We start from the raw sequence: 144,179 nt of genomic DNA, 5'->3' as shown, positions 1-144,179 counted from the left end.
GTACCTATTGTGAATTGGATCGGGTCCATTAGGAACTCTCCGTTTACTCATGTAAGCTATGCGATCCACCGTGGGACCGTGGACCACCTTCTCTGTCCCTGCCAGGACTCGATCCAAGCCCTTGAAATTTTTGGTGGACCCCGCCACGAAGCTCGCTCTCACGTCCGGCGACGTCCCAACCAACAAAATCCAGAAAAGTCCAACCACAGCGATGGCCCGGATAAGCAACTTCAAGAAGCAATAGCAACCACTTGATCTACTACTATCATTATCACTTCTACTACTATTACCACAACTTCTCATATTTGGTTGAAGGAGAAATTATGTGGGGCTTATAGTTCTATATCTAGGGTTTTGGATGAAAGGAGAGCAAGAATAGTTACCTACAGAATTGTGAGAGAGAGAGAGAGAGAGAGAGAGAGAGAGAGAGAGATTGGAAGGGTTTTGTGTAAGGTAAGGAATTGTTTAGTTTTTTGGGACAGAGTATTTTTTTTACCATGTTCATGGGGTTAAGGGTGGTTTAGTTTTCTTTATAGCTACGTGAGTGATTCTATGCCACTTTCTCGAACCTTGAGAGAGAGAGAGAGAGAGAGAGAGAGAGAGAGAGAGAGAGAGAGAGAGAGAGAGAGAGAGAGAGAGAGAGATCTTTACTTTATACTAAGAACTCTACTTTTACTTGCCTTTGAGTTTTTGTGTATTTTCATACGCAAACTCTCGTATACACGGCCCAATTTCTGAAAAACCATACGATAGGAAAATAAAATTCTACATGCGTTTGTGGTTTTGATTCTTTGAACTCTACAGATTTTGGCAGATTGAGATCTTTCTAATGGCACTAATAATTTTTTAATGTAAAAAACTCGATACTTGTGACTTTTTTCCTTCCAAAACTCCATCAACTTATTATTATTATTATTATTATTGAAATTCAAGTGTTCGGCCAAACATTAGGAAAACATGGCAAGTTAATGCGAAAACATCGTTAGCAAATAACCTAATTTGAAGATACTGTCGCATGCGTAGTGAATAATTGCATGCAGTTACGGATTGATTCCTTGAGTATATATATGAGTGAAACATGGGTACGTTAGGTATCTCTTTTACATCCATATTATACCTTCATATCAATTATAATTTGAAGAAAGTGTGTGCATTCATGTGCATATTATATATATATATTAAGATTACGTCCGATGTATAATAAGATATCGGGTGTGAAGTACTTATATAGAGGCCAGCCAAATTTATATACAAGAGCTTAAGTATGTCTTTCAAAACAGTTTTAGTATGATATCGTGACTTGTATTATTATTATATTAACAGTAGTTAAGTATTTATAATGAAACTATAAAACTTTATATTAGCTAATATTTGGTTGAAATTGTAAATTAACGATATTTGGGTAATTATTGACAGCGTATGTTTATAACTATAATTAAAAATAAAATAAAATAAACTCCCAGCGTAATCAATCACACTAAAAATAAAGGATTACATAACCCCTAGACATGCAACCACGTTCAATTCACGCTAACAAGATTTTGTCAAAACATCTTGAATCTCAAAAGTCTAAAACTTTTGACTTGAAATATTACGGCGTTCCATATTAAAACCAATTGATAATGAAAGAAATAACTCATAATCTTTATAAATAGTACAAATGTATGCAACCACGTTCAATTCACGCTAAAAAGATCTTGTCAAAACATCTTGAATCTCAAAAGTCTAAAACTTTTGACTTGAAATATTACGGCGTTCCATATTAAAACCAATTGGTAATGAAAGAAATAACTCATAATCTTTATAAATAGTACAAATGTATGCAACCACGTTCAATTCACGCTAAAAAGATCTTGTCAAAACATCTTGAATCTCAAAAGTCTAAAACTTTTGACTTGAAATATTACGGCGTTCCATATTAAAACCAATTGGTAATGAGAGAAATAACTCATAATCTTTATAAAGAGTACAAATGTTGTATTCCCAGTCGAACGTCCTGAAACGGATGAAAATTTGTAGAAATGAGTGAGCTAATAACATCGAGTATAAAATTGGGTCTGATAACAATGATAATGGTGTTCCATTTTATTTCCAATTGGTGATTATATGAGTAACCCAATGATATTTCTAATTAAAGAGAAAAAATTATTCGTCCCTAGTGGATGTGAGTTCCTGATAATACAATCTAGCGCAAGTGAAAGAAAAAAGTGAAAAACTACGCACTAAATAATTGTTAATACAGTATAATGACGGGAAGATTCGAAGACTTGATTACCAACGAAAATGATTGCAAAATAATAAAATTAAGAGAGCTTTGTCAAATTTAGTAACTGAGTGGTAATAGAGAACAGCTAAAGAAACAAACGCAAAAAAATATTCGTTTTGAAAGAACATTAAGCGTTGATATATAAAAATAAGCGACTACTCCCTACAAATATAGTAATAAATCAATAGTAGTCAGCGTTAATTAAAATCTGTTAGGAGATTATTCCTAAAATAGAAAATTATTTCGAATAACCAATTAATAAAATTCCAATAGTCAGCGTTATTTATAATCTATTAGAATTTTTTTAAAGTTTGCATGAAGCTCCTCATTTTACCCTAGCTTTTAATAAAATTAGGATATATTTCACGCATTTCTTACTTATTAGATCTAATAGTATACCAAACGATGACGACCGTTATATTAACGTCTACTTTGTAAGAGTGTACCATGGCAGACCAAATGAATCTTTAATAATAATTCTTAAATGTGGTAGCTAGTTTGGTCTAGCGGTAATCCCACACACACCTCGACGGAGAGGTCATGGGTTCAAGCCCCCATGGGATGCATAAATGCATGCCCCCTATGATTTATTCTAATAAGTATGTAATTTTGGCCAATAGTGTCACCTACTATGTAATCTTGGCCGATAGTGCCACCTACGCTTTGCACTGCTAATATATCATGTAATCCTGGTCGATAGTGCCTCTACTAAAAAAAAAAAAATCTTAAATATTATAAGGTATATGTCGAGGTTTAGAATAAGGGCGGGCTAAGTAACTAGCCCAAACAGCCCCTCATTTAAATTTTTAGCTAAACTATTAATATATTTAGTAAAGTAACTATTTTGTTCAAAAATAACATTTCAATATTCCAATAATACACTTAAATATTAATATTATTAACTGTCAGATTAAATAATATTACCGATAACATGAACAATAGTAAATTTCATTAATAGTAACAAAAATAGAGTAAATATTATTAACGGTTACAAGAAAATAGTAAATCTCATTAACGGTAATAAGAACAACAGTAAATCTTATTAATAGTAACACGAACAATAGTAGATCTTATTAACCGTAACAAGAACAACAATAAATCTTATTAATGGTATCAAGAAAAATAGTAAATCTCATTAACGATAATAAGAACAACAGTAAATCTTATTAACCGTAACAATAACAAAAGTAAATCTTATTAACGGTAATATGAACAACAGTAAATCTTATTTAACGGTAACAAGAAAACAGTAAATCTCATTAACGGTAGCAATAAACAACGGTAAATTTTATTAACTGTAACTAGAGCAACAGTAAATGTTATTAACTGTAACAAGAACATCAGTAAATCTTATTAACTGTGACAAGAACAACCGTAAATCTTAATAACAATTACAAGAACAACAGTAAATCCTATTAACGGAAACAAAAATAATAGTTAATATTATAAGTGTATAAGACTCAGACTTAATTAACCCATCTAAAACTTTTGACAACTTCATGAAGCTTTTTGTTATAAGAGTTAATAATTAACCCATCGGAATCGCTCTCGTCTCTCGGAAGTCGACGAAGATCTCATTGTCTACTGCGTAGTCCCATAATCCGATTCATATGGCCACGAAGTCCTAGCTAGGAACAAGCTTCAAATCAAACGACCAGTTCAGAAGCGAGCGAAGAGAACGGTGACGGAGACGATATCCCAGAATGCGACAATGACGACGATGTGTCTGGATCCGTCGGATTTTTGGACAACCAATGTCATCGCCTCCTTCTTCCCCATCGTTCTCTGGCTCCGAATTCGGTACGACATTTCTTTCAAGTTTCGATGAGCGCAATCAAATTCTCAAAACGGAAAATAGAAATTGCAAAATGTGAATACATAAGAAAAGGAAATAAAAAAGGATTTGGGATTGGATTGGATGGATCACGTACCTTTCACAGAACTTTCGGCACCGTACGTTGCGATTCGCAGCAGGAGTGTGTGGCCATCGCTCGGTCTCAAGTCGCGTACAAACATGATCGATCATTCGCTGAGATTATGTCGGCTAGATATCTAGGGTTTCCTCCATCAATCTTTTTGAAGTATGCTCATTGTGGACATGGTGACTTGAGATTTTAGGGTTTCTACCCCTATTTTTCTTCTCCGCCGCACAGACCTAGTCTTCCTCCTGTGTCTTCACGATGCTCTCGAGTTTCTAATTGTGGTAGATTGTTTCTTGCGATTAGAGTTGATAAGGGTATTTTTGGGAATCAATTTGATGTTGGCTATTGTTTTAAATAATTAATAGATTGGCTAAAATTTTAACGTACCCCTTATAAATAGGCTAGTTATTAACAAACCTCGGTATCTCTTGGTATTGAGCTAACATTCAATTTTCGGTAGTAAATTAAAATAAATAATAATATCTAGGCGATAAATAGCTCCTTTTTTCTTAAGTTATGCGACCCATAAAGATTTTTTTATTAATTATAAAATTTATTGATAAATTTGTCAAGAAATCTAGCTATATGTCAATATATATTAATTGAATATTGATAAATATCACTTTTTAGAGTATTCGTCCATAATCAATATTTCAAAAAAATTTGATCAATAATATCAACATTAACATTTTTACTATAATATCTAAATATCTGTAACATTTTTACTATATACTCTCATCGTGTATGCGTAAAAATTCCACTAGCCGGCAGCCGCAAAGTTACAAGAATCCAATACTTAATAAATAATATAGAAAACAAGAACACTTTATATATAAAGTATAAACAAACACATCTAGAATATTGCAACATCACACAAATAGTTCCTAAATTGCCAATCATGGGTCCACAAAAATATATGCCTGTCATCACGAGCCACTCTTAGTTGGAAATCGCATGAGCTACATTTAATACGCATCTGTACTTGATTTTATTAGAATTTCAGGACATGATACTGAGGGAATATATCATTTCTATGCAACAAGAACTGTGTACCATTGATGCTAGTTTACATATATATATATATAGTGATTAGGCTGAAAACAGAAGCAGGTTCTTTTTGTAATATATTTATATTTAGATGTTTGTTGATTAGGAAGAATAATTTCACTTCTGAAAACCCCATTAGCTCAGACACTTTGCACAATTTGTCTTATCCATTCCATCTGGGCGTATCACTGGCAGCATCAAAAATTGTAAAGTTTTATTTTTTATTTTTATTTTTTTCCCATTGTTGGGAGAATGAAGAATCTATGCTGGCTTTACTCATTAGCTTATTCTTGAAGGAAGATTAAAATTAAAAGCTGATAAATTAATAGCAATATTAGAATCAAATGTGTTTAAAACCTATATAATTAATCAGCATTTGTAAGAGTGACTGAAAAACAGTCGACCATTGGTCCACACAATGGTGACAAAGAGTGTCAAGTTCACACAATTAGATAGCGCTTAGTGTAGTGTAATTGATAAGTTGTTAGTTAACTAAACTGTCTTGACCGTAGCTAATTCTAACTTAGCTAGTCAGGCGTTAGTTGTACACTTGTACTCTAGTGTATCTACTTGTACTAAAAAAGCGATGAATTTTTGGATGTGAAACGTTTCGTCACTTTTCCTGCGTGACATGTGACACGTCTTTCCATACTCTTTAATCGCGCTCTCTCAAAGTATAATTCGTAATTGTTTTTCGATAAAAAAAAAAAAAAAAATCGTAATTGTTTTTTTTTGCTGTTTCCTCTGACACGTGGCAACCTCTCTCTCTCTCTCTCACGCTTTTTTCACTTGAAGGTCTGCCACCTTTTTTTTTATTTTATTTTTTTATTCCATCGCACCTTTTACTTTAAAATGGCATTGGCAACATGGTCTCTGTATACAAAGTATAATAAACGTAGTACAAGTACAACGTAAAGATACTAATGTATACAACGTGTCAACGTAAATTGTAATGATACTAATATACAAGGGCAACTCCAACCCATTTTCTATATTTGGTGTTAATTTAACATAACTTTTGTGTTGATTTAGCACCAAATTTTTTTCCAACTCCAATCACAACACCAAATTTCACACTAAAAATACTATTCACCATTATTATATTATTAAAATAAAACAATCTCTTTATTAATAAATATTTCAATAAATAATTATAATGGTGATATTTTTTAATTAAGTGATTAAAATAATTTAGTATTTACCAATATTTAACAAAAATTAAGATAAATAAAAAAAGATAAATAAAAATAACATTACTAAAAATATTACATTTAAATAATTCAACATAAAAACATACATTTGAAAGATAGATTACATCGTACTAATTATCAGAATTAGTATATTCATTCCACAAGTGCTCAATTAATGCATTTCGAAGTTCAATAAGAGCGTCTCTGTTCTTGATTTGTCGGTGTCGACCTAAGAATTGTTGAAATCGAGCATCTTCATCGTCTATCATCTCAACTTCAGCATTTGGAACTTCGGCTCGTTCTTCAATGGTTGGATTAACATCGCGTTCATCTTCTATTATCATATTATGTAAAATAATACAAGATGTCATGATATCATGTAACACTTTCTTACTCCAAAAGCGTGATGGTCCGGCCATAATTAAGAGTTCGGGTTGTTATATGATGATACTATAATAAACCTGTCGAAACATCACTACATTAATATCGGGTAAGACCTAGTACAACGTAATAATACTAATATATACAAAATAATCACACTACATATTACTTTCTATTAAACATCAATACATATATAAGAAAAAATACACAAAGTCACGTTGAAATTGCAAATCAGCTAATATTATAAAAATTGTTTGAAAAATAGCTAATAAACATGAGGTGACAATTTGTGCATTTTTATTATGCCCATTTTGTTATTTTTATTTTTTTTATTTTCGTAATTAATTTTATTTACTTAAATAATTGATTGATTTTGCATATATACAATTATATTTACTTATACTACTACAAAATACCCCTTTAGAATCGCTCAAAAAACGACGCGTTATATTTTGGGCGTCGCTTTTTGAGCGACGCGCATGCTAGTGACGCTCAAAGGTTTGGACGTCGTTTATGACCGAACGACGTTCCACGTAAGCGCCACGTCGGACTTGGCGGTTGAGTTTAATTGAGCGTCGCTTTTGCAGTGGGCGACGCTTTTTAACCTAACGTCGCTCAAATACAAAACAACGCCAGTCTGGAGTCGCTCAAATAGTGAGCGACTCCAATATATATATATATATATATATATATATATACACATATATATCTAAAAAAGGGGCGTCGCTTATTTAGTGAGCGACTCCAATATTTTTTTAAATATTTAAAAAATACGTTTTCCACTATATTTTTTCTGCAACAAGACAGATGAAACAATACTCAAAACCAACCGAAAACTGATAAAAACAACACAAATTTTTCATGCAAAATTTCATAATCAAGCTTTTGAACATAACAAAATAACAGTATTAACGCAGTTTTTACAATTAATGAACTTTTTTTTAATATCTTAACGCATATATAGTTTAATATAAAGACATCAACATACCATCCACAATAATTCTAGCATAATCTTGTCGAAGTTCGTCCATCTCGGCATCACTGTAAGTTGGCAACGATCGCAACTGAATCAAAATAAATTAATGTATTAATAAACATACATAACATACTAAGAAACTCTATTAATTAGATACTTACATGTTCGTGGGTATCATGGAATGATCTCCCTCTAAAAAAATCTCTCATCATGAGTAAGACAAAATATCCGCACTCTGTACTTGACGGTTGTTTTGGACCCTATCATGGAATTATGTAAGTTTTATAGTACCTTTTCCTCATGCCAAATGACCTTCAACGGCACGTTAAAATATCTCCCGTACGCTCTATATAAGATAAGTTTAATAAGTCTAAATGCACAATATAATTTGTAGTTGTATAATGTCAAATACGATAAAAATTTACTACTTACGTTTAAAGGACCGATTTTAGATCACTCGGAATAGCGTGATGAAGAGGATCAAAATGATACACATTACCATCTCCCTCCATGGCCAAAAGTATCCAATGCCTGCTAAATAAACAAAATTCTTAACTTATAAATTATTTAAAAAAACAATAAACAAATATAATAACTCATTAACGAACTTACGAATAGTTTCACGGCATAAGCAACATTTGTGCTCCTCTCAAAGCATCCAATCGAGATGTAATATGATTCACTCGATCATTGAAGCTCTTAGGTTTAACCTCATTTGCAACTTCCTCCGGGTTCACAAATCGATATTCGGCTCCTCGACGATTATTTGCGTACAAGTCCCTAATCAATAAACAAGTTATATACAATTTTCCGTAATTAAAATAAATAATTTTTTTAGTATACACACCTCATATATATCGCTCGATCCGTATTTAGCTTTTAAGTTGAATAACCTTATTTACGTTGAAAGTTTAGTGAACTTGACACAACCATAATATAAAGGAGTTTCGGCATCACTTAAAAGAGAATAAAGCTCATCGGGATTGTCTTGAAGCTCACCGTGCAAATTATTAACCATCTCAGCGATGTAAGGGGCATCAACATCTTCTTCATCGAAATTATCTTGAACGACAACATTATGTTCTCCCAGATGATTTTCCCCATGATGTATCCATTTCTTATAGCTTTGATCGATACCCTTACATATCAAATGTTCTTTTAGGGTAGCAATGTTACCAAAGCTTAAATTCCCACATTTGACACACGGACATGGAATTCGCTCTATGTTTTCACCTACGCTAAGACAATGATCCAAGAACTTTCTCACACCATCCACATATTGGTTTGAATCTCTACGAGCCGACATCCATAACTTATCCATAATAAAGCTACAAAAAAAATTAAATTATTATATAAAAAATTAACTCATCCTACAAAGAAAAAGCGACACCTAAATTAGTAGTAATTAAACATAGCATATTGATACCTATATAAAAAAGACAAAAAATAATCACTTTATATTCTCTAGTGACACACCCGATTCCCAAAACAAAGAAAAAACGACATCTAAACTACTAGTAAACATAATATATTAAATCATCACAAAACAACAAAACTCACATTCAATTCACGTGCAACAAATAAAAAGCGACATCTAAACTACTAGTAAACATAACATATTGATACATATATCAAAAACACATAAAATAATCATTTTATATTCTCTAGTGACACACAATTTTCAAGCGACACTCAATATAATGTGTACGTATCCTAGAATACCATAATCGAAATCCCCCCCCGCATCTCCGATCAATTCTCTGTTATTAACTATAAAATATGCTTTTTCGAATGGTAAATAATATTTACTATCGGACCATCCAATGGTAAATAATATTTACTATCGGACCATCCGATAGTAAATAATATTTACTATCGGACCATCCGATAGTAAATAATATTTACTATCGGACCATCCGATAGTAAATATTATTTACCATTCGAAAAAACAAAATACTTGTCTCCGATTTGACGAACGATTCCATGATTCAAATCGGATGATGAATAACTGGAAAAAATTTGGAATTAACAACCAAATAAGAACGAAGTTGTAAGAAACTAAAGAACCTAAACACCTACACCAGACAAACATAAACTAAGAAGGATTAAATGACTAACCTAAACGAACAGATAATATAAGAACAATAGAAGAACATCTACGAAATCGATGATCCTACTATTCCAAATGAGTTGTCGAATATCCTGGTTGCAAATCACAGGATAATTTTAATGGTAAATAATATTTACAGTCGGGCCATCCGATAGTAAATATTATTTACCATTCGAAAAAACAAAATACATGTCTCCGATTTGGCGAACGATTCCATGATTCAAATCCGATGATGAATAACTGGAAAAAATCTAGAATTAACAAACAAATAAGAACGAAGTTTTATGAAACCAATGACAATTTTGGAAGTATGAGAAATATTGGCTATTTCCCTAAATAAATAGATAGTTGGGCTATAATTTAAAAGTCCACTCTATAAATAGGCTAGTTGTTTATAAATCTCTTGTAAAAAAGGAACAGTTGCAATATTACTCGTATAATTAAAATAAAATAAAATAAAAGTAAAAAATACGAACAAAACTGATTCTTTTTTATCAATATCAAACTAATTTATCGGTATATTTGCGTTTATTTATATTAATGTCTATATAAATGGGCATTACATGCTATCGTCTTTAATAAAGTTTGCTATTATTACACGTTATCTTTATGGCTATTTACCTAAAATTTACGAAACGTTGACTATATAACAATTCCAAACGTTTTAGTTGGCTATTTACCTAATTTTTTTTTGTTATTTTTATGTTTTTTGCGTTAATGTCGATATATGTATATAAATTTGTGTTAATTTTATGTATTTTGTGTTTATTTGTGTTAATGTCTGTAAATTTATTACAAAAACGTAGCCTGAATATATCTAGGAGACTAGTGAAGTATAAAAATCGCAGTAGAGAGAGAAACTGATTGTTAAGAGAGAGAGAGAGAGAGAGAGAGAGAGAGAGAGAGAGCTATGATCAACTCATGTAATAGCTCTTTTTTATAGACATTTAATTAAGGGTATTTTGGATATTTGATTCTCGTTAATTCCTATTAATGGCTAGTCTATAAATTTAATAAAACCTTAACTATTTAGCAAAATTTAAGTTTATTATTGGCTAGTTAGCTATTGATTCAATCATATTAGTTTCAATGCATTATTTAAAAAAAAAAACCTTAATTTAAGATCAAATGATAACTAATTCAGTAAATAATGTCAATTATAATTTAATTTTTATCATTCTAATAGCATCTACATCCAATCTTCTTAAAAATGAGTCATGCGGTCAATCTAGCTACATCATAAAGGCACCCTAAAGACCCAAGACATACGCCTTGGGGGTCAAAAAGTGGTAAACACGCAAACTTGTACAAACAAAATAACACAAAAGCAGTCATGACTAACAACCCTATGCATAAGCTCAAAATCCTACAGTTTTCTAGGCAAGCCATTTCAGAATTCAACACAAGACAAAGCAACATATCACCAATTCTACCAAAAAAAAAAAAAAACTAGAAGTTGCACTAAAAAAAAGGAAAAAAAAATAGTGCTGAAAATTCTCCAATAAATAAAACTCCCCCAAACTAGAAACGAACATTGTCCACAATGTTTGGACATAAAAAAAACTACAGGGCTGAAAGACTTTCCTAGCGGGGCGCCTCCTGCGCAAATAGGGCTCTTCGAAGCTCCAAGGCATTTTTTGAAGAAAAAAAGAGTTTTACAAGAGAATTTGTAAGAGTACTTTAACCCTTATAAACAATATTTTAACATTTTTAACGAGTTAGAAAAACCGAGTTAGCTTGACACCCAACCTGTGCAGAGAGCTTTCGAAAAATTCCTGATTCGATTGGAGACATAAATTCGCTAATCGGGAGATCGATTCCTTCTCTCAAGAAGGTACTTGAGATCTCACTAGAACAATAATGGGCATCACTGATCGGGAGATCGATGCCCAAAAAGTCACACCCGATGCTTATTCGGGTGCGACATGTCGCACCCGATACCTCGCACCTAAAAGTATCGGGTGCGACAAGTTGCACCCGAAAGTGTTGCACCATTAGGTGCGACATTTTCAGATGTGACAAATGACCTGTCGAGTTTCGGGTGCGCGACATGTCGCATCCGATTCCTTTCCTGCCAATTTTTATGGTGGGAATTTGTATTTCCCGCCATTAAGTTTGGCGGGTGTTGTACTTCCGGCCAAGGAATCGGGTGCGACAAGTCGCACCCGATTCCTATTGTTTTTTTTAAAAAATTATTTTTTAATTAAAATTATAATTAAAATTCTTATTTGTTTTAAACCTTCCCGGCACTGATGTTCCTGCAGAGTTGGATGAGCAAATACTGTTGAAGCTTCTGATGAAGTCTCTGCTCTGATTCTGAAGCGTTTATGAGATTGGAACGCTATCATAACTAGCGACAAGTTCGTCAAGGACCACCTTCAACTTCAAGCAAGCAAGCCATCGTCTTCTTTGCTCTTACTGTGGGCCCGCCAAGACTCATTCGCGGTGTTTTACGAACGAGGCTTTGACGTCGATCTCGACAAGAAGCAAGAGTATTTCCGACCATAAAGGTTATATTATCCCAATTTTTCACGTGTGGGCAAAAACCCAATATCCTAATACATGACTATGTCAAATTTCTCCAATTTTTTCTTTGTAACCATGGTGTCAGGGTTAGACCCTACTAAAATCTACAAGGCTCTCTCCACCAAGAGACTACTCTAATGAGCCCAATTGTTTCATTCAGTGATAACCGAAAATTTCTCCTTTATTATTTATTACTCTCTTCTCTCTCCTTCCTTTTTTTTTCTCTACACATAAGATCACTACAACTTCTTTCTCTACACATAAGATCGCTACAAAGTACCAAAAAACTCTCTCTCTCTCTCTCTCTCTCTCTCTCACTCTCTCTCGCGTGTTGGCGGGGCTTAACAATCACAAACATCAATATTTCAATGGCCTCTTGAAATTGTTGTGGACTCAATCGCGGGAGAGGCTCTTCGAAGTCTTGCGATGAAACGAAGAAGGGTTGGGAGCCAAATCGTCGTGGTGGGCTGAAGCTGATATTGGATACAGTACAATATTGTGAAGAGAAGGCATGAAATCGGGAGCTAGCGAGTGGTATGAGATGAGAAAGGTCATGTCATGGGCAACTTTGCCAATCAGCTCGCTCTGAAGAGCTTGGTGATGGTAGCCAAATGATGGGCAATTCTAGATGAGCTACATTATCTTACAAAAATTCTGTTTTTTTCCGACTACAAAAAATGTGGTTTGAAATTGTGTTATCATAGCCTCTATGAAATACTTTTATTTATGTAATATTTAGGCTTCAATAAACCCCACGAATGAATTGCATTTACCAAATGCTTAATAATCAACATTGTGCATTTATGAAATGAATTAAAAAAAGGGAAAAATGACTTTCATTACATTGCCGATAATTATTTTCCTTCTCATTTATATCGATTTTTTCATAGTATTTTATTCTTATATCTCATATATATTATGTACAGTTAATTACGTTGTATTGATATTTTTTTTTTTTTGGTGATTTTGCGCAACTTCATCAAAACAACTGTCATTTTTTAGTCAATTAAGTTTTTAGCCTCACAAGCCGCTCTCTTGGTTCTATTTCATCGACAAGTGAGTGTGAGAATTACATATCAATCTCTGTATATATATGCACCGTACTGACAAAGACCTAATCGTAACGTCTGTTTATGTTTATTTCGCTGAGAAGATCTTCGATAGAGGACTATGTGGAAGAGAGATGAATCTTTGATCTAATAGGAGCTTAGATTGCAGTTTATTGAAAGTTAGGGGAAACAACTAGAGATAAAATGTAAGTTTAAGTCATTGTAGCTCTAATTATTATATTAAATTGTTTTCAGCCACTGGAAATACACAATCATCTAGATTAGATGTGTTAGCACTGAACTGAGTTATCAATTTATAAGTTATTTACTGTTTTTTCTACTTTGTTTAGTACTTGCTTTATTTGTCTTGCATAGGTAAACAATTGTTTTTATTTGTTATTCAATCAAACGATTGAACAACTATTAATATTTAAACACGAATTACAAACAGATCCTTTGAGTTCAATCTTAGTATTTCTACAAAGTTAAGGCTCGTAACTGTACTTATTTATTTATTTTTCCAGTTTTTATAAGTTGCATCTCGAGAACAATAAAATGCGTCGATAAAATGTCATTAGGAAAAATATAAACCAAGATTTTTACTATACATTTATCACCCTAATTTGCATCAAACAGTCTATAAATTTATAATATTAATATATCAAAATGGTGATCCAATGAACTCAACTCAACTACGTACGCGTTAAGACAGAATAGTACATTGTGTTAACATTTAGAAGGAAAAATAAAAACAACAACAAATATAGATTGATAAATAAATGTTATGTTACGGGGTTTAGTTAGCATATATACTCCCCCTCCGCCTCCCTCGGCTCCGTGGCCCATTCCTCTGCGACCCCTCCCATACATCAGTGGTATTTATTGTTGTTTTTTGTTGTGGGTTTTATAAAGAAGAAGTTAGTTTTAAGATTACAAATAATTTTTGTTTCTTGAAATTGTGTGTTTTACCATTAGTGGTTTGTCCACAATACTATTGTGGTTTTTGTAACTCATCTTTCAAGTTTCACTACTACAAACTGAAGCTTCAGACACAAAACGTTTCAGACGCGACAAGTCGCGTCTATGTAGACGCAACTTTTACTATTACAGACGCGATAAGTCGCGTCTTATACAAAATTTCACTAAAATTTTGACCGCAACATTTATTCTGCTTTTTCTTAATTTTTTTTTGTAACAGACGCGACTTATCGCGTCAAAAACAAAATTGGGGGAAATAAAAGGGAAAAATTTGCCTCCAAATTTTTTTGCGCTAAAGATATAGATGCGAGTAATTGCGTTTGCAAGGTATAGTCGTGTCTGTAGGTTGAAAAAGAAATAGACACAACTAATTAATTGATGAGTTTGTGGTTCGAGCAAAAAAGAAAAAAAAAATTAGTCAATTTATGGCTTTATAAATAAAAACTCATATATTTAAACCTCCCACGCACGTTAACCACTCTCCCACTCTTCCGCTCCATGCGATGATTTTTCTCTGAAATTCACAGCCATCTCTGCTTCGCCTTGGTTTGTGGTGAGTGTCTCTCTCGTTAGTTTTCTCTACCGCTGTCACTCTCTCACGCCCTCATTCCGAACCCAGGTTTCACTCGCAACCCAGGTACGACAATTTCCAAAAATCCAAAATAATTGTCTTCTCCGCGCGATTTCGGCCGCCGCTCCGTCGCTCGTTGAGGTGAGTCGATCTCTCTCCTTCTATCTATATCGCTCACTCCCTCACTCTGTCATTCTGTCTCAGAAGTCGACCGCGCGATTCCCAGAAGTCTCAAGTTCGCCATCGGGTCCACCGGCGTCCATTCCGCCGCTCGAGAAATCCACCAATCGATCCCTTATATGTCGCTCTCTCAAAACCCGCCCAAAAATCCGACGCTGTTCCGCCGCTCTGGTGAGTCTCTCTCACTCCCTCTGTCCAGATAAAGAGTGTTGTTTTTTTTGTATGATCGCATTATTTTTATTTGTTGAATTTGACGAGTGTTGCCTGGTTGATCGCCCAAAAATCCTTTGTTGAATTTGATGAGTGTTGCCTGGTTTATTTTTTTTGTATGATCGTCCAGAAATCCTCTTTGTTATTTGATTTGATTTAATTTTTTTGTGCATTTTTGCTTCTTGTTTTTATTCTATGTGATTCTTCTCCGTGTCTGGGTTTGGAGAAATATACAAATTCTCGTATTTACAAAATCAAAACTCTATATTTATTGACTTTGCACCTAATCTATCTGATCTTCATAGTGATTATTGACCTTGGAGTGTTATTAAGTTGGGCATTTTCTACCTCTAAAGATTGGGTTTATCAATGTAACACGGTTCAGACTCCTTGACCTCTAGGGTTGTTGATATTGTTGTTTTTAGTCACATTCTGTAGATACCAACGCTTTCACATATGCAAACATGAAGAGCTAATCATTACCCATTTGTTTTAACCTTTGCTCCGACAGGTTACGATTAACACATAGTTTTGTTTTTATTCTGTGAGGTTCTTCTCTATTGCAGATTAGTGGTCGTCATTCATCGTTGCCGTACGTAGTTATTAATTTTTGTATGTAGTTGTCACGAGATACTCGATACTACCTCGAGACACTCGATCCTCCTACTTTGGTAAGTAAAATAATTTTTGTTTAGTAAATTAAATTGTTGGTTATATTTTTAGCTTTGATTTGAGTTAACAATTAAATTATATATTAAATTGTGTTAGATTTACAAAATAGTAATTAGGAATTTAAATTGGATCATTGTTTAATAATTAAATTGTTGAAACTTGTTGAGCTGTTTTGACCGAGCTATACAGACTCGGTTTATCTAGTTAGTAGTTAAGGATTGTAAGTTGTGATCAAATAATAAAATTTGCAGGTTTTGGTTTGTCAATAATATAGCAGAAATCATGCCAAATTTTCGGTAGAATTAATTACATTCTAATTTCTAGTTGTAAAAAAAAAATAACTATCTTTGAATTTTTAAGCAGTGAAATGTCGAATCTAAATCGTGAATGGATTTTTGAGAATAATCGTGTGAGTTTGGAGTTTCGAAATGGTGTAGTAGAGTTTATTCGACTTGCACGCCTGCAAGTGATAAATGGAAAAGTCAAGTGACCATGCAAAACTTGCAACAACGTGAAGTATCAGACCATCGACAATGTTGAAACCGACTTGTACATCCGGGGGTTTTCACCGAACTACAAACGGTGGTTTCATCACGGGGAACCAATAATTCCAAAGGTCATAGAAGACGGCGATAACGTTGATGAAAGTGGTGATGGAGGGTTGAATGACGCTTTTCATGACATCATAGATCATGATGAATATGACCCGGAGTATGATCCGACCCCGAGAGAAGAACGAGAACAAGAGCAATTGGAGGACCTGTTCGCCGAGCTTGAAGCAGAGTTGTACCCTAGGTGCAAAGAGTTTTCGTCTTTGTCATTTTTGGTGTCATTGATGCACATCAAAGTCACGAACCAGTGGACAAACAAGTCGTTCACTCAGCTTCTTCAGTTATTGAGGAAGTCTCATCCGACCGAAAATTGAATTCTAGAAAAGTACTACAAGGCAAAGGCGAAGCTGAAACATTTTGGCATGGGCTACGAGATGATCGACGTTTGCGTCAATGATTGTGCATTAATCTGGAAAGGTGAGGAAAATGCCGACTATTGTCCCGTTTGCAAAGAAAATAGGTGGAAGGTCAAATGGGCCAGAAATAAGAGTATTCATGTCGACATACAGCCCAAGAAATGATTTGGCATCATAAGGAACGTGTCAAGGAGCCAAATGTACTTAGGCATCCTGCTGATGGTTTTGCGTGGAAAGAGTTTGATAACAAGTATCCTGATTTTGCAGCGGAGCCGAGAAACGTTCGTCTTGGGCTTGGTGCTGATGGATTCCATCCGTTTGGGGAAAATAGCTTATCGCACAATATGTGGCCTGTGGTGTTGACTGCATATAACTTGCCCCCTTGGTTGTGCATGAAGTCGGAGTACATGATGTTGATGATGCTCATTCCTGACCGCATGTCATCGGGAAAAGACATGAACGTTTTCCTCCAGCCGCTTGTTGAAGAGCTAAACAAGTTGTGGCAAGGTGTCAGATTGCGAGATGGGGCCACCATTATGGTATTCACAATGCGCGTCGCAGTACTCTGGACAAATAACGATTTTTAAGCACGAAGTAATTTGTCGGGATGGAGTGGACAAGGGTATTTAGCTTGCCTGTGCAATTAAGACATGCTAGCACTCCGTGTTAGAAGCAAGATTGTCTATTATGACAACCGTTGATACCTGCCGCCAAAGCACTCGATGAGAAAGAGCGAACACTACCAAATCCGCAACGAGAAAGGGAAGCCGCCAAAGAAGTTAAGCGCAAGTAACATACTCGAACAGTTGTTATACGTTCCTCGGACAACACCGGGCAAGCACCCTGAGTTTGGAGGAAAGAAGCGTAAACGCTAGCCGAACCAGTTGAATTGGAGTAAAAAAATATTTTATATGAATTGACATATTGGTCAGAATTGCAATTGAAGCGCAACCAAGACGTGATGCACATCGAGAAAAATGTTTGTGAGAATCTTTTGGGAACTCTGTTCAGTATAGATGGAAAAATATAAAGACTGTGAAATCGAGAATGGATTTGAAGGACTTGAAGATAAAGAGTGATTTGCACTTGAAGAAAGTAGGGGATCGTTGGGTCAAGCCGCTGGCGTCATTCACGTTAACAGAAGACGAGAAAAAACATTTTACAAGTTTCCTTAAGTCTGTAAAGTTCTCCGACGGATATGCTTCAAACTTGGCAAAAAAATGTTACCCTGGACGGAAAATTGACAGGTTTGAAATCTCATGATTGTCATGTCATCATGCAACGATTGTTGGCTCTTGGTATTCGTCCGTTTTTTCCGAAGCTTGTGCGAGAGACTATTGCTAAACTTTGCACTTTTTGAAACTCATGAGCGACAGAACGTTGCAAGTTTCTGCTATTGAGAAAGCGCAAGATGACATTATAGTGATCTTATGTAAGTTGGAACGCATATTCCTTCCCGCGTTTTTGAGCATCATGGTGCACTTACATCTACTTGAAGAAGTTTTGAATGGAGGCCATGTGTATATGAGGTGGATGTACCCCTTTGAGAGATATCTTGGAATGCTAAAGAACTTTGTGAGAAATAGAGCGAAGCCCGAGGGCTCTATTACTGAAGCGTATGTTGTAGAAGAAGCTTTGACATTTTGTTCAAGGTATCTAATAGATGTCAATGCTCGTCTTGGCCGAAAGGATGTGGAAGCAGAATGTGAGCTTATAATTTTTCAGTCGCATAAGTGTCGCCCTTAAGGAAAGATAACTGTGAAGCGATTGGATGAGATGACCGGCGAGCAAATAGAGTTGTACATCTTGAACAATTGTCTTGACGTGGATCAGTAATGTAAGTAATATTTTCAAATAGTGTAACTGGCTTTTGTACCACATTTAACATTTGGTGGGATTCGTATGAATTTTTTGTTAGTCTTTTGGCGTTTGGTGGTCCTCGGACACTTTGGTTCATTCAATAACTTTTGAAGATTTTTTGAAAGAGTCAATAAATTGTTCTAATTTTAGTGTGGTCTATATTTTGTGCATCGAAAGTTTCCACACAACATGCTTTATTGAATCATGTTGTCTTGACGTTTCATGCTATCTTATTTAAAAACGTAAGATGTTTGTACTCTTGAGTTTTATACCTATTATCTATATAAAAAAAATTAAAATCTTGAAACGTTACATACTTTTCGTCCATGTAATTTTTTTTATTATATATTCCATAAATGTAAGCTTCAAATTGGAAAGTAAATTTGTTGACTATATATTTCCCTTACATTAATAAATAATATTTAATTAAGGGCCGGCTAAAGAACTAGCCAAAATGACACCTCTACTTTAAAATTATAGCCAAACTATTAACATATTTAGGAAAATAGCCAATTTATCATGACAACATTCCAATATTCCAATTATACCCTTAGGTTAATATTATTAACTATTATAGTAAATAATATTATTTATAACAAAAAAAATTAGTAAATCTAATTAATAATAACAAAAACTATATTAAATCTTATTTGTCGTAACAAGAATAATAGTAAATCTTATTTACCGTAACAAGAACAATAGTAAATATTATTTACCTTAACAAGAAAACAATAAATTTTATTTACCGTAATAAGAACAACAGTAAATATTATTTACTGTAACAAGAACAAAAGTAAATTTTATTTACCGTAACATTTTGTAGTTAATCTAACAGGAAAAGTATCAGAGATGAGGACTAGTTAATCTAACAGTAAATACGATTTACTAATTATTTCCGTGAACAATCGAGGACTAACAATCCGACAGTAAATCATATTAACCATTGAGTAAATCATTCGTTTCTATGGTAAATATGACTAGTTAATCTAACAGTAAATACGATTTACTAATTATTTCCGTGAACAATCGAGGACTAAAAATCCGACAGTAAATCATATTAACCATTGAGTAAATCATTCGTTTCTATGGTAAATATAACAGTAAATCCGATTTACTGTTATATCGCTTTTCTCTTTATATCGCTCATCTCTTTCATTTTCACATCAGAGATGAAGACTAGTTAATCTAGCAGTAAATACGATTAACCATAACATTTTCTAGTTAATTTAACAGGAAAAGTATCAAATATGAGGACTAGTTAATCTAACAGTAAATACGATTTACTAATTATTTCCGTGAATAATCGAAGACAGTAAATCCGACAGTAAATCATATTGACCATTGAATAAATCACTCGTTTCTATGGTAAATATAACAGTAAATCCGATTTTATTTAGAACGAAATACCTCCGATATACACAACATTACAATTCTATTTTTCACAAAAATTTCTAAATATTTTCTCATATCAAAAGAAAGATCCGTACATTTAAAACAACTAAAAAATCCTCCAAAGATAGACTGACAAAAAAAAAAAAAAAAAAAAAAACAAACCTGTCCGAAACCACTAAAAATAAATAAACAAAACAAATTCTGACATTTACTATGCACTCCACTTTTCCAGATCTGATATTCAAAGTCAGATCCTTTTCGAAATGATTTCGTTGGACATCTCTAAAACGTATTCTAAGGATAACTAATATAAAGAGACTCGCTCAGTTCTATCAACACTCAAATGAATTGGCAATCATCTCTACGGGTGGGTACTAATAGAGGCAATTACTCGCCATTTTCCTCACCTTCTCGTTGTACTCGAACACCGGCGATTTCCCCTGGAAGCTGTCCTCGCAGTCGCCGGAGTCCGTCACCACCGCGTTGAGCATACTGTTCGCCGTCCCGTCGTCGCGCCGCGAGATCGCCTCCGACGCGTTCCGGAGATTATCGATCGCGTCGCCGTAGCTATCCTTGCACCGCGCCAGCGCCGCCGCCGTCTCCTCGTCCGTCGACTTCGCTGCCGCCATCCTCGAGATCTCCGTCATCGCCGCCGCGGCGTGGTGTGACGCCGCCTTGATTGCCGTCGCGAGGAGCGACGACGGATCGTTCCGGCCGGCGAGGATGAACAGCGAGAGAGACGAGAGGCACAGCACCGGGTAGTCTTCTTCGGGGAGAGGAAATCTGATGCCGATTCTTACTCGGAGTTTCTGAGGCGGAGAAAACCGTCGGAGAAGAATTGCATTTGGAGACCGTCAAGTAATCGAGATCTGTGCGTTCTTTGTCACTGTGAATTTGGGGTAGGGATATTATGGGGAATTCAAACCAGCGTGGGCTATTCCTCTAAATAAAATAATAGTCTGGCTAGAATTTTAAAGTCCCATTTATAAACCGGCTATATGCTAACAAATCTCTTTAATTAATTGAGTGATTATGACTAATAACTTAAAAGATACTACAATTTAATCTCTGTGCCCGCATAGACTATGCTCCGGGAACAACAGATGACAAAATACTCGATGGTCCTATGAGAATCGCTACCATGTTCCTTTGCCTCAAAGGCACGGTGTTCGAGAATTCCATTGACGCAGCATTTACAGCAACTGCGCAGAACGAGGCTTACTTATTCAAAGGCGAACACTACGCACTTATAAATTATGTGTCCAAGACTTCCATTGCCATCCGCAAGATTTCTGAAGGCTTCCATAGTTTGGTAAACACAATCTTTCAAACTGGAGTCGATGCAGCTTTCGCTTCTCATCGGAGGGACGAAGCTTACATTTTCAAAGCAGACCAATATGCACTTATCAACTTTGCCCCAGGCACAACCGATGACTACATTATCGGCGGCGTGAAGCTTATCGATCCCAATTGGCCCTCTCTTCGCAGCATATTGCCTCGCAAAAATATTGGGCTTGATCATGATCACCACAACCAAGTACAAGCTGATCGAGTCCACGATGAACTTTGAAGCTCAATTTCCTTTGCAGAAGTTCATTGTACGAGGGTGTCCATGTTGAATATAGTTCCTATATACGATATAGTGTGGTCATAATAATAAAAACGTCTGTTGGACGTGGATGTGTGCATGTTAAATAAGGTTCATATGTATGATATAACCATTGTGATCGGAATAAACACGTCCATTGTGGACGAGCTTGTGTTTTTTATTTTCTATTATTTTATGTAAGTTACGTCCATTGGAATAAACACGTCCATGAGTCATATTTGTAAAAATATTAATTAAATTTTATCATTAATTTCATTTTATCATTTAAAGCGAAAAAAAACAGTATTCAAAATGTATTATTATTTTTCCTGTATTATTTTTTCAACATATTAGGATTCATTTCTTAGAATTCTTTGGTAACATGAGTCATATGTACGAAATATGTAGAAAAAAATTGTTGTAACTAGCAAAATTAATATCCTCTATTAAAATCATAGTTTAATTATTCAAATATTAAATAAATAGTCTAACTCATATTCACGTCTTACTTTAGTTTGAGTTATTTTTTTAATTTTTAAATAATTCGACTAAAATTTTAACGTAAGCGGTTTAAACATTACATGAGTTATATATATGACTAATTTTCATATACATAGATATATAGAAAAATTAAACGGATTAATTAAGTCAGCGCGTTGATATTGCAATCTTATTTTGCATATCGTTGTGCGCGCCATGTCATGTCATTAGAGAAATTATACAACTAGTATATATCACATGCCATGTCGGCATCGCCTAACAACTAGTATATACAAAATTATTATTTTGCATTACGTGAAATGGTAACCAATGCTAAAATATAAACAAACAATTATCAGCAACTGCAACAAAAACAAACAAGAAATATGTGGGCGGTTGATGATAAGAGCAGTGAACTAGTCAATTCATTTAAATTTATTTTACCATGTGTACTAGTCAATCCTTGATCGTTAAGAGTTGGTGATAAGCCTACATCAAGGGCAGCCTTGTAAAGAACAAGTATCGGAGTGAAACGACCTCGTTTTCAGCTCTCAACTGACATGGATTGTAATAACCAAGCATGGATGCGTGACAAGTGGGACTACATGGTGGATTTCTAAGCCAGCAAATTTTGGGGTATATATGTATAAATTGAGTCTGTAGTTGGGACAACAAAAGCAACAAAAAAAAAAAAAAAAAAAAAAAAAAAGGTTGAAGATATATGGTGATGGTGATAGAGGCAATAATGGGATTATTGGTTTCACCGGCGAGTTGTGGCTGCGGAGAATGATGTATTGAGGACAACTTCACCAACTTGGGTTCCTGAGCTCCAAAGAACTTGGATTTCCAGATTGAACCATCCTCAAGCAATAGTCTCGCATTTGACGGCCTCTCTGCCAAACCTCATACAGGAAATGAGATGCCGCGGAAGGCGTCAGATGCGAGAATAGTGTTTGAGGATGGTTCAATCTGGAAATCCAAGATCTTTGGGGCTTTTAGGAAACCAAGTTTGTGAAATTGTGTTCGACACGTCATCAGTTGGCCAGAACTCGCCGTTGACACAAATAATAATCCCCGGGAGGTGAAAGCTTGCAACTTACTCAATAATGCATGTTGCTACGGCTATTATTGCTCTGCTGCGTTCAGGAGGTAAGCTTGTAACTTAATAATTAATGAAACTCGTATTCTCATGGTACTCTCTCCGGGAGGTCATATATACTGAAATTAAATATGCAACGAGAGATTATATACGTGACCACGTCAAAATCAGGGATGCTTTTATATCATAAAAATAAAATTGTTGAGAGAGAGAGAGAGAATAGGGAGAAAAGAAAGATTGATAAATTCTATTGACTACAATTTAATGTGTATATGTGCAAAAGAAAACATAATAAGGAAAAAAGCAAGATTTGCAGATAAGGGCAGGCCGTGCAGTCATCGTACAAGTCAACGCTTGATCAACATTCGGTGATAAGTACAGGACTTGTCCTAGGTTCGTCGAATCAGGGTATTTATTAGTCAACCATTGATCGACAACAGTGACCGTGGTCCAAGAGCGGGAATATGAACAATCTCATATGATATGCTTTCAGCTCTCAACCGTTAATACACAATTACTACCGAAATTATAATAGATCTGTTGAATATTTCTTCTTATTATATCTTCTTACGTTTTTCTATTCTCAGCATAACAATTTCATGAAATGACGTCCTTTCGTCGACATCAATTAACAAATAAAGAAATATTTACTTGAAAATTTTGATTAGATTTCGCCAATTAAATCTGACTCAATAGTGAAAAATATAACAATTAATGAGTAACTAAACCACCAAAGTTTAGAGATTTTTTATATAGCCAATTTTTTAAAATTTTAAGTAAATAATCATTATGATATGTGACATTATTCAAACGTTTATAACATTTAATTTATGTCATTAGAGTCTTATGATTATTTACAATTATTAATGAATATTTACAATTATTAATATGTTTTTGGTAATTTTGTTAATAAAATTTCGAGATTATTTATTTAAAATTTATCAAATATTGACTATATGACCAAATTTGAATTTTCATATGTATATATATCTAGAGAGCCGAAAATATAATGTATATATAGACGAACATAGTCGTAATAACTTATATGTGACAAAAATATAATGTTTATGTAGTGTAGGGTCGCAAAAAATGATTTCACGCTTCTCTTCAAAGTTTGATTATCTGCCAGAGGCTTTCGTCTCTTTTTGGTTGGCTGGCCGTCGACGTCGTGGTGCCTGGTAAAAGACCAGGAAAAAAAAAACAATTATTTAGCAAAATAGCCAACTCAAACCTTTAAAATTGCTAAATAGCCAAGGTTTTGTAAATACTAAGTAAATAGTCAGATATGATTTAATACACTCCTAAATTTACAAAAACGCCCAAATGATTCCCGCCCATGAGTCACAGCAGTTGACTTTTAAAAAAAAACGTGATTCCGAGAATTGAGGGGAGTAATAACTGCAAATTTAAAACCGATCAACTCACAACCTCTTATCACACGGCAATTAAGAAAAAAAAAAAATTCTCCCAAAAAAAATTTCCAAGTCGCGTCACTTTCTCCGACGAACTGCATCCATCTTCTCCGACTACCGCAACTATTTTTTAAAACAAGTTCCTCTCTCCGACTGTAACAGGTATGCATGTGTGATTTTTTTCGATTGGAACTCTTATTTACTAATGTTCAGCCTCGATTTACATATTAAAATATGGAAAAAAATGTTTTTTTGGAATCGATTATGAAAATAGATGGTATTGCTTATTCCTCTCCCTATGTGTAATGAATCCATGGATTATTGTTCATTAATCCTAAAATTTACACAAAACCCTATTCATCACAATGAAATTTGGGGGATCCGACTATTGTGATTTAAATACAAAATGCATGTGTCATTCAGTGATTTAAATGTTTATTGTAAATCCTTTTGAATGTTTAAATGTTGTTGGATTGGGTTTGATGTATAAATCTTGATGTGTTATATTTAGATCTTGATGCGTAGTGAAATGAAATCATGTTTCAATGTGTTAGTACTGTATGGGTAATACCATTGTGAATGCGTTTGAAGATTTTGGGTGTTTGGATATTAGAAGAAAATAGGAGTCGACATATTTTGCAGTAAATCTGAGTAAATATCGGACACTCTAAGTTTTTTTACCAAATCTTTATTTACACATATTTACTGCAGAATATGTCAATCTTTCAAAGTTGCCGAAATACATTAAAAAGTTGCGACGAAGATATTTCCATGTATTTACTGCTGAATATGTCAAGTTATGAATTTGTTATATCTAATGAAATTAGAATATTAACGTGTATTTACTGCAAACAGGGTTAATATGATTCAACCACGACGGTGAGAACAAAAATAACTGCCGTAAGAAATAAGACGCTCACAATAACGCCGTCTACCGAAAACAGTTTGTAAATCATGTTGATTACATTCTGTATTTACACCACCTGACAATGGATTATGGTTTTCCAGCCATTGACGTTCAAAAAACTTAACTGCAGCATAACAGTGATAGTAAATATACGTAAATACAATATTAATTTTATGAAAACCTGTGCGAAAATAGCCTAAAATTTAAAAAAAAAAAAAAGCATATAGACCTGATTCATTCATGTGCGGTGGAAAAAAAAAATTTAAATATTAAACAAGACAAGATAAATTAAGCAGTAAATATAAGAAAATAATATATAATAGGAAACAAATAAATTGCAATTGCCACGTCCAAATTAGTTCCTACATAAAGGGAATCATTAATAGACTAAATCATATTCACACTTATATTAGGAAATAAATTTCAAAAAATTTCGGGAAGTTATATAATTCGAAATTTGAAATAAAATTCAAAATTCAAACGCAACAAGGGCAATTTCGGATATGAAAAAACATATTATTGGGCCACGTCATCCGAGTGGCTATTTACTTAGTATTTACAAAACCTTGGCTATATAGCAAATCATAACGTTTGATTTGACTATTTTGCTAATTTACCCAAAAAAAAATAGTAAAAATTTCCTGCAGTGGTCCAAGATATGCAACTTATAAGTGGCCTGGCTTGTAAATAAACAATATTGTAGCCCTCATTTACTCTTGTTTGTATTTATCCCTTTTTTTTATATATTAAACATATGAAGATTTAAAGAATGATTTATTTAAATCAAATTAATTTACAATATAGACGTATATACTGTCTATTGTCCACATATATGCAGTTTACAATGACATCATAATGAAATATATACTGTTTATATATAATATATACATATATATATATATATATATATATATATATATATATATCACTACTACAAAAAGTGGAATAAACAACGGTTATTTTCCGTCGTTAAAGCCTTAGATGATGGTTGACTTCCGTCGTTGATTTCAATGTTGTCTTAAGCTACTACGACGGAATCATTTTCGACATTTAATGTTTTTTAAACGACGTTTTTCTCCGTCATTTAAAAGTAAAATTTTAGTCAAAGAACCCCGGAGGGGTTTCCTCCGACGGGCACTCTGACGCTCAACATTAGTCCAAATGTCTTGCTTCAAAGTTCTAGAGATCGAGAGTCTCAGATGAGAGAGAAGCAGAGGTTTCGTAGGTTGTGAGAGAACTTACCTCCAAATGAAAGTATTGGAGTTATTTATAAATATGTGATGAGTCGGTGTAGAATTGTCATTTCTTCTTTCACTTGATTTTCGTTGAGACCAGCCATGTACCATGCTTAGATTTCCCTTGCCCTTGGCTAGGCCAGGATTTTCCTTGCCCTTGGCTGGGCCGGGACTTTCCTTCCTCACCCTTGGCAAGGCCGGGATTTCCCTTCCTTGCCATTGGCTGGGCCGGGATTTTCCTTCCTTGCACTTGGCAGGGCCAGGACTTTCCTTCATCGCCCTTGGCAAGGTCGGGACTTTTCTTCCTTGCCCTTGGCAGGGCTGGGATTTTCCTTCCTTGCTCTTGACCAGGCCGAGACTTTCCTTCCTTGCCCTTGGCAGGGCCGAGATTTCCTTCCTTGCTCTTGACCAGGCCGGGACTTTCCTTCCTTGCCCTTGGCAAGGCCGGGACTTCCTTCCTTGCTCTTGACCAGGCCGGGTCTTTCCTTCCTTGTCCTTGGCAGGGCCGGGATTTCCTTGCTTTTGACTAGGCCGAGACTTTCCTTCATTGCCTTTGGTAAAACCGGGACTTTCCTTCCTTGCTACTGAGCAGGCCGGGACTTTCCTTGCCTCTTGGGCTAGGCTCGCCTTCTCCGTTTTTGGTTTGGGCTTCAATGTTTTTTCGGGTAAGGGAAAATCACCCACAACAGTATGATTAATTGTTTTTTCAGGCAATCTAGAGAAATTATATACAATTAAAATAATGAAATTTCGATGGTCTTAAATTAACCCCTATTTCCCCTTCCTCGACCGAAATTAATTGTCTACTTCTCTGACATCATCGGACTGTGATTCCACTATCGTCATCGATACTGATCCCTATCACCATCACCAAATTCACATATTCAATTCAAAGAGCAAAATTCACTACAACAAATGTTGGATTATACAACCCACTTTCTACAACGCTTAAAATAAGTTTGTAGAAACTAGAGATAAACATTCGAGAATTCAAGCCATAAAACATTTATTTCCATTCAATTCGTGAATCATAAATTCATTCTAACATCCCATATTTCCCGCATAACCAAACAGAGATATATCATTTTGAATAAAAAGCAACTATGGATTTCAACGATAAAAAAAAAAAAAAAACAGACAGTCGAAAAAAAATAGGCAAACACAAGAAAACTTACGAATTTGTTATTTGGAGTGACGATCCTTGATATGATGATTTCGATTTTTCCTAAGTTTTCTAGACTGATGAAATCCGGCGAGCTTATTTTCAATCTCTGGCCAACTCTTATTCTTCCCCGTCACTGTTTCACGCTGTTGAAACTGTTGGGAAATAAGGGTTGGATATCGGACACGATTGATCACTCTGATACCCAATTGATGGGTAAATTATTTCCACTAAAGGTTAATTACGATTCCCATATATTGAGCACAAACGATCGTTTCAATACTTTTTATTGGATAACCAATCTCTTAACCCTACAATATGTTTATAAATGCGGAATAGAAGAAAACGCGAACAATAGCTAATCTTTAACGTAAACAATAATTACCAGATACTCAAAATTATTCAATAACAGTAAATCTAATGTTTAGACAAGCATAATCAATACAAACCATAACAGGACTTCGGATTACATACCTTTCGGCTCAGCTACAGATCCTCCACGCTCCTAGCTTTCGGATCTCCTTGCTTCTCGGATTCCTCGGTGGCTCCTTGCTCTTTGGATTTTCGGATCTCCAAGCTCTCCGATTCCTCAGTTGCTCGCCGGTTGATCGATACCATAGTCTTCCAATATGTAATCTTCGGAGGGATAGAGACCAATGTATGGGTCAGCTCTTTTCTCACTAATTATTCCAACAATGTGTCGCGTGTCGAAATAATTCTTTCATTCTTTGGGAAATGGTATGAACGAATTTTTCAACTCCGGGAGAGAGGAAAAATGTCCAAGCCAAGAGAGGGGGTTGCCGAAATTCCAAGACTGGAATATGCTTGAATGGCCGATTTTTGCACTACCTCAACCCCCAATTTATAGCTCTCTAGATTACCCAAAATAGAATATGCAGTTTCCTGATTTCCTTTTATCTTATTCTAATTAATATTAGATATTTATTTTATGAATAGAACACATTAAATATCTTCTAAATACTTTAATAAATTATAGAATATCCAAATCATAACTGATATTTATTTACTTCTCACATTAGAATATATTAATCAGGTAATTGATTAATATGGAATATCTCCATGATTTTCTCAATTAATAACATAATCAATTCATTATTTATTTATCACAATAAGAGATATTTATCTATAAATAGAATATCTCAATGATACTCTCATAAATAATTACTATATTAAATACTCACCAAATCAGATCATATTTAATATATAATATTTATATCCTATTTGAGAAAATCATCAATTCAATTGGGCTTTGATCAAATAAATCCAATGTTTATGTACCATGATGTACACGCCTACTGCAAGACCTATTGGACCTTGTGGACTGATTTAAATTACTTCTTTTACAAGCCCATTTAAATCTAAGTGGTATTCTTAAGTTACTTAACAAATAATAACTTATTCGTAAAATACTTTATTATGAATGCGAAAGATATTGCAACAAAGTTGCAGTAGTGAGTGTATAATCAATTAACTAATTATTACGAGTATCTCTATCCATCTTTATCAGAACCACCATGGGGACTATGGACCTAGTAACTGAAGCTCTCACGAATCCGAATAAATAGATGAAATCTCTATTTTCTCTTATTCATTCGATTTGTAAATCTCAGCGTCACACCACAAGATGAACCGAGACTGCACTATTCTTGTTACTAGAATTACATTTACTCGATGTTTATGAGAGTCCATTTATATAGTCAGTTCATGAGCTCAATCCTCCAAGTTCAACTCGTATCGAGAAATATCAATTATTCCGTTATACCTTTCTTGATATATATATATATATATATATATATATATATATATATATATATAAGCACCGTTGCTTTCCCAGATAAAGATTCTTTCGTACATATTTACTACGAAAGTGCGCGCAATCAATCGGTTCTGGAATCAACCCTTAGGTGAGTGAACATTGATCTTCTTTTAGGAAGGCTTGATTCCGAATTTGTGAATCACTTTTCGCTCAAATCATATCCCGAATTTCAAAGACATAAGTATTTAGGCATCTTCAAGTAGCCATTAACGAATGAGTCAAAGAACCCGGTAATACAACTTAGAAGTCCGTGACCACTTCAGTATTTAAATCAAGTTTCAATGTGACCATCATAGCTACTCCGGTTAGTGTGTCGTAACGGTGCTTAAACGACACATCAACAACCAAAGTCTGTTCGGGTCGTACACATACCAAATGTGTAGAATGCTCCCCCCAAGTGATCAACCTTTCACTTGTGTTCCACATATGTGATTTTAGATCCAGCTATCAAGGCATGGATCAATCGCAGACCATGTTTTAGTTCACCGCTCGAACTTAGATGTCCAACATGTAATTCAGTTTAATATGGAGGCTATGGATGATAGTTGTTATTGATTCTTACTAGAAAACAACTCATTAATCAACAATGCAGTAATAAAGTAAACTTTCTATTATATTCATTAACTATCTTCAGTGAGCATTATTTTTAACGGAAACCTCGGGAATGATATCCCCAATTCAGATTGAGAAAAAAAAAACCCCCCAATTTGGATTTAAAGGCCAAACCCTAAGAATTTCAAAAATGAAATTTAGAGAATATAGGAGAGAATTACCTTGAATAACTCTGGCGAAGAGAATTTGCGCGTGGGAGAGAGAGAGAGAGAGAGAGGCAAATCAAATCAACAAACAGGAAACATCAATCCTACACGAATACAAATACAAATCAAATCAACAACACAAAAATCCCCAATTTCAAATGTTAATGTTGGTTATCATTTGTTAATAATTATTTATGAAGGTATATATATATTATAGTTAATATTGTATGTAGGTGAAATTGGAATGCAAAATTGACATTAACTGCTATATCACAAAATTAACACATTTTTTTTAGAAATAAACATTTATTGTTAATCATAATGTTTTTGATTAATTACAGACTCTACCGAAATAGGGGTATCTTTCAACTAAATGAGTGTATCATCTATGAAAAGAGCTTAAGTTGCTAAAACATGAGCTACCATGTTGGTCTCCCTGTATGACAACTTTACTCTTGAAAATTGGACAATAAACTAGAGATATCCGATGAAATGGAACGAAACTCATTTTGAAAATAAATTGTTTCTCGAGAGCTTGAACCACCATCTTAGCATCTGACTCCACAAAGGGCATAGGAAAAAACACTACCAAAGCCCAAGAAAAGCCGAGGCGGAGAACGGGAGCTTCAACTTCTCTTATCGTGAATCAGCCTGGAAGACTTTAATCCAAGGCGGCCACTATCATATCATAAGAGTCGCGAATGAAAGCTCCGACACCAATGCAATTTGAAGATTTTGGAATTGATGCATCGACGTTGAGCTTGTAGTGGTCGCAACTTGAAGGCATCTACCTAACTCGTGAGCGATTCTGTCTGGTTTCATGACCACTCATCAAACTATGAGTAGGTGACATTCTGGATTGGAAAGATTGAAATTATCAAAGAAAAATATTAACGTCCACGAGGTAATCTATATGAATTCAAGAAAAATATTGACGTCCATGAGATAATCTAGTATGAATTCTTAACAATTTTTCCAAAGAGTCTCTTGTTCTTAGAATTTCAAATGAGCTAATCAATATTTGTGAAATATATATATTATCTAAAAGACAATAAAAAATAAAAGTTCAAATAAAATAAAATATGAAAACTAACTACAATATAATTTTTAAGATGTCATCAGTGGCGTGTCTAAAATCCACACCCAAAACTAGGAATGACAACTCCAGAAAACATGACTACTACGTCCTTGTCACAAAATTTTGTGACTAAAACCGTAACCGAACGAACATTTAATTAAATGATTTCAAACCGAGAATTTTCTCGTTCGTTCTCAATTATTTCAAATATATTTAAGGTTTCTCGGAAATAATTCTCGTCCTTGAGAATTTATTTTCTTAAATTAAATTCCGGAATATCTCCTCGGAAAATAATTTATTATTCGAGACGAACTCTATAAATCCTTCATTTTATTCCGAGATTTTCTCCTTAGCTTAATATATTTAAAATAATTCGATAAACTCATTATTCCAAACCAAAAATACTGGAAACGATTCTTAGAAAATTAATTTACATAATTTCATCATCCTCTTGTTAAAATGAATTTACAACATTAAGCTTAAAATTTTGAGTCGCTACAGTTCTGCCCTCCTTAGAGAAATTTCGTCCCGAAATTTAAAATCTAACTGGGCACATGGAATAAGTACGGATATTTTTTCATCATATGGCTTTCCAGTTCCCAAGTCGCTTCTTCGCTTCCGTGATGTGTCCACAAAACCATTACCAACGGAATTTCACGATTACGAAGGCTCTTCATTTTCCTATCGACAACCTGGGTTGGCACTTCATCATAAGTGACATCCTCTTGGATTGGTACATCTCCAAGTTGAAGGATAACTGTAGGATCGGGTTCGCTCTTTCGAAGCATTGACACGTGAAAAACGGTTCGAATTATTTAATTTAAAGTTCGATCGGTTGCGGTTTTAGTCACAAAATTTTGTGACAAGGACGTGGTTGTCATGTTTTTCTGGGCTCAATTGAAATAAAATGTGGAACTCGGGGTCAATTTACAAGCGGTGGAGAATTGAAGATTCTAGTGAGCAAATATGGAATTTTTATCTACATATAAAAAGGAAAATTTTTATCCTCTTCGTCCTCTTATCTTCTTCATCTTCCCCGATTCTTCTCTCCTCTTCTTCTCCATTTTTGCTCGCGCCAACCTGCAAGAACAGGAAAAAAAAACGAAACGAAACACTACAACAACAAGAACCATCTTCATCAACCTTCCTCGTTCTTCTTCTTCGGCCATCATCTTTTTATCTCAGCTCTCCCTTGTGCACCAACCGAGCTCCACCGTGCGCGCCGTGGCCGAGGAGACGAGGACCGCCGCGAGCTCGCCGTGGCCGCCGCTCGAGAAAGAATCACCGGGAGAGAGATTTGGTTAGAAAATCAAGCCCGAGTTGGATTTTTGGAAATCTAGGGTTTTGCTCTTAGATTGGGAATTTAGATTTCTGGCTGGGATTTGTAAAATTGAAGTGGATTTGATATGGATTAGTAACCGGATGGTATTGATTTGCGCTCGGAATTGTGAATTGAAAGCATTTGTTTGAGTTTCTCATGAATTTTGGACGAAATTGTAAATTTAGGGTTTATGAATGTTTGAAATTGGGGGTTCTTAATTTTGAATGTGATATGGAGATTCTGAGATTATTTTCATGATTATTGGATTGATTTGTAGTTGGGTTTGTGACTACTACGGATTTTTGGACGAGTTTGGTGTTAGATTTGAACTTGGCCGTGTGTTTTGTTATCTTGTCCGTGTGATGTTAAGTTTAGAAATCTCTATTGTGAGCTAGTGATGTTAAGAGTATGGTTATTGTGGATTTCGGGTATTTCCTTGAAATTCAGAAAAGAAAACAAACTATATTTGTTTTGCTAGGAATTGTTTTCTAGTTTCATTTTGGATAAATGAAGTTAGATTTATTCAAGGAAGAACAAGCTTGCTTAATAAGATTACTTCTCGGGTTTTTGAGTTTGAGCGTAGTTTTTCGCTCGAGTATACACGTTCTCGTATCGTTTGGATTTTTATTCCGAGGACTTGGTTTCCTTGTAATTGCATGTCTTTGGGTTCTACGATTTTAAATCGTACGTTTGAGTTTGAGTATTATGGATTACTCGTAGAATTCTGATTCAGGATCGGTTTGATTTACCATGATAGGACTCAAGACTGAAAGTCGTTTAGAGGGTTCACGGAGTAAGTGAACATCTGGATTCTCGGTTTTAGTGAACGTTCAGGTTCACAGGACGAGCGAACGTCTCGTGGAAGAGCGACATAGACGCTTACTCTCGAGGTAGGTTATTATAACCCTTCTTTCCTGATTTTATGGTTTGGCCTCGAGTATATATTATTTTCTAAATGAAAATGTTTGTGAACATGCCACGAAACCTAGAATCGTTTTAAAAATGTGGCGGAATTTCAAATCAGAATATCCGATTATGAAATTGAGAATATTTTTGATATTATACATATATCTCGTATATACGAAAGAAAAGTTTCGTATATCCTAGATAAGTCGATTTCACACACACATGTTTACGTGCGGAAAGTGCATCTTGCTCTGATACCACACTGTTACGCCCGGGAAACGTGGGGTGTGATTATTGAATAAAATTAAACGCTAATAAACTTTATATAACTATCCCACGGTGCATACTCAATTATTTACTTTACAAGTCCAAAGATAAAAGAAAGAAAACAGAAATAAAACCAACCTTTGATACTTGATAGTCTATCCAGCGAAAACATTCAAACTCTCGACCACACTTAATCCCGAACCCAAGATTCATTTTCAAACAACTCCAGAAAACATGACTACAACGTCCTTGTCGCAAAATTTTGTGACAAAAACCATAACCGAACGAACATTTAATTAAATGATTTCAAACCGAGAATTTTCTCGTTCGTCCTCGATTATTTCAAATATATTTAAGGTTTCTCGGAAATAATTCTCGTCCTTGAGAATTTATTTTCTTAAATTAAATTCCGGAATATCTCATCGGAAAATAATTTATTATTCGAGACGAACTCGATAAATCTTTCATTTTATTCCGAGATTTCTCCTTAGCTTAATATATTTAAACTAATTCGATAAACTCATTATTCCAAACCAAAAATACTGGAAACGATTCTTAGAAATTTAATTTACATAATTTCCTCGTCCTTTTGTTAAACTTAATTTACAACATTAAGCTTAAAATTTCGAGTCGCTACAACAAATTACTATAATATCCTTGTTGTGACGACCCGACTTTTCGGACCGTCTTACTTCTACTTGTTTTCTAAGCTTTAATAATTTCTTATAGAAAAATAGGAGGAATTTTTTTTTTTTTTTTTTTTTTTAAACACATCATACAAAGGTGAACCAAAATTTTAAAGATTTTAAAAAGAAACAAAAGCATTAAAGAAACATATAGATTGCATTTCAAAATATCATGAGAAGTACTTGACGAAAACATAAAATATGAGATACCGATTTTAAACCAAAGATAGTAGCAAAGTAAAACGTAATCCATAAAATAACTTTCAACGAACTAGAAAACCGTAGCTTGTAGCAGAAAACATATTTCTTAATAAAGAAAACAAAACCATCAAATTTATTTCTTAATAACTTATAGCGGAAGACTTATTTCGTGAATGGAAACCATGACCCGCCCTCTCGCTATCGACGCCGCTAGTCCACCCTACTCAGTTCTTTGCGAATTGTTTACCTACAACACAGACGCATAATTTTTTTCGAAAAGATGAGCTTACGCTCAGCGAGAAAAATATAAAGCTCACAAAATAAAGTAATGCAATGCATGAATCGTTTATTAGTATTTTGAAACTACTCGGTAACTTGATCTTTCTTTTCTTGATTTTATCAACTTTTAGTTCGGGGTGCCCCTAGGGTAGTCGTATCAATTTCAGTGCACACTTTAGATATACGAAGTGATGGGGGTTATAAAGTCCCACACTTCGCTCTATCTTTTAAACTTATTAGGGCCTCGGCCCGAGAAATTTCCCCATTAGAGCCTCGGCCCGGGAAACTTCTCTTTAATACCTCTCGAGGCGATACGACTCCCTTGCTTATCTCTATCTTTTCACTTTTAAGATAACATTACATACTGATATGACATGTACATAAAAACTTTCAAACATATGCTCATACAATACATGACTAAAAAAAATATTAACCATGTACATTCTCAAAAATCTACTTTAATTTAACGCTTCATAGTTGACCAAACATAAATCCAACTACTACAATAAATCACACAATCAGATAAAGAAAAACCTACTCCAACATATAAAGCTTTAAACAAACCATAACATGAATCACAAAATATCATATTTAATTTTGAACTAATCTGTGTTGTAGTGAGATTATTCTCACCTGGATATCGGGAGTTACGATCGTAGATCGTCGAAGGATCGATTGTACGCCCTAAGAGAATTGGAACCTAATCGGAATAAAAGATTATTGGGATCAGCTGAGAAAAGTATTCAAGACATATTTTAGGTTCTGGAAATTTTCAGAAACGAGATTAGACGCGAAATTACTAAAATACCCTTGGCTATTAGGGTTTCGGGAAAAAAAACTAACATTCTGGAAAATTCTGGAAAAATTCTAGAAAATCTGAAATAATATTTTAAAAATAAAACTCTGAATCGACAAAGTCAGAATTAGTTTTTAAATTTGAGAAAAGACAAAAATAACGAAATACTAAAATATTAGGATTTACTTTGGAAAAATCCTGATCTGCGCAATGAATTTGTAACGCTTGTAAAACAGAACAAAGTGATCCGAAAATTATGAAATTAATTTTTTTTGAATAGATGACATACATAAATAAGCGTTACAAGAAGAATTGCATTAAAACAATCAACGTAAAGGAATTGGTAAGCGTCTAAAAATTGATTTTGAAAATTTGTCAAAACTGTAAAACTGGTACGCGCACTGATCGGACTTTAATCAGAAAATATTCTGTATTTGATAAAAATTTCTTTTCGATTAAAGGTTTAGATAGAAGACATTTAAACCTAACTTTTCCAAAAAGAATCAACGTAAAAAAAATTTGTTTAATCCACAATAAGCGTATGAAAATTAGGTTTTGATAAAATCCGAACCAGAAACTACTAAAAAAAATGTTGTTCATAAGAAAAAGAGAAAACAATAACTATCTATACAATCTAAAGAAGGTACACGATTTTACCTTGATTATGATGAAGAGAAACGCTTATTAAAAGCTTTAGACAGTAAAATAAAGATAGATCTAAGAGTATTTGGTGGCTAGGGTTTATATTTGTGAGAGAAGAGAAGTGAATATAGGGAGAGAGAGAGAGAGAGAGATCGTGAGGGAGGCTGAGAGAGGACCATCAAACAAAAATTTCAAACCCTAGGATAGAGCTATTTATAAGGAGGCTTATAATGAGACCGTCTATTTTTTTTTCATTCTTTTTAACTGCATGAAAAGATAAAATAGAAACCAAGATAAAAAGTTAAGTGCGAAGTCTGATGTTTCTAACGTGTACATATTTTGCCAAAAAAATCTCGCACTTAGTTGCACAAAAAGAAAATATCACGTTTGTTATTATTGTTTCCAATAAAAAAGTGATTCCTCAAACTCTACTTTATAATTAACTATAATATATATATAAATATCGTATATGTATATGTATATATATACTTATCTGTTACATTATTATAGACAAGATCATATACAAAAAATTTAAAAACCCACTGACTACAATGCATTCTCTCTTTGGTTTCATGCGTATAAAAAAAAATACATATATCATAATATTAATATATGTGTTTTACGTTAAAATTCTTTATATATAAACAAGATATTCATATATATATATATATATATATATATATATATATATATATATATATATATATACACACAAAAGATCTTTCTTGAATCTCAAAGTAGAATAAAAACTTAAATAAATCATAAAATTTTATAAACTAATAACAAGCTAAAAAATTTTGGGGTTTCACAATCTCCCCTACTTATTAGAATTTTCGTCCCGAAAATTACTAGAAGTCGGGTAGACCATTAAAACTCTTACTTGAACATACTAAGTCCTTCTAAGAAAAACTCGAGATATCGAGTTTCAAAGTCTACTACTCATTTTAAAGATAACATCGAAAAATTACATGTCTAAGACGATGAAATCAATCTTTAACTCTTTATCACTAATTATTATAGGTACTATTTTAAATAGTACAAAGATAATAAATAAAACATTACCAGACGGCAAGACCGTCTTGAAAACTTTATAGTTTTCTCTATTCTATCACATGGTTTCCTAGCTAACTATAAGAAAATAAAGGAGTGTGTAGCATCGGAGTCAAACAAAACAAAGACGTCATAACGGACTGAGAGAAGCTGACCTGCTACTACATTAAAGGTGTTGGCAAGGGCATCAACATTGGTGTAGGCATAAATGCGATCTTGAGGTGGTGGTGGTGTCTGAGTGTTTGGTGGTGCTTCTAGTCGACCTTGGAAAATCGGTGGCCCTTCGAGTGTAGCTTGCATGAAGTTGAGTCGCCCATCACGATCATTTTGCTTGTTTTGGACAATCTTTGAGGAAATGTCCTAGCTGACCACACTTAAAACACGACATATTGCCCATCTTACATTCTCCTGGGTGCATCCTCCCACATGTGTTGCACTTCGGAAAGGATACGTTCTCCGTCTTGACTTTGTAATTTGCATTATTACCATTTTCAGGATAGCTCCGCTTCCTCCCGTTTTCATTCTCGAGGTATTGCGCTTTGCCAACTTGGTCGTTGAGGAGAAACTGACCGGCCTTCTTATTGTTATCTAGTCCTCTATTTTAAGTTATCTCTTCCTTCCTTGCCTTGATGTACTGGTCTCGCTCCTCCTTCACTTGAATCAAATGGTATTCAGCACGCATTGCACGTTCAAGACAGTCTGCAACAGTGGATGGTGGGTGACTTCCACTATCAATAGCTAGAGCCAATTCTGGTCGGAACATTCCCATCATCCTTCTAACTCTTTCTGACTCGGTTGGAACCAGGTGAGGGCATAATCTGGCTAGCTAGTTGAACTTCCTCACAGCTTCAGTCACAGTCATCTTGTCTTGCTTTAACTCCGTAAACTCCTTCTGTTGAGTGTTCATCGCCCGCATATTGAAATACTTCTTGTTGAACTCCTCGACGAAGTCATCCCAAGACATAGCACGTGTGTCTCTTCTAGTGGCTACTGTCTCCCACCAATATCGAGCATCTTTCTTCAGGACAAAAGACGCGCATATGACTTTCTCAGTCTCTGAGATATTCATGAAGTTGAAGATCGTCTTGATCTCGGACATCCACTCATCAGCCACCAAAGGATCTGTCGATCCTTCGAAATCTGGGGCTCTCATCCTTCTAAACCTCTCAAAAAGATCATCAGCCACAACAACTAGGCCCATCTGAGGTACGCCTTGAGGAGGTGCTGGTGGTGCTTGTTGATCCTCTTCCACATTTCCATTCACTTGGGGGAGGTGGTTCCTCAACTCTTGTATCTCCGCTTCTTGAGCTTCGATACGTTGCAGCAATGCAGTAACGAGCACCGCAAGATTTGGTTGGGTCGCTGGCTGAGGGCCGGGGGCTGGACCGTTGGGATTCTCTGCGGCTCCCTGTTGTTCTGGAAACGGAGCGTCATGATGAGCATCTTGCATTGGGACATCAGCGGCAACTCTGCCTCTTCCTCTACCTCGGCCTCGTGGCCTTCCTCTACCTCGCCCACGAGCAGCTTGAATGTTTTCCATCTAAGAAACAAAATACGACTAAGATACAAAAAAAAAAAAAAAAAAAATACTAACTTACTTGAGTAGGGGGGTAGCCGTGTGATCGATTGCGAAGGGGGTCGTAGGTTCGTTGCTCTGATACCAACTGTGACGACCCGACTTTTCGGACCGTCTTACTTCTACTTGTTTTCTAAGCTTTAATAATTTCTTATAGAAAAATTGGAGGAATTTTTTTTTTTTTTTTTTTTTTTTTTTTTTTTTTTTTTTTTTTAAACACATCATACAAAGGTGAACCAAAATTTTAAAGATTTTAAAAAGAAACAAAAGCATTAAAGAAACATATAGATTGCATTTCAAAATATCATGAGAAGTACTTGACGAAAACATAAAATATGAGATACCGATTTTAAACCAAAGATAGTAGCAAAGTAAAACGTAATCCATAAAATAACTTTCAACGAACTAGAAAACCGTAGCTTGTAGCGGAAAACATATTTCTTAATAAAGAAAACAAAACCATCAAATTTATTTCTTAATAACTTATAGCGGAAGACTTATTTCGTGAATGGAAACCATGACCCGCCCTCTCGCTATCGACGCCGCTAGTCCACCCTACTCAGTTCTTTGCGAGTTGTTTACCTACAACACAGACGCATAATTTTTTTCGAAAAGATGAGCTTACGCTCAGCGAGAAAAATATAAAGCTCACAAAATAAAGTAATGCAATGCATGAATCGTTTATTAGTATTTTGAAACTACTCAGTAACTTGATCTTTCTTTTCTTGATTCTATCAACTTTTAGTTCGGGGTGCCCCTAGGGTAGTCGTATCAATTTCAGTGCACACTTTAGATATACGAAGTGATGGGGGTTATAAAGTCCCACACTTCGCTCTATCTTTTAAACTTATTAGGGCCTCGGCCCGAGAAATTTCCCCATTAGAGTCTCGGCCCGGGAAACTTCTCCTTAATACCTCTCGAGGCGATACGACTCCCTTGCTTATCTCTATCTTTTCACTTTTAAGATAACATTTCATACTGATATGACATGTACATAAAAACTTTCAAACATATGCTCATACAATACATGACTAAAAAAAATATTAACCATGTACATTCTCAAAAATCTACTTTAATTTAACGCTTCATAGTTGACCAAACATAAATCCAACTACTACAATAAATCACACAATCAGATAAAGAAAAACCTACTCCAACATATAAAGCTTTAAACAAACCATAACATGAATCACAAAATATCATATTTAATTTTGAATTAATCTGTGTTGTAGTGAGATTATTCTCACCTGGATATCGGGAGTTACGATCGTAGATCGTTGAAGGATCGATTGTACGCCCTAAGAGAATTGGAACCTAATCGGAATAAAAGACTATTGGGATCAGCTGAGAAAAGTATTCAAGACATATTTTAGGTTCTGGAAATTTTCAGAAACGAGATTAGACGCGAAATTACTAAAATACCCTTGGCTATTAGGGTTTCGGGAAAAAAAAACTAACATTCTGGAAAATTCTGGAAAAATTCTAGAAAATCTGAAATAATATTTTAAAAATAAAACTCTGAATCGACAAAGTCAGAATTAGTTTTTAAATTTGAGAAAAGACAAAAATAACGAAATACTAAAATATTAGGATTTACTTTGGAAAAATCCTGATCTGCGCAATGAATTTGTAACGCTTGTAAAACAGAACAAAGTGATCCGAAAATTATGAAATTAATTTTTTTTTGAATAGATGACATACATAAATAAGCGTTACAAGAAGAATTGCATTAAAACAATCAACGTAACGGAATTGGTAAGCGTCTAAAAATTGATTTTGAAAATTTGTCAAAACTGTAAAACTGGTACGCGCACTGATCGGACTTTAATCAGAAAATATTCTGTATTTGATAAAAATATTTTTCGATTAAAGGTTTAGATAGAAGACATTTAAACCTAACTTTTCCAAAAAGAATCAACGTAAAAAAAATTTGTTTAATCCACAATAAGAGTATGAAAATTAGGTTTTGATAAAATCCGAACCAGAAACTACTAAAAAAAATGTTGTTCATAAGAAAAAGAGAAAACAATAACTATCTATACAATATAAAGAAGGTACACGATTTTACCTTGATTATGATGAAGAGAAACGCTTATTAAAAGCTTTAGACTGTAAAATAAAGATAGATCTAAGAGTATTTGGTGGCTAGGGTTTATATTTGTGAGAGAAGAGAAGTGAATATAGGGAGAGAGAGAGAGAGAGAGAGATCGTGAGGGAGGCTGAGAGAGGACCATCAAACAAAAATTTCAAACCCTAGGATAGAGCTATTTATAAGGAGGCTTATAATGAGACCGTCTATTTTTTTTCATTCTTTTTAACTGCATGAAAAGATAAAATAGAAACCAAGATAAAAAGTTAAGTGCGAAGTCTGATGTTTCTAACGTGTATATATTTTGCCAAAAAAATCTCGCACTTAGTTGCACAAAAAGAAAATATCACGTTTGTTATTATTGTTTCCAATAAAAAAGTGATTCCTCAAACTCTACTTTATAATTAACTATAATATATATATAAATATCGTATATGTATATGTATATATATACTTATCTGTTACATTATTATAGACAAGATCATATACAAAAAATTTAAAAACCCACTGACTACAATGCATTCTCTCTTTGGTTTCATGCGTATAAAAAAAATACATATATCATAATATTAATATATGTGTTTTACGTTAAAATTCTTTATATATAAACAAGATATTCATATATATATATATATATATATATATATATATATATATATATATATATATATATATATATATATATATATATATATATATATATATACAAAAGATCTTTCTTGAATCTCAAAGTAGAATAAAAACTTAAATAAATCATAAAATTTTATAAACTAATAACAAGCTAAAAAATTTTGGGGTTTCACACTTGTACAGGAGACATAAGAGAGTTTTTTTTAAGAACGTGTTTATTTTAGTATTTTTACTATAATATATTTATTTTACCAAACGCTAAAGCAGTTTTTGTTATCAGCAACAACTGTTTTATAAACAGTTTACCAAACACCTGTTAGTTAAAAAAAAAAAAAAAAAAACACTTTTTGTTTAAAACAAATCTATGTCAAACGATGCCATTATTGAAAAATAGAAACGAATTGAGTAGTTCTTATGATGGTAACTGTTTGTTTATTTGAATCTCTAAAAAATTGTAGGTAGATTTGAAAACATAGGATTTTCATAGAAAATGTAAGCTAATATAGGATTTGGAAATAAAACGAAAGTGATTGAAATTATAAAGAAAACATGTTGTTTAAGAACTAAAAACTAAAAACTACTGGCAATAACAAGGATGGTATATGATTACATTTGTGCTTATAAAATAAATTACATTATAAAGGAAGAAAGGATAAAAAGAATAAAATAATAAAAGGATTTTGGATTTAAGAGCGATGAACTACTAAAACAAAATTAACACATTTTAAAACTCCAAACTCTTTATAAAGAAGACATATTGGTTAATATTGTCGAGGATAATCGAAATGCAAAATTTAAATAAATTATCTCACTATCTCAAATGGGTATTTGTTTTAAAATCTTAAAACGTTAGGTAGGTTACGATTTCAATGTTTTAAGTAGAGTATCCCGTATAATTTATCTATATATATTTACGGAAAATATTAAAAAAAAAACTTCAAAATCAATGACGACAGAAATAACAGAGGTTATTTCAAAGATGAAAAATAAGGAAATAAGTTCGAGTCACGAAAAAAAAAAAAAAGATGCTGCGCAAGCTTTGCCTCTTCAGGCAATGTAGAGCCTCTTATTGGTGTAGTTTAATTATAGTTAAGTATATTACAGGTAATTAGGACGTTGTTGCTTCGTTGGCTTTTGAGAAATCGTCTTGTATAGATGTGTCTCAAAAGTCAAAACTCAAACGTAATAATATAATATAGTCAATGGATTATGTTTTTACTTGGGTTTTATTGATTTATTTGTTTAATAAGTACGGAGATTTGACTTGTGAAACATGAATTAATGATATCAATCATCAATGATGTGTACAAGAGAGGTACATTAAGCACTTAAGATATTTGTCAAGTGCTAAGATTCTTTTCCTTTCTCTATCTTTTAAAATTAAAATTAACAATATCAACATGTGACTAAAATTTAGCGATTTAAGACACACTTGCAATTAAAACTATAAGATATTTCTTCTTTAAGCCTTTTAAAACACGACTTATTAGAGTAAACAAAATAAGCAAATTCCACGCCTTCGAGTTCTGTCACTTTCAAGCAATTAGCTCTTAATTAATGCGATTAAAATCGTAGTGTGAATGTGATCATAGTGCTCTCACACGTAGTGGACAAGTAAGTAACCATGAAACGGTCGCAAGTTCATTACATTCCTAAGAGTACATAATATTCTTATAAATTATGGTCAAGCATGCCAGATATATAAGCAATGATTTCAAATTCAGAAATTAAGCATACTTTGGCAATTTTACGTAAAGTGACGGTGGAAAAGTTGACAGAAAAATCGCTCTTACTGCCACTCTAATTAATTGAACAAATTTTTTTTTTTTTGGTTTAACAAAAGTAAATAATTGAATTGATCATAAATACACCTAATAATAAATTGATATGTATTTGTTTACAAGTTCTCAATATCTCCATAAAAGCATCAATATGTTTGGAAGTATCAATATTTATGTTTTGTACATAAATACAATACCTTCGCAATATATGTCGCTAAACAAGTATAAGATTTGTTGCAGAAATCTATCAAATTTCAAAGTCCCATTGGAAAACTCCAAAAGATGTCACACTTAATTAAAATAATAAGTGTGACAACATGCATAAATAAAATAAAATAAAAATTAACAAAGTTAAAATACGTAATAATAAAGACAAAAAAAAAAAAGAATTATTAACTTAATTCAATTCTATGTCATTTATGTTCGGAGGATTTTGGCTTAGTGAGAAAATAAATTATTTATTAATAAGTGGCCAATAATACACGTCGGTCTTATTTGAATCTGAATGATCACATATTCAAATAATTTTTTTTCTATTGATATTAGTGAATTTCAACTTCAACTTCTCGTAAATCTGATATCTCAGTACTTCCACTCAAACACTCACCCGAGTGTTTGTCACTCTCAATTACAATTTCTCGTGAAATAATACTCACAAATTACAAACTTGATTTGATCTCCCACAAACAAGTGGCATGAACAAGATAGAGATCATGAACGCACACACTCTCGAGTTATTTTCGACACAAAGACTTCCATACTCAAAAATTATCTTTCACAGTGGTTGACCAACTGAATGATGCTTTAAGGTTTCCAAAGCAAATTAAGCACTTAAAAGATATTCGGTGGTTGAGAAATTTCAATAAAAATGGAACGAGAAAGATTGAACCAGATCATATCTTGCGAGATCTGATCGCAACGACTAAGGTGCCTCAAAAAGTTGCGAAACATATCAAGAGACATCTATGTGAAAACCTAGGATACAGCTTATAGAATCCGCCTCAAAATTACATACTACTCCTGAACCTACCAACAAGAAAAAAAAAAAAAAAAAAAAAAAAAGTATAAAAGATAACTCCGAGGGAGCTCTAGACATGAATTGAGCTATTTTTTTTTTATATGTAATTGACGACAGTCATTGGACTATTTAATCAATAAAAGAAAATTAAGGTAATCTTATTTGTGCTCCCCTCTAAGATATATTAAGTTATTAACTAAGCACAAATGAACATGGAAGATTTTTTAAATGTTTCAAGTGCACCCCCCTCGCACAGATCGCAGTAAGTTATTAAGGGTGTTTAATTTTATTATGCAACTCTATACTATTCTCTATATTTTCAGTATAAAATAAAAAAATATATATTTAAACATATATTTTCGTATTTATATGTCCGTACATATATAAATACACTCTCCATCGACATTGACCTATAAATACACTGAAATGTTTCATTATTCTACTGAACTCGTGCTGTATCATTATTACAAATTTAATTTTTCTTCTTCTTTTTCTTCTTAATTTCCACAAACCAACAACAACGCAAAAAAAAAAAAAAAAAGAAAAAAAAAGACGTAATAACTATCACGTACGTACGTGCGTGTCGACGTATAGGGAGTAATAACTAATCTTCTCTCCTCAGCCATCAATGGCGGATCGGCGTCGATGGGACGTGTTCCTGAGCTTCCGCGGAGCAGACACACGCGAGGGATTCACCAACATCCTCTACGAAGCCCTAAAGAAGCTCGGCATCAGAACCTTCCTCGACAACGACGGGCTCGAGAGAGGCGACCGAATCGCTCCGACCCTTCTAGAAGCCATCGAGGACTCGGCCGCGGCGGTGGTGGTGCTCTCTGTCAGATACGCCGACTCGCACTGGTGCCTCGAAGAGCTCGCCAGAATCTGCGACCTCTCCGCAGCCAAGCTCATCATTCCGGTCTTCTATCTCGTAGATCCCTCTGAAGTCCGGCGACAGACCGGCCCGTTCGAGAAGGACTTTAGGGATCACGAGGTGAAGTTTCCGACGGAGGTTTCGAGGTGGAGGAAGGCTATGGGAACAGTGGGTGCCATCGCCGGAGTTTCCGTTTTCAAAGACAGGTGCATATATATATATATATATATATATATATATATATATATATATATAATAATAATAATAATAACTGGAGAGGAAACGTCTGAATGGGAGTTGATTTTGGCTATGTATTGCTTCACCTTATTAACCTTGATTTTAGTTTTTTCTAAAAGTTAAATCATATTTAAGTGTTTGGTAAAATTGCTTTTTCTAAAAGCTAAAAAGTGTTTTTGAATATTTTAACTAAAAAACCAAAAGCTACAATTTGTAGCTTTTATACGTAGCTTTAGTTTTTTGTTTGTAATTTCTCTCTCTAACTTTTTTTTTTCTCTTACACTAACTTTTGATTCTAATTATCTTTTTATGCTTTTATCAAATAATATTTTTGACGTCACCAAAATTTATAATTTATTTTTTACATTCTATAAACACCCACTTTGATATATTTTTTTATATAACAAAATATATCTTATTATTACTATTAATTACATTTTATATAAATAATTATCACTTATAAATATTAATATATATTTTACCAAACACTAAATCAGCTTTTGTTAACAGCTACAGCTATTTTATAATAGTTTACCAAACACTCATCTGTTTTTTAAAACAACAGTTTTTCGCACAGCTATTTTAAAATCACTTTTTTTAAAAGCAAAGCTATGCCAATCACTTTTTTATCGGTCGTCATACTTTTTTTCGTGGAAAAATTCTTTTTCTGCTAGTATTTTTTTTTTCCTTCAATTAATTTTTCAGCCAGTTTTTGTAGTGGTAATTGCAGTTGTCTTTTTTTTTTTTTTTGTAATTATATCTTACTTAACAGCATTTTTTTTTTTTAGTTTTTAATTGGAAAATAACACTTTTTAATTGTAAATAGATTTCTTTATTATTATTGATTTACTATCTTAGAGGCTATTTAACTTTATTTAATATTCATGATTTCATTTATATAGAAAATAAGTATTTACCGTTTAAAAAACGTAGATTCATAGGCTATATTGTAATTTTCAATCTTTTGATAGGGTTGTGCACATTCCGGTCCGGCCTAAAATTTGTCAAAAAATTTAGATCTGGCCGGTTTTGGTCAAAACGGTCTAAAAAGTTAAATCGAACCAAACCTAATAGTAAGAGAAAAAAAATTGGATGCGGCTAAATTGATTAAAACGGTCCAGTCCGATTTAGACCATTTTATATCATTTTGGACCGGATCATTTGAGACCAAACCGTTTTAGGCGAATTTTTTATTATGTTTTTTTAAGTACTAAACGGCCTGATTTGGTTTAGACCACAATTTAAAAATATTAGAACAGAGAGTTTATAAAAATGTACCGGACCGAATCAGTGAAATTTTATCCGTTTAACCAATTTGTTTCACCGATTTTTAATATGTGCCTACCTGATTATGGATAATATTTCATTTGATTGGATCCAGAATTATATAAATGTGTGGATCTAACAGCATTAAACACCTTTTTAATTACACAAATATGGGAAAAAGATATCCTCTTTTATTTCCTGATCTATTTTTCTTCTTAGTTTCTTTATTGATTTTTTTTATCCCATGCCAATATATTATACACAATAGTAACTCATCACCAAAATAAGTAAGATTTTAAATTTTTAGTTAGACAAGATTTTCAATTTTTTTTTTGGTAAAATGTCAAAATTTTGCGTAATTTAATTACTTTCTACAATGTTTAACATTTTTTACACGACCTCTGATTATAAGTTTATTGATAGGATAAGAAAAATTATTGGCACCATATATATATATATATATATATATATTATTTTTACTAATTCACTAATTTTAAACAAGGCATTACTATATTCAAAATTTATTAACTTGGATTGGAGCGCATTTGGATGTCAAAGCAAAACTTTTCTCAGTCTACTATGAATTTATTTACAAATCACATAAGAATCTGCAAAAACGTTTTATATATAGCCGTTAGCCATTAATTAAGAGCCATGTATACTAGTAACAAGCACCTTAATTGCTGATGGCGTACTTTCACAGTAATAAAGAGGAAATAATCAAGTCGTTGGTTAAAATGGTAAACGCCAAGATCAGGCAAACGCCGGTGGGTTTGGCCGAGTACACCGTGGGGCTCGAACCATTGGTGGAAGAGCTGACGAAGCTTCTAGAACCCAAGTCCAATAATGGGGTCAAAGTCTTGGGGTTGTACGGCATGGGTGGGATCGGCAAAACCACCCTTGCCAAGGCTCTCTTCAACCACCTCGTGGGCCGCGCCGGGTTCGAGTCTCGAAGCTTCGTGTACGACGTGAAAGAAGCCATGGCCCGGGAAAACGGCCTCGAGTCAGTCAAGAGAAAGCTCGTTCAAGACCTCTCTACGGACAAAAAATCCCTAGTCGTTCTCGACGATGTGTATAGCGCGGACCAACTGAGCGCTCTCGTCTCGGCCAACCGAGGACGGTTGTCTTTTGAAGGAACCCGAATCATAGTCACGACTCGGGACCGAGAGGCCTTGCCGGAGAAGATCGTGGGCGTCAAGTACGAGGTCAGAGAGCTCAACCAGGGCGAGGCTCTACGGCTCTTCAGCCACCACGCGCTGAAGAGAGAGAAACCGACGGAGGATCTCTTGAGTCTCTCTGAGGAAATCGTGAAGTTGACGGGAGGGTTGCCTTTAGCCCTAGAGGTTTTCGGGTCAATGTTGTTCGAGAAGAGACAAATTGAAGAGTGGAGAGACTCTGTCCGGAAGCTAAGGGAGATTCGTCCCCGTAACCTTCAAGACGTGTTGAAGATTAGCTACGACGATTTGGATGCGCAAAACAAGTGTGTTTTCCTAGACATCGCGTGCCTTTTCGCAGGGACGAGAACAAAACGAGACTATTTGGTTGACGTTTTGAGCGGATGCGGTTTTGACGGCGAGATCGCGATCTCTGACTTGACGGCCAAGTCACTCGTCAAGATCACTTATGAAAACGCGGTTTCGATCCACGATCAAGTCAGGGACATGGGACGGCAAATCGTGAAGGAGGAGAATATGGTTGATCCTCATCTACGGAGCAGGCTTTGGAATCGCGACGACATTATGGCCGTACTACTTGAAAATCAGGTAAATAACATTGTTTAAAGCAAGGTTTCAAAAAAAAAATTGTGTTTTTGAAATTTAAAATTTTTATGCCGATTTTTATGATTCAATATTTAATTTTTATAAAGGGTATATTTTCCGCATCAGTGTTAGCCTTAATTCACGGTGGTTATTAATTTTTTTTTAATAACTTTACAATCTATGATTACTTTGCAAATTTGAAACACGCACGAAATTGAGAGTTAGTGGTGACATAAAAATGTAAGATTTTTACAATTTATTTATTTATTTAAAGCATATTTGCTGCGAGTGTGGGTTGAACCAACGATCTCCACTTTGGAAGTGGTTTGGAATTGCCAACTAAACTATGTTAGGAACCACAAGATTTTTACAATTTATACTTGGCTCGTTTTGGCAATAGAATATACCATGCACCCAAGGGATTGTCCTCGACTACCCAACACAAGAAACGAAAGTGAAGGTCAACGTCGATGGTGATATAATCGCATGGGATAGACTTCAAAGAAGCCCAAACTTTAGCAATGCACTTTCATTCGTGAAAGAGAAATACAAGAAATGCACACAATACAAAGAAAACGAAGGGGAGAGGAGTGAAGATGTCAAGATTTTGGGTAAAGCGCTCGGAAATATGCCAAATCTTAGACTGCTTCAAATAAACAATGTGAGCCTCGAAGGAGAGTTCAAATTCCCTCCTAAACTTAAGTGGCTGCAGTGGAAAGGTTGTCCTTTGAAGTATCTCGGCCCCGATACTTGCACTCCAAGTCTTGTTGTCCTCGATCTTTCGGAAAGCAACGTCGAAAGGGTTTGGAATTGGTGGAATAGCAAGGTATGGTGTTACTATCATTTGTATTATTGTGATGGATTAAAGATTATTTCTTCTTCTTTTAGTAGATTATTCTAGTCACGTCTCACTTTATTTTGTCCTATATATTTTGTAATTTATTTTATTGTTGCTTTTTTCAATTAAATCTTTATTGTTTCATTGGTCATAAATCTCATCTCTCTAAATTTAAATTCAAATTCTTCCCAAGAAAAAATTCGTAGAATATATACGCAAACACTTCAAGTTAATAAAAGGGTCCATTGGCTATCTAGCCACATGAAATGTTAGAATTTTGAAATAGCCAACGTTTCGTTAATTTTTTGTAAATAGCCACATAAATCTATTTACGCTATAAAAATAACAAAAAATGCAAAGTAAATTTCTAGTAAATATATGGTTATTTAAGAAATATTTCCAACAGTTTTTTGCTATTTACAAAAAATTTACAAAACGTTGGCTAAAACACAAACACTTATGTTTATGTGGCTTATATCGCTAAATTTTTGTTAATAAAATGTACAGTACTTCAGTATTATATGTATCTTTCTATTTTGGACTAAAATATATCATTTGTCCTTCAATACTTCACATTTATCTCGTTTTTGCATCCATTTTTACTCTCAATCTTCTTCCATTTCATATTGTGTTTCTCTTTTACTTCAAAAATCATTTAATCATATACACAATCAATTTTTTAACCAAAAAAAAAAAAAAAAAAAAACCAAGTTATAAAATACGTTCAAAGTTATGTCGTATTTTGTGGTTTCTTACTTAATTTCCGGATTATTTTCAAAATTATACCAGTTTTTTTCTTCTTCTTCTTAATTAGCTCTAGTAACTTGCTACTATATATATACGTCTATTCAAAAAGTTCAAACCTCCAACTCATATATGTCAAAAGTTTTTGCTTGAAGGAACTACAAAAATACAGGACAAATAAATTCAAGTCAACGTAACACAAAATCAATAGCTTAAATATAATTATTAGTTTTTTTTTTCAGGTTGGTGAGAATTTGAAGGTGTTGAACCTAAGTCATTGTTATCGTTTGGTGGCGGTACCGAAATTTTCCAGTAACCACAAACTGGAAAAGCTCATCCTCAAACACTGCGTTGACCTAACGGAGATCGGCGATTCCATCGGAAACTTGAACACGCTCATTCATTTGGACCTCCAACGATGCAAACGCCTCACCAAACTCCCTTCCGATGTCTCCGGCTGGAAATCCCTCCAAACCCTAATTCTCACGAGCTGTTCCGAACTGAAGAACCTTCCGGCGAATATCGGCGCCGCCAAATCGCTGAAAGAGCTTTTCGTCGACGAAACCGCCATCGAAAGCCTCCCTGAATCCATCTTCCGCTTGACGCGCCTCGAAACGCTCAATCTGGACCATTGTTCGCGCTTGAAAAGGCTTCCTGATTGTATAGGAACATTGCGTTCTTTGAAAGACCTCTCACTCGCCGGATCGGGGTTAGAGAAGCTTCCTGATTCGATCGGTGGTTTGGAGAATCTCGAGATCCTGAGCGTGGTTATGTGTTCTTCGCTCACCGATCTTCCCGATTCCGTCGGCGATCTCAATCAGCTGAAAGACCTGTCGTGCCTGTCTACTCCGATCCGAGAACTTCCGATTCGCGTCGGTTCGTTGCCGAATTTGAATAGACTGTCGATCGGAAATGGAGAGTATATCGGCGCTTTGCCTCGCTCGATCAACGGACTACACTCTCTCGTTGAACTCAGGATTCGCGAGACGTCAATCACTTGTTTGCCCGATGAGATCCGAGGCTTGAAGTCGCTGAAAACGCTCGATCTCTGGAGATGTAAATATCTGGTTTCACTCCCTAAATCGATCGGCGAGATCTCGTCTCTCACAGCTCTGATCATATTCGAAGGAGTAATCGAGGAGCTTCCTGAATCCATAGGCGATTTAGAAAACCTCGTTACTCTTGGACTCAACTCGTGCAGAGAGCTTAAAAAACTTCCGGATTCGATCGGAGACTTGAAATCGTTGTGTCGGTTGCTAATGAAAGAGAGCACGATCACAGAATTACCCGAAAATTTTGGGAATCTGTCGAGCTTGGTAGAGCTTCAACTCTCGAAGAATCCTCGAGCTCTGGGCTACACAGCACAAGAGGGAGTTTTCTTCCCCGAATCTTTCTCGAATTTGTCGTCGCTGAGTGAGCTAAACGCGTGCGCGAGGAAAATCACAGGTAAAATCCACGACGATTTCGAGAAATTGGCGTCGCTCGAGACTTTGAACCTCGGGTACAATTGTTTCACCGGACTGCCCTCGAGCCTGAGAGGACTTTCGATACTCACAGAGCTCATACTTCCCAATTGCACGGAACTAATGGCTCTCCCTCCACTTCCCTCGAGTTTGATCAAAATAAACCTCGCGAATTGTTTCGCGTTGGAAACTATCTCCGACCTTTCGAACTTGGGAAGCCTAGAGGAGCTTGATCTAACAAACTGCGAGAGAGTCGCGGACATTCCCGGCCTTGAATGCCTCGAGTCGATGAAGAGGCTGTACCTGAGTTGCTGCGATAAATGTTCCTTGATAACCAAGAAAAGACTCGCTAAGGTTCGCGCCCTTTTGCTCTATCTTTTTTTTAACTTGAAACTTGTCAAACAAGAAAAAGATCAAGAATTGGATAAAAATATTCGAGCTTTTTCAAAGACATTCTTAGGAAAGTTTTAAAGTATAAAATTTAAAACTCCTAAAAATGCTTATATGAAAAACTTACACAATATTTATTCTTTTACCCTCGAAAAACTCTTACTCGTGTCCAATTCCCTAATTTTTTTTTTTTTGGCAGGCCTCATTGAGGAAGATAAGGAATCTTAGCATGCCCGGGAGCAAGATCCCGAGCTGGTTCACTCGAGACGTGGTGACATTCACGGAGAAGAGAAACCGACCCATCAAAGGCGTGATCATATGCGCGGTTGTCTCTCTCGACCACGGAATCGAAGACGAGAACATCGAAAACGTACCGGCGATCGTGGACATTCAAGCGCAGCTCCTCAGCCATGACCACCCCATTTTCACCACGGTTTTCACCTTAAGCGGCGTCCCGAGAAGCAGCGAAGACCAAGTCCACTTGTGCCGGTATTCGACCAATTTCCCGTTGGTGTCTCTGTTGAAGGACGGGTTTAAGATATCCGTCGTGAGGAAAGAAAATCCGTTCATGAAAGGCGTCGAGCTCAAGAAATGGGGCGTTCATTTGGTTTACGAAGGGGACGATGATTACAACGGAGACGAAGAATCGTTGAAGGAAAGCCAACAGTCGATTTCCGAGAAGTTGGCCAAGTTTTTTAGTACTTACGAAGATGAGGAAGAAGAAGAAGAAGAAGGTCTTGTTGCTGGATGTTCATTTGACGTGAAAACAGAAGGAGCAGAGAATAGTGGTAGAGCATAAGAGATTTCGGCTTCCATGTAATCTCGTCGCTCATTCTCTTCCATTGCTTCTCCGCACTTGGTTTTAAAACTTGCTAGGATATTGGCTTTACTTGTTCTGTTTTCACGTTTTAAAAAAAAAAAAAAAAAAAAAGCTTATTTATTCCTGTTTTGGAGAATGTACGTTTGTGTATACTTCAAAATAAAAAATAAAATAAATTAAAAAATGGAAACTTATCACAGAATCAGACCCCAGTAGAAGAAGCCTTCTTCAGGTTAAACATAAAATAAAATTTTCAGGCTAAACATGAAAAAAAAAAAAAATATATATATATATATATAAAATAAGAGTTGCTCATTTTTTCAGGCATTATCTAAAATAATTTTATTTAATCTCTTGTACAAAACTAATTAGCAACTTTTAACAAAAAAATAAACAAGATGGACAATTTTTGTAAGGGAAAATATCATATGGTTACTCTGAATTTAATTGAAATGCGCGATTTATTCTTTTGATTTCTACAAATATCATAACCAACCTTTAACATCATTATTAATATTGATATTATACTCTAAAATGATTTACTGGTTAAAATACAACCCTTTTTCTTAATTTTTGTTGACTTTCTATGACTTATTTTTTTGAAAAGGCAAAATTATCTCTACCCTTAAAATCTATTAAAAGAAAATATAATAAGAAAAAGGGATATATAATATGATAACATAAATTGTGCATTATAATATTAAAAAATTAGGAAAATAGTCAACTTAAATATTTGATATTGCTAAATAGACAACGTTGTCTATTTACTTAAGATTTACATTTGAAAGAGATTATTTATCTAAAATTTACCAAACGTTAGCTATTTAGCTATATCAAACGTTTAAATTAATTATTTTCCTAATGGACCCTTATAATATTGTGTTCAAACATCAAACTAGTCTATAACATGGACTAAATCAAAATATGAGCATGAACATATATTTGCTCAGATCCATGCATTTACACCGTTCCAAAATAACAAAAATATGAGCACAACCATACATATTGCTCACATCAGTCATAGTTCCAAAATAACCATATATGAGCATAAGAAGACATACGGGTCAAATTTGTGCATATTAACAAACAAACAAAAAGAGTCCAAGGTTATATCATATCCCTCCTTGACTGTCTTGGGTTTCCGGTGCGCCACCTTGACTTGTCAGGATTTCATCTTGTTGGACCTAAAAAAAAAAGAGGTTAGAAGTTAACTCAAATACAAGTTATCCACATGAGAAGATATCATAACTTACAGTTTGAGATTGATGTCCACGTCTTGATCTTTTTGTAGACACGGGAAGATGAACTGCTCGTGACACTTTTCAGGTTCGAACGTTATGACCGAACATTAAAGCTCGTATAACAACCTTCATCTTCCACAAACGATTCACTCATCAGTTCTTTCTTCTTCAGTCCAGCTCGTATCACTCGTTGTCTACTTCATATAGCACACCAAGTTTAATCTAAATGACATTAATGTATTAATGCATATTTCTGACACACTTTAGTGTGTTAATTTTGTTTTCTTTTTAATATGAAAGACCACTTTGATTCATGTAAACTCATTTCTATTCTAGGAATATATACTTTTTCAATTGTGTTATCGGAGTTAATGATTTGGCCTTCAATAATTCGGTTATTTAATTGTGTGATTAAAAGTCGGGTCCCATTACATAGTCCTAAAGATTGATTTAAATTTCGCAATAACATAATAGGCATTCCTATTTTCATATTCAATCCATGTGGTGGTATTCCGTTGAAGTTTAATGCATTTAGAAATTCCTCTGTATATAAAATATTTAGTTCTTCAACATTTTCATATGACGGCAAAATTGTAACATAACTATAGTAACATTTTGAGTCTGTTGGCACTAAAGATAAAATATATTGATTTATTTGATCAACAGTTTTATTTTTTGGGGCTACAATTGTTCTTTGTTTCAAATAATCAATATTATTAAAATTAGCCATGAAATTAGTATATATTGAATGAAAATAATTTTTTTTTTGGTATTTCAATCCATATGGCATCTTCATTTTCTGAATCTTTGATTCCTTCTATAATACCATCGCCAATGTTTAAAATCCGTTTAGAAAATTGAGTAATTTCTCCTCTTTCTTCTTGTGATATATTATGTCTTGTAAGCCGCATATTTTTTTTAAAGTTAATATTTCAAAATGTGGCCACAGGTAAGAATTAGTTAGCGTTGCGTCAATTATATGTTCTTTAGATCCATATGTTATAATTGGTAAAATTTGACGAAAGTCGCCACCTAATAGTACAGTCATTCCTCCAAATGGTGTGTTGTAGTTATTTCTTAGATCTTGTAATGTTTTATCTAAAGCTTCAAAACAATATTTGTTATTCATTGGAGCTTCATCCCATAATATAAGTGACGTTTTTTCAATTAGTTTGGATAATTCTATTTGCTTTTTTATATAACATGTAGAAAATTTATCTATCGATAATGGTATTTTAAATCGAGAATGTGTTGTTCTCCCTTTAGGTAGTAATAAAGATGCTATTCCAGATTATGCGACAGCTAAAACAATATCGTTATTTGATATCAGTATACTTATTATAGTATTCCAAAGATATGTTTTCCCTGTCTCTCCATGTCCATAAAAAAAAATTGATGATGGTGTCTAACCGAATCCAAAACTTTCTCATAAATATCTTTTTGTTCTTCATTTAATTGGGAAACTAATTTTTTATTATCTTCTTTTAATTTATCTGTATTGTAATTTAATTCATCTCTTAAAAGCTTATTATTTAAATCATCAAGTAATGATGCTTTTGGTAGGGGTAAATTATAATTGCTCAAAGTTGATGAATTCATATTTAATAATTTCTCTAATTCATATAATACATAATCATATTATTCATTTTCAGGTATTTTGAAGTTTCTATTGTTAAATACTTTTTGAATTCTACGTACAATATCCTCTGTCATAAGTTTCCGGTGTTTGTTATAGAATTTTATTGGATCATTTACATTGCAAAATAAAAGTAATAAAATAAATAATTGTCTCAATTGAGTTGATGTTGAGATGAATGCGGCTTCTAAAATCGACTCATTCCATTCCTTATCATCACCTGGTAATCCTAACGCATTACATGTCGATTGAAATGTTGGATGAGTCATATCATTAATTGTTCGTATAGATTCAAAGCTAGTAGCTCTTTTTTTATGATTTAAAAGTAATCGTAAGTAATATAACTCTCCAGAATTTGGATGGATATAGTATGTTTGTCCAATTGAATGACCAAAACGTCGCGGAGTCCATATTTTATCTTTGTTGTTCCAAACCCATGTTTTTTAAAATTGTATATATGTAAGCTATTTTGCTTCATCATTTGATTTGTTTATCGTCCTCCATTCAGTTAAAGTAGTTTTTTTTAATTCCAGGTTTTTTAGAATATTTTCAAGACGTTAATTTGAATGATATGTAATATTTTGTGTATGAGGTAAACGGATTGATAATCGTTGAATAGATGGTTTTCTATGATGTATATGATATTCATATAATCTCCATATAGCTTCATACGGTGTGATGTAACGACAATTAATATAATTTTTAATTTCATCAAATTCATAAATATTTATTTCTGTCAAATTTTCTGAGCATATATTATTTTCAAGAACTGCTCTTATATGGTCTGGTCCTTTTGTTAAATATTTAAATAAATAATTTTTTAGCATTGATTGTGTACAAACCTCAATATTGATGTGAGCATGAAATTTTAGATACAACTCTCTATTATAAGGTACAACGAATCTATTATCTAATTTGATATGCTCTTTTTCTGAATAAAAATTTGTATTTCTCCGTTTGTAGTTAATAATTCCATTTTCATCAATAGTTGTTTTATTTTTAATTTGTTTGGGAAACATTTTAGAGCACATCGAATTCTTCATACATGCAACATTTGTTTTAGCAAGATCACATGGCCCATGAATCATAAATTCGGTGACGATATTATATCCCAATAAATCAGAGGTTGGGTCTGGTATTTCTGCTCTAATTAATTTATCAATTTGTGATGGATTTTTTATTTTATTTTCAGGATGTAACCAAAATAAGAAATGACAATGTGGTAATCCTCTTTTTTGAAATTCCACAACATATAAATCAGCAATTATTGGTCTGAATATAGTTCCTGATTTAATAGTTAAAAGTATTTGATCTAATTTAAGTTTAAATATTCTGACTATTATATCAGGTCGATCTTCAGGTTTTTGGCCAGGGATTATAGATAGCGCTTTTTGATTCCTGACCATTTTGGGTTACATGTAAAGTTACAAATAAATCGGGATTTCCATATTCTCTACAAATCGCCATCGCATCTTGATAATTTTGTATCATATATCTTGGACTTCATGTATGACTCGATGGAAGAATGATATTTTTTCCAATTGTATTTGCATCAGTATCTCCCCTGTGAATAGCATCTTGGATACCTTGATAAATTCTGATCTTAAAGTTTGTTGATTTTTTCTAACAAAATCTAATCGATCTTCTTCTACCGAGGCATACGCATCAAATAATATTGTTGAAATAATCTACCAGCTCTTAAAAGAGTACTTTTTAAAGTAGAGCGTTGTTGTATTTGATAGCAATAAAGAGCTCGCATTGGAACTCTTTTACGTAAAGATTTATTGTTCAAATGATCTGTATTCAATTTTAAGTCAGGTATGAATCCGTCTTCACCATAGAGAAACAATAATGGATATTGTAACGACATATATGATGGGTGTAACTTATTAACTCTTTGTAGATCATTTGATTTTGTTTCAACTATTATATCCTTTCCTTTTTCATATTCTCCAATGTCACTAACTATCAATCCACCAACGTCATTTGATGTTGGTAAATCATATTAATTAGAATCATAATTTCTTCGGCCGAGAAGTCAAAGTTTCATACATGGCATATTTGTTTTTTTGTATCGATCTCTTATCGTTCTTAAAATTTGAACTAATATATTTGTTTCATCCAATATGTTAATCAATTTTATAATAATTGAATCTATAATAATTCTCGAAGGGTCGTCGAATTTAAGTGTTGAGAGTCTATTTTGAATTTCATTTTCTGTGTCATATATGTATAATTGTACAAATCTCGGAGGTTTATTATCAATTGGCAATAGAGATCCCAATAAATGAAGCACCTGATCACTTATTTTAAAAACATATGGACCGCGAGAATTATTTATGTTTGAATCTACACTTGCTCCAAAAGATGTAAAGGCTAACATCGAATTTAGTGTTCGTATGTTGTTCTTATAATAAATACTTTCCGATCCACCTTTAGATTGTAATAAATCATCTAATATAGGAGGACTATATTTCAATAGTGGTAATTTCACTTTACCTTTTTGACAACATAAATTATATTTTGGTAAACCACTATCTTTTGATCTCTCGTTGAACCAAAATAAAGCACCACAATATTCAGAGTCTCCCAAATCTAAATATGAAGTATTCAGCGTCGATGTTATTTCTGGTGATGATGCTATTTCTGGTGATTCTGATTGCATATTAGAAATTAATGATATTTTTCTTTGGGGTGACGGGGTAAAATTGGTATTTCATAATCAAGATCTAAAGTCTCAGTTCTTGTCATAACATGTTTTTTAATCTTATAAGATTTAGGCGTTTATTTTTCCCGGGGCCATCATGACTTGATTTTGGATTTGCACGTTTTCTACCCATTATTCACGACAGCTAAGAAAAAGAAAACACATATAACAAACAAATTTGCCAAAAGAATTAAATTTATTAGCCAAGCTGATTAGTTATATACACCAAATAAGTTGGTCATTATAGTCAGGCCCGGCCCAAGGGGGGGGCGAGTGGGGCATAGGCCCAAGGCCCCCTCCAGAAAAAGGCCCCAATCTCAGTGATATTCCCTTATCAATCTAGACATGTATTTTTATTTCGTAAAAAAGTTAAGAGTTATATTCTTTTTCATTAGTATGGTATTGAAGAAGAGGAAAATTCAATACGGAAACAAAATCTAGAATACGTAAATAATGTAGCAGCAATGTCGACCAGAAAACGACCAGAATGGCATATTCATGTACTTTGAAGCAATACTAACAATATAAGACCAACGATCATGTTAATGTCTGTGGTTAAAGAAAGAAAATGACTTACTTGTGCGCGTTGAAGCAGCTACTACGAGACCAATTACCAGTAAAGTCCTCTTGTTTAGAAATGATATATGCAGAATTTTGATGCTTGTTCGGCATAAAATATAGATTTTTTGTGTGCATCTGGAAATATAAACCATTTTCAAAACCACCATCATAACAAAATAGGCAGATGTAACAAAATGACTTCGTAACTCTTAAGCAAAAAAAAAAAAAAAGACAAACTGTAATGGTAGTGAACGTTCACGATAGCATGTAAAATTGAGGCTAGAAAAAAATAAAATAACAGCGAAGATATTATTAACGATGGTATCTACGATGCCGTAAGAAAATAATAGAATTTAAAGCTTTCTAAAAAATCAAAAACAGTAAACTCACCAACGAAAAGGATTCCAAATCAGCCAAATATATGTCCATTATCATATATATTATTATATGCAAAGGTAAATATATGCTCATTAACCCATTAGCTACGATTGCGAAGGCCTATTAGTTACCAAAGAGTACTTATATATATGTATATGTATGCCGATTAAATATGCACATTATAATATCTCCCAAGTTTATGAGTAAATAGAAATTATGAACTTAATATGAACCACCAGCAAAAAGTATTATTTAATTAATAATTGAATCCCGCACATATTAAAAATTTAAACTGTAAGTGAAAGAAGAAGAAGAACATAACCAAAGACATGCTTTCTATTTTTCTCCCATGTAAACTTTGGGAAGACCCAACAAATGATAGCCGAAAAAAATATTAAAATAATTGATAACATCATATAAGGGATAGATCTCATAAAAAAAAACATGCGAAAATAAGAGAATGTTTGGGCACAATAGTAATTCAAATTCTAAGTATATATTGCTATATTATACGATTATGAAAAGAACACAAAAACAACCAATATATTTATTTTAAATGAACAATAAATGACATAAGTTGATAACGATGATAAAGAGTTTTCGTTGGTACTTATAAGAGACCTTCGGGCTAGAACGTTAGTCTGCGTTGAAATGAAATAAAAATTACGCACGAAAGAAAGAAATTATCTTATAAAATATATATTGGATGTCACCATTAACGCATACGGAGTAAAAACCAGAAATAAACGTATATAACCTATATATTTGAAGAGTATAATACTAGGTATTAAATACACCTACAACGGAGAGCTGTATGTAATGATAAAAGTTTTTTTTTCCTTTTTTTTTTTTGTAAATGGAGACGTATATTTTTTTGATCAAATAAATGGAGACGTAATGCTTAAGAGAGGAAGAGGCTCTGGGTAAAAGAGAGGAAAAATAAAACTTGATACGATAAGAAAAGTGTGTGAGAATGTTAGTGAGAAGCATTTATTTATAAGTATTTGAATTATGTCGGTCGATTTTTTTTATTTGTTTTTTAATTCGCCACTTATGGAAGAATATGTTGATCCGGTAACCTAAATGACAAACTTAACCGCTTCAAGTTTTTTTTTTCTCATTAAAAAAATATGTAGATGAATGGGCTAAGCTATTGTATATATCACCGCAGATGAAATTGTTAGTGACAAAATATATATTAAGAAGAAGCCATAGATATAGATAAACATGAAATAGAAAAAGTAGATAAGGATATGGATAGTAAACACCGCTAACAGGTTTTGGGGTTTGTTTTGCTTGTGTATATCAGATAACTTGTCAAAAGACGGTTACACGTACACAAATTTACTTGACACAGCTGAGCCATTATTCTAATAAAGAATGAAAAGTTAACCATAACCGGCATTCAATAAATGAAGAAGACAATTAACGTGGACTTTTTCGATCTGACAAACCATTTTTTTTCTTTCAACTTTGTATCATGTATCATGATATTTCTAATATCATGTTATCCACAGTTATAGTTTGGTTTTCTTACAAAAAAATGTGTTAAGCAATATGTCATTAATAAATCTTGTATATATATTTTATATAGATTATGTATGGCCTTGAAATATTATAATAATAATAAAGAATTAAGATATTAAATAGAACTATATGTCATAAGTCATAACATTAACCACCAACTCATTACGTCCAATGTTTTTTCTTTGTAAACCATGTATTTTGACTATTGGGATAGTTTCGAAGTAGTCAAAATTGCCGACGAATTTAAAAGTGTAACGAGTTTGACTTTATTGGGATAGTTTCACAGTAATCAAAATTGCCGACGAATCAAATTTGAAAGTGTAATGAGTTTGGCTTTAATTGGTCAGTGGTTTGACTTATATATTGTTGAGAAATTTTCTTTCTCTTAATTTGTTTTGTTCGTAGTTAATTGTCGACAAATCAAATTTGAAAGTGTAATGAGTTTGGCTTTAATTGGTCAGTGGTTTGACTTATATATTGTTGAGAAATTTTCTTTCTCTTAATTTGTTTTGTTCGTAGTTCACAATTTTGCACTCAGATGATTTTTAGACTGAATCGGCAGCACATGCATTAAACTAATTTAAGTAACGTGGCATTTTTTAAAAGGATAAAAATACAACGTGTCACCTAATAGTTGGAGAAGAAAAGCACTGTGGATGTATATAAATACACTCCCTTTTAGACTTTTAGTCATGTATACAATATGTCCGTACATATATAAATACACTCTACTCGACATTGACCTATAAATACACTGACATGTTTTCATTATTCTACTGAACTAGTGCTGTATAATTATTACAAATTTAACCATTCTTCTTCTTCTTCTTTATTTCAACAACGCAAAAAAAAAAAAAAAAGACGTAACTATCACGTACGTACGTGCGTGTCGACGTATAGGGAGTAATAACTAACCTTCTCTCCTCAGACATCAATGGCGGATCGGCGTCGATGGGACGTGTTCCTGAGCTTCCGCGGAGCAGACACACGCAAGGCATTCACCAACATCCTCTACGAAGCCCTAAAGAAGCTCGGCATCAGAACCTTCCTCGACAACGACGGGCTCGAGAGAGGCGACCGAATCGCTCCGACCCTTCTAGAAGCCATCGAGGACTCGGCCGCGGCGGTGGTGGTACTCTCTGTCAGATACGCCGACTCGCACTGGTGCCTCGAAGAGCTCGCCAGAATCTGCGAACTCTCCGCCGCCAAGCTCATCATTCCGGTGTTCTATCTGGTAGATCCCTCGGAAGTCCGGCAACAGACCGGCCCGTTCGAGAAGGACTTTAGGGATCACGAGGTGAAGTTTCCGACGGAGGTTTCGAGGTGGAGGAAGGCTATGGGAACAGTGGGTAACATCGCCGGAGTTTCCGTTTTGGAAGACAGGTGAATATATATATATATATATATATATATATATATATATATATATATATATATTTTATATATAAATATAATAATAACTGGAGAGGAAACGTCTGAATGGGAGTTGATTTTATCGGTCGTCATACTTTTTTTCGTGGAAAAATTCTTTTTCTGCTAGTATTTTTTTTTCCCTTCAATTAATTTTTCAGCCGGTTTTTGTAGTGGTAATTGCAGTTGTCTTTTTTTTTTTTTTTTTTGTAATTATAACTTAACAGCGTTTTTTTTTAGTTTTTAATTGGAAAATAACACTTTTTAATTGTAAATAGATTTCTTTATTATTATTGATTTACTATCTTAGAGGCTATTTAACTTTATTTAATATTCATGATTTCATTTATATAGAAAATAAGTATTTACCTTTTAAAAAACGTAGATTCATAAGCTATTGTAATTTTCAATCTTTTGATAGGGTTGTGCACATTCCGGTCCAGCCTAAAATTGTCAAAAAATTTAGATCTGGCCGATTTTGGTCAAAACGGTCTAAAAAGTTAAATCGAACCAAACCTAATAGTAAGAGAAAAAAATGGATTAAAACGGTCCGGTCCGATTTAGATCATTTTATATCATTTTGGACCGGATCATTTGAGACCAAACCGTTTTAGGCGTATTTTTTATTATGTTTTTTTAAGTACTAAATGGCCTGATATGGTTTAGACCACAGTTTAAAAATATTAGAACAGAGAGTTTATAAAAATGTACCGGACCGAATCAATGAATTTTATCCGTTTAACCAATTTGTCTCACCGATTTTTAATATGTGCCTACCTGATTATGGATAATATTTCATTTGATTGGATCCAGAATTATATAAATGTATCTAACAGCATTAAACACCTTTTTAATTACACAAATATGGGAAAAAGAGATCCTCTTTTATTTCCTGATCTATATTTCTTCTTAGTTTCTTTATTGATTTTTTTTATCCCATGCCAATATATTATACACAATAGTAACTCATCACCAAAATAAGTAAGATTTTAAATTTTTAGACAGACAAGATTTTCAATTTTTTTTTGTAAAATGTCAAAATTTTGCGTAATTTAATTACTTTCTACAATGTTTAACATTTTTTACACGACCTCTGATTATAAGTTTATTGATAGGATAAGAAAAAGTATTGGCACCATATATATATATATATATATATATATATATATATATATATATATATATATATATATATATTATTTTTACTAATTCACTAATTTTAAACAAGGCATTACTATATTCAAAATTTATTAACTTGGATTGGAGCGCATTTGGATGTCAAAGCAAAACTTTTCTCAGTCTACTATGAATTTATTTACAAATCACATAAGAATCTGCAAAAACGTTTTATATATAGCCGTTAGCCATTGATTACTTTTTTTTTATACTAAAAATAAATTAGAGCCATGTATACTAATAACAAGCACCTTAATTGCTGATGGCGTACTTTCACAGTAATCAAGAGGAAAAAATCAAGTCGTTGGTTAAAATGGTAAACGCCAAGATCAGGCAAACGCCGGTGGGTTTGGCCGAGTACACCGTGGGGCTCGAACCATTGGTGGAAGAGCTGACGAAGCTTCTAGAACCCAAGTCCAATAATGGGGTCAAAGTCTTGGGGTTGTACGGCATGGGTGGGATCGGCAAAACCACCCTTGCCAAGGCTCTCTTCAACCACCTCGTGGGCCGCGCCGGGTTCGAGTCTCGAAGCTTCGTGTACGACGTGAAAGAAGCCATGGCCCGGGAAAACGGCCTCGAGTCAGTCAAGAGCAAGCTAGATCAAGACCTCTCTATGGACAAAAAATCCCTAGTTGTTCTCGACGATGTCTACAGCGCGGACCAACTGAACGCTCTCGTCTCGGCCAACCGAGGGCGGTTGTCTTTCGAAGGAACCCGAATCATAGTCACGACTCGGGACCGAGAGGCCTTGCCGGAGAAGATCGTGGGCGTCAAGTACGAGGTCAGAGAGCTCAACTCGGACGAGGCTCTACGGCTCTTCAGCCACCACGCGCTGAAGAGAGAGAAACCGACGAAGGATCTCTCGAGTCTCTCTGAGGAAATCGTGACGTTGACGGGAGGGTTGCCTTTAGCCCTAGAGGTTTTCGGGTCAATGCTGTTCGAGAAGAGAAAGATTGAAGAGTGGACAGACTCTGTCCGGAAGCTAAGGGAGATTCGTCCCCGTAACCTTCAAGACGTGTTGAAGATTAGCTACGACGATTTGGATGCGCAAAACAAGTGTGTTTTCCTAGACATCGCGTGCCTTTTCGCGGGGACGAGAACAAAACGAGACTATTTGGTTGACGTTTTGAGAGGATGCGGTCTTGACGGCGAGATCGCAATCTCTGACTTGACGGCCAAGTCACTCGTCAAGATCACTTATGAAAACGAGGTTTCGATCCACGATCAAGTCAGGGACATGGGACGGCAAATCGTGAGGGAGGAGAATGTGGTTGATCCTCATCTACGGAGCAGGCTTTGGAATCGCGACGACATCATGGCCGTACTACTTGAAAATCAGGTAAATAACATTGTTTAAAGCAAGGTTTCAAAAAAAAAAAATTATGTTTTTGAAATTTAAAATTTTTAAGCCGATTTTAATGATTCATTATTTAATTTTTATAAAGGGTATATTTTCCGTATCAACGTTAGCCTTAATTCACGGTGGTCATTAATTTTTTTTAATAACTTTACAATCTATGATTACTTTGCAAATTTGAAACACGCACGAAATTGAGAGTTAGTGGGGACATAAAAATGTAAGATTTTTACAATATATTTATTTTTTAAAGCGTTTTTGCTGCGAGTGTGGATTGAACCCACGACCTCCACTTTAGAGATGGCTTGGAATCAGGGCCGTCCCTGATCAAAGGCGGGCAAGGCTTGTGCCTTGGGACCCCAATTGGGTTGGGCAAAAAAAAATTATTTTACACTTTTTGTCTATTTTTAAGAAAATTTACATTTTTTACCCTAAAAATTTACATTTTTGGCCCATTTTCTAAAAAAATTTAAATTTTTATTAGTATTATAGGGCTCCAAAATATTGAATCGACTAGAGCCCCCGGTGAGTTTGGGCCGGCCCTGCTTGGAATTGTCAACTAGACTGTGTTAGGAACCACAAGATTTTTACAATTTATACTTGGCTCGTTTTGGCAATAGATAATACCATGCACCCAAGGGATTGTCCTCGACTACCCAACACAAGAAACGAAAGTGAAGGTCAACGTCGATGGTGATACAATCGCATGGGATAGACTTCAGAGAAGCCCAAACTTTAGCAATGCACTTTCATTCGTGAAAGAGAAATACAAGAAACGCACACAATACAAAGAAAACGAAGGGGAGAGGAGTGAAGATATCAAGATTTTGGGTAAAGCGCTCGGAAATATGCCAAATCTTAGACTGCTTCAAATAAACAATGTGAGCCTCGAAGGAGAGTTCAAATTCCCTCCTAAACTTAAGTGGCTGCAGTGGAAAGGTTGTCCTTTGAAGTATCTCGGCCCCGATACTTGCACTCCAAGTCTTGTTGTCCTCGATCTTTCGGAAAGCAACGTCGAAAGGGTTTGGAATTGGTGGAATAGCAAGGTATGGTGTTACTATGATTTGTATTATTGTGATGGATTAAGGATTATTTCTTCTTCTTTTAGTAGATTATTCAAGTCACGTCTCACTTTATTTTGTCCTATATATTTTGTAATTTATTTTATTGTTGCTTTTTTCAATTAAATCTTTATTGTTTCATTGGTCATAAATCTCATCTCTCTAAATTTAAACTCAAATTCTTCCCAAGAAAAAATTCGTAGAATATATACGCAAACACTTCAAGTTAATAAAATGTACACTACTTCAATATTATATGTATCTTTCTATTTTGGACTAAAATATATCATTTGTCCTTCAATACTTCACATTTATCTCGTTTTTGCATCCAGTTTTACGCTCAAAGTCAAACTTCTTTCATTTCATATTGTGCTTCTCTTTTACTTCAAAAATCATTTAATCATATACACAATCAATTTTTTAACCCAAAAAAAAAAAAAAAAAAAAAAAATAAACGTTCAAAGTTATGTCGTATTTTTGTGGTTTCTTACTTAATTTCCGGATTATTTTCAAAATTATACCAGTTTTTTTCTTCTTCTTCTTAATTAGCTCTAGTAACTTGCTACTATATATAGATGTCTATTCAAAAAGTTCAAACCTCCAACTCATATATGTCAAAAGTTTTTGCTTGAAGGAACTACAAAAATACAGGACAAATAAATTCAAGTCAACGTAACACAAAATCAATAGCTCAAATATAATTATTAGTTTTTTTTTTTTTTTTTCAGGTTGGTGAGAATTTGAAGGTGTTGAACCTAAGTCATTGTTATCGTTTGGTGGCGGTACCGAAATTTTCCAGTAACCACAAACTGGAAAAACTCATCCTCAAAAACTGCGTTGACCTCACGGAGATCGGCGATTCCATCGGAAACTTGAACACGCTCATTCATTTGGACCTCCAACGATGCAAACGCCTCACCAAACTCCCTTCCGATGTCTCAGGCTGGAAATCCCTCCAAACCCTAATTCTCACGAGCTGTTCCGAACTGAAGAACCTTCCGGCGAATATCGGCGCCGCCAAATCGCTGAAAGAGCTTTTCGTCGACGAAACCGCCATCGAAAGCCTCCCTGAATCCATCTTCCGCTTGACGCGCCTCGAAACGCTCAATCTGGACCATTGTTCGCGCTTGAAAAGGCTTCCTGATTGTATAGGAACATTGCGCTCTTTGAAAGACCTCTCACTCGCCGGATCGGGGTTAGAGAAGCTTCCTGATTCGATCGGTGGTTTGGAGAATCTCGAGATCCTGAGCGTGGTTATGTGTTCTTCGCTCACCGTTCTTCCCGATTCCGTCGGCGATCTCAATCAGCTGAAAGACCTGTCGTGTCTGTCTACTCCGATCCGAGAACTTCCGGTTCGCGTCGGTTCGTTGCCGAATTTGAATAGACTGTCGATTGGAAATGGAGAGTATATCGGCGCTTTGCCTCGCTCGATCAACGGACTACACTCTCTCGTCGATCTTCAGATTCACGAGACGTCAATCATGAATTTGCCTGATGAGATCGGAGGCTTGAAATCGCTGAAGAATCTCGAGCTCTGGAGATGCAAATCTCTGGTTTCGCTGCCCGACTCCATCGGCAATGCGTTGTCTCTCACCACTCTGATCGTTTTCGAAGGGAAAATCAAAGAACTTCCTGAATCCATAGGCAAGTTAGAAAACCTAGTCACTCTAAGACTTAACCTCTGTAGAGAGCTTCGAAAACTTCCAGATTCGATTGGAGGCTTGAAGTCTCTGCACCGACTTCTGTTGCAAGAAACTGCTGTGACAGAGTTACCAGAAAGCTTTGGGAAGCTCTCAAGCTTAGTAGTGCTTCAAGTCTCAAAGAATCCACGAGCCATTGGCTACATTGAATCGGAACACGAGGGAGTTTTCTTCCCCAAATCTTTCTCGAACTTGTCGTCGCTGAGCGAGCTAAACGCGTCCGCCAGGAAAATCACAGGTAAAATCCACGACGATTTCGAGAAATTGGCATCGCTCGAGACTTTGAACCTCGGGTACAATTGTTTCACCGGACTGCCCTCGAGCCTGAGAGGACTTTCGATACTCACAGAGCTCATACTTCCCAATTGCACAAAACTAAAGGCTCTCCCTCCACTTCCCTCGAGTTTGATCAAAATAAACCTCGCGAATTGTTTCGCACTGGAAACTATCTCCGACCTTTCGAACTTGGGAAGCTTAGAGGAGCTTGATCTAACAAACTGCGAGAGAGTCGAGGACATTCCCGGCCTTGAATGCCTCGAGTCGATGAAGAGGCTGTACCTGAGTTGCTGCGATAAATGTTCCTTGATAACCAAGAAAAGACTCGCTAAGGTTCGCACCCTTTTGCTCTATCTTTTTTTTTTTAACTTGTAACTTGTCAAACAAGAAAAAGATCGAGAATTGGACAAAAATATTCGAGCTTTTTCAAAGACATTTTTAGGGAAGTTTTTAGAGTATAAAGTTTTGTGCATATATTTTAAAACAAAAAATTATATAAATAGCCAACTAAAATGTTTGGAATTGTTATATAGCCAACGTTTCGTAAATCTTAGATAAATAGACATAAAGATGACGTGGCCTAATAAATAGAAGTGGCTATTTACCTAAAATTTACGTCTGTAAATATATGAAAGTGTCTATTTACCTAAGATTTACGAAACTCTGGTTATTTAGCAACTGTAAATGTGGCTATTTACCTAATGAATCAATTTTAAAACTCCTAAAAATGCTTATATGAAAAACTTGTACAATATTTAATCTTTTATCCTTGAAACACTCTTACTCGTGTCCAATTCCTTTTTTTTTTTTGGCAGGCCTCATTGAGGAAGATAAGGAATCTTAGCATGCCCGGGAGCAAGATCCCGAGCTGGTTCACTCGAGACGTGGTGACATTCACGGAGAAGAGAAACCGACCCATCAAAGGCGTGATCATATGCGCGGTTGTCTCTCTCGACCACGGAATCGAAGACGAGAACATCGAAAACGTACCGGCGATCGTGGACATTCAAGCGCAGCTCCTCAGCCATGACCACCCCGTTTTCACCACGGTTTTCACCTTAAGCGGCGTCCCGAGAAGCAGCGAAGACCAAGTCCACTTGTGCCGGTATTCGACCAATTTCCCTTTGGTGTCTCTGTTGAAGGACGGGTTTAAGATATCCGTCGTGAGGAAAGAAAATCCGTTCATGAAAGGCGTCGAGCTCAAGAAATGGGGCGTTCATTTGGTTTACGAAGGGGACGATGATTACAACGGAGACGAAGAATCGTTGAAGGAAAGCCAACAGTCAATTTCCGAGAAGTTGGCCAAGTTTTTTAGTACTTACGAAGATGAGGAAGAAGAAGAAGAAGATGGTCTTGTTGCTGGATGTTCTTTTGACGTGGAAACAGAAGAAGCAGAGAGTAGTGGTAGAGTATAAGAGATTTCGGCTTCCATGTAATCTCGTCGCTCATTCTCTTCCATTGCTTCTCCGCACTTGGTTTCATTACTTGCTAGGACTTTGGCTTTATTTGTTCTATAAAAAAAAAAAAAAAAAAAAAAAGAGCTTAGGGTCCTGTTTGGTAACATTTTTGTTTTCAGGCATCATCTAAAATAATTTTTTTTTTTTAATCTCTCTTGTGCATTACTAATTGGCAACTTTTAAGTTTTAACCAAAAAATAAACAATCCAAGATGGACAATTTTTATAAGGGGAAATACCATATGGTTCCCTGAGTTCAATTGAAATGCACTGTTTATTCATATGATTTCTAGAAATATCATAAGCAACCTTTAACATCAATATGATATTATACCCTAAAATGATTTACTGATCCAAACACAACCCTTTTTCTAAATTTTTGTTGCCTTTCTATGACTTATTTTTTGAAAAGGAAAAAATACTCCTACACTTAAAATTTATTAAAAGAAAATTGTAGAAAACTCGTTAATTACCTTGTTTATAGGGATCTGTTTTAATTAGGTTAGAATTAAAATAGGAAGTAGTTCCTAGTATTGAGGGATTTTATTTTTATTCTTTGTGTATAAATAGGCTGTTTAGCCGTATGAAATAAAACATAATTCTCATTCCTTCTAAACCTACATGGTATCAGAGCTGCAGGCTCTCTTAACCTAATTAGATGGAAAACACACCAGCCCTCAAAAATTCCTCATCCGAAATAACTCAAGCAACCAATATGGAGACATCTCAGTCATCCATCCATTCATCTATGCTCATCACCGGGCATAGGCTGAATGGAAGGAATTTTCTGGAATGGTCTCAATCAGTAAAGCTTGGTATTGATGGAAGAGGAAGACTGGGCTACCTAACCGGCAAAGTCAAGAACCTGAAGGAAAGCGATGAAGGCTACCAGATTTGGAGATCGGAGAATTCACTGGTGATGGCGTGGCTACTCAACTCCATGGAAGCATCAATTGCAAAACCTCACATGTTTATGAAGACGGCTAAAGAAATCTGGGAATCAGTGAGGGAAACCTACTCTGATCTGGGAAACTCCTCGCAGATTTTCGAATTGAAGACGAAGCTATGGCAGGCCAAGCAAGGGAGCAGGGATGTGACGGTCTACTATAACGAGATGGTGTCCTTATGGCAAGAACTGGACCAGTGCTACGAAGACACATGGGAGAGTACCGCTGACTATGCGCGGCAACAAAAACGCGAAGAAAACGATCGTGTTTACATGTTTCTTAATGGTGTTAACAGGAATCTCGACGAAGCAAAGGGGAGGATCCTAGGAAGGCGCCCACTGCCTTCAATGAGAGAAGTCTTCTCCGAAATCAGACAGGAAGAAAACCGGAGGAAGATCATGATAAACTCTGAGGAGCCTTCCTCGGCTGAACCCTCTGCACTCTTCACACGGGGCAGTGGACAAGAAGAGAGGAAGAAGCCGTGGTGCGATCATTGCAAGAAGCTATGGCACACAAGGGAAACCTGCTGGAAGATACACGGAAAACCACCAGGAGCAAAGAAGAAGAACGAGAAGGCTTTCCACACCACGACTGACTCTTCACAAAAGGAACAAGTCGACTCGGGACAGCCAAATTTCACAAGGGATCAGATTGAACAACTCCTGAAACTACTGCAGTCCTCACAAAATTCTTCCAGCCCTGATAACCCTTCATGTTCCTTCGTCCAAAGTGGTAACATAGTATCCATACCCTTCTCTTATCTATGTTCAAAAGACAAAAATACCTGGATCATTGACTCAGGAGCAAGTGATCACATGACAGGAAATTCCACCCTATTCTCTACCTATAAACCTTCTGCCGGAAATAAAAAAGTAAAAATTGCCAATGGTTCATTCTCGGCAATTGCAGGGAATGGAAACATAATTCCCTCACCTTCTCTACCATTGAATAAAGTGCTACATGTCCCTAACCTTTCATGCAACCTCTTCTCTATTAGCAAAATAACCAAAGATCTAAATTATCGTGCTATTTTTGAATCTTCTCACTGTATATTTCAGGATCTGGAATCGGGGAGGATGATTGGCAGTGCTAGAGAAAGTGATGGACTCTATATCCTAGATGAGGGAACGGACTCACATAACGATCAAGAGAAGACTTGCCTACAAATTGTCTCATGTCCAAGTAATAAAGAAATTTATTTGATGCATTTTCGTCTAGGACATCCTAGCTTCTACTATTTGAAAATGTTATTTCCTGATTTATTCATGAATAAAGATATTTCTTCTTTTCACTGTGACATTTGTGCTTTAGCAAAACATCATAAAAACTCCTACCCACCTAGAGCTTATAAGCCAACTAAACCTTTCTCTCTTATCCATAGTGATATATGGGGTGCGTCTAGAGTCCCGACTTGTTCAGGAAAAAGATGGTTTTTTACTCTTATTGATGATCACACACGGGTTACATGGGTATTTTTGCTAAAAGAAAAATATGAGGTAGAAACTGTGTTTAAAAATTTTTATAATATGATTCAAACACAATTTAATACTCAAATACAAATGCTTAGGAGTGATAATGGGCGTGAATATTTCGCACACACATTACATAAATTTTTTGAAGAAAAAGGGATCATTCATCAAAGTTCATGTGTTGACACACCACCACAAAATGGCATAGCAGAAAGGAAAAATAGACACATCCTTGAAGTCACTCGGGCTCTAATGTTTTCAACCAAAATTCCGCATTATCTATGGGGGGACAGTGTTTTACATGCAACTTATTTAATTAATCGCATGCCCTCAAAGATATTATCCTTTAAAACACCCATTAGCATTCTCCAAAATGAATTTCCAAAATCAAGGGTGTTTCATTCTATGCCGTTAAAAAATTTTGGGTGTACTGTGTTTATTCGAAATCCTAATAGGAATGCGAGTAAACTTGATCCTAAAGGAAAGAAAATGTGTTTTGTGGGAATAGCTCCGACTCAAAGAGGTTACAAATGTTTTGATCCGGTCACACAAAAAACAACAATTACAATGGATACCACCTTTTTTGAGCATAAACCTTTTTTTACAACTCATCTTCAGGGGGAGAATAAGTTTGAAGATTCGATATTTACAGATTCGATATTTACAGATTCTTCCCTTGATAGAGTACAAGGTCATGACTTAGAAAATGAGGAAATAATTGTTGAAAATGGGATCGGAAATATAAATGAGGAAATAACTGATGTTCAAATTGAAAGTGATATTGAGTCCACGATTTTAAGGAAAGAAAATCAACCAAGTATCACCGAATCTGGAAGTAAATCAGAAAACAATACTAAGGACATATACAATAATCGGGCAAGTAATCTCTTTGAAAAGGTGTATGTGAGATCGGTCCCAACTCAAGACATAGAAGCCGTTACTTCTCCAGCAAGTCAACAATCTGAACCGGGACCAGAACCTGAAACCAGTAAGTATATTTCAGACTCTGATCTTCCTATTGCTCTTAGAAAAGAAAAACGCACATGTACCAACTATCCTTTATATCCTACCTCGTCATATGTGTCATACTCAAAACTCTCTTCTGCTTTTTCCACATTTACCACAAATATAACTGAGATTCATATCCCTAGTAGTATTCAAGAGGCGTTAACTCGACCCGAGTGGAAAAAGGCTGTTTTTTAGGAGATAAGTGCTTTGGAGAAGAATCAGACGTGGTCGGTGGAAGAGCTTCCAAAGGGAAAACCCATAGTTGGTTGTAAATGGGTATTCACACCGAAGATGAAATCCGATGGAACCCTTGAACGACTAAAAGCGCGACTAGTAGCTAAGGGGTTCACTCAAACCTATGGGATAGACTATAAAGAAACTTTTTCTCCGGTCGCTAAGCTAAACACTGTGAGAATTCTGTTGTCTATTGCAGCTAATCTCGACTGGCCTCTGAGACAATTTGACGTGAAGAATGCATTCCTTAATGGAAAGCTTGAGGAAGAAGTCTACATGAGTCCCCCGCCAGGATTTGAGAATGAGTTTGAGTCCAAGGTTTGCAAGCTAGAGAAGGCATTATATGGACTGAAACAATCACCTCGCGCCTGGTTTGATCGCTTCACTCAGTTTGTGAAAGGGCAGGGTTACATTCAAGCTCAATCGGATCATACTATGTTCACAAAGTTCTCAAGTGATATGAAGATCTCGGTGTTAATCGTTTATGTCGATGACATCATTCTTACAGGAGACGACTATGGAGGACTAGAACAACTAAAAGTGAAGCTGGCTAAGGAGTTTGAAATAAAAGATCTAGGTGAAATGAGATACTTTCTCGGCATGGAAGTTGCTAGATCAAGAAAGGGAATTTTTGTTTCTCAACGAAAATACATCCTAGATCTCTTAAAGGACACCGGGATGAGTGGATGTAGACCTGCCGAGACTCCAATAGATCCAAACCAAAAGCTCGGGAATATTGTTGACGGCGTTCCAGTTAATGTTCAGCAGTATCAAAGGTTGGTAGGAAGACTGATTTACTTAGCACACACGAGGCCCGATATTGCCTTCGTTGTGAGCCTAGTAAGTCAATTTATGCATAGTCCATGTGAGGAGCACTTGGATGCTACACACAGGATCCTACGATATCTGAAGAGCTGTCCAGGAAATGGACTGTTATTCAAGAAAGGAGAAAACAGAGTTGTGGAAGCATTTACTGGCGCAGATTGGGCAGGTCCAGGTGATCGGAAGTCTACATCGGGTTACTGTACATTTGTATGGGGGAACCTAGTCACGTGGAGAAGTAAAAAGCAAAGCGTCGTGTCAAGAAGCAGTGCTGAAGCAGAGTTCAGATCCATGGCTAACGGGATATGTGAATTGTTATGGATACGAAGAGTACTTGAAGATTTGAAGAAAGAGGCTGAGCTTCCTCTAAAGCTGTTTTGCGACAACAAAGCTGCCATCAGCATTGCTCAAAACCCGGTGCAGCATGATCGAACCAAGCATATAGAGATCGATCGTCATTTTATAAAAGAGAAGATGGAGGCAGGGATTATTTGTACGCCGTACATAACTACCAAAGAGCAGACAGCGGATATTCTGACTAAGGGGTTATTTCGGCCAGTTTTTGAATTTTTTGTAACCAAGTTGGGCATGTATGATATGTATGCACCAACTTGAGGGGGAGTGTAGAAAACTCGTTAATTACCTTGTTTATAGAGATCTGTTTTAATTAGGTTAGAATTAAAATAGGAAGTAGTTCCTAGTATTGAGGGATTTTATTTTTATTCTTTGTGTATAAATAGGCTGTTTAGCCGTATGAAATAAAACATAATTCTCATTCCTTCTAAACCTACAAAAATATAATAAGAAAAAGGGAAATATAATATGATAACATAAATTGTGCATTATAATATTTGTGTTCAAACGTCAAAACTAGTCTATGACATGGACTAGATCAGTGCATTTACACAGTTTCAAAATAATCAAATATGAAGCATAAACATATATTTGCTCAGATCCATTCATTTACACAATAACAAAAATATGAGCACAACCATACATATCCCTCACATCAGTACATTTTCATAGTTCCAAAACAACTACATATGAGCACAAAAAGACATATCGCTCAAATTTGTGCATATCAACAAACAAATAAAAAAAATTCCAAGGTTATATCATACCCTTCCTTGACTGTCTCGGGTCTCATCTTGTTGGACCCAAAAAAAAAAAAACAAGAGAAGATATCATAACTTACAATTTGAGATTGATGTCCACGTCTTGATCTTTTCGTAACACAGGAAGATGAACTGCCTTCGTCAGGTTCGGACGTTATGACCAAACATTAAGGCTCGTATATCACAACCTTCATTTTCCACAAACGATTCTCATCGGTACTTCTTCTTTGGTCCAGCTCGTATCACTCTTGTTGTCTGCTTCATAGAGCACACCAAGTTTAATCTAAATGACTTTAGTGTGTTAACGCATATTTCTGACACACTTTAGTGTGTTAATCTACTATGATCCATTTAATTTTGATTGACAGAAAATTAACTTTTTGAAATAAAAATAATTTTTTTCCTTAAAAAATACTCGTCAAATTCCACTTTTTGTCCGAAGGATTGAAGACCCGTGAATAACAAAATATGCTCGAAGTTTGATTAGATCATGAAAAATATACATCTCCCAAAAAAAAAAAAAATCCTAATAAAACTATAGTCCCTGCATTATAGAAATTAACAGATTATGAAAGTGGGATCAAATTTCAATAGTAAATAATAGATATATGTAACCAAAAAAAAAAAACTAAACTGGTATATGTGGTAAACTAATTACAAATTTTTCTACTGCTCAGACGTCAAAACGGAAGATTTTATACAACAGAACCAATCTTCTTCTTTCGTTATCCTCTTTTCTATTTCTTGTGACCTATCTTGAGGCGAGACCTCATGCTGGCTCTCTTGGCAACGTCCCAGGCTTTCTGAGGCGCAAAGACACCGAGCTGGGAAGCGAAGAAGGACTCATAGCCTGGCGAGTCAAAGGCAAAGCCAGTGTGTTTCGACAACTCTCTCGGGAGCTGAGCGATGGCATAGCTTCTTTCCTCTTCCGGGGTTAGTTGATTTCCGATCTCCAGAAACTCCGGCCTCGTTCGACCCTCCGGCTCGTGAAGGTGAATCTCCTGAACGATCTGATAATCGTACGGGAAGAACCATCTTTGAATCCTATATATTCACAAATAATATTGTTAAACGGTGAAAAACCATGGTGATGAATGAAAAGCCTAGGTAAGGTAATGATATCTATGCTCTTTACTTACCCTTGATAAATGAAGTCGCCGAGGAGTGCGGTGATGGGAACGAGTAGAAGTGTCAAGTAGAAGTAGAATGTGCTCATCAGGACATAGATCACATAGAAAACGTTTTCCTGCCATGTATATATGCGCAAAGTGGATGAGAAAAAAACATAAACATGGGATGATATCGTTAGCCGTTACAAAGCTCATACATTGTCTTGATTTAAAAAACATGATTAGATTTGATGAACTTTTCGAGAGGTCTGCTCTCTCCCAAGAGGAGTTTCTTCCGTCCCTGACAAATGCCTCACGACAAAGACTAACATAGCGGATACTTAATTCTTAGGTTTTTTGGCACAAATACTCTTATCACCTTTTATGATTGTGGCATTTTGGTCCCTAACCTTTATTTTTGGAGCATTTTGGCCCCTGGATTAAGGATTTTGTAGCATTTTGGTCCTTCTCGAAAGGAAAAAAAATTATATTTTAATTTCTATAAATTTAACACCTAAACAACTAATAACATATTTACAAACTAAAATCACTTATTTTCATATTTTAAAAAAAAATCATTAAAATAAATGATGCTCTACAACTTAAATTATTTTTTATTTAGTGTTTTTGTAAATAGGCATTTTTAGCCTGTTAATATAAGATTCTTGTTTCAAAAAAAAAAAAAAAAAATTTAGTGTTTTTGGGGAAAAATATCATTTAATTGTTTTATTTTATGAAAAAGATCCTTTAGTTTATAACTCTGTCCTAAGTGTTTAAATTTACAAATAGACATATATTTATAAAGAACCAAAATACTCAATCAATAGGTCAGGGACCAAAATGCTCCCAAAAAAAGGTTTACCAAAATGCCATAAACATAAAAGTTCAGGGACTCTGCGCCAAAACCGAAATTATAATTATCATAAATGCACTCCCTATCAATATATCACTGTCCCCCGGGATCCCAAGAGAGATCAAATTTCAGCTGTGAAAATAGAGAGCAAATAACCTTCGAATTGCACTGGGAGAACGATAAGAAAATGCAAGATAATCGGGTATTCGAGAGGCCCCTAACTCTCTCAATACTCTAAGCTTTCACAATACTTATTCATTCCACGGTAAATGATAATTTAACCTCTATTTATAGACTAACAACTCTCACTAACACTAATTCCGAGCCAAAACAATCAACTACTTACTTAACCAGCTATGAGCCCAACACATACCTGTCGATCCCACGGTGTCATAATACCAGAGTATATGAATATGAAGGCGAACCACGCTGCGATACTTCCTCCGACGCTGATATAATGCCATCTCGTGATCGAATTGCACATCAGAAGAAGTCGCAGGTTGACTGTCACCACAACACATGTAAAGGCCATTGTGCTGACGTCCCATAAACCGAAGAGCTTTCCGGATGAATTTTGAGCATTCGAGCTAGAATCGCTCACAAAGTAAAAGAATATCAAAGATTGGTAGACGGAGAAGAAAGCCCATATCGCGACGACCCTCCATTTGAAAAAGACATCCCTTATTCCCTCTCTGTATATTTCAGGGTATTTCTTGGAAAGAGCCGCACTGACATCCTAATAATTATTAGAAGGAAAAAAAAAGGAAAGAAATAAGTAATCTTTTATAACATCAGTACACAGCTTTGGTGTGTACCAATTCAAAGTATAGCTTAAAGAAATGCACACCTTGTCAAAAAGCCCAACCATTATGACCGGCAAGGCTGTGAATATGACATTATATAACGATTGAAACCAATCGTCATAGAACCGTTGACCAGAGAATCCAGTTTGAAAGGTGAACCAAAATTGAGTCAAAGTGAAAGTAAGATTCTTGTAGAAGAAATATGTAATAACCTGCAATTTTCAAATAGATATGGTCAAGCACATGCAAAAAAAAAAACAAACAAACAAACGTGCACACAGAGAATTCAGACCTTGCACAATCTAAGATACGACCACCGTCCATGTACAAGAAGTAGATCTGTAAGAAATCGAAACTGGGCAATCGCAAAATCACTAGCCATCACTGCCTGCATACCCTCTTGCCCACTAATTCCAACGCCAACATGAGCCGCTTGAATCATACTAACATCATTGGCACCGTCACCGATGCTTAGTGTTATCTTTTTGGCCCCTTTCTTGACCAGGCTTGTCACCTGCATAACAGTGTGAGAAATGCATGATGGAACTACCCCAGTATGCATAAAGAGCAATTGGCCGACTTGTCTATTCCCTAGCCCATTATACAGTAATTCAAGCCATAGTTAAAAAAAAAAAAGGAAGAGATAAATTTGATGCACTATGGGTGTGGCTTTTACTTTTCTCGAGATGTTAATTAACCAGATCAAGCATATACTTAAAAAAAACATAAATACAAGTATACAAACCATAGCCTGCAGTTAGAACAAAACAAACAACTAACATCCAAACTATGTTACGCAGCCAAGAATTAGTACATGACATTGATTCCCGGAGCATGTTCTAAGACAAATTATTACGTGCATGAGACAGTTAAGACTAAATTTCTACATTTAAATTCAGCGTGATTCATCATTGTGCATGCTCTACTCCATTTAAGACTAACCTGTGCCTTCTGCAGAGGAGAAACTCGGCAGCAAACAACTGAACAGCAATTTAAGCTTAAATTAAGTAGCATCACTCGTAAACTTGGGTCCAACGCGTACATCAAACACTTCCCATCTATTACAAGTGTAATTTTTGGTGAAGTCGCTGTGCGAAGGTAGTGCTGTCCTTCCTCAAGGCACTTTTTTAACTCCCTCTTAACTTCTTCTTTAATGAACCGTGCAATTTCCACTTGGTCGCCCTAACAGAAGAATTCCAAGTATTGTAAATATAAGAGCAATATTATCATCATAATAATAATAATAATAATAATAATAATAGCTAAGAAAGAAAAAAAATATTGATTACCCTTTCTTCGACTTCTCTTATAGCATCGGTCTCGGAACTGACAATAAACTGTTTCATCTCATTGTTTATGAGATTGCATGCTGCAATGAATTTTTTTTTTTTTTTTTAAGAATAAAAGTAAGCAAAACCCGAATTATGAGTGGTAAAAAAAAGTAAAGAAAAAAAAGGTAATGAAGGCGAAGAAATCAACCTAGAGTGACTTACCATAAGCTATATTGATTGCAGTTTCCATTTTGTCCCCTGTAAGCACCCATATCTTAATACCAGCTCTAGCAAGAGTCTCGATGCAAGCTGGGACACCCTCCTGAAGCTTGTCCTCAATAGCAGTGCACCCAATCAAAATCAGATCCTTTTCTATCAATTCTGCCACCTGCATAAATGTTGTCATGTCCATTACTCTAAAGAAACTAAAGATAATCTAAGCACACACTTTATTCCAACAAGCAAATTCTCTTAAAAAAATTACGAAAAAAAAAAAAAAAAAAAGCTTTAACGTAAAAAGAAAATGGGTTTCTCATACAAGAAAGGGAAGAAAAACCAATAACTCCAGCAAATATGTCATATGCTTATTTTCCTTTTTCTTTTTCTTTTTTGGGTGTGGTGCAATCGCCCACTCTAACATTTCGTAATACGGAGCGTAGGTTAAATGACGATGGTGCACTGATTAAGAAGCATTGAGTCAGAAAACTTGCCTCATCCAACTTCTTTTCACGATCTCGTAGGGCAGATTTAGCCTGGATGAACTTCTCGTTCCAGCTTTCATACGTACTGGAACTTAAATCTCTGTAGGCCAAGCAAAGGGTACGCAACCCGGACGATCCGAAATTCTCCAAGCGTTCTCTTGATACATTCTTTATATTAGCCTGGCCATCAGCTAATCTCTCATAAATTACAGTATCCGCTCCCTGTCAAAAAGTTTATTGAAGCAATGTGAAACTTGGTTCCTGACCAGCATCTAAATCATATAGAAGCTTTAAGATAGTCTTACCTTGCAGTACAATACGAGCCTTCCATCTGGATACCGGCAAACAACAGACTGACGCTTCCTCGTACTATTTACACCAGCGCATACAGCAACATAAAATCAGTTTATGAAATACAGGCTACTTTACTATTTTGCACGACCATTGTGGTTTTAAGAAATTCAGCCTTATATGAGCAGTTTGTGAATCGCTAGGTAACTTCAAAATAGTTGGCCAAAAATAAGGGTAAGTTGAATTTTTTTTTTTTTTTTTTGGGAAGATTTAGCTTAAATTGGTTATGTGTTGGACAAATGTCTAGGCCCTCAAGACAATGGTGGCACCATGTCCTTACCTGTTAAATTCAAGAACATTTAGGATCTCATATGCAACATCTTGAACTTTTCCCATCTTCTCAATGTGAGATTCACGAACATATATCGTTGTGGGTGTGCGCCTGAATGTAAAAGTAGATCAAGATCAAGTCATATGGACCTTTGGCAACAGAAGCATATAACAAATTGAACTAGCAGAACATGTGAGAAAACAGAATGGAATAGAAAATCGTTGTGTTCTTTCAAAAAAGAATTGGGCGATTTTATCATTAAAATACTGTGTGTGTGTGTGTGTGTGTAAAAGAAGCCTGTATAAAAAAATAAAAATAAAAAAAAGAAGCCTGTGAGTTCAAACCTGTAAAAAAAGAAGCCAAAGTTTTTGGCAGCAATCACCAGAGCAGCTTCATCAGGTGATGCCGCTTGGTATATAATTTTTTCTGGGGACGACTCATCACCCTCCGGCAGCACGGTATGGCATATAGCTAGGCACCTGAAAAATTCCTACAAAAACAGAATAGTATTCTTTAGATTGAGCGATTTCTAAAACATAATCCTTTTGGTAAAATACAGTCTGAAAAAAAAAAAGAACTCCAAACAAACATCACCTTTTATACAGCAATACAACAAAAGCAAATGTGATTTCTGAAACGAAAGAGAATTTCTACCTTGCAAAGATCAGGATTAGGCTCATTCCTCCAAGCCCCCCGCATAAGCCTGGGGTCATCAAAGTTGAACCCCTTCTCTTGCACGGCACCGGTTGACTTTTGTGGCTGCAAGAAACATAACACGGATAAGATAGCATTCTATTAGAGAAGTAAACAGTATCCTAACACATGATTCGACTTTTGTGGCTGAGAGAGATGTATATGCATACTTCCTGAAGTTTTATTCCTCTGCGCTGTGCTATACCCCTCTCTATTTCGGTAATTCCTGTACCATAGACTTCCGTTCCAATGGAACATTTGAAGAACTCCATCAAGTTTCTTGTCAGTGTTCCAGTTTTATCGGAAAATATGTACTCCACCTGAGAAAGAAGGTAGTTATAAGATAATACTGTTTTGGGTCACTGATCAAAGTAGTAATCATTCTTTGTTTCCCAGCAACAAATACAACACCAGGAAATAAGTGCGGCGACATTTCTACCTGTCCAAGCTCCTCATTCAAATTGGAAGTCCTAGCCAATGCGGGGGTATTACTTTCAGCATGATACATATGTAAATCCTTGTTGATAAATTGGGTAGACTGGATAAATTTGATCATCTGAAATTGCACAATGAACATGTTAATTGTAAATTTATCACAGTGAATATCTGGAGCAAGACGGTGGAAACATGGTACAAGAACCTACCTCTATCGAAACATAAAGGGAAATAGGGATGATGGTTGAATATAGAGTTATAAGAGTGAACATGGTAAGAATGGCAACCTGCACCAGGAGAAACGTATAATGAGGAAAAACATATACTTTCACAAAATGGTTTTCTCAGGAAAAATGTAAAATATGTTACCACAAAAGGTCTCTTGGGGTTAAACTGGCTATCCACATTTCCCCGAAGACCCAAGTAGAAATACTTCTCATTAATAAATATGCCACTGCAGGATATATAAGGCATATAAAACATCGCCATAGGGACTCTAAAAAAATTGGTTTGATGAATGTTAATAGTTTCAGGCTAGCAATTACCGAACCTGCCAATGGCTCCAATCAAACACATGGCAAAAAGAGTACCAAAAAGCATCAGGATGAGCTTGTCAAGTTTCTTCTCTAAGGTACTTCTTTTGGAAGGAACATTCATGGTATTCATCATAACCTGCAAACATTAATATGCATTGACAAACCACACAATTACAAGAGCACTAGAAAATGAAAAAGACAACAAAAATACTTCATGGCAAACAGAAAACAGTGCAAACAGTTAGAAGCAAGAGAGTACTAGTGAATGTCAAAGCAATACACTTCTTGTAATTTCCTCGAATGTAAAATGTATAGTAAATAAAATTAGCAGTATGGCTAATTCCATGCTAGAAAAAACAAACCTTTGTTTCTTGGCCCGAGAAAATGACAGCCCCAACAACGTACTCTGTGTTTCTGAGACTGCATCCCTGCAATTATGTCCCAAGGTGATCAGTTTAAACTATGCACAGTGTCTGTGCATATAGAGTGATTCAAACAATTTGGTGTAAGCAAACTATGGTATTTTTTGTTTTTGTTTTATTCTATGCAAAGACAACAATCTGGTTCACAGATCATCTCTTTACATCTTACATTGAAAACACAACTTGTACAGAGGGAAAATACAATCTTACTCGCAGAAGAATTTGGTTTGGACTAAGAGGCAATGTTTGCTTCTGCACTATGAGATTTCCAGTGAATGTGTATAATGAGTTATTAGGTTGTTCACACTGCACTTCACCTGTGAGTCAGAAAGAACAGAAGGCATGTTAGGAAGTGAAGGAAAACATTACATATTTTGTTTCCTCCGATGTCTATAATAGTTAAAATCCAAAATTACATTCTTCAAGCCGCTTCTGAAATTTTTCTCAGTTAAATTACTAAGAAAGTATTGTTCAAAAATCAAAACCTAGTAGAAAGAGAAGGACTAAATCAAATTCTTCTCTGCAAAGTTAGATCAACAAGTAACCTTTAAATTCTGAAGCTTTCTCGGGAGTCAGATAATCCCAAGTTTTCTCTGTTGCCTTTCTGATCTTCAAATTGGTTTCACCATCCAAATTTGCAGTCTGCAACAAAACAGCAAGAAGAAAAGAAAAAAAAATGGGGGCTGAGTTCAGAGACCTCTCATTGATTATAAGAGCGATATTAAAATTTTCGCGGAAAAAAGTGAATCCACCAAAGAAAACACAAATGACCTCGATATAGCAAACACCATCTGCATTTGTGCTGGCAAGAAAAAGTATATCCGCAGGAAAGTAAGCATCTTTTTTTATCTGAAACCAACGCAAATGTCAGATGCAATCGTAGCATGTCTTTCATACTCAGGAAGCAAATAATTCAAACCAGCAGATTCTCCGGATCAAGTTTGAAACAAATAATAAATAAATATGCCCACATAGAACTTCTAATTAATATGCAAAATCTCTCCAGAATTGCTTCATACTCACCTTCACTATATCCCCAACCTGCAACCTTTTCCAGGGTGTAGTCTCCCACTTTTGACCTTGCAACACTTCCACAGGGTTGTTATTAATCGACATGTCATTCTGGAAACGTTTCTGTTTTTACACAAGTAAAAGAAGAACAAACATATGAGAAACATTCTTAAAAAAAAAAAATAATACACCCAATGAAGCACAAGAATGCAAATTTACAGGACTCACCCAATCCTCAAATGCTTCTTTAATAAGGGAAACGAGAAGCACCATACTCAGCGGAAGCACATTTGTTATGGGACTCACGGGACTGCATTGAGTAGATACAATGAGTGATGTATAAAATAAAAATATATATAAATAAACTACCAGCACAATTCATGAGTATCATCACTACCTACCTGATTGGTGTAGTTGACAAAATCGATATTGTGAGAAAGTAAAGATTAGCTACTCGTCTGAACTGTAGTGCAGGAAAAATAATTTCATCAGGGACAAGTCCGAAACAAAATAAGAAGTTGGCAACTAAATGCCCATAGTGGGTTTGCAACCATTAACTAGGATTAAAGCACTAATCTCAGAGCCACCCAATCGAAAAAGAAATAAGTTTACCTAATCCAATTTCCTCTAACTCACAATTTAACAGGATTCAAATACAAGGCAAGATTTGTCGCAAGAACAAGACACCAAACTATAACAGCTAAATTACCTGTTCAAACAGCCCTTTTGGCAAAAAAGTAAGGAAGCTGTACTTCGTAGTCGATATCGAATTTCCCTGAGACATATGAGATATGATGAACAAACAATTAAAATCTTACTCCCAAAATGCTAATTGAATAACTGAAACGACTCTCACTATCTTATTATAAATGGATAACGTGACATCTTAATTTGTGCAGAGTAATATCCTATATTGGTCAAGATAAAAGTCCCAATCATAAGATTTCTTTTTTCATTCTTCTTTTTTGATACATCCTAGTTCCCATCTATTTTAACAAGCTTGGAATCTTAGAAACAATTATGGTCAGTAATCCACTCACAATAATTAGACACCCTGTCGTATATATAAGTATCATACACCACTCATTCGACATTGTACCATATACCAAGCCTCAGTTTTTTGCTTAAATACGCTCAAACACAAATACCTTAAGCGAACACTAAGATGTAGAAGAAGAAAAACAAAAAAGCAATCCTATCAAGTCAAAATCAACGACCAATAATATCAACTGTAAGTTTAAAATAAAAAATTATCAGACATAAACTGAAATTATAAAAATAAAATAAAAAAATATAACCTTGAACTTGACTGGGAGATTGGCTTCGCGATCGTTACAGAAAATCGTTCGGTGACCCGGTGCCTGAGGCTGAACTCGGCCGAGTCGAACGGTCCGAGTCGATGGAACTCGCTCGGACAAGCTCGGACTGGAATCGCGACCGCCTTGCCTGGCCGTGGACGGCCTTAGCCTATCCCAACCGCTCATCTTCGGAACTCGCCCGATCCAACTCAGAACGAGTCCGCTCAGACGAATACACTCCGATCCGATTCGATAACCTTCGGCGTTTTGGAACGTCGAAAAAATGTAACGCACAGAAATGAATTGAGAGACTACAAGAAAACAACACTCTTCTGATTTATTTTTATCTCTATTTCTTTTCTTTTTTTTCCCTTCGACTTTTTTTTTCCTTATATTTATTCTTGCGAAACTTCCCTCTTTTTTTTTTCTCTTTGTTCTTCTTAATAGCCGCGTGGTTGTTTTGCTTGCGTTAAATCGAATTCTAATTCAGCTGTTAAAAATAATGCAATTAGCATTATTTTCCTTAAATTTATCACGTTTTAGCAATATGGTCCTAAACCTTTGTATGGTAACACTATAATACTATTCAGATTCAAGTGGTACTTTGTAATTTTATATTTTAATCTAAACCCCCCATGAAATACGTTTGTGAACAATGATATTTTAGTCAATTCAAAAATTTCCGCAAATATATAGTATAAATAGTTTAAATTAATTAATATCATAAAAATGCTTGATTGTTTTCTACAGTAATGTATTTATAACATAAATTGTATGAAATACATAACAAAACATAAACCAACAAAAATATAGAATTATTTCCGTTTTATTAAATAAAATAAGTCTATACTTTTGTTAATAAAAAATGGGAAAAAAAAAAAAAGAACAGATACATATGGAGGATTTGAATTAATGGACGATTAATTGCACGAATATGCACTACCTACTAATATATGCATGAATCTGCATTACGCTCTCATACATTCCTTAATTATTTTAGCATTAGTTAATAGTCATCCCTTTGTAGCGTTTTTTTAAGGTAATGTTTACAAATAATAGCACTAAAAATGAAATCTCGGAGACTGGATTTAGTCATATGGTACAAAAAGAAGAAATTACCAAGCCGTGTGTAATTAATAATTTAATATCACCATGCGCGTGGGTGGCGCGTGAGATATAAGCTGATGGCTTTTTCTAAGATGTCGTGTGAGAGTGGGACCCAAGTGAGAGGGCGTCAAATCGTGGATCTCTTTCGTGGAATGGTTTGCGACGCGCTTTGGTGGAGAGTGGCGTTTGGTTCCAGAAGTGCTAAAAAGCGCGAAACAAGACCGGTTCAGAAACTGATGCACCAATCCGACGACGTTTTTGGATCGGCGTTTCAGCTGGCTGGCATTTGCTAAAATACGCCGGGACATGCAAGCATTTCTATTAATTGCTTGAATTTATATTGCCTTTTGACTTTGACCTATTTTTCAAGGTTCTTTTTCCTCCCCCTCCTACGTATCATGGGATTCGAATAAACCAAAGGGCCATATGACTAAAATAAACGTATTTCAGGGTAAAAGTTAAATTATAAATTTTAATTTTAAGTTAGGGGTTACTAGTCTTAAAAAGTTAACTGTTAATAAGTTCTTTAACAAAATTAGTATAATTTTCAATAATTTTTAATTTTTTATAAAAATTATATAATTAAGGGTTGTTGGTCTAAAATCAGTAAATAAAAAATTAGAAAGATAATTATTAATTTATTATAGTAAAAATGAAATTGAAGGATTAAAATACAAAAAACTAATGATGAAATAAAAAGTTAGGGGCATGGTTATCATCGGCCTCTACGCCGCCACTCGGTACTTATATCTGTAAAATAAAAATATAATCACATGTATATTCGTCAATATTAAGATCCAGATACATATAATACAATTATAATAATCATTTACATACGGACACGAAGTCACATTTATATCGGGGAAGCTATAGCCTTTCTAAAAAAAATTCATTTTTTGATATTTTTTATTTTTGTTTTTTAATTCTAAAAATTTATAAATTACCTCCTCTTAAATTTTTTTTGCATATTAGTCCTTAATTTGGATTCATGGTTTCGTCCATGTCCATGTTTACATACATGCATATACTTCAATGCATATTCTCACATTATGTCGTTATATAGCTATTGCCAATTTCAAAATAAGCAAATCTCATTTACATGAAGTATAGCTTTTTCAACATCATTAGCTTAATTTTCCAATTTTTCCAGTTTCCATATGTTGATGTTAACAAATTATACCCCTCAACAAAAAAATAAAAAAGTTATCAAATTATAATTATTAAGATTCTATTTGTTGGTAATTATTTTTTTTAAATGGGCCAGTCTTTTTTGTCGATAGTAGTAAAAATTTTAAAAAGGTATATTCTATTTTTTCAGCATCATTATTTTGTATTTTTCTCTCTGTAATTCTGAAATTTCTAATTTTTTTTTTAGTAGGGGCACTATCGGCCAAAATTACATGATATATTAGCAGTACAAAACGCATTGACACTATCGGCCAAGATTACATAGTAGGTGGCACTATTGGTCAAGATTACATATTTATTAGAATAAATCCTAGGGGGCATACATTTTTGCATCCCATGGGAGATTGAACCCATGACCTCTCCGTCGAAGTGAGTGTGGGATTACCGCTAGACCAAGCTAGTTACCACTAAAATTTCTCTATTTTTGTAGGTAAACAATATCTCGCTGTAATTGAAATAAATGATATATTTGTCTGTATCGATATTTCTGTACCAAGAAAGAGCTACCGGAATTAATTATGAAGATACAAAAAGCGAATTTTATTTTTTATTTTAGTTTTTATTTGGGCTTTGACACGTTAGCAACGAGCTTTGTCAATTCACGACCTGGTCCAGATTGGGTTCCCTTTCAGTTTTTTCGCAACTATGAAAAGGGTATTAGAATTAATAATATGTATCATGTATGATTGAAACTAATTAATAATGAAGACCATAGTCCTTGACTTGTAAACAAATATTATATGCATATACAAGTTGTGGTAGATAAGCTATAATGTTTTTCAATCTGTATATTGTTTCGTAGTCTCATTTCAGAGCCTACTCTCATGAGCTTTTAATTCCGAGAAAGTACAAGTTGAAAAGCTTGCATGATCAAATAACATGTTCACTATGAGAAATTTCATTAAGTGGGCTTAATAAGCCATTAAATATCAAGATTAGACCCTAATGTTTAAAAATATCTAAATACGGACTTTTGTACCGAAAATGGACAAAAATGCCCCTGTGACTATATCAACTCATTTGAACGAGCCTTTCCCTCTCACTCTCACTTTATCACTCGCTCAAACTCTTTCAAATCCACTCAAATCCTCTCTACTTAAGCGGGTTTCAAAAGAATCATGGGTAAGATTACTAACTTAATCATTTTTACAAAGTTTATGATTGTATATGATAGAATGTAGCAAAAAAAAATCGATCAGATCTGAAAACAAAGTCCAAAATCTGGGTTTAACTTGTTTGTACGATGGTATACGATGATGTACGATGAAATTTAAATTTTTGTACGATGAAATTTAGAATAAAAATTGCGTTCTGTACGATGCTGTACGATGTTGTACGATTCTGTACGATGTTGTACGATGCCGTACGATGCCTTTCTGTAAGATGATGTACGATTCTGTACGATGGTGTACGATGGTATACGATGTTGTACGATGATGTACGATATAGAAGCTTATTTTGCATAGTTTGACTGTTTTTTGCAGTTTTTGTCATGATTAACGGCACTTGGGAGAAGGAAGGACACCAATGGGTTTTCACCAATGCAGAATTTCGTGCATTCGTAATTCCGAAAGAGGTAACGTACACGGAGTTAGTAGATTTCTTATACGAGAAGTTCGAGTTAGACAGATTCGCGTTCGACTTAAAACTCGAAGTCCCATACGCAGTCGGTACAATTCCAGTAGGTCCTGCCGTATTGAAGGACAATGGTGATGTTTCGCATTTTATGAAGCACAAATATCGTAATAGATTTCCACTCTGTGTAAGTTTGGTACCGAAACAGATCGAGGTCATTGCACCTATTGCGTATCGAGGAGTATGTAAAGGGAAAGATGTGGAAGTTGGAATGGTGTCTCGCAATGAACCGAAGAAGAGACGGAATACTCTTGTTATCGAGGATCGACAAAATGATCCTATAATTGAAAACAAAGACGGTGGCTGTGACGATGACTTGTTTAACGAGTACAAGGGTGCCGGAAACGGTGACGAAGTATACAGGCGTGATAGAAATTGTAATCACAACAGTGACGAATATGATGGACACAATAGTGATGAATACGAAGATGGCGAAGGTGATGAAAACGAAGGTGGCGAAGGTGATGAAAACGAAGGTAGCGATGGTGATGAAGAGAATAGTGATGGATATGACGGAGATAACAATGGTAGAGGTGAAGAATTTGAAGAATTCGCCAATCCCGAAGAATATGAAGAATTTGTGGAAACGTTTACGGTACCAACGGGTCATTGTGAACCATCGGGTCAATGTCAGCGTGAGCCTCCGATGATCGGATCACCTATCGTTCCTTATTCATGGAAAGCACCCGAGTTCAGCGCCGATGATGTTGTGAAGGAAAACCCGATCGAGTCATTATCCAAGTCATTCTTCTACAGGTAATTTAAGTGGATTCAAATGAGATTCAAGTATAATATGAAACCACATATTGTTTAACTAACCTTTGAAAGTAACAAGTAGCTCAGAAGAAATATATATTGGGCAGCAATTTGAAAACAAGCATGAACTGAAGAAACATATCCACTTGTACGCGTTGAAACATAATTTCGAATTTAGAGTGAAATCTTCTTCGAAAAAGAGATGGTATGTTCTATGCAAAAACGAGAGATGCACATGGAGGTTGAGGGGTGTCGTGCAGTGGTCTGAGATGTGGGAGATTACGTCGTACGAGGGTAAACATTCATGTGGGCGTGTTGTTCGAACAGAGGGCCATCGAGGAGCGGCAACATGGGTCATCGGTCACGTATTTAAAGACAAGTACTCAATTAACTCTATGGCGGAGTATTCGGCGCATAACGTCAGGGAAGAAGAGAAGACAAGATGGGGTGTGAACGTATCGTATTTGAAAGCTTGGAGATCCAGGGAGAAAGCTATTGGGTACGTGCGGGGTACGCCGGAACAATCGTACCAGAAGTTACCGTCTTGGCTGTACATGTTGAAGCAAAAGAATCCTGGGACGTTAACAGACTTTGTGCAAGATGGTGACAAATTCAAGTATGCTTTCTTTTCCATTGGGGCGTGTCGTAGAGGCTTCAAAGCATGTCGGCCGGTCATAGCATTGGACGGTGCATTTCTGAAGACAAAATACGGGGGACAGTTGCTTTGCGCAGTTGCAATGGATGCGAATTCACAATTATATCCACTTGCATTCGGAGTTGTAGATAGCGAGTGTCATGCTTCTTGGATTTGGTTTTTGAGAAGATTGCGAGAAGCTATCGGTGAAGACGTACCTAATTTGGCGTTCATATCCGATCGCCACGTTAGCATCATACATGGTGTCGAGGTTGTGTTTCCTGGTATCCCTCACGGAGCATGTTACCATCATTTACAACTGAATGTCCAACACAAGTTCAAGACAGACCATTGTCGCTTTGAACTTTACGATGCGGCTTACGCCTTCAGTAAAACAGCATTCGAAGCTAATTTTAGACAGTTGAGACGTAAGGATGTCGAGATGGCAAAGTATCTCGAAGAAGTTGGTGTCGATCGGTGGGCCAGAGCTTTCTTTCCTGGAAAACGGTAAGAGTCTAGAACTTCTTTTGTACTGAATTTTTTATGTCGTTGATTATATAAATCAAGTATGTTTTATATAGGTACGACCTAATGACGAGCAACAACGCAGAAAGCTTCAACAACAAAACAAGGAATGCGAGGATGTTTCCCATTACGACGTTGCTCGAGTTTATTCGATTCACACTCCAAACTTGGTTTTTTGAACGAGAAGAGATAGCGAACAAGTTGAACACAAAATTGACACCAACGTGGCAAAATGATCTCGCACAGCTAAATAATAAGGCACAGTTCATCAATGCGTACGGACTTGGTCTATATGAATGTCATGTCAAAGACGTAAGAGGTGATTTCGATGTAGACCTTATGGCGAAGACATGCACTTGCGGACTACCACAACAATTGAATATCCCGTGCGAGCATTCTATCGCAGCAGCCCAACATCGAAGCGTGGACGTGTACTCGTTATGCAGTGACTTTTATTTGAAGGAGACGTGGATTGAGATGTACAAGGAAGCCATATATCCGGTTGGCAATGAAGATCAATGGGATGTCCCGGATGAGATAAAAAACATGAAAGTTTTGGAACCCGTTGAAAAGAAGCAAGCCGGTCGACCGAAGAAAAGTAAACAAGGAAGAAGAAGAATTAATCGATACCCATCTCAAGGCGAAAAAATTGTCGTCCAGCGAAAATGCGGGAAATGTGGTGGTAGGGGACATAACAGAAAAACATGCACTTGGAGGGATTAAAACTTTAGACTTTGTGTTATTTTTATTTTTAAGTTTAAAACTTTAACGTTTATTTGAGTGACCTTTTTATCTTGTTTAATGGAGTGTCATCCGTCTCATGGACCTTTTCGCAATTCAACTCTGTGAGAACGACGAAGATCTCATCTCGCTTTTGTCCCAAGACTCGTGTCCACAAATGTCTCGAGTTCTAAACCCTTTGTGAATGTGTGAATTTTTGATGTTTTTTTTTTGTGAATCTCTTTCATTGAATTACATGTTTATAAGGTACAATAAAAAACATATTCAATCAATAGTCAACAAATCATCTCGATAATATGTTTATAAGGTACTATTACATAGAAAACCAAAAACATAAAAAATAAACATCCGAAAATACAAAATCACGGGATAAGGTGGTTGTAGAATAAGTCCACGCACCATTTCTTCCTGAACGTTCTCATATTGACACTTTGAAGAGTGTCAAATGATTCATTCAGTACTAGGTGCTCGACATACTTCAGTGCGAACATCCCGCAATCACCGCTACAACACAAGAATAAGTAAAAGAAATTGTCAAAAAAAGTTGAAACATAACTTGAAAAAAAAAGTTCAATTAACTAATTGTTTAAAAACATAAATTGTCAATATAAACATAATTGTTTAAAACTTGTCAATAAAAACATAATTGTCAAAAAAAAGTTCAATAAACTTGTCAAAAAAAAAGTTCAATTAACTAGTAAGAAAAACTTTTTTAAACGAACTTGTAAAAATAAACAAACTTGTAAAATAACTTGTCAATAAAAAGATAATTGTTTAAAAGTTGTCAAAAAAAGTTCAATTAAGTAGTCAAAAAAACTTTTTTAAAAGAACATGTTTACCTGTATGCACATTGTGGGACCTTGTCATCGACGATCCACGTCAGGTTAGTGAACTTAATTTCACCATGCTCACTCTCCCGGTAAGAGTGGGGATGGTTCTTGAAGAAACCACCTATGGCCACAATCCTAGCAAATGCTCGACTCCAAGTCTGAATAATAAACATTTTAACAATGTTAAGTAACCCTTATAATTTAATTAATTGTTGCTCTAAGGTAATAATTGTGAATAACATAACATTTTACGTACCTCCATCAGCTCAGTGAAGTCCTTTTGATGGTTCGACGACTGCATGAGATCCTTTTGGCAGTCGAGGACGGTAATGGTCCAGGCCTCGATGTCGATCCGAAATGTGAACCAATGAATGTTCTGGAAGTTCACGACGAACAGGATCTCGCGAGCACCATCCCAAGGCAAAATATCGGTGTCCCTATACCCAGTCATCGGGCTAATAGTTGCCCTCATGTCCCAGTCCACGGGTTCGGGCTCTGCTCCCAGCTCGATGGCCTTCTTGATGTTCGCTTCTTCCGTTCTGAATCGGCCGTACACGTGCTGGACCCACCGACAATCCATGATTCGGACGTCTTGCCGATATCCGTCGAGAGCTCGTTGGCGAGCCCGAACCATGTGAATCATAGCATCAATATGCTGAGACATTACAAACATATAGCGTTATTTTAAATTGATAGGAAAGTGAAATTATATAATAACGTACCGAATCATGTAGCCATCTGGTTTCTGTCAATATCGTGTCGAAGAAAATCGTGTCTCCGTCGCACGTCTTCAGTCGAACAGACTCCATGAACTTGCCATCCCACTTTTTTATCCGCACCCACTTAACGAAATTATCAAACTCTTTTTGCTTCGCGTCCTTCAACGGCTTGAACTTGGGGATCGGCTTTTCCAAATACTTGGGCCTCGTCGGATCAGTGAATTCGGCCCAACGCGACGTCTTCTGTCGCACTTGCCGATCTGGACGTGCCGGAGTAAGCTGTGCCTTCTGTCTTTTCCTTAGAGGAGTTGTGAGCGGGCGTAGCTTATCCGAAATGTCTTCTCTACGAGGACTCGACGAAGACGTCGACAACCTGGGAGAAGTCACCGGCCTGATCTCCGATCGCTTCGACGACTCGCGATGCGTTGAAGACGGCTTCTTCGACTTCTTCGATGACTCGCGATGCGTAGAAGACGGCTCTGACTTCTTCGATGACTCGCGATGCGTAGAAGACGGCTCTGCCTCATGCGATGGAGACGCCGGCTTTTGACTAGCCGCCGGAGGAGGAGGAGGAGGGGTCCGGCGTTTACGACCATCAGCTTGGGTTGTGGGAATTTCACCCCCAGGCAAGCCCGTTGCGTCCTCGAACAAAATGTTCAGCCTCTTCCACATAGAAAGCTGAAAGTCAAAGTAATAAAATATGTCACAAAATTTAAATTTGTCACAAAAATTTAAACTTAACTCTAAAACGTTAAAATAAAATTTAAACTCAACTCTAAATTTTAAACTTAACTCTAAAACGTTAAATTATATTTAAACTTAACTCTAAAACGTTAAATTATATTTAAACTTAACTCTAAAACGTTAAATTAAATTTAAACTCAACTTTAGAACGTTAAATTAAATTTAAACTCTACTTTAAAACGTTAAATTATATTTAAACTTAACTCTAAAACGTTAAATTAAATTTAAACTCAACTTTAAAACGTTAAATTAAATTTAAACTCAACTCTAAAACGTTAAATTGATTTAAACTTGTCACAAAATCTAACCTGTCTAACACTCATGCGCTCAACTCTACGGCCGGTCGTGGAAAGAGAACGTAAGACTATCCCTTGTGACTGAATCATTCGTTTTTGGGATGCTAGCAGTTGTTCTTGAGATGCTCGCAGTTGTTCTTGGGAAGCTCGCATTTCTTCCCACATTTCCCGTGTTATGACAAAGGCCTCGGGAATGTCGGCGCGAGAGGTCGCTGTGGGCCTCGATCCCATTGCGGGAGTGGTCGGACTAGCAAGACGAACACGTGGAGTGTCTGACACGTGTTCGTCGTCGGAGTCTCCGACGATGGCATCTTCTGCAAAAGTCGCGGCTCGATCTATTTCTTCTTCGATGTCTCGCGGCTCTGTCGCATCTTCTCCCTCGACGTCTATGGGATACAGACATTTGCTCGTCTGTGTCTCGAGGAGAGTGAACATTTCTTTCTCTGGTGCCCTTGGTCTCAGCATTTGAAGAACACCCACCTACAATACATTAATAAACGTTACCAATATTCCAAAATAATGTAAAATACATTAATAAACGATAAATAATAAAAAGTTACCGTTTTTTATTCAAGACCGCCTCGATGTCTTTGCCCATTATGAGCACATTACTAGACCACGAGTGCATCCTGGGCACACGAATCCCCTGGTTCGACCCGAACCTCATCCCGATCTCTGGGATAGCCTCGTACGCCCAGTAATGAAGGGTATGGAGATTACCCGTCAATGTGTACTTGACATCTTTCTTGTTGGAATTGATCTAGGGTTTAAGAAAAAGATTAAACGCTTCGGGAAGCGGCGGAATTTTAAAAAAATTTCTTTACAAGTAAAAACAGTTTTTACTAACCTAGACAAAGAGCAAGTACATGTAATTAAAAACTAATATGAGCTAGAAGTTTACTAACCTTTTTTGAAGCTTGAACTTTGAAGAAGCTTTTGGAAAGTTTGCAACGCTCGTCTCCCCTCGCAGCACGTCTCTCTTTCTTTCCTCGGCACCTCGAGCAACCACGAAAGTTTCTATCACTAAATCACTCGAAATAAAGGAATTAGTGAGTGGGCACTTTTAAACACTACGACTTAAGAACAAGTCTTGAAGTCGCAGAGCTAAACACTAGGTCGAGTGAGGACCTAGGTGCCAAGACAAGGAAAAATCGAAAATAAACTAGAGAGAGAGAGAGGATTTTCGGCCACAAGTTCTAGAGAGAGAGTCTCTCAAATCTCTTAAACTTGGATGAATGAATTGTGAGGAAATGAGGCTCCTATTTATAGGAGAGGTCTCACCTTCAATAAGGTAGTTTCCTCTTCTATAGAATATCACATATTCATGAGCCAATTTCCTCTTTTTCCCTTTGAGACACTCGGCCAACACAAGGCTTCTAGAAGCCTTGATTTGTTTCCAATTTTGTTCATGGCTTGCCTTTTCTCTCAACATGGCCGATTCCCTTATGCATGCATATGCAAATTTGTTTCCTCTTTTTCTTTTGGCAAGTATCTAAATACATTTATGCACAAAATAAACTCTCTTTCCTTAGGTATTTGGGCGCCCATATTTTCTCTAGAAGGAGCTTCTAGAAGCTTCTTCATTTGTTCATAACAACATGAGAAAGGCTCATTAAGAATTTTTAATAAAATTCTTATGAAATGAAATTAATCCACAAGGCCCAATGATCAAGTCATGGCCGAGTGACATTAAGTCATCAAATGAACTTGTCAAAAAATTTATTGACATTCATTTCATCCTTTGTCTCAAAAGACAAAAATACCCTTTTGACTATTTTCGTTCTTGTTTTGACTTAGCTTCCAGTTTAACTATTCCTATCGATGTGACTCATGACAGTGACCTCATGGACCCAAATGAACAAAGCTTGAGCTAAACACTTGGACTCAAAAGTTCATAAACCTTTTCCAAGTTTAGCTTAATGTCAACTGACTCCACTAAAGAGCTGACACTGAAAATCTCTCGGTTCAAATGAATTTATTTTTTACTCAAGAATTCACCTAATTATAATGAGCGGATCCACTGAATATTATCTATGCTACCCTTCATGAATGTCATCAGCTAGTCGGGATTTACTAAATTACCATTTTACCCTTCTAGCTGTTATTTCCTCAACTCCTTTGTCGCTTGTGAATAAGTTAGAAACAATGTATTGACGAGGAGCTAACAAGTCACATTGTTTCATCCAAAAGAGTCAGGACTCAATTTGGACACTGGCCAGTTCATTTATTCACACTCCAAGGAACAAAGCATGAGGTGACATACATTGCATTTCAGCAATCTTGTACATGAATTCTATATCTATGAGAACTTCACAAAGTTACTCATGACATACTCACAACTTAGTACTTCACCAATAGGCCCTGTTCGGAATCACATAGTGAGTCCGAACTCTGACTTTCTCAAATGAGAATACTAAGGTGTGAAATGGCATGTCTCATTTCAGGATTAAGGTAAGCATGATGCAATTCATACATAGTGACTTCGAGACATAAGAGGTTAAATGGTTTGTTCTTATCTTGTCTCTAGAAGTGCACTGGTCAATTCAGTACCTTCGGAAGATACCCAAAAGAACTATAGAGTCTCCAACTCTCAATGCCTCATAACCAGACATCATAGATTCTTCTAACAATCGTACTGAGGTCAATAGTCCTTTGACCCTAAGATTGCGAATATATCGTTTTAAGCAAACTACGAAGAGTTTGTTCATGCAAATCTACATTTGTCTCTTCGTAAGTTGTTTAGTTTGTTTATGGACTAAAAGACTATGGTTTTATCATAAAGCTTCAGACAAGGAAGATTGAATGAACGTTTCAACTTTTTATTAATGAATAAGCAATTACAAGCAAGAGTCTTCATAAGACTATATTACATCAAATGTATATAAATAGACACTACTACTCTTCTTGTGGGCACCATTGACAACATTTCTGTGCCACATCCGGCTTGTCCTTCAACTTCTTTTGCAGCGTCTCGTGATAACGTCGTAGGTTCACCGACAGGCTGGAATACGTCTCTGCCCAACTCAAATTTCCCCAAGGCATCTTGAAGAAGAAGGGGAGGTCTTGAACGATGTATAGAAATTTCTGCCACCTTTCTTCGATGGCTTTGTTGGCCGGCTGCCCCAGAAGATACCCATAGACGAATACGAGCAGCCCGAGCTTGAACGCAGCGTCAGGGCTTCGACATATGGTGAACGCGTTGATCAACGCGCTCAACTTGCTTCCGGCAATGCCGTTCAAGTGATCCTTGATCAATCCATCGTTGTTTCGCTCGTCTTATTCGGCTTTGGTCGGACCGTCTTCATAAGTCATCCCCGAGACGAGTGCATACTCGAGGCGTCCAAATCGTACTCGTTTGCCTCCGATACCAAAATGAATCTCCCCCCGTACCGTCGCCTCGATCTTCTTCTGAAGGAGAGTATGTACGAGCACCGGTGAGAAACCAAGCTCGCTCTCCGTAAAAAATTGCTCGAACGGAGTCCCGAGGATTCGTTCTTTTATCCCGAGCTCATCGAATCTACTCCGTACAAGCTTCAAGATCCCCGTCCCACCGTAGGTGATACGCCCCGGGAATGAGACGTTGTATATGTAGTTTAAATTGTCCTAAAAAAACAACAAAATTAAATCAAAATCACAATTCAATTTCCCGAGACCGCGCGCCGCGCAGAGACAGTCGCGCACCGCGCATACGGGGATCTCTTTCATTTTTTTAAAAAATCATCGTATAGCATCGTACAGCATCGTATATCATCGTAAAACAAGAAATTAAATTTTTTAAAAAAATCATCGTATAGCATCGTACAGCATCGTATATCATCGTAAAACAAGAAATTAATTTTTTTAAAAATATCATCGTATAGCATCGTATATCATCGTAAAACAAGAAATCAAATTTTTTTAAAAAATCATCGTATAGCATCGTACCGCATCGTACGACATCGTACAGAGTCGTACGATAATTTTTGAGAAAACATAAACCCATCGTACACCATCGTATCGCATCGTAGATCTCTATGAATTTCATCGTACGACATCGTACAACATCGTACGACATCGTACGATGCATCAATCTCATCGTACACTGGTCCTAATTTCAAACCCTAACAATCTAAATCCGACCTAAATCACCTCAAATCAACTCAAATCAGGTAATAACTAAGTCCTAAACCCTATTCTAACTATTTTCAACGAAGTTTAACAAGAAATTTCATGAAAACTTACCTTTTTACTTGGTTTTGAAGCTCGGGATTTCTGACCGTCACCGCCACCGGATCTCGACGCATTTCCACCGTCCTCCATCGTTTTCTATCGTACCGACTCGTATGCCCTCGTACACGATCGTATGCCGTCGTATGCCCTCATACACGATCGTAGAGTTTTTTGTTTTTTTTTTGTTTTGAAGTGAGCGAGTGACAGAGAGATTCGAAGAGAATGAGTTCAAATGAGAGAGTATAAGGGTATTTTTGTCCGATTATGGTACCAAAGTCCATTTTGGGATATTTTTCAATATTAGGGTCTAATTTAGATATTTAATGGCTTATTAAGCCCACTTAATGAAATTTCTCTTCACTATTGCTAAAAAAAAAAACATGTTCACTAGTTCCCAAAAAAAAAAAAAAGTTGTTCTCTAAAGTGATTGTGTTGATTAAAATTAAATAACATGTTCATATCTATATTATATTTTTTCTAAGACAGGTAATTTAGTTAGGACTTCCGAGTTATTATGGAATAAGACATATAGCCATTTTTTTTATTTTTAAGAAACTTTGACTTGTTCCAAAGAAAGTAGAGCGTTGGGAAGAATTGAAAGTCGAAATTATTAATTTATCATATTATGTCCTATCAACTATTGTTAATATTCAACATAAATAGATTTTTAAATAAAAAAATTGGCTACATAAGCCACCTAAACTATTGGAATTGTAAATTAGCCAACCTTTGATAAATACTTTGTAAATAGTCAACTTGCATACGTGGCAGCCTATTAACTACCTAAAATATATGTTTGATTGTGTTACATAAGTTTTTTATTAATCTGTTAATAAATTTAATTGGCTATTTACAAGAAATTAACCAAAGATGGGCTATATCTCAATCCACTATATCCGTATGGCTATATAACTTAATAACCCTTATTAAATCCCGCTACAAAGCGAGAGATCTATTGCTTTCCCAAATCTAAATTTACAGGGTTTATACATATATTTTGTAGGCTCCGAGAGTGTACTAGGAGAATCAAAGAATACAATAGGAATCCAGCATCAAGATCGAACCGCATAAGTTCAAGAGACGAGATAAGATCAGAAACGATCCGTTCATAAATCAAGTATGAACCCTACGAACATAACTTCGGAGAGAAGATAAACTGATAGGTCAAATAATAGTCAAATGAACAAAACATGTGTAAACAAATAAAAAAAACTTACGTAAAACGCCCACCTCGATGATTACTTCGTGCATCCGAGAAAATAACCACTCACTACACACGTATAGGGAACGGTTATCGGATAACTTCCAAGGACATGGGATTGATCACCCCACGTACTCGACTCCAAAACCCTATAAATAGAAGAGGACACCACTGAGCAAAGGTGATTCATTTTTCACACACAAACACTCGCATGGAATCTTACCTATTTTTAAGCACCCTCATTTACTTTCTCTCTTTTATTTGATTCGTCTATAATTAGAGATAATCTTGCCTCGAAACTTGTAGTTCTCGGGACAGCATTCTCGGAATCAAGTTCGAGAGACAATTGTTGTACTATTTTTGTTTGTCAACAATTTGACACTAAAAGAAGAGGATAGCGGTGAAGATCAATGGCTAGTTTGTCAACTCCAACCGTAGATGTCAACAACACCACCGGTGTCGATCCTCATATTGAACACCACAACCGCACATCGCCGCTCACTCCGGAGGAACTTGCTGAATAGGTGCCGCGCCCCAGCTTGGCGAAACAATTCAAAGAGATCCAAGAGTACCTCTTGGCCTTAGAAGCAAGCAACAAAGAGCTGGAGGAGAAGCTTCGAACCAAGAGGATAACATTGATAAAGAAAACCTTCATCGATCTGGCAAAGAACCTGCTGAGCAGGAACTAAAGATTAAGAAATCCTGAAAGCACGCCAAAGATCGATATAAAATGGAAGAAATTGACTCAGACACCAAAGGTTACCACGCCAGTCAGGAAAAAATTTATGATCAGGTTGGTGGTACCAACCTTTGACTGAGAAACTGCGACATCGAGGAAGTTTCGAGACAATTTTATTTATTTATTCGAAGATCGGGCGATTGGGCCAGCGGGCGGTCGCTACCAAGTGCAACGTGACTAGGTGTGACCGGGCCAACAGGCAGCTCTAACGGGTGAGAGGACGGCGCGATCGGGGGAGAGTATAGCGCAACCTAGCCAGCGACCGACACTATTGAGAGCAGCACGATCGTGCGAACAGCCGGCGTTGACGGACAAAAGAGTGGCACGACCGGCGCGAACGGACCAACGAGTGGCCTTGTCGAGCGAGAGGGCAGCGCAACAGATCCTTCGGGCGACGCTGACGGGAGAGAGCACGGTGCAACCTGACAAGAGTATCTGCCACACACCCGGCTGGGCCCTCCCGTATGGCCAGTATGCCACTCACCCGGTCAGGTCCTCCTGTATGGTGAATCTGGCACTTACCCGACCGGGCCCTCCCGTACGGCCAACTTGCACACACTCGATTCGCCCTTCCCATATATCGGGGTTGCCACCTACCAAGCCATGGCCTCACGTATGGCCAACCTGCCACTAACCTGGTCAGGTCCACCCTTGCGAACAATCAACCATTCACCTGGCCAGACATGTAAAGCCCTGCCCTTTGTCCGTATGGCCAGCCTACCCCCTCGGCCAATCCTGTCACCATGACTTCACATCCAGACCATACGACTAGCTTTCCCTCTCGCCCAGACCTATGGCCGACTAGCTTGCCTCACTCGGTTTAACCTTCCCTCTCTCTTCCAACCCTTTCACATGGCCAAATCTATCCAAAACGTATCAAATACCTTTCCCACCTATTTTCTCACCCAAAATGGCCCTACCACTCCTTTAGGGCACCCAACACATCACAAATCCTATAAAAAATCCCACAATTCACCCCAAAAAGGGACACAATTAAATGACCAAAACTTTACGCAAATCATTACTCACTCAAATTCTCTCGACCAAACTACAATTCCCAAGAAAGATTCTCTTAAGAACAATCTTTCTCACCTTCCACCTCTCATCTATCACTTTTCATCTCTTTTTTCCCATCTCATTCTACATCTTTTCACCACCCAAAATCCACAAAAGAGAAGCATTCTTCTTCATTTCTCTCTAGAATTGGAGGAGGATCAATCTCACCATTTTTCTCGCATATTTTCTTATACACAATCTTAGGCTCACCGTGCCATATCATATACCTCTCAAGGTGTTTAAGAGTTTGTAGAAATCATATTCTTAAGCTTTTCACCTTTTATAGAGTTACATTCTATAACTTTTCTATAACTTCACTTGATTTAGGAAAGTAAGGCAAGGAGTCAAACCATCCCACTCTAGAAGAGCATACTACTCGGAGGTTCGTCACCACCAAAATTATTGTCCAAGGAAGATGATCTCCTTCATCACCACCATCCGGATTGACCCTTCCTAGGGAATCCTAGAAATTGTTATCGAGTCTTGATCCCACAGCACCATTTTTTTAGACAAAGGGAAGACAATCTCATCCCTCACAACGTGCGTAGCAGGCGTCCTCCGCTATACGTACGTCGCAAATGTGAATGTTATACAAAAAATCACATCAACATCTCATATGGGTCTAGTTCAAGTTTTTGTCCCTTATATTTGTAGTGAGATTACTAAGCAAAAGCAATATAAACATATGATCTATTTGCTCTTCCTAAGAACTATCAACTTGCATTAACCTGTTCTCAAAATCAGGTATATTACCAGTTGTCTGTGATTTATGTCGGACTAAAAAGATACAAATGACACTTTATCAGTTATTTTAAAGATGCATACCCCAAAAAAAAACTTGAAAAAAAGAGGCAGTGGCGCTTTGTCTACTTTGCCTCTATATATAAGCAGCATCGATTTTCTTAATCCTAGGTGGTGTATCACTAGAAAACTTGATGATGATGAATTTTGCACCCAAATGTGCTTGCTGGTTTTTTAATTGAATCAGATTCGGACAACAGTGTATACAAATTGAGACTAGGAATGAGAAGGAAAAAAAGAAAAGGAAAAAAAAGATGTTATATCTGTGTCAATAAATTATAAAACCAACACTGACATTGACTTTGTTCTCATCGTCCAAGACCCGCATGAAATATCGTGAATAAGTTGTGCGCGAAATTCTCTTCATGGCTGGGATATATTATGCTAAAATTCCAGCTTAGGAATAGGCATATAGGTTTGCGCAATAAAACCAACTGCACAAAAGCAACAAAAGAGAGAGAGCCACAATATGACATGGAAGCGAAAACTCCTCTGCTCTTCCACTTATCTCTGGAGCTTCTTCTTCTTCTTCTTCTTCTTCTTCTTCTTCTTCTTCTTCTTCTTCTTCTTCTTCTTCGTAAGTACTAAAAAACTTGGCCAACTTCTCGGAGATAGACTGTTGGCTTTCCTTGAGTGATTCTTCATCTCCTTCATAATCATCATCCCCTTCGTAAACCAAGTGAACACCCCATTTCTTGAGCACAACGCCTTTCATGATTGGCGGGTTTCTCTTCGTGACGGCTATCTTGAACCCGTCTTTCAACTGCGACACCAACGGATTTTCGGCCGGAAACCGGCACAAGTGGATCTGGTCTTCGCTCCTTCTCGGCACGCCTCTCAAGTTAAAGGCCGTGGTGAAAATGGGTAGGTCTTGCTTGAGGAGTTGTGCCTGAATATCGACTATTGCCGGGAGACGATCTATATTCTCGTCTTGAATCCCGTGATCGAGAGAGACAACTGCGCATATGGCCACGCCTTTGATGGGTCGGTTTCTGTGCTTTGTGAATTTGATCACGTCTCTAGTGAACCAACTCGGGATCTTGCTCCCGGGCATGCTAAGATTCCTTATCTTCCTTAATGAGGCCTGCAAAAAAAAAAAAAAAAACTTACAATCTTTTTTCTTGTTTGACAAGTTACAAATTAGCTTGGAAGTGGAATTTTATCCATGAACTATAATTTGGAGCAAAACGGTCATCGAACTATTAATTAGGTAGCATTTTAGTCCTTTTCGAAAAAAAAAATTATGAATATTTAAACTGAAACACTTTAACAAACTTAAGTAACTTGTTAATTGTACAAGAGAAACTAAATAAGTTATATTCTAACCCTAAAAACACTAAAACAAAGTTGGACAACTACAAATACTTAGAATAAATTTGTATTAATGCTACTTTTATTATTATAAACAAAAATCGAAAAATGACTAAAATGCTACGAAATCAATATTCGGAGCACCAAAATGTCACTTGCATAGTAGTACAAGGTTAGCAAAACTAATAAGGAAAGATAGAGAAAAAGAACCTTGGCGAGTCTTTTCTTGGTTATCAAGGAACATTTATCGCAACAACTCAGGTACAGCCTCTTCATCGACTCGAGGCATTCAAGGCCGGGAATGTCCTCGACTCTCTCGCAGTTCGTTAGATCAAGCTGCTCTAAGCTGCCCAAGTTCGAAAGGTCGGAGATAGTTTCCAACGCGAAACAATTCGCGAGGTTTATTTCGACCAAACTCGATGGAAGTGGAGGGAGAGCCTTTAGTTTCGTGCAATTTGGCATTTCGAGTTTTTTAAGTACCGAAAGGCCTCTCAGGCTCGAGGGCAATCTGGTAAAATAATTGTACCCGAGGTTCAGACTCTCGAGCGATACCAATTTCTCGAAATCATCAGGGATTTCACCCGTGATTTTCCTCGCGCACGCGTTTAGCTCGCTCAGCGACGACAAGTTCGAGAAAGATTTGGGGAAGAAAACTCCCTCGTGTTCCGATTCAATGTAGCCAATGGCTCGTGGATTCTTTGAGACTTGAAGCACTACTAAGCTTGAGAGCTTCGCAAAGCTTTCTGGTAACTCTGTCACTGCAGTTTCTTGCAACAGAAGTCGGTGCAGAGACTTCAAGCCTCCGATCGAATTTGGAAGTTTTCGAAGCTCTCTACAGAGGTTGAGTCTTAGAGTAACTAGGTTTTCTAACTTGCCAATGGATTCAGGAAGCTCTTTGATTTTCCCTTCGAAAACGATCAGAGTGGTGAGAGACAACGCGTTGCCGATGGAGTCAGGCAGCGAAACCAGAGATTTGCATCTCCAGAGCTCGAGCTTCTTCAGCGATTTCAAGCCTCCGATCTCATCAGGCAAATTCGTGATTGACGTCTCGTGAATCTGAAGATCGACGAGAGAGTGTAGTCCGTTGATAGACCTAGGCAAAGCGCCGATGAAATTTCCTCTCCCAATCGACAAACTCTTCAGATTCGGCAACGAACCAACACTGTTGGGGATTATTCTGATCGGACTCGACAGACAAAACAGCTCTTTCAGCTGCATGAGATCGCCAATGGAATCGGGAAGAACATTGAGCGAAGAACACCACATCACGTTCAGCATCTCGAGATTCTCCAAACCTCCGATCGAATCAGGAAGCTCTTCTAACCCCGACACATTGAGAGAGAGCTCCTTCAAAGAACAGAGCTTTCCTATACAAATCGGGAGTCTTCTCAGAAGCGAGCAACGTTTCAGATCGAGCGTTTCGAGGCTCGTCAAACGGAAGATGGATTCGGGAAGGGTTTCAATGGTGGTTTCGTCGACGAAGAGCTGTTTCAGAGATCTGGCGTCGCCGATATTCTCCGGAAGCTGCTTGAGCTTGACGCAACCGGAGAGAATTAGGGTTTGGAGGGATTTCCAGCCTGAGACATCGGAAGGGAATTCGGTGAGGTTTTTGCAGTTTTGGAGGTCCAAATGAATGAGCGTGTTTGAGTTTCCGATGGAATCGTCGATCTCCGTTAGGTTAACGCAGTTCTTGAGGATGAGCTTTTCCAATTTCTGATTCTCAGATAATTTCGGCAATGCCACCAAGCGATAGCAATCACTCAGGTTCAACACCTTCAGATTCTCAGTCCTCACCTGATCATCATTCACAAACAGAGCTTGAGTTATTGACCTTGCAAGAATTCCAGTCAATTTTGGAATAGAACACTCTACTTCAATTGGTTTCAAATTTTCGAGAAGAAAAAAAAAATGTTAAAAATTTATTTTCTGTTTGGTTTGTTGAAAATTAGAAGTTTACTTTGTCATGTATAAAATTCTAATTCATAAATCACGATCACGGATAATCTTATGTTCTATTGATTGTTAAAATTTCATATCTTTATCGAGACCGTAGTTGACATTAGTGTAGTAATTTATTTAATAAAATGGCTAAATACTCTTAGAGTGTATCAAACGAAATAATTCTTCACATTCACGAGAATCCTTTATATTACTTTATCTGGTGTGCATTTATCTTTTGAAAATATTTCAAGAATGAGATTTAACATTAACTATGTAATATATGGTTACTTTCAAATGGCATCATTGACACGAGACATGACTAATAATCCTGAGATAAAAAAAAAAAAAAAAAAAAAAACTAATAATTTTAAGAAAATCATTCTATCATTAGCATTAAAGTTTGAGAATAGTAAAATTATACCTTGCTATCATGCCGACTCCAAAATCTTTCGATTTTGCTTCGTGAGAGATCAACGACAACAAGACCTTGAGCATAGATATCGGATCGAAGATCCTTCAAAGGACAACCATTCCACTGCAGCCACTTGAGTTGTTGAGGGAATTCAAAGTCTCCTTCGAGGCTCACATTGTTTACTCGAAGCAGTCTAAGACTCGGAATTCTTTCCAAGGCTTTACCCAAAATCTTGGTCTCTTTCATCCGCTCCGCTTCGTCTTCCTTGTATTGTTTGTATCTCTCTTTCAAGTAAGAAAGTGCATTGCTCAAGTTTGGGCTTCTACGAAGCCTGTCCCACGCTATCCGACCGCCATCAACGTCCTTCACCATCTTTTCTCGTGCTGCGTAGTCTACGGCGATCCCTTCTACACACGGTCTTATCTGCTTATTATGTAAATAATAAAAAAAATACAAATAATTAGTAAATTAGCCAACTAAAACTAGAGGAATTTTTAATTAGTCAACGTTTTATAAATTTCAAGTAAATAGTCAATGTTTGTAAGTTTTAGGTAAATGTTAGGTAAATAGCCAACATTTTGATAGGATTTTCAGTCAATTTTTATCAAAAACTTACTAAATTGGCTAAATAGCAAATCAAAACTGTAAATAACGTTATATATCTAATGGACCCTATAAAATAACATATTTTACGTAAAATGTGTATTTATTTACATGTGTTTGTGTAACTCTGTCTCTCAACTTAAGAAATCGTAAAAAAAATTATTGCCATAGCCGCAATTGTTATGTTAATTCCTTTTTAATTAAAATTGGTCAAAACTATTTAGTTTTCATAAACAACAAAATCAAAGTCAGCAACATTTTGAATCCGACTAGGACACTATAAACGAGAACTAAATTGACACTATAAAAATCCGGTCACAAATTACGTATTTCGTAACCGATTTAATAACAAAATTGGCAGATCGGTTACAAATAAGAAAAATGTCATAAAATGTTATTTTTGGAAGAAAATAATTCTTTGCTTATTTTAGTAATAAAATATCAAATTTTGGTTGATTTTGGTAAAGTGACATGAATAGTAACATTTATGTCAAAATACCTAGAAATAACTTTTGACTATTTTTTGTTAAGCAAAAGTGAAAAAAATCTTCTTATAAATCTAGTTTTTTGTTTTCTCTTGCTAACTAAAAATTAGACTCATCACCCCGTTGATGGCTAACAGTCCTCTATACATAGTCCTATTTACCTGATCGTCTAACAAGACAGCCATGATGTCATCACGGTTCCATAGTCTGCTCCGTGAACGAGGATCGGCCACACTCTTTTCCTTCACGATTTGTCGTCCCATGTCTCTGATTTGATCGTGCATCGAAACGTCGTTTTCGTAATTGATCTTGATGAGAGACTTGTTAGTAAGGTCAGAGATCGCGATCTCACCGTTGAAACCGCAACCCCCCAAGATGTCGACCAAATAGTCTCGTTTCGTTCTCGTCCCCGCAAAAAGACAAGCGATGTCAAGGAAAACACACTTCTCTTGCTCATCCAAACCATTGTAGCTCATCTTCAACACGTCTTGGAGGTTCGCGGGACGAATCTCCCTCAGCTTCTGGAGAGAGTCCCTCCATTCCTCGATCCGCCTTTTATCAAGCAACATCGACCCAAAAACCTCTAGGGCTAGAGGCAACCCTCCGGTCAATGAAACAATCTCTTGGGAGATACTCCGAAGATTTTCCGTTGGTTTCTCTCTCCTTTGCGCGTGGTGACTGAAGAGCTTTAGAGCCTTTTCCGAGTCGAGTTCTCTAACTTCGTACACGACGCTCACGATCTTCTCTGGCAAGGCCTCTCGGTCTCTTGTCGTGACTATGATCCGACTTCCTTCGAAAAGCAACCTCTGTCCGATGACCAAAACGAGAGCCTTGACCTGGTCCGCGTCGTCCACGTCGTCCAAAACCACGAGAGATTTTTTGTCCGCGAAGAGGTCTTGAGTGAGCTTTTTTCGAAGCGATTCGAGGCCGTCTTCTCGGGCCATGATTTCCCTCACATTCGACACGAAGCTTCGAGACTCGAAACCGGCACGGCCCACGAGGTGGTTGAAGAGAGCCTTGGCTAGAGTGGTTTTGCCAATCCCTCCCATTCCGTACAATCCCAACACTTTGACACCATTGGATTTGAGCTCTAAAAGCCTAGTCAGCTTCTCGATGGATGATTCGAGCCCCACGGTGTACTCCAAATTCACCGGCGTTTTGGCCATCTCGTCCATCACCGTTTTCACCACCGACTTGATTATGTGCTTTTCTTGACTGCCAAACAATTCATTGATCATTAATTACTACAAGTACGTAACATGCATATTTAGACGTCAATAAATTGATCAGCGCGGTTAAAGAAACAAACAACATAAAAGAACACATGTGTTAAATTCTCTCTTCTATATCATAATAAAAAAATAATCAATTTGGCCATTCTACGAAACGTACTCGCAGACTCTCAGACATTTATTGATAGAAAATCTGAACAAAGAAAACAAAAATTGAAACTTAAATCAATCGTGACCAAAAAAAAAATCTCTACGGCCACACAAATCTAATAATAAAAACAGTATCCATACATGATTCAGTCCGTACATGCACACTATAAAACAACAAACACCAACAAAAAAACAAAAACAAAAACCACCTGTGATCGAAAACGGGGAATCCGGCGAAATTACCGACGGTTTCCAAACTCTTCCTCCACCTCTGGACCTTGACTTTCTCGAACTTGGTCTCGTGGGTCCGGAAGCCGTCCTCGAAGGGGCCGGTCTGCTTCCGCACGTGCGAGGGGTCGACGAAGTAGAAGACGGGAAGGACTCGCCTGGCGGCGGACAGCTCGCAGATGCTGACGAGCTCGTCGAGGCACCACCGCGAGTTTCCGTAGCTCGCCGACAGAATCACCACCGCCGCCGCCGAGTCCTCGATGGCTTCCAGAAGGCTCGGAGAGATCTCGTCGCCTCGCAGGAGACCGTCGTTGTCGAGGAACGCTCGGATGCCCTTATCCTTTAGGGCTTCGTACAGGCTTTTCGTGAAGCCGTGACGCGTGTCCTCTCCCCTGAAGCTCAGGAACACGTCCCACTGACGCCGATCCGCCGCCATAATTATTGGAGTCTCTCTCTCTCTCTCTCGATCGATCGAGATTGAGATCTAGATCGGGCGGGTGAGAGAGAGATGGAAGAGAAAAGCAAGAAGATGAAGTAGGTTAAGTTGTGAGGTATATTTTATTGGTTTGTCGAAAGTAAGATGAAGAGAAGAAGAAGAAGAAGAAGAAGAAAAGAAAAATAAAAGCAAGAGATATTCTTTCCCGGATGATTACGACTTAATTACATTACGATATTTTGTGTGTGTGTGTTGTGTATAGTGCGTACGTCCCTACGTACATGTGTTAAGTGGCTTTTTGGCACTTTTGTAATGGGAAAATTATATTTAAGTGCAATGTTCTATTTTTTATTTTTTTAGTTTATCATTATTCATCAATAATAAAAGTATTTTTCTTTTCTTTTGATTTTAACTCTTTAGCTGTGGCAGAGGAATCCGAAGGCCGAAGAACATTCGTTGAGGGCTTGACTGGTGGTGAAGTACGACGATATAATTTCTACTTAAGCTTAAATTATAAGAGTAAAGTCCAAGAAAAATTCAAAATAATATATCTATATATACACCATACATTTTTTTTAATTTAAGGGTATATCTCTGTTATTAATCGTGTATTGAAGAAACAAAATGTGACATTTATGAAAACCAAAAGTAGTATTATGACATATAATAATATATAATTGTTGAAGTTAATTAATTGATTAACGTGATATGAGGTTGTTAGCTAGTCTTTAAATATTAGTTTCTTTCCCTAAAGTCTAAGGGGTTGTTATGTGTGATGTAAGCTATTATCCTCCTAATTTGTTACTAGTTTATTTCCGAGTATTTAGTAGTTGTTGTTAGCTTAATTATTGTATAAATACGTTTGATTCAATAATGAGAAATTAGACCTTCCTATTTCCTTCTTTTCTCTGGTTTAATTGTCTTCATGGTATCAGAGCTTCAATGACGAAGTACGGAAACCAAATGCAAGGTCTCACCTCAACAACCTCATCTGAATCTTCTACCACCATCATTCCTGTGACCCAAGCCTCCCAAAATCAGTCAAACACTGACCACTTCTCCCAACAAATAACCAACCACAAACTCACTGGCCAAAACTATCTACAATGGTCTCAATCTGTGATGATGTTTATTTGTGGGAGAAGCAAAGGCGATTTCTTGACAGGCACGACAATCACACCCAAGGAGGAAGATCCAGCATTCAGATCATGGAAAGCCAACAACAATATGGTCATGTCGTGGCTAATCAATTCCATGACACTGGAGATCGGAGAGAACTTCTTGCTTTACTCCACGGCGGCAGAGATATGGGAAGCTGCCAAGATTACCTTTTCCAGCTTTGAGAACACCTCAGAAGTGTTTGAAACTGAGAGTCACCTCCATGAGATCAAACAAGTTGAATACTCAGTTACACAATATTTCAGTTCTCTCACACGTGATTGGCAGAAAATTGATCTCATCGACACACACAAATGGAGCTGCCCCGACGATGCCAAACTCTACAAGTCTATTGTTGAGACCAAACGGGTTTTCAAATTCTTGCCTGGCCTAAACAAAGATCTCGATGAAGCAAGGGGACGGGTCATCAGCACCAAGCCGCTACTCTCTCTAAGAGAAGCTTTCTCTTCAACCAGACATGAGGAAAGCCGAAGAAAAGTCATGATGGGAGATGCTTCACCTACAAGCAATGAGATCTCAGCACTCATGAGTTCAAGTGATAGCCAAAGACAAGCAGCCAAGGCCTATACAGACAGGAAGGGCACGAGGAGACCCTACTGCGATCATTGCCACAAGTCAGGGCACACGAAGGACACCTGTTGGCAAATACATGGAAAGCCTCTCGAATGGAAGCCTCGAAGGTCCAACTCAGAGCAAGAACACAAGGGAAACTCAGTCTCCACATCTCCATTCAGCAAGGAGCAGCTAGATCTTCTCCAAGACTTGATCAGTCAATCACAACAAGCTCCTCAGACCTCTACTAATGGTGCCCTTGTGGTAAAGAAAGGTAATATCTCACTGGTTTTCCACTCCAAAACTGATAATGATTCCTCATGGATAGTTGACTCTGGAGCAACCGATCACATGACTGGTAACTGTGATTTATTTACCTCATACCATGAAAGTGATAGATCAATCACAGTCATCATAGCAGATGCTTCAATCTCATATGTGAAAGGCATTGGAACGGTTAAAATCTCATCATCATTGCAACTCAACTCAGTTTTTTACGTGCCTAGTTGAACTGTAATCTACTGTTTGTGCATAAAGTGAATAAGGATCTGAAATGTATTACTCACTTCACTGAGGATTCTTGTGTGTTTCAGGACAGGGCCTCGGGGAAGATGATTGGCAGTGCTGAAGTCAAAGCTGGTCTCTACCTACTCAAAAACTCAGAAATTTCTAGTTGTTTGATGACAAAATTCAATAAGAGTTCAAATAAGGAACGGATCATGTTGCTGTCGGGGATGATTCTCCCATATAACCATATAAATGCGGAAAATTGATTAATTACGCTAATCATGAGCTAATTAATTCAATGATTATATGACAAGATCTAGATTTACATTAATTAATATTATGAGAGAGCATATAAGTCAAGCAACCGAAATAAGAGTGAACGAGTACTTACATTGATTTTCGGTTCACGAACTGAAAGCTTTCACAATCCGTCTTCGTCTTGAACGTACAAGCTTCCGCACGATCCAACAAAGAACTCCTTCTTCAAGGACTCGATGTGATGACACCTTAGTCTTCCGAAACGTAATCTCCGAGACGAATAAGAAAGATGAGTGGGCACAGTCTTTATCTCACTAGATCACGAAACTAGGTATCTCGAGATCTTTCTCTTATTTTACTAAGAATGGAAACGAATTTCCGAGGGGAGGGAGAGGCTGTTTTGCACGGCTAAGGTAGCCTAGAGTGCACGAAATTATTAGGGCAAAAACCTTAATTTTTGCCTTCTCATGAACCCCTATTTATAGTAGTAAAAAGGAGATATTCATGGAATCTTCCAGAATATTTTATTTCCTTTTATTGTGTTCACACTAGAGGATTTAATCTAGGCCCTTGGATCTCAACAAGTGAATCCTACTTTTTCTCTCATCCATCAGATCAATATCTATGGGATATTTAAATAGAGAATAATTTATTTAGTGAGATAATAAAGGAGAATATATTATTCTCCTAAATTTTCTCCTAAATATTCTCCTAAATATTCTCCTAAATTCTCTCATTTAAATAAGGAGAAAATATAGGAAAATATCTTATATTATTCTCCCTCCTTTATTTAAACAACTAAAGAGAAAATATTGGTAAATACCAATATTATGAAAAACGAATTTGGAGGCACACGGCCTAGGGATTTGCGCAACTTCTAATGCCGAAACCCTAATTCGATTTTTCATGTGTGCAAGGCCCAATTGCTTAAAATCCAATTAATCATTTATTTACTTGGTCCAACAATAAACAAATAATTAATAATTGTTTATTTACTTGATCAAACAATAAATAAACAACTCTACCATAAATATTTATTTAATTCTGCGAATACCCGTTTTCCAGAATTAATGTTGTCAATCACAATTACAGCAAGTGAGATTTAATAATGATAAACATTATTATACGAAAGTTCTTATCCGCCTTTATCAGAGCCGAATCGGGGACTATGGACCTAGTAATAGGAGCTTAACGAATCCGATGAAAAAGACGAAATAGTCCTTTCTCTCTTGTCCATCGATTCGTCTAATCTTGGTCAAATACTCCACCTTGTAAGCCAAGACTGAACTCTCCTTTATACTAGAATTATATTTACTCATCGTGACGAGTGTCCACTGATATAGTCAGTTCGTGATCAAGATCCTCCAGGTTCAACCCGTATCGAGAGAAGTCAATTTTTCCGTTATACTTCTCTTGATACATATCAGCCCTAAGCATTGTTGCTTCCCCAGCGAAAGATTCTTTCGAACGTTACTTACTTCGAAAGTGCGCGCAATCTATCAGTTCTGGAATCAACCCTTAGGTGAGAGAACATTAACCTTCTTTCAAGAAGGCTGGATTCCGTATCTGTAAATCACTTCCCACTCGAATTATGCTCTGAGAAAACTCCCAAGACAAAAGCTGTGATTAGCATGAATAGCCTTTTAGCGAATGAGTCAAAGAGCTCAGTAACATAACCCAGTGTCCATGATCACTTCAGGATTTAGATCAAGTCTCACTGTGACCATCATAGTGGCCTCGGTTAGTGTGTCGTAACGGTCCTTAAACGACACATCTACACCAAGACCTGTCCGGGTCGTACACTTACCACAAGTGTAGAATGCTCCCACATAGTGATCAGCCTTCACCCATGTGTTCCACATATATGACTTTAGATATAGTTTTCCAGGCGTATATCAGTCATCGACCATGTTTTAGCACACCGCCCGAACTCAGGTGCCCAGCACGTGACTCAGTTAGATACGGAGGCTATGGAATAATGAATGTTTAATAAATCTTATTAAATAAGAAATAACGCTTTCAATTCAAATAGATAATAAATGTCAAACTTTATTTTATTAATAATTTCAACGAGAATTTACATATGTATCTTCTCGTGGGCAAGAATTCCTAACAGTTGCTACATTATCAACTTGGTCATCCAAATTTCTTGTACATTTCAAAACTCTTTCCATCATTATTCATGAATTCAAATTTGAAACACTTGCAATGTGATATTTGTCATTTGTCTAAACACACTAGAAAATCATATGTGCCTAGTTCATATAAGCCATCTCAGCCATTTACAATGATTCATAGTGATATTTTTGGACCCTCAAAGATTTCTAGCATTTCTGGTGCAAAATGGTTTTTACTTCTCATTGATGATCATACTAGGGTCACATGGGTTTATCTAATGAAAAATAAGTCTGAAACTCCTAGTCTCATCAAACAATTTCACTAGATGATCCATACACAATTCAACACAACAATTCAGATCTTTCATTCAGATAATGGCACATAATTTTTCAACTCAATCCTAAGTGAGTTTTTCCTCTCGAATGGTATTATACACACCAGCTCATGTGTTAAAACTCCTCAACAAAATGGAATTTTAGAGAGAAAAATATGCATTTATTAGAAGTAGCTAGATCACTCATGTTCACTACTAATGTACCTAAACAATACTGGGGAGATGCAGTTCTAACCGCAGCTTATCTCATAAATAGAATGCCCTCAAGAGTCCTGAAATTCTCAACTCCTTTTTCGAAATTCTAAACTCCTTTCAACAATCACACCTAAACTGTTTGGATGCTCAGCCTTTATTCATCTTTATGGCCAGAACAAACTAGATCCTAGGTCCATGAAATGCATTTTCCTAGGCTATTCACCATAAAAAAAAGGGGTACAAATGCTATTCACCATCTCTCAGAAAATATTTTCACACCATGGACATTACCTTCCTCGAAAACTGTCATTTCTATACTTCGATTCAGGGGGAGAAATTCATAGAATCTCAGGATAAAGGTACTCACTCTTCAATTGTGCCTCAACAAATTCACATTGAGCCTGTCCAAACAGATTCCACATCACAAAATCCAACAACCACCTCACAAAGTCCATCATCAGATGAGCCTGAAGCCAACCAATCATTGGATCCGAGTCCCTTGCCAGCTGACAAACATGATCCAGGTAACACTAGCTCAGATTCTTCTTTACGTGATGAGGACTTACCTATTGCCTTGAGAAAATCTGCTAGAGCTCACACACCATATCAGATGGAGGATTTTTTGTACTATGGTCATCTTTCAGCAAGCTGCAAAGGCTTCCTCACTCATATTGATCAAACTCAGATTCCCTCCTCAATACAAGAAGCTCTAGCAAAGCTAGAATGGAAGCAAGCCACCTATGAAGAAATCAGAGCCCTAGAGAAGAATGACACATGGGATATCATCACGCTGCCACCTGGAAAAATGACTGTGGGTTGTCGTTGGTTGTTCACTGTCAAGCACAATTCTGATGGATCCATCGAGAGGTTCAAGGCAAGGTTAGTTGCTAGAGGTTTTACTCAAACTTATGGTATTGATTACCAAGAGACATTTGCTCATGTGACTAAGCAAAATACTATTCGAGTCTTACTCTATCTAGCAGAAAATCTTGATTGGCCATTGCATTAGTTAGACATCAAGAATGCCTTCCTAAATGGTGAGCTAACAGAAGAAGTCTACATGGACATTCCACCTGGTTTTGAGAGTCAACATTCTCAAGGAAAAGTCTGCAAGTTGAAGAAAAGTCTATATGGACTCAAGCAAAGTCATAGAGCTTGGTTTAGCAGATTTTCCTTGGTATTGAAGAAAGTCGGATACTCTCAAAGTGAAGCTGATCATTCTCTCTTCTCTAAAAATGGTACCAGTGGTAAAATTACAATTCTGCGTGTCTATGTTGATGACATTGTAATCACAGGTGATCATGAGGAAGAGATTGTCAACCTCAAACATATACTTGCCACAGAGTTTGAAGTTAAAGATTTGGGTAAACTAAAATACTTCCTAGGTATGGAAGTACTCAGATCTAAAAAGGGTATTTGTGTGTCTCAAAGAAAATACACCCTTGATCTCCTCAAGGAAACTGGAATGAGTAGTTGTAAACCGTCTGATACTCCTATGGAGCCAAAGCTCAAACTTGATGCAGCTGAGTCTGATGAGGCAGTGGATCGAGGAAGATATCAATGTTTGGTAGGAAAGCTGGTCTATCTGACAAACACTAGACCAAACATTGGGTTTGCTGTCAGCTTGGTGAGTCGGTTCATGAGTAATCCCAAGGAGCCTCACATGGAAGCAGTGTTCAGAATTCTTCGATACCTCAAAGGAACTCCAGGAAAAGGGTTGTTCTTCAAGAAGAATCTCCAAGTAAAAGTATTGAAGTATACATTGATGCTGACTATGGTGGTTCTCAGACTGATAGAAGTTCTACATCAGCTTATTGCACATTTTTTATGGCAACTTGGTGACCTGGAGGAGTAAGAAGCAATCAGTGGTCTCACGTAGCAGTGCCGAAGCCGAGTACAGATCACTTGCTCAAGGGATTTGTGAAGGAATTTGGCTCAGACGACTACTCAACAGCCTGAAGATTCCCTATGAACAGCAGGTTCTTCTTCACTGTGATAATGAAGCCGCCATTAGCATAGTGAAGAACCTTGTTCACCATGATCGCATCAAGCACATCGATATTGACAAGCACTTCATCAGTGAGAAGATTGAAAATAAAGATATCAAGCTGCATCACATTCCTTCTCACCTGCAAATTACTGACATAATGACAAAGGCTCTTCCTTCACCCTTGTTCAATGACTTGTGTTGCAAGCTAAACTTATTAAACGTGTATAGTTTAGCTTGAGGGGGAGTGTTGAAGTTAGTTAATTGATTAACGGGTATCTGAGGTTGTTAGCTAGTCTTTAGATATTAGTTATGCTTTCCCTAAAGTATAGGAGGTTGTTACGTGTGATGTAAGCTATTATCCTCCTAGTTTGTTACTAGTTTATTTCCGAGTATTTAGTAGTTGTTGTTAGCTTAATTATTGTATAAATACGTTTGATTCAGTAATGAGAAATTAGACCTTCATATTTCCTTTTTTTCTCTGGTTTCATTGTCTTCAATAATTATGACATACATATGTATGATCACATAATAACTCTTCAAGGGTATTTTCAATTAACAAGAGTTAAAAGTCTAGTTTTGATAAACCTTGAATAACAATTCATGATAATAAAAAACTCAGTCATAAGATCTAATACAGTGAAATTTATCTATATTTTAGGAGTTTTATGATTGGAATTCTATATTTTGAATAAGTGAAAATCAACAGAAATTTAATTTAATTTAGATGATAGATTAATACATAAATAAGTTTTCTTAAATAAGATTAAGTAATAAATAGTAATGTTAATGCATTTTTTTTATCAACATTAACGAGACACGTGTCGGAGTGAGCTTGCAACGTGTATCGATTTTGGGTTGCGAACGTCAAATCTCCTATGGATCTGAATGGATCGTAACGGGTAGGGGATATCTTGTGGCGTTACGACTGTGGTGGAGATCTTCGGGAACTCGGCATGGGTGATGTGGTTTGCCATTATCTTCTTTTTTCTTAGCTGAAAGAAAAGACACATAGGATGATATATAATGAAATGTTCCACTTACTAAGTGAAGAACGTGGAGAATTGGATTTCTCAAGCTCTTAGACACCTTTTTAGAAAGAATGTAATATGACATGATTTCAGCATTTCTTTGTGAAAAGAAATATGAGAGAGAGAGAGAGAATCATTTGTCTTCAACTCTAGAGAGAAATGAAGTGGATCATTCATCTTTTATGTCTAAATCAAAGTTGAGAGATGTGGAGTAACTCTATTATTAATTTGTGGGTATATGTTGAGGGAATTTTGAGAGAGAGAGAGAGCGAGAGAAATGTTGTATTATTTTGCTTCTCTTAGAATTGTTGTCAATTTCTTCCAAAATGTATGTAGTATTTACAGGAAGTTTGATTCTTGAACTCCAAGTTTCTTGGGCTCAGCCTTGAGAGCCGTTGTAGCTCAGCTCTCAGAGCGGCTCGGCTCTCAGAGTCGTTTCGTGGCTCGGCCCTTAGAGTTGTTTTGTGGCTCAGCCTTCAGAGCTATTTTGTGACTCAGCCATCAGAACCATTTGGGGCTCACCCTTCAGAGCCATTTTGTGCTCAGCCTTAAGAGCCGTTTTGGGCTTAGCCTTCATAGCCGTTCGGGGCTCAACCTTCAGAGCCATTTTTGTGGCTAAGCCTTAAGAAGCGTTTTGGGCTTAGCCTTCAAAGCCATTTAGGGCTCAGCCTTCAGAGCCGTTTATTGGTGATTAATGCACCTTAAATAAACAATTAAAATGCGGAAAAGAATAATTACATTAACAAGAGCTAATTATTAACATGGTTATTAAACAAGATCTAGATTACTTAATTAATTAATCATAAGAAACTTCATCAAGCAACCATATCAGATAAAAGACGAGTTTAAGAAAACTTACAGTTTTTGGCTCACGAACCGAAAGCTTTCACAATACGTCTTCGTCTTGAACGTACAAGCCTCCACACGATCAGATCTGGAACTCTTCCTTCAAGGACTTGATGTGATGACACCAAAGTCTTCCGAAACGTAATCTCCGATGAAGATAAGACAAAAGAGTGTGCTTCGTTATATCTCACTAGATCTGGAAATGGGGTGTTTCCGATCTTTCTCTCTTATCTCTAAGAATGAAATTGAAGCAATTCCGAGGGGAATGAGTAGAGGAATTAGGTCGTCACACTCATGGGAGAGAGGCCGTGAAATTTCTTGGCAATTCGGTTAAATTTTGCTTCACATCAGCCATCTATTTATAGCAGTTTAAAAGGTATCTTTATAGAATATTCCAGAATATTCTAAAAGATATTATTTCCTTTTATTGTGTTCACACTAGTGGATTAAATCTCAGTCATTGGATCTCAACAAGTGAATCCTATTTTTTCTCTCATCCGTAGGATCAGTATCTAGGATTTTATTTTATACAACAGTATAAAATATTTTACTATTGAGAAAATCTAGGAAAAAATATTCTCCTAGATTTTCTCCTAAATATCCTCCTAATATTCTCCTATATTTTAGGAACATAAAAACAGAAAAAATACTGGTTACCACACCAGTGCAAAAAAGTCCAACATCGTATGGGGTAGGCGATTTTTTACTTTTTCAAGGCTCAATAGATTTAAGCCCATTAAACACTTATTTACTTTTCCAACAATAAATAATAAGTTTATTTACTTGATCTAGCAATAAATAAATAGTTTTACTATAAATATTTATTTAATTCCCAAAATACCCTTTTTGGAATATAATGCCGTCAATCAACTATTACAACAAGTGAGATTATGATAATAATACATACTATTATATTAACGTTCTTATCCGCTTTTATCGAAGCCGAATCGGGGACGATGGATCTAGTAGTAGAAGCTTAACAAATCTGATCAAAAAGACGAAAAAAGTCCTTTCTCTTTTTTGATCGATTCGTCTAATCTTAGTCAATACTCCACCGTGTAAGCTAAGACTGAACTCTCATTTAATACTAAAATTATATTTACTCATCGTAACGAGTGTCCACTAATTTAGTCAGTACATGATCATGACCCTCCAGGTTCTGCCCGTATCGAGATATGTCAATTTGTTTCGTTATACCTTTCTCGTTACATATAAGCCCTAAGCATCGTTGCTTCCCCAGCGAAAGATTCAACCGAACGTAGGCCAACTTCGAAAGTGTGCACAATCAATCGGTTCTGGAATCAACCCTTAGGTGAGAGAACATTAACCTTCTTTCAGGAAGGCTGGATTCCGTATCTGTAAACCACTTTCTTCTACAATCATGTCTCGAGTTCCCAAAACATCCATTTATTCAACCTTCATTGGCCTTTAACGTGATGAATCAAAGAACTCGGTAACACGGCCTAGAAGTCCATGATCACTTCAGGATTAAGATCAAGCGTCACTGTGACCATCATTTGTGACCCTGGCTAGTGTGTCGTAACGGTCCTTAAACGACACATCTACAAGCAAGGTCAGTCCGGGTCGTACACTTACTACAAGTGCAGAATGCTCTCACTAAGTGACAACCTTCACTTGTGTTCCACATATATGATTTTAGTTAAGGCTTTCCAGGCACATATCAGTCATTGACCAAGTTTTAGTTCACCGCCCGATCTCGGATGCCCAGCATGCGATTCAGTTTGATACGTAGACTATGGATGATAGTTGTTATTGATTCTGAATGTTATCAGACCTCAACTCACTAATCATATGATGCTAATAAAGTAACTTCTTATCTTATTTAGTAATCATCATCTTCTAGTGGGCAATATTCCTAACACCGTTTTCTTGTCGTTTTTTTTAATTAGGAGTGTCGTTTTCACTTGTGAAAAATAACGACATAACAAGTAATTAATGAGCACTTCATTAAAATACAAAAGATAAATCTGATATTCTTTGTGATGAGATAAAAACCATAATTTAATGATATGGTTCTGGCCCTAATCTGATGTATATAGTAAATAATTATTTTTAAATGAAGCGACTTATGGGGCGGCTATATCAGGCGCGCACCCTCACCTAGAATAATCATACTCGTACATTGCCTGCAAACATAACTGCCGTCAACACGGACACATCCTTCACCAGAGACGGCCTCATCTGTGGTAAAGACCACAAAGGAATGGTCTCCCTCGCCTTCGTCGATCCATATCTGCGGAAACTCTAAGTGCTATTGTTGCCGAAGGACTCGCCATTCGATGTGGAATCATGCTCTGCCGCGACCTGGGCCTCTCAAAGGTGGTGGTTCGCATAGATTACATATCCCTTACCAAGCTCTTCCATGCCAAAAGCTCCCCAGGCAACAAACTTGGTCTGGTTTTGGACGACATCAGATTATTCGCTCACGATTTCACTGTTTTAAATGTAACTCCTTATCCTCGCTTGTATAACCTCATTGCTCATAACCTGGCTAAATTGGTCTTGCGCTTCCTCTTGACCTGTGGAAGATCACTCTTGCTGATATGCCTTAATCCAAGTCCATAAGACACCTCTTTCAAAAAGTACATCCCTTCATCAATGAGTCTGAATTCTGTGGAGTGACAATTAATTCAATCAGACGCTTATTTCTATGTATCATATTCATCATTCGTTAAAAGTATCTTAAGGCTTCTCCAATGCGACGGTATATCAACATATATGTTGTTATTTTGCCTCCAACCATCCTGTATATCTCATGCTATATTTTAGCATGTATAAGGTATCACACTATATATAATGTGATTTTGTATACATGGCAAAAAATTTTCTTAAAAAAAAGAATTTTTGGAACTCTATTAACTACAAATTATATAGGATCACCAGATTCAGAGCCTCTTCATTTCCTATCAAATATTTAGGGGGGTCTTTATTTAAAGCAAAAGGTAAAATTGATTACTTTAAAGGTCTTATTGCTAATGTTAGGAAAAGTTTAGCTGGATGGAAAGCTAAATTCTTTTCTACCAGAGGTAAGATTACACTGATCAAATCAGTCTTGAGCAGTATTCCCATCTATGCTTTGGTTGTTCTCCCGGTCCCTAAAACTGTTTTGCATACTCTTGATCGCATTTATGCCAATTTTTTGGTGAACGATAAAGACAGCAACCGCCACCATTGGTTGACTTGGAAAAATATAAATAGTTAATTCGGCAAATAAACAAATTTCCGAATGTATGCTGCTAATCATATTACAACATGTGAGATTATAATAATAAAAAAATTATTACTAGAAAGTTCTTATTCGTCTTTATCGAAGCCGAGTCGGGGACTATAGACCTGATATTTGAAGCTCAACAAATCCGATAAAAAAGACGAAAAAGTCCTTTCTCTTTTTTGATCGATTCGTCTAATCTTAGTCAATAATCCACCGTGTAAGCTAAGATTGAACTCTCCTTTAATACTAGAATTATATTTACTCATCGTGACGAGCGTCCACTGACATAGTCAGTACGTGATCTAGATCCTCTAGGTTCAACACGTATAGAGAAAAGGTCAATTATTCCGTTATACATGTCTCATACATATAAGCCTTAAGCATTGTTGCTTCCGCAACGAAAGATTCTCTCGAACGTTACTTACTTCGAGAGTGCCGGCAATCTATCGGTTCTGGAAAAAACCCTTAGGTGAGAGAACATTTACCTTCTTTCGGGAGGGCTGGATTTTGTATCTGTGAAACACTTCCCTTCTACGATCATGTCCCGAGTTCCCAAAACATCTATTTATTCACCTTCATTGGCCTTTAACGTGACGAATCAAAGAACCCGGCAACATGACCTAGAAGTCCATGATCACTTCGGGATTTAGATCAAGTCTCACTGTGACCATCATAGTGACCTCGGCTAGTGTGTCGTAACGGTGCTTAAACAACACATCTCAGGCAAGGTCTGTCCAGGTCGTACACTTACCAAAACTGTAGAATGCTCCCACTAAGTGATCAGCCTTCACTTAGTGTTCCACGTATATGATTTTAGATACAGCTTCTCAGGCGTGTATCAATCATCGACCATGTTTTAGCATACCGCCCAAAATTAGATGCCCAACATGTAATTCAGTTTAATACGAAGGCTATGTGGATAGTTGTTATTGATTCTATATATTAATATCAGAATTCAACCCACTTATCATAAATGCTACAGTGTTCTTCTTATTGAATTCAATAATCATTTATCTTCAGTGGGCAATATTCCTAACAATCTCCCACTTTGATCAGAGAAGATAAGGCAACTCCCTCACGTCATTAATGCTTTGCCATCGTACAACAGAGGCTCAGATTTTTTATCGGGGTTGAGACTCCCATCTTATGGATTCTCACCTTAATTTATATCTCTATCAATTATGTATTTCGACGTACGTCTCATTTAGTTTTCTTCTAGTTCATGCTCTTTAGCAAGTGATCTTTTGACTTACCAATCAAGGTCAAGTCAAATAGCTAGTAGTAAAGAATTTACTTTCGAACATATTAACACTTCGTGTATCATACACCAGACCTTATATCTGTTAAAGATCGTAAGTCTACCTATTCTCGGTGTATGACCCTTTTGGTGCCAAAACAAGTTGCACTTAAGCATGTATTCTCTTTCACCACTAACCATAGTGTGAATTATTGAATCATGTTTGTTAAGAACTTCTATTGACATATTTCCATTACTTGGTTATTTATAGTTTGCCTTATCATTTGCGTTCATATCCAATATACATGGGACTTTAAGGAATTACTATATTTAATAACTAAGTGTCTCTTTATTTCTAGAAACCTTAGTGTTTAACACTTTGATGTTTCTCAGAAATTTACATTTATCAAAGAATCTTATTAATTAGATCTTTTAATGACAAAGTTTTTTTAGCCTCGAGAATCGAGCTCATACCTTATATCAAATAAGTATGTGTGAGACAAAATGGAATGAGCTTGTCGTTTCCAAACTTTATGTTGAAGAAACTGTTAGCTCAGTCAATTTTCAGTGTGTCACAATTTAGTCCAATACCAACGGGTAATTACTTTATTTATGACAATTATTTTGGAGATTCATTAATCGATCATTTTTCAAAATATCCATTATTTCACGAACTATCATATTCGTTCAGCAATTGGATCATATTTTCATATTTCAAAAAGTTTTAGTAGTCATGTCATAAGCTTTCAAAACCTCAACCAATCAATTTGGACTGTTCATCTTCCAGTTGGAAGACCCCAATGATCTTGTTCGTAGTATTATATGGAAGAGTGAAATTGTTGCCAATGACTCTTCTAAAGGGTTCAATCCCTTTTATCCCATTCAGCTTCTTAAAGCTCGAACATATTCATTAATCTATTTATAGATCCATCTCTATCCAAATAGCTTAACTGGCAAATCTACTAAATTGGGTATATGGCAATTGCTTAGTTAGTTTTGATCTTATGTGATGATTCACGATCAATTACTTTCTTCTTAAAGAAAGATGTAGTTGATGATTATGACAATGATCCACGCAAGGATGCTTCCACCAGTGTATTGATTTTTAATGGCAAGGTAATTATCAATTATCCTTCCATTCGAATTATCGAATCATGTGGTAAGGTAATTAATTACCCTCACACTCAAATTATTGAATAATAGCAGTTTACTCCAATTAAGGATGCCATTGTTAATATTGGCTCGAATCCTGTTAAGGATGTTGCTATTATGCTATTGATCATTCGAAGCCGCATTCCTGTTAAGGATTCCTCTTTTGATCAATAGTGGCCAAGTTCCATTCAAGGATGCTCTCACTCAATAATTTGTTTTCTCATAGTGGCTAAGTTCCATATGAGGATGTTCCCACTTTTGATAATACGATGCTTGTGGTTAGAATCCATCAAAAGGATACTCCCACTCAATTATTGAATAAGAGTAGCTAGGTTCCTTCTAAGGATGCTCCCACTCTTTTAATTCAAATGGTCAGGTTCCAGTAAAGAAAGCTTGCATTTATTAATCAATAGGGACGAGGTTCCACTCTTTTAATTCAAATGGCCAGGTTCCAGTCTTGGCGCCGAAGTTGAGAGTTTGGTACTTAGTATTCAACATCTGAATGATATTTGGAACGAGATCATTATTATTGAGAGTGAACCTCGAATTCTTATAGATTCTTTAAATGGAAAAATTCATCCCCCTTGGATTGTTGGACGTCGTTGGAATTTCTTATTAAACGTGGTGAAGAAGGTTGAAGCCTTAAACACATCTACATGTGAAAAGAATATGGTTGCTCATTCTTTATACAATCCGGGACACTCTATTTTGCACTTTACTTTATTATTTTTCTGCTTTGACAAGTAATATTTGTAATCTAATTATAAATGATAGCAAGGGTGATAGATATCACAAAGTTTTTGTGTAAACTATCGCTCGTGCTTTCTAAGTTATTCGGTTTATATTTTGTAAAACCAAAAAAAATTGATATATTGACTACAAAAAACACATTTAATCAAAATTTAATTCAAACATTAAAAATTTAAACATAGATTAGAAAGTGAAAATTAAACACACCAAATAAACATTAAAACTAAAACAATAACATAATTTATTTTAAATATTTTTTTCCTTTTTAACTACTTTGGCTCGTGTGGAAGAATTTGATTAAAAATCAACTTAGTATTTAGAAATAATTTAAATATTTATTTAGGGATCTATTGAGTATTTTTATATGAAATCAAGTCATTTTATATTTTATTATAATGGACAAGATATTTTTAATTTTTCTTGATGCATTTAATTTAAACGTTTTATACAATTTAATCTTCGACCACTCTCGACTTCAACTACTAGTTCCGCCAATTGAGATGAGTTCCGTGTTTATGAATAAGATTTGTCTCGGTCACTTTGTTCAATCCACTTTTCGTGTGGATGACATTTTTACGATATGGACAACCTTTGACTTTGCAAGGGTAATACTTGGTCTTCATTTCTTCATTCCAGTCAATATGTTCCTTACCCGGCCGCCAAATCCATCTCTCTTCCAACCTTAAATCTCCACAAACTAATTTTACTAGTTACTCATATAATTTACGTAAGCCCGAGCATAAGGTCGGAAGCACCAAGAACAAGAGGAATTCAGCACCGAGCACAAGTTAAATAAGCCCGATGGCTCACTAAGGTTAATGAACGATCCGTTCATAAGGCAAGAACGAACCCTACCGAGCAGAACTTCAAAGAGAAGAGAAGTTGTCAGGTCAAGGACTAGTCAAACCAAACCAAACACGTGTAAATAAATTAAAACTAAAACAAAACGCATACCTCAATGGTTATATACTGAGCAAATGAGTAACCACTCATTACGCACGTCTTGAGAGCGGTTACTCGATAAACCGTCAAAAATGTGAGACTGATCACCCCACGTACTCGACCTAAAAACCCTTATATATAGAGAAATAATCCGCTGAGGAGAAGAGAGACATTTTTACGCACACACCAGCACTCACCACAAACTTCACTTATCGTTCAACACTCTCGTTTATTTTCACTCTTTTACTAGATTCGTGTGTATTTAAAAATAATTTTACTTAAAGATTTAAAATTCTCTAGACTGCGTTCTCAAAACGAAGCTTTTATTTTTGGTTGACGATTAGGACCTCCGTCATTGACTGTGTTTTATATTATTTAGAGATGATATATCCATGCTTATTTATCGATTTGGTATTATTTTCTTCTTTAGAAAAAAAGAAGAAGAAAAGAAGAAGATAAGCCTCTCTCGTATGAGGAAAAAAGACTTTCACTTGGTTCATATCTCAAATGGCCATAACCAGCACTACCGCCATGGTCTCAGCAAGACCACCGTTTACTTCTCCGGCCGCTAAATCCACCTCTCTCTTCCGATCTTCACATCCACAAACTCACTTTCGCAAACCTAAATCACCGTCCCACACACTCCGCGCTAAGGTCAGTTAATTTAGTTCAAACGCTTGAAAGTCGAAACACAATCGCTCCCAAAATCAACTCGCAATCACAATCGCGCTCTTTCCTCAGCCGACCAGCAATTCGGCGATCGATGACCTCGGTGGCGTCTTCGACGAGTCGTTCTTCTTCGGCGGCGACGACGAAGATCGCCTCGCCGAGAACGACGGCGATGAAGACTGCGACGACGGAGAAGAAGAGGAAAACGAGAGCAGCGTTGAGTTGTTTCTGAGGCTTTTGCAGAGCATGGCCAGGAAGATCTCGAAGCGAGCGAAGAAAGCCTCTCGCTCTGTTTTGCCTCCAGCGATTCCGACCCAACTCGTAACACTCTCTTCAATTATCTTTCTAATTTTCTTAGCTTGCACTAACTAATCACGTCATAATCTCTGCTAATTAATTCCAGTTATCTTTTGCTGTTGACGGGTTTATGGTGTTGGCTTTACTATCCATCGTCAAGGCACTTCTTCAGGTACTTTAATAACACTAACATCATTGTAAAATTAGTATATACAATTAGCTCAATCAAATTATTCTCCTAGGTCAAATATCCACCTTAATGAGTTAATATAAGTTATACACTATACGAGCAAGCAAGCAATTGTCTATCATGATTAATTTGTATTACCGGTGAATTTTTTTTTTTTTTTTTTTTTGCTAATCGGAGAATCTCTATGCAGGTTATTTGCACCCTCGGAGGCACCGTATTCGTGTCGATCCTTGTTCTTCGTGTGATATGGGCAACGGCTTCGTATTTTCAGACAAATGGGAGTAATTTAAATCAGCAAGGAAGTTCATATGGTCCGGCGCAACCGGTATCTTAGTTTTTCTACTTCACTCTCTATTCTATGATCAAATATGCTATGTACTATAGTACATGTAAATATGGAGACACTTTTGAGATCTCTAAACAAGCGATGGTCAATTGAAAGAAAGAAGGCACAGCAAAATGGATGATTTTATTTAACTGCATTTTTTTTCTTCTCTAAAGTTTAATGAATCAATATCAAAATAAGGTTTACATAGGTGCGTATCGGATATTTTAGGAGCAAGAAACATTAAATTTTTGTAAAGATGACCTCTTTTTTTCCCTGGAGACGAAACATTATTCACGAGCAAGTTAAAGTACCAGCTCTTTCTCACTAGCTTCGCGATGAAAATATCGTTCTTCGGTTTGAAACGTTTTGGGGAGGTATGTCGCTTCGCCTTTTTTTTTTTTTTTTTTTAATTATTAGGAATTGAATATTGAATGGGAGTTTATTGGCTATGTTGTTCTATCAAATCCACCACCAACTTGCATATGCAACCAATCCGGGGATGAACCGCGACTGTACTCCCTCGGGACTTGAGACCCGAATCCCATCCCGGCCGATTCAAATGTTTGTTGACCGAACTGAGATGACATATTAATCTGTTCCAATAATATAAATTTAAAATAAAAGAATTATTGTGGGAAAACTCATCATAAGTATTGATGAAAATGTGGAAGTAAAAAAATATAAAAAAAGTAATCTAATAATGAAGAATAATTATAGGCTATGCTCAAGCATATAATCATATGGCATGCAATCTAAGCTAAAATTAGTGTACTAACATCTTTTGAAGGAAACACTTCAATCCCGGTAGGAATTCTCGAGTTGACTGCTTCGAGCTTCATCGATAGAAACTGCGACATCGAGGAAGTTTCGAGATGATTTTATTTATTTATTTTGCGGAGAAGTGAACATGATGAACAGAGAGGACGTACCTCGACTTGACGCTGCAAAGATTGGATGTAATTTATGATCTCATCAAGCACAAGCGCTTTTCCGATCACCTGAATTAAAAAATAAAAAATAAAAAAGGCTGAAATGAATCTTGTTGAATGAACTAATTCTAATTGAGTTTTTTTTTTTTTTTTCAAAATAAATTAAATGGTGGTACCAAACCTTATTACAGCCAGGGACCAAATCTTGGAGGATTTTCATCCTTTCACTTATCTTCTCTCTTCTAGCCTGTGTCCACCGTACAATTTTCAGTCACCAACCTCTCATCACTCAATGAAAAAAAAAAAAACAATAATATTAATAAATAATTGGAACAAATCGAATTTACTCGTTCGGCGAGGCTGTGGCTATCTGTGGCTTGACCTCTTCTTGCTCGGACATGGATGTAATCTTGTTTCGGAGGATCGGCCCGGCCCGAGCTCGGCTCTGCTGATTCTGATTTGGCTTCTCCGCCATCGGATTTAAGCCGTTTTCCTTCACAGTCACTCTGCCAAAAAAAAAAAAAAAAATTATCACTTACATAGCTAGTTCAATCCAGATCAATGCAAAGAAGAGCTAATCAATTCAATACACAGTAAGAAGAAGAAGAAAAGAAAAATGAATGAACGAATGACGAACCAAGACGCCATTGCCGTTTCCGTTGCCGCTGCTACTGGAAACGCCCTTGGCGGAATCGTCGTCGCGCCTCTTTCTCGGAGGCGCCGCCACGTGGTCGATGCTCATTGGATCGTTGCCGGAGATTTCTCCGAAGTGAGGCATCCGTAGCTTCAGTCCTCCGCCGGAATCTCCGCCGCCGGCGTTAATCGGAAACGGCCAGATCTCCGACAGGTTGTACGAGCCCTGGTTCATCAGCGCCGGTGGATCCATTGAGGATCAGACTCGCAGAGTGAGAGATATATATATATATAGAGAGAGAGAGAGAGCTTTCAGTGTGAGTCGATAATGGCGGTCTAAAAGTGATGAGTTCCTTAAAGAGAGAAAGAGAGAAAGCTGAGCTTTTAAGTAGCTTTGAAAAGCAAGCTGAAAGAAGGAGATCGCATTTACACTGTGTTTGGTACGAGAGAGAGAGAGAGAAATTGATTTTGTTTTTCTTCGTGTGAGTGTGTGTGTGTGAGTGAGTAATTAGTAATTGGGATCTCCTTGGAGAGTGGAGATTGGTGGGCAATGGAAAAGTCGCAGTATTTGTAGAGACTAGAGACAACGACCTCGGGACTAGCTCAGCTTTTCTCGGAGCCAACTGCGTTTCACTGTTCCTTTCTTTCCTTCAAACCCAATTTTACCAATTATAATATAGAATACCACTTTCTTTTCATTTAATTTAACGCCCAATTAACCCTTACTACTTTTTAAGTCCTTGCTCTTAAGTCTTAACTTAATTAAATTCATTTCATTTTCTCACCCGTAGTGACTTTTATCAATCAAAATTTACCGATGAGTATTTAATTTGTAGATACGACTAAAAAGCTATAAAAACTAATCATTAAGTATCATTATGCTAAAAATAAAAGTTTTAAGACCTAAATGCCACAAGCATAATAGTTCAAGACCATTTATTGCAAAACAAAAAGCTTCTATGAAAAAAAAAAATTCATGCTATTGAAAAAAATGCAACGGCTAAAGATATGGCCATATGGGTCTTCTAGTCCATTTTAGGAAAAATAACTTTTGCAAATTAGTTTAACACTTGTGCATGAAAGTGACTTGGCAAGCAAAACATTTCAATTTTCAGTACTCGACTCTTATTTTTCTTCTTATTGTAGATACGATTAAAACAAAATAACGTATTGAATGGTGAACTGAGTGTTTGTATTGACTTATCTTCTTTAAAATGTACAATATTTTTCGTAATGAGAAAACAGTTTTTATTTTGTAGGAAAACTCTGTATTTTTTTTAGTTTATATTTATAAGCATACTAAAATTGATTTTTTTTTTATGTAATTACAAATATAACACTATATAGCTCAAGGTCCTCTTTCTTGTCCTATCTTTGCCCGAGCTCTCATTTGTTGGTCCCGTCCAAGTCTCCTTTGAGTATATAGACCGTGTCTTCTTGGATCGACCTACGTCCTTATATCTTGATCTCATCCTCATGCTCGTCTTAATTTCTGCTCGTTCGACTTGTATGTATTCTTGTAAGAAAAAATATTTATTTCTTTTGTCGCATTGATCATGACATGGTCTTAGTGGGTAATCGATATATGACGACAATCAATTACGTATATGACGATATATCGACGATCGCAAAGAGTCAAGAAATTGCATGTGATGACAAATTTGATGATATTCGACAAAGACGCTCATAAGAATAAAAAAAAAGCATCTCCTCTTAAGACGAGAGTCATCTAATGACTGCATATATCACTCACTAAAATATGGACCAAATTTATTTATTATATCAAAGTAAATAAAGAGGGATTTGCTTTATAGTAAACACCCCACAAAATGAGGAGATTGATTGGAGTTATGAGAATATATATATATATATATATATATATATATACATATATATATACATAATTATATATATAATTAATATCTAGAACACTATTTCATTTGACAAATGAAAATCTTAGATATTTTGCTCAAAGGCTTGCCAAAAATAATCATTGTATTAGAATTCTTATGTATGTTGTTGTATGATGTAAAAACCAATATAGAACAGAAAATTGGAAGGGTAAAATACTAAATTCCCATTGATAAAACATTTTAGCTTCATAAGTTTCATATCGTAGCTAAATAGCCAATTTAAAGTTATGAATTTGCAAAATAGTCAAGATTTGTCTTAATTGAGTGAAATATCCAAAATGTGCAGCAATCTGGTTTCAAAAAAAAAAAATTTGACCCCAAAAATTAAATTTTTTTAAAGTGATAAATTATTTATAATAATCGTAAAAAATTTTAATCATGACTGACATAAAAATTTTGAAAACGTAAATTTGGCTACTTTGCTGAAAAATTGAAACTTTGGCTATTTTGCTAATCAATAAGTTTCAAAATGGCTATTTTGTACAATTAGCTAAATAGTCAATTTAAAGTTATGAATTTGTAAAATAGCCAAGGTTTGTCTTAATTTAGTGGAATAGCCAAAATGTGCAACAATTTGATTTCAAAAAAAATATTTGACCTCAAGATCAATTTTTTTAAAAGTGATAAATTGCTTATAATAATCGTCAAAAAATTTAATCCTGGATGTCAAAAAAAATTTGGAAAACGTAAATTTGACTACTTTCCTGAAAAGTTGAAATTTTGGCTATTTTGCTAATCAATAAATTTCAAATGGTTATTTTGTATTTGAAATCCTTCACCACAAGAGATAGAGTTTTTTTCACTATAAAATTATACAAATAATAGAGACAAAAGTGAAAATCCCTAAAAAAAAGCAAGTAAATAAATGACATTAAGGAGAAATATTATTAGCTGTCCCGGATCACGATATTCTGCTATTAATTTATACGTCTATCGTACGATGTACTAAAAGAAAGTCTTCAATAGGTGAATGATTATTATGAACATGATTATGAATATATTATATATAATGTGTGGTGACCACGCATTTATACATTTAATTTGAAACTGACCGGTTTTTTAAATCTTGATTTGGCATGATAAGGGATTTTCTATTTCCTGGTTTCGTTTTTAAAAATACTCATGAATTTGTTTTTAAAAAAAATTATTTAAAAAAAAAACAACATTAGTAGTCTACATATGAGTACATTAGCATAATTGAGGTAACGTACTTTCCTACTTCAAACTCTTATTTAAACACTTGTCTTTTAATTCATGCTGCCCAAATAGTGGATCAACCATTACCCGTACAAATCGATACAAAGAGTTTTTGGTCACTTCGTATGTTTTCTTTTTAAATAATTTTTTTTTAAACAAAGAGTTTTGAACATTTATTATTTTTATTTTTCAATTTAAATATTTAACAATTAAAATTTAGTTACTATAGAACTAAGTAGGGATTGAAGGCAATCAAAGAGAAGAGAGATGAGAGAGACAAGCAATAGAATTTTGTTATGTGTGATTAACCGTCTCATTACAACGCATTGAGTATTTATAAACATTTGACTTATATACAGCACAAGTCTAACTCTAACAGTAATCGCCATGTCATATATATCAATACATATATTATCACATCCCCCTTGAGTTTAAGGGCGAGGAAGCACGAAGAGATTGGTTCGTAGACAGGTAAATGACTGAGTGGCAAGTGGCTTTGCTAAGCCATCGGTAAATTGAGTATAAGATGTAGTGAATTGGATTCGTAGAGACTTATTTTGTATTTTGTCACATACAAATTGATAGTCTATTTCGACGTGCTTGGAACGCGAATGTAGGACTGGATTCGCCGCTAGATATGTGGTAATGAGATTGTCACAGAACATGATGGGAATGTAGACGCATGGTTGGCTAATGTCACGTAGAAGCGAAAGTATCAAAGTCAGTTCACAAGACCGCAAAAGATACAACATGATACTACAATTTAGTGTTTGAGCGAGAGACAACATGTTGCTTTGCAGATGACCACCAAGTTTGATCCTAACAAGACACACCACATGTGCTCTTACGATCATCATGGCAGTTGGCCCAGTCAACATCAGAGAAAGCCGAGAGATCAAGTGTTGAGATTTTATCCAGTGTTAGCCCAATTATATAGTGCTTTTTAGATACCAAAGAAGTCGTTTAGCAGCTTGCGAATGTACATCTGTTAGTTGGTGCAAAAACTAACATAGTTTGTTGACAACAAAACTTATGTATGGCCGAGTTATTGTACAATATTACAAGCTGCCAACTATGCTTATGTACTTCATAGGATCTTTTATAGGCACACCATATTTTGCAAAGAGAATAGATGAAGTTACTATTGGAGTTGCACATGGCATTGACTCTTTGAGTTTAGCTTTGCGAAGCAGATCATAAATGTGCTTGGACTGCGTCAAATGAAGTTGATTAGCAGTTCTTGTAACTTCAATGCCAAGAAAGAACTTGAGCTGACCAAGATCTTTCAGAGCAGTGGCAGAGTGAAGATCCTTGAAAAGTGAGCCAATTAAGGCGTTGTCATTGCATGTAATCACTATATTATCTACGTAGACGAGTAGTAGAAGTCGTGATGAACTGGACAAAAACACAAACATTGATGTGTCAACCTTGGATTGAGTGAAGCCCCAATAGAGTAGCATTAAAGTTATCTTTTGAAACCAGGCGCAAGGAGCCTATTTTAGCCTGTACAATGCTTTCTTTAGGTGGCACCCGTGTGATGGATAAAGTGGATCCTTGAAGTCTGGTGGTTGTTGCATATAGACAATTTCAATCTGTCGCACTTGCCAATTGTTTGTCATAGCTATAAAAACGCCACTCGGATTGTCACTTGCTTGACAACTGGACTAAAGGTATCTAAGTAGTTTAGACTAAACACTTGATGAAAGCCATTGACCACAAGCTGAGCTTTGTATTTGTATAAACTTCCGATCTGAGTTCGAACAGAAAATCCATTTGCAACCGATCACAACAACATCTGGAGGTGGTGGAATGAGCTCCAATAAGTTCCACTGAAATGTAGAGCGTCAAGCTCTGTCTTCGTTGGCTTATTGCTAGTGAAAGTGCTTGAGAGCTTCAGTGTGAGTCTCATGATCACATTGTGGTGTTGCTATCTCAACAATGAAAGCTTTAGATATTGAATGACCTATTTTAGACCTGGTTGCCATGTTGTGCTTTGAAAATGCTATGGCTACAAGTAAATCACTGATTGACTCTAAAATGACAGGAGTGACTGCTTGAGTTAGTTGAGGAGTTGAGACTTGCGTTTGAATTGCATCAGTTGTTGTAGAAGGTATCTCAACAGTCTCAGGTAGAGTAAAAAATAAAAAAGAAGGAATCAACCCGGAGAAAGATGAATTGGTCATAGCATATTACACTAAAAAAAGATAGAATATACAAGTCAACATAGATAAAAAAAAAGGCCATTAATTAGAGGTTAAGATGATTTATTATTGTTAAGTTTGAAGTGGTTTAATATATTATTATTTTGATATACATATATATACATATATAAACGTCAAGTTATAGCCTTTTCATATTAATTCACAACTAATTATGTTGTTTAGCGGTTACTTAATCCAAATATTTTCTAGGATGCTATCCAAGTGCCTTTCAAGGCTTCACATCAGCGTGTGATGTACGTGCGCTACGATTTCCACAATTAGCATCAATTAATAATTAATCTCATGCATTTGCCTGCTAATACAAACACAACACATCTCTTACTCAATGATTGACCCTCAAATAAACCGTTTGCACAATATTCTAAATTTTGTTGAAATTTTAAGTCTCAAGCTCAATAATATAAAACTATATAATAATGTAATTTATATTTCTCAATCCAGCTAAACAAACACACACATTACTAAAAGCCCTAAAGCAATATACTCATCAAAATCTAATGAATATCACCTTCCACATAAAAAAGAATAATAATTATATTAATAATAATGATTTTATATATATTTGTATATATATATATATATACACGTGCCGTCTGGGAAATACTATTGCCTGAATTGGGCAGTATGTTTCTTTGGGGTAATATAAAATAAAATATGATTTTCCCATATATCGATTCTCATATCCACTGCAACACTAGCCGAGAAAGTGTCACTGTCAGTCTCGTTAAGAAGCTGGATAAACATTGGACATCCCATGATAGGGATTCTTATGATTTATTACCATCGTGGACTAGAATTATATTTATATATAATATCGCACATGCTTTAAAAGAAAAGGGAAACTAAGACAAAAAAATGCCAGATGGCGTGTCTTTCTTTTTAATGGAAAATAAACTGGCATTTTCCGGTGCCAGATTTATTTGAGACGTCTATAGATAGATATACGTACGCATAGCTAGGGCTAGGGGAATATATATAATTCTTAACTTATCGCTAAAGAAATAATAGAAGCTTATACCAGCTACTTAATTAATACTGATTTTATTGATCTTAAAAAAAATTGTATAAACAATACCTTAGCTTTTAAAAACTTGATTCTTAGTGTCTTATACTTAATATTTATTAATTTTGTTTAGAAATGTTTGACTCACATGACATTAGTTTATCTTAGAAAGAAAAAGTCTAGTAATATAATTTTGTAAAAGTATGTGGATTCCAATCAGTTGGTGGAGCAATAATGCTATAAATAGATTCTACATAAAATGAATTTTAATATATACATATATATATAATCACATATATTGATGAAGATTGCAGAAGTGAATTATAAAATTAAAAAAAAAAAAAAAAAACCCGAGCTTCAAGTTTTAAGCATTCAAAAACTTCTCGAGCAAAAACAAGGAATAAGTACTAACCCACTAAACCTACAAAATTCAAAGATGACGAATACAAATAAGTCTAATTACTGTTATTATTTAAAGGTCATTTATCAGGGTTCTCATTAACTTTAAGCTGGATTTGGTAATAAGGTTGTAGAACTTATATTGTATCTCATTATTTTATTCGGTATTTAAACAAAGTAGTTATGCAAAAACTCCTAGTCAAATGATACGTGGGTAATTCTTAAAGAATGAATATCATAACCAATAATAATAAAAGCCAAACTAGTTGTCAATTGAAGGTCTCTCGGATTTGGTCTTGGCAAAGATAAGGTATGAGAAAGCTAATCATGCACTTTGCTAAATTTATATGAGGACTTAAAATTTTCCTCGTGCCAATAGTGTTCAATTAACTCACATGTTGGTATCAAGAGTGTTTTATTTGTTCTCTCCAAACTCATGTATAGCCATTTATGGCTACGTATATACGAGGGTTTCCTTATTTAGCGTGTACCTGAGCACGTGGTATAATAAGTGGTTGTCAACTTGTCACATATATAAAAAATACATATAACTATAATAATAATATTCCACACATGTTAAAAAAAAAAATGAAAGACTCGATCTCATGGAAGAAAATATATTCATCATTGAAGTCAGGATTGAAGTTGCATTAATATCAGTGATTCTATTGCCAAAGCAAAGCATGCCATGTGGGGATTTTTTTTTTTTTTTTTTTTTTTTTGTAAACTTGATAAGGTAAAATTGTCTTTATGCGATTGAGTTTTATGAAAAAAGTGGAAAAAAAAAAATAAATGGAAAAATAAAAGGTGTGATCTTGAACTTACTCTATAACCAGTATTCTGATTGGAGTGGAACATAAGATTGGTTGGCTATTATTATTTCAACTTTGTGGACTATTGCGATGATCAATAATTATTATTGTATATATGGAGTGTTATTATCTTCTACGAATTCCCATATTTAATTGTCATGACAAATATTATATGTAAATAAGTCCTACAAGAACTTAAATGTACAACGACTAAAAAAAAACCTACGATACGATGTATATTGATTGTTATTGATAATTAAGTTTTAAGAATACCTTATATTTAAAATTCTCTCTACGTAGTGATCTCACATTTATTTTACGCTTCTCATATAACACTAGTACAAAAAACAGCATTGGGTGCGACTTTTTTCGCACCTAAAGGTCGAAAGTCACACCCAATGATACCTTTAGGTGCGACTTTAGGTGCGACAAAGTCGCACCCGAAAGTTCGCACCTAAAGGTCATGGGTGCGACTAGTCGCACCCGATGGTCATGACTTTTAGGTGCGACTTTTAGGTGCGGATTTTCGCACCCATATTCGCACCCATAAGTCAGAAAAGATGTGCGAAAAAATCCGCGGGAATGCCATTAGGTGCGACTAGTCGCACCCGTTGGTCTACCCGCCAAGTTTTTGGGTGCGACTAGTCGCACCCGTTGGTCTACCCGCCAAGTTTTTGGGTGCGACTAGTCGCACCCAATGGCCTACCCGCCAAATTTATGGGTGCGACTAGTCGCACCCAATAATTTTTTTAAGACTTTTTTTTTTTTTTTTAATTCATATGAATTCTATAATTGTAATCAAATAACTAAATAGTTTATTTTTTAAGACTTTTTTTTTATTTTTTATTCATATGAATTCTATGATTGGAAACCGACTCTCGGTTTATCTCTAACCAACAACTCGAAGCTAACCCGAGACACTCGACGTGAATCCCGAAACTACACAACTTGTTTAACTTTGTACAATTACATTTTTTTTCAACTAATTATACATGATTATAGTTAGACTCTAGCTAACGGTCCTAGCCTCGAGGACTCGCTGCCTCAAGTCTACGCCACGCCACCGAGTCTCCACCGCTGCGTACTCCGCCTCGACACGCCGAGGCTTCGCAGCTCTAAACCTCGTCGTTGCTGCACACTTTCGCAGCCTCTCGGTGCCTTGTCGAGCCGCTGCCCACGTCACCAAAGTTGGGCATAGCTCCATCGTACCTCGCTGCTCTTCGGCGACCTCCTGGAACAGTCTCGTCGTCGCCTCGTACCTGCGTTTCAACCTCGGAAACACGACAAACAACCACAATTTCAATTTGACAATTTTAATTAAGCTAAACTAATCAAAACTAAACAACCTAAACATGTAAGTATTAAACCCTAAATCGAACCTCCGTGGCTCGATTACAACAAAAATTCAACAATATCAACTCATCTATCAAAAATATGTAAACTAAAACTAAATTATACAATAACTCAACTAAATTCAATTTCATGATTAACAATTGAACAAATAACTTAAATTATATGATATTAACATAAAAAATTACTAACTAAATTAATTTCAATTACATAAAACATTTTACCAATTTTACTAATTATATCAAATTAATTTCAATTACATAATTAATAATTTTTATAATTGAATCAAATTAATTTCAATTACATTAACAATTTTACCAATTTTACTAATTATATCAAATTAATTTCAATTGCATAATTAACAATTTTTATAATTATATCAAATTAATTTCGATTTCATAATTAACAATTTTATCAAACTAACTACATTATTAATACATATATACATATAAAAAACTATTTAATTACCTAACTAATTAACAATTAGACTAATTATACTATACGAAAATCTGAGACTAACCGGCTTGATTACGAGGGAGAGGCTCTCAATTCGAGGGGTGCGGAGTCACGTAGACACACAGGGACAGCGGCTCGTGGTCGGGGTCGATCGGACAGCAGCTCGAGACTGGTTGGGACTGAAAAACGACAAAAAAATTACAAACTAATACACGCACATGGTCAGGCTTATCGCTCGGGATATCTGATAGCTCTGCTTCAAATAATGTTTTTTAACTCTGTTAAAATTAAGAATACTCAATATAATATATAGTCTACAGACAAAACATCAATGGTCGTAACCATTGCATTTTAACTTTAATGATGTTTGGCTCGTTCAGTTTTGCATCCACAAAGCATTAATTAGATAAAAATAAACCTAATATCTTCAAGAACCTAGTACTATCAGAATGGAGCTTTTGCCATCATTTAGTCAATATTTTACAGAACCAGTACTAGCAAAGAAGCAAGAACCTCAAACTTCACGAGTCATAGTCCATACCAATGCGACAAGACAATACAAACTGAATTCCCACCAATATGAATCACATCACATTTTTTAATCACTCACCGGAATTTTGAACCTTTTTAGACAATACCACGTAACGGTTCTTTTCACATGTTGGATCTTCAGTGATGGGTTTAATGCGAGGCTTATCGAGCAAAAACCTGAAAATCACAGTGAAATCGTAATTGAAGAACCGAGAGCCAAAGAGTCATAATCAAATCTATTACCCATAAACACACATACACGGACACACACACGCAGAAATTCCAAAAGCCCCAAAACTAACCCTAGTTCATGAGATTTTCGGCCAAAACACTACCAAACCAAGGAAATTCGAGTTCAATCCACAAATTCGAGCTATAAACATCAACAATCGAGTCCAAACAACATATAATACTAACCAATTTCACTGAATTCAACTAGGATTCAAAACCCCCAAAAATTAAAACCCAGAACCTTAGATCTCAAAATCCATTTCGGGTTTGATTTTCTTACCGAGATTCTCGTGAATTTTGGACTCCTCGGCGTGTTATCTCTCCTTCCCGGCGTCTCTTTCTCGGGCGGTGGTCACGGCGAGCTCGCGGAGGTGTTGCTTCCTCGACTGGAGCGCGCGCGATGGTGGATGGGTTCGGCCAACAGCTCGCGAGGTAGAAGAGAGGAAGAAGGAGGAGAGAAGAGTGTGGCGGTCGGAGTGGTGGCGGCGACGGGGGTGGGAGCAAATGCAGGAGAGAAATCGCAGGAGTTTTTTTTTTGGGTCTTTGGCGAGAGAATGAAACCCACCCGAGAGCTGCTGCTTAATTTATACAGATTTTTGAATTTGGGTGCGACTTTGTCGCACCCAATGACACCTTTGGGTGCGACTTTGTCGCACCCAATGACCTGTGTTAGTGATTTCGGGTGCGAGAAAGTCGCACCCAATGACATTTGTAAAAAAAAAAGGGGAAGTTTTGGCCGCCGAAAATTTTTGGGCATTTAGGTGCGACTTAGTCGCACCTATTACTCTGGAGAAAGTATTGGGTGCGACTAGTCGCACCCAATAGTCTTAACACATTTTTGGGTGCGACTAGTCGCACCCAAATTCAAAAAAATTCGCGAAAATTTTCCAGCGCTTAATTGAGTTTTGGGTCCGACTAGTCGCACCTGAAAGTCTTTTTGGTGCGACTTTTAGGTGCGAATAGTCGCACCCAAAAGTGATCCGCACCGGAAAACTGTATTTGTAGTAGTGTAAGAGTTGATAATGAATCAGTTCATCCCAATTTTTCTCATTTTTAATAAAATATTTAGACCAATAACTGAGTTGGTTGTGTTGAAAACACTACTACAAATTAACATATTGGGTGCGGAATGGTATTAGGTGCGACATGTCGCACCTAAGCCCATATTATGTGCGACATGTCGCACCGGATACTCATCCGGATGACTAAAAATTTCGCTAATGTTTAGTGTTATTCGGTGCGACAATGTTGCACCTAATATGAATTTGTCGCACCTAATACCTTTAGGTGCGACAAATGTCGCACCCAATGAGTTTCAAATTTAAATTTCCCCGCCGAATCCCTCCGAAATTTTTCAGATCTGGGATTTCATATTTGGTGCGACTTAGTCGCACCCAATATGATTATTAGGTGCGACAATGTCGCACCCAATAGTTTTAGGGGTTTTAACCCCGAGCCCCTTCTTCTCTTTCACTCATTAGCTCTATCTCTCTCAGCCAACCCCGCCCTGCGCTCTCTCTCTCTCAGCCAGCCCCCCGCCCCGCGCCCCGCGGGCCGTGACCAGCCTCCCCCGCCCCGCCGCCTGGACCAGCCCGCCGCCCGCTCCGATACGTCCCCCTCTATCTCTCTCTCTCTCTCTCTGTCTCATCGTCTCTCAATCTCACTCTCTCTCTCTCTCTCTCAACCAGCCCCGCGCCCCGCCGGACGTGACCAGCCTCCCCCGCCCCGCGCTCTCTCTCTCTCTCTCAGCCAGCCCCCCGCCCCGCGTCCCGCCGGCCGTGACTAGCCTCCCCCGCCCCGCCGCCTGGACCAGCCCGCCGCCCGCTCCGATACGTCCCCCTCTCTCTCTCCGTCTCACTGTCTCTCAATCTCTCTCTCTCTCTCTCTCTCTCTCAGCCAGCCTCGCGCCCCGCCGGCCGTGACCATCCTCCCCCGCCCCGCCGTCTACATCAGCCCCCCGCCCCGCCGCCGCCTACACCTCACTCTCTCTCTCTCTCTCTTTCTAATTTTTTTTAATTAAAATAACCTATTAGGTGCGACAAAATCGCACCTGATAAGAAAATAATCCGTTCGGGCATTAAGTTCGACATGTCGCACCTAAAGGTATACATATTAGGTGCGACATGTCGCACCTAATACCTTTAGCGACGGACTTTTAGGTGCGACTTTTGAGGTATTTGGTGCGACAATCGTCGACCGGATGACTATATTTGTCCTAGTGAAACCTTATCCAATTAAATCGGTTTGGTTTAGTTATTTGAATTGGTTAACAATTGATTTTTTTACTAACAAAAAAATCAAATTTGTGTTAGAAAATTCAATTTGATTATTCCGTTGGAATAAGGTTTTAAGATATATTAAATAAAAGTTATATTGAAATTATGTTAAATAATGATTAAACGAATTTCATATTTTTCATATTAACTACAATTGACTAATTAATCTAATTTAGTTTATATAAATATTTCTCATATTGGTCCCTCTTTAATTTTTTTTAACAAGTTCCTCGAACTCGGTCCATGCCGATGCTAAGGACGGAGCTACGGTAGCTCAAGCCCACCCTCATTTGTTTTGCACTTTTGGTCCTTTTAAAAAAGATTACATTTTTTTATCTTAAAAATTTACAAATTAACCCCTTTTGAAACTTTTATTTTCAAATTAACTTCTCTGGCTCCGTCTTACCTACATATTTCTCTAATAGAGATCATATTTATCAATACTATATCGAACTGGCAAGCAAGTTGCTATGATATCTCATTATTAGCTATGTACAATGTATTTAGCACTAGTCACAATATAAATACTATTGAACTCTAGTCACAATTTAAAGACCACTGCTAAGTCACGAAAATTTGGAAGCCACAATGAAATAGTGATTTGCAATTATGGATGTATGTCATTTCATAATTGACACTAGCTAAGCCGATCTTTTTTTGTTTTTGTTTTTGTTTTTGAATAATTCAATTTTTACATCATACATTATATCATCAATTACATTGAACATTTAAACACAAATTACAAGATCTAATCTTCAAACGTCAATACTGCGTTTTCTATAGATTGAACCCCCGTCTTCTCGCATAGATCAATTCACATGCAAGAGGTCTTATCACTCAAACTAGCTATCGGGGTAACTTAGAAGATCTTGTGGTTTATGCTTTTTAGGTCTATTTCAATGTTACCTATGGACAGTTTATGGGTCCCTACTTTCATTGATGATTGAAAAATAATTCAATTATTTGCTGCTAGGGTTAGTTGTCAGATCAACAATACATACATGTATGTATCTACATACACACACACACACACACACACATATATATATATATATATATATATATATATATATATATATATATATATATCCTCACGAAATTAATATTTATTAATCAGGGCAATGTTTCATAATCTAAATTAAAATAATAATTAGCTTTGTTTGAAACTTGTGAAAAACAAATATAGAAATTGAAAGGAAAAAAAAGTTGATGTACACTTTAATACTTAATATGTCTTAGGTTTTGTTTTTCTTACTAAATTAATTATAAGGCTTAGACAAAAAAATCTAGTGTGATTTATGGCCAATAGAAGAAAGAGGAAAGGTTGGGGAAAGCTTTATCATGTTACCTAATTAATGTCCTTTGCTACTCCTAAAGGAGTTAAAGGTTCATAATCTTTTTTAGCTTCCCATGTGTAGTTCGTTAATTGTAGTGGATATATGATATAATTGAGCTTTGACGATATGTATTGAATATATTGTGACTATAGTCTATATAAAACAAACTAAGTGGTGTTTAAAAAAAAAAAAACAACTAGTGGTGACATAGAAGTACACTAAGTACTATAATTAAGGACTATATGTTTTAATTTGTATTGGAGAAACAGCTCATGCATAAGCATAATCGAAGAAAGTATAGTATATTATTAGTATTAATTTTTGTTTTTGTTTTGTCAAATCACGATATATATGACGCTACTGAATTTTTTCCTCGTAAAACTAAAGATTCCAACTGGTTGAAAGCTGGCATTTAAATATTCTCGTACCCCACGTCATTGGTGTTCTTTTAGAATCTCGTAACATAGAACCAATAATATATTTGTATGAAATTAAATTGTAAATTATCGTCAATTTCATAAACTAAAGAAATTTTATCCATTTCGCCTCTATTTTCTTTTTACAAGCAAGAATAAGAGAAATTGTCCAATTTGTCACTAATTTCATAACATTTTTACACATTTCACAAAAAGACTAATTTTTTTCAAAATACCACCATCTATGTCAACAATGTTGACATCTATTTTTGCCATTCACTATGAGATGTCAACATTATTGACATAGATGTCAACAATGTTGACATCTCGGTGGCGTTTTGGGAAAAATTAGTTTTTTGGTGGAAAGTGGAAAAATGTTATGAAATTGATAACAAATAGAACAATTTCTCCAAGAATAAAAGCATCTTTCTCATTTTTAAGCAGGAAATATGTTAAGATTACACGTTCATCACATGAAAAACATTTACTTAAAAAATGATTCGATAAAAAAGGGCTTCTCGAGTTCGAGCTAAAATTGAATTTGCATGAACTTAAAAGCAACAATTTTTGACAATCAAACAGCTTAGGACGAAAGCACTCTAATTGTGATTAGCTAAAGCTTTGTTGATGATTTTATAACATATTGCATAAGTCAATTGACCTATCTTTTACCTTTGGAATTAGCACAATTATTAATGGTTGTTTGGTTGAAATCCAGAACGAAGGCCAGGTCATTAGGGACCTATATTTTTGCTGGTATTCAAAATAGAGTTTTATATTATAAATAAAATTTATTTAATTGAATATAAATTGTCTAATAAAATTTTGAGTTGGGAATGTCTTACGATGCTAACACTATAATTTTCTAATAAAACAGAAAAATTTCCGCTTGGTTTTCCATTGCTATACGTCGATGAGTAAGCATTATTGATTATATGTGGCCCTAAGAACTAGAGCCGATAATTCCAGAAAGGATTTTCTTTTTCTTTCTCTTCTTTCCTTTTTGTGGTATTTGATGACGTCGACTAAAAGGACGATGATATTGATTAGCTCTCTCAAAGTTAATTTTTATCAACTAATAATGTCTACGTGTTGAATTATCAAAAGCTGTAAGGCAGATATATAATTCCTGCGAGAGCGAGACAAACCTCATTTGTAGAAAAGCAGATGGTAGGGAACACGAGTGACTGGGCGATTTCAATACCTTCTCAAACATGTTTTCCAATATTATTATTATTATTATTATACGGTTTGTTCGTCAGCTGGCTGGAGTGGACTACACCAATATTTTGAAAGCGCACTTTAATAAAATAAAATTCCATTCCCATCGGTTCTCGACATATTCTCTCCAACACATCAAAAGGTCAAAGCC

The 144,179-nt window shown here is 36.0% G+C and overlaps 10 protein-coding genes across 11 annotated transcripts in view; 5 read left to right on the top strand and 5 right to left on the bottom strand.

The window, feature by feature from the left end:
* Positions 1–497, bottom strand: part of LOC149403164 (CLAVATA3/ESR (CLE)-related protein 25-like) — a 3,166-nt gene extending 2,669 nt beyond the window's left edge. Inside the window, exon 1 of the mRNA XM_089609736.1 lies at positions 5–497. Within this exon, the coding sequence (XP_089465862.1) occupies positions 5–303 (299 nt within the window). The 5' untranslated portion in view covers positions 304–497. The remainder of the gene's footprint in view (positions 1–4) is intronic.
* A 45,226-nt stretch (positions 498–45,723) lies between these two features.
* Positions 45,724–53,514, top strand: LOC149403163 (uncharacterized). Its single transcript, XM_089609720.1, has 5 exons — positions 45,724–46,172; positions 48,173–49,232; positions 49,630–50,055; positions 51,054–52,628; positions 52,864–53,514. Exons 1-5 carry the CDS (start codon positions 45,724–45,726, stop codon positions 53,461–53,463), a joined length of 4,110 nt encoding a protein of 1,369 aa, XP_089465846.1. The 3' UTR covers positions 53,464–53,514.
* Positions 53,515–62,324: 8,810 nt separating this feature from the next.
* On the top strand, positions 62,325–70,031 carry LOC149403162 (uncharacterized). The gene is made up of 5 exons (XM_089609719.1): positions 62,325–62,917; positions 64,400–65,459; positions 66,098–66,523; positions 67,267–68,847; positions 69,330–70,031. The coding sequence occupies exons 1-5, from the start codon at positions 62,469–62,471 to the stop codon at positions 69,927–69,929; spliced, it is 4,116 nt and encodes a 1,371-aa protein (XP_089465845.1). The 5' UTR covers positions 62,325–62,468; the 3' UTR covers positions 69,930–70,031.
* Positions 70,032–70,685: 654 nt separating this feature from the next.
* LOC149403161 (uncharacterized) lies at positions 70,686–72,078 on the top strand. The gene is made up of 2 exons (XM_089608649.1): positions 70,686–71,649; positions 71,976–72,078. Exons 1-2 carry the CDS (start codon positions 70,686–70,688, stop codon positions 72,008–72,010), a joined length of 999 nt encoding a protein of 332 aa, XP_089464775.1. The 3' UTR covers positions 72,011–72,078.
* A 3,946-nt stretch (positions 72,079–76,024) lies between these two features.
* On the bottom strand, positions 76,025–85,784 carry ALA3 (aminophospholipid ATPase 3). The gene is made up of 27 exons (XM_089608763.1): positions 85,320–85,784; positions 84,731–84,796; positions 84,423–84,484; positions 84,250–84,331; positions 84,034–84,144; positions 83,782–83,859; positions 83,556–83,652; positions 83,221–83,327; positions 82,951–83,016; positions 82,603–82,724; positions 82,422–82,506; positions 82,262–82,339; positions 82,057–82,173; positions 81,788–81,937; positions 81,579–81,683; positions 81,269–81,414; positions 80,934–81,035; positions 80,608–80,671; positions 80,312–80,524; positions 79,824–79,989; positions 79,620–79,699; positions 79,273–79,512; positions 78,623–78,844; positions 78,375–78,542; positions 77,901–78,263; positions 76,705–76,811; positions 76,025–76,609 (listed from the first exon to the last, which is right to left on the bottom strand). Exons 1-27 carry the CDS (start codon positions 85,503–85,505, stop codon positions 76,303–76,305), a joined length of 3,690 nt encoding a protein of 1,229 aa, XP_089464889.1. The 5' UTR covers positions 85,506–85,784; the 3' UTR covers positions 76,025–76,302.
* A 2,424-nt stretch (positions 85,785–88,208) lies between these two features.
* Positions 88,209–98,793, bottom strand: LOC149403159 (uncharacterized). The gene is made up of 6 exons (XM_089608647.1): positions 98,716–98,793; positions 93,458–93,559; positions 92,992–93,390; positions 92,745–92,893; positions 92,305–92,409; positions 88,209–88,257 (listed from the first exon to the last, which is right to left on the bottom strand). Exons 1-6 carry the CDS (start codon positions 98,791–98,793, stop codon positions 88,209–88,211), a joined length of 882 nt encoding a protein of 293 aa, XP_089464773.1.
* A 3,991-nt stretch (positions 98,794–102,784) lies between these two features.
* LOC149403158 (uncharacterized) lies at positions 102,785–109,482 on the bottom strand. Its single transcript, XM_089609194.1, has 5 exons — positions 108,844–109,482; positions 107,414–108,467; positions 106,174–106,587; positions 104,022–105,605; positions 102,785–103,584 (listed from the first exon to the last, which is right to left on the bottom strand). The coding sequence occupies exons 1-5, from the start codon at positions 109,296–109,298 to the stop codon at positions 102,898–102,900; spliced, it is 4,194 nt and encodes a 1,397-aa protein (XP_089465320.1). The 5' UTR covers positions 109,299–109,482; the 3' UTR covers positions 102,785–102,897.
* Positions 109,483–110,240: 758 nt separating this feature from the next.
* Positions 110,241–111,657, top strand: LOC149403157 (uncharacterized). Its single transcript, XM_089608646.1, has 2 exons — positions 110,241–111,387; positions 111,623–111,657. The coding sequence occupies exons 1-2, from the start codon at positions 110,241–110,243 to the stop codon at positions 111,655–111,657; spliced, it is 1,182 nt and encodes a 393-aa protein (XP_089464772.1).
* Positions 111,658–126,026: 14,369 nt separating this feature from the next.
* SHW1 (short hypocotyl in white light1) lies at positions 126,027–127,256 on the top strand. Of its 2 annotated transcripts, none has more exons than XM_089609379.1 (4): positions 126,027–126,272; positions 126,360–126,608; positions 126,691–126,756; positions 126,965–127,256. In XM_089609379.1, the coding sequence occupies exons 1-4, from the start codon at positions 126,126–126,128 to the stop codon at positions 127,106–127,108; spliced, it is 606 nt and encodes a 201-aa protein (XP_089465505.1). In that variant the 5' UTR covers positions 126,027–126,125; the 3' UTR covers positions 127,109–127,256. The 2 variants fall into 2 exon arrangements, with proteins under 2 accessions (XP_089465505.1, XP_089465506.1); XM_089609380.1 differs by having other exon boundaries at positions 126,952–127,256.
* Positions 127,257–127,378: 122 nt separating this feature from the next.
* Positions 127,379–129,280, bottom strand: LOC149403155 (transcription factor BHLH089-like). The gene is made up of 6 exons (XM_089609376.1): positions 128,669–129,280; positions 128,379–128,537; positions 128,213–128,278; positions 128,032–128,100; positions 127,879–127,950; positions 127,379–127,695 (listed from the first exon to the last, which is right to left on the bottom strand). Exons 1-6 carry the CDS (start codon positions 128,915–128,917, stop codon positions 127,549–127,551), a joined length of 762 nt encoding a protein of 253 aa, XP_089465502.1. The 5' UTR covers positions 128,918–129,280; the 3' UTR covers positions 127,379–127,548.
* Between the last annotated feature and the right edge of the window lie 14,899 nt (positions 129,281–144,179).

This window comes from Urtica dioica, chromosome 3, assembly GCF_054948205.1.
Source record: "Urtica dioica subsp. dioica isolate 48M chromosome 3, U.dioica_male_clone48M_v1_H2, whole genome shotgun sequence".
NCBI lineage: Eukaryota > Viridiplantae > Streptophyta > Magnoliopsida > Rosales > Urticaceae > Urtica > Urtica dioica.
This window is presented reverse-complemented; position numbering and strand designations above follow the sequence as displayed.

Coding starts and splice junctions, on each gene's coding strand:
- LOC149403155 (XM_089609376.1), bottom strand. CDS start 128,917: ATGGATCCACCGGCGCTGATGAACCAGGGCTCGTACAACCTGTCGGAG. Junction 128,279..128,378: donor GCCACAGCCTCGCCGAACGA/GTAAATTCGATT, acceptor CGGTGGACACAG/GCTAGAAGAGAGAAGATAAG. Junction 127,951..128,031: donor CTTTGCAGCGTCAAGTCGAG/GTACGTCCTCTC, acceptor TCGATGTCGCAG/TTTCTATCGATGAAGCTCGA.
- LOC149403161 (XM_089608649.1), top strand. CDS start 70,686: ATGGAGACATCTCAGTCATCCATCCATTCATCTATGCTCATCACCGGG. Junction 71,650..71,975: donor ATGTTCCTTCGTCCAAAGTG/GTAACATAGTAT, acceptor TGTATATTTCAG/GATCTGGAATCGGGGAGGAT.
- LOC149403158 (XM_089609194.1), bottom strand. CDS start 109,298: ATGGCGGCGGATCGGCGTCAGTGGGACGTGTTCCTGAGCTTCAGGGGA. Junction 105,606..106,173: donor GGAGTCGGCATGATAGCAAG/GTATAATTTTAC, acceptor AATGATGATCAG/GTGAGGACTGAGAATCTGAA. Junction 103,585..104,021: donor CCAAGAAAAGACTCGCCAAG/GTTCTTTTTCTC, acceptor TTTTTTTTGCAG/GCCTCATTAAGGAAGATAAG.
- LOC149403162 (XM_089609719.1), top strand. CDS start 62,469: ATGGCGGATCGGCGTCGATGGGACGTGTTCCTGAGCTTCCGCGGAGCA. Junction 62,918..64,399: donor GTTTCCGTTTTGGAAGACAG/GTGAATATATAT, acceptor GTACTTTCACAG/TAATCAAGAGGAAAAAATCA. Junction 65,460..66,097: donor CCGTACTACTTGAAAATCAG/GTAAATAACATT, acceptor TTTTGGCAATAG/ATAATACCATGCACCCAAGG.
- LOC149403159 (XM_089608647.1), bottom strand. CDS start 98,793: ATGGAGGACGGTGGAAATGCGTCGAGATCCGGTGGCGGTGACGGTCAG. Junction 93,391..93,457: donor CCAGATGGCTACATGATTCG/GTACGTTATTAT, acceptor GTAATGTCTCAG/CATATTGATGCTATGATTCA. Junction 92,894..92,991: donor ACTTCACTGAGCTGATGGAG/GTACGTAAAATG, acceptor TTTATTATTCAG/ACTTGGAGTCGAGCATTTGC.
- ALA3 (XM_089608763.1), bottom strand. CDS start 85,505: ATGAGCGGTTGGGATAGGCTAAGGCCGTCCACGGCCAGGCAAGGCGGT. Junction 83,653..83,781: donor ATGGTGTTTGCTATATCGAG/GTCATTTGTGTT, acceptor GTTTTGTTGCAG/ACTGCAAATTTGGATGGTGA. Junction 78,845..79,272: donor CTCCTCTGCAGAAGGCACAG/GTTAGTCTTAAA, acceptor ACTGTTATGCAG/GTGACAAGCCTGGTCAAGAA.
- SHW1 (XM_089609379.1), top strand. CDS start 126,126: ATGGCCATAACCAGCACTACCGCCATGGTCTCAGCAAGACCACCGTTT. Junction 126,273..126,359: donor CCCACACACTCCGCGCTAAG/GTCAGTTAATTT, acceptor CTCTTTCCTCAG/CCGACCAGCAATTCGGCGAT. Junction 126,609..126,690: donor CAGCGATTCCGACCCAACTC/GTAACACTCTCT, acceptor AATTAATTCCAG/TTATCTTTTGCTGTTGACGG.
- LOC149403157 (XM_089608646.1), top strand. CDS start 110,241: ATGACGAAGTACGGAAACCAAATGCAAGGTCTCACCTCAACAACCTCA. Junction 111,388..111,622: donor AGCAACCGATCACATGACTG/GTAACTGTGATT, acceptor TGTGTGTTTCAG/GACAGGGCCTCGGGGAAGAT.
- LOC149403163 (XM_089609720.1), top strand. CDS start 45,724: ATGGCGGATCGGCGTCGATGGGACGTGTTCCTGAGCTTCCGCGGAGCA. Junction 49,233..49,629: donor CCGTACTACTTGAAAATCAG/GTAAATAACATT, acceptor TTTTGGCAATAG/AATATACCATGCACCCAAGG. Junction 52,629..52,863: donor CCAAGAAAAGACTCGCTAAG/GTTCGCGCCCTT, acceptor TTTTTTTGGCAG/GCCTCATTGAGGAAGATAAG.